Source organism: Apium graveolens, chromosome 5 (assembly GCF_009905375.1).
Source record: "Apium graveolens cultivar Ventura chromosome 5, ASM990537v1, whole genome shotgun sequence".
Lineage (NCBI taxonomy): Eukaryota > Viridiplantae > Streptophyta > Magnoliopsida > Apiales > Apiaceae > Apium > Apium graveolens.
The window spans coordinates 54691105-54835283 of NC_133651.1; the positions used below are offsets into that span (position 1 = coordinate 54691105).

Below are 144179 nucleotides of genomic sequence, written 5' to 3' on the forward strand. Positions count from 1 at the left end.
AAACTTTTCACTTTTTCGAGTTAACTTAGTCAGCGGCGTTGCTATCTTTGCAAAATCTTTGACAAATCTTCGATAATACCCTGCCAATCCCAAGAAACTTCAAACTTCTGTGGGTGTCTTTGGTCTTTCCCAATTCAACACAGCTTCAATCTTTGCTGGATCAACTTGGATGCCTTCTTTACTGATGATATGCCCTAGAAATTGTACTTCCCTTCACCAGAATTCACATTTTGAGAATTTTGCCTATAATTGCTCTTTCCTCAGAATTTCCAAAACTATCCTCAAGTGTTCTGCATGCTCTTCTTCTGTCTTGGAGTAAATCAATATGTCATCAATGAATACAATCACGAACTTGTCCAAATATTTCTTGAATATCCTGTTCATCAAATCCATAAATGCAGCTGGCGCGTTTGTCAAACCGAATGCCATTACAAGAAACTCGTAATGCCCATATCTCGTACGAAACACAGTCTTTGGAATATCTTCAGCTTTAATCTTCAATTGATGATAACTTGAGCGTAAATCTATCTTCGAAAACCATGCAGCTCCTTTTAGTTGGTCGAACAAATCGTCGATTCTCGGTAAAGGATACTTGTTCTTGATAGTGAACTTATTCAATTCCCTATAGTCGATGCACAATCGCATGTTGTCATCCTTCTTCTTCACAAATAACACTGGTGCACCCCATGGGGATACACTAGGTCGTATAATGCCTCGGTCTAGAAGATCTTGCAGTTGCGTTGACAATTCCTTCATTTCAACTGGAGCCATTCGATACGGAGCTTTCGAAACTGGTTCTGTACCTGGTGCTAGATCAATCGTGAACTCGATTTCTCGATCTGATGGTAACCCTGGAAGCTCGTCTGGAAAGACGTCCAGAAATTCACATACAACTGGAATGCCTTCTATTCTAGGACTTCCTTTTTCAGTATCTAACATGTAAGCTATGTACGCCTCACATCCTTGTCGAAGCAATCGTTTAGTCTGCACTACAGTGAGAAATTTATTCTGCTGCTTTTCGCCTTTGAATATTACTGTTGCATTTTCCGCAGTTCGCAATTCAACTTTCTTATTCGCGCAATCTATCTGAGCCTTATGACATGCTAACCAATCCATTCCCAAAATGATATCGAATTCTCCTAGCTTAAAAGGAATTAAGTCTACAGAAAAATAATGTCCAACTACTTCTACATCACACGCAGGACATACTCGATCTACCGGAACTTGGTCGTCATTCGCTAATTTTATAATTAACGTCTCGCCCAACCATTCAATTTCGCAATGTAACTTATCAAGAAATTCTTCAGAAATAAATGAACGGGTAGCTCCAGAATCAATTAATACTTTTGAATCTACGCAGTTCACCAAAAGCGTACCGAAAATCACACTTGGATTATGTACTGCTTCTTTCATGGTCATGTTAAAAGTCCTTGCTATGGGTTGATTTGGCAGTGGTGGCGGAGGTAATGTCAATACTTTCGGAATACTGGCTGCCATTGCTGGTACTTTACAATTCCTAGCAATATTCCCTTTCTTTCCGCATTGATAGCAAGTGATTTCTGCTGTTTTTCCTATCAGAAATTTGTTAGAGTAGTGCCCTTTCTGCTTGCATTTGAAACATGTCACCTCTGCTTTAATACATATGCTGGTATGCTTACGTCCACAAGTTTTGCAATACGGCACTGGAACCTTAACAATTCCCTGCTGGTTGGAGACTTGGAAGTGATTACCTGCTTTTTGTGTACCCTGTCCTATCCTTTTGAAATTCAGATTTGCCCGGGCTTGAAATCCCGGCTTCCTACTGGAATGGTCTTGGAAACTTCCCTGTCCTCTGTCTCGTTGAGATCTTTCATTTTCCCCTTCGATGATCAAAGCTTTCTGGACTACAGCAGTATATGTTATTAATTCAAAAACTGTAACTTGTCCGCGTATCCATGGTCGTAATCCCTCTTGAAATCTTTGCACTCGTTTCTCTTCAGTGTCCACCTGTTCCGGAACAAACCTAGCCAATTCATTGAATTTGGCTTCATATTCTATTACAGACATACTTCCCTGCTTCAGCTCTAAAAACTTTATCTGCATCTGATTCCTTACGTAGCGAGGAAAATGCTTCTCTAAAAATAACTCTTTAAACTTATCCCAAGCAATAACATCTTCACCTTCTAAAGCCTTTTTAGATTCCCACCAATAATTTGCCTCTCCTTTCAACAAGTAACTAGCAAAATCAGTCTTCTGGTCCTCACCTACCTTCACTAGTATAAAAGCTTTCTCTATTTCCTTTAACCAGGTGGTACCTTTAATAGGATCAGTAGACCCATCAAATTCTGGAGGTTTAACTGACTGAAACTGCTTAAAAGTAACAACAAGTTGAGGCTCAGGACGAGGTGGTTGTTGTAACATTTGTTGTTGTATCTGCTGTTGTTGTTGCTGATGCTGCATCTGCTGCTGCATCATTACCATCTGTTGTTGCATTTAGATGGAACATTTGGTTCATGGTTTCATTAGTCTGGCCTTCGGAATTGTTGTTAGAGGTCTCAGCCCTAGTCTTTCTTTTAGGTGCCATCTTCTTCTGATAATAAAACAGGTGATATTTATTTAACAGTTTAATAAACAATTGACAGTATGTAAGAAAAACAATTTATCCGGTATTAATAACATGATTTATATAAAGAAAACAGTTGCTGAATATAAAAACTAGAAATGTAAGCAGTTAAATAAAATGGTTGTCCTTTTCATTTATTTATTTATTTTTATTTTTCAACAGAAATTATAGTATAAAAGACTGTAAAGCAGTAAAATGAAAGTAAATGCTGTAAAACTGGAAAGACTGAAATTTAAATAAAAGAAATTTGAAAAGTTCAGTTTATATATATATGACACCAGCCTCAGGTGTAAATGCTTGATACAAAAAGTCTAACTCCGTTGGAAGTCATCGGGGCTACAAGTCATACTACTACTACAGGTCAAAACCTACTACAAGTTAAACTACTAGTACACACATACACACTACTCACTAGGTCATACTACGCTGCCTCTATATACATCTTTACTCTGAAGTCACTGTCTCATCTGTCCCTGACTCAGAACCCTGGTGGCACGTGACTCAACTCCTCCTGCAATGCCTCTAGCACTGCCTCGGTAAGTCCCAATGCTCTACGATATGCTGTCTCTGCACTAATATCCTGCTGTCTCAGATCCATAAGCTGCTGAGAACTAACTCGGTGAATCTGACGTAACCTCTCCCTCAGTATGTAATCTGATCGTAATGCTCGGACGGGACCATCTACCTGCGTCTCAAACAATCCAAGGATCTCTCTGCACTGGGTCTGCCATCGAACCATCTCCTCTCTCTCCTCTCCTGAAAATGCAGATAAGTAACTGTATGATGCTCACTAAGATCCGTGCTAGAACCTCGAGAAGGTAACGGCTCACCGACTACTATCTCATCCATAAACTCATGCTGTGGAAATTGATATACTCCAGGAATAGGGCCATAAATAGCTAAAGGGGCAGGAAATAAGACTGGCTGCTCCATAGGTGCATACACTGGTGGCTCTGCCTCTGGCTCCATCTGTGGAATATCTGGAATCTCAGGCTGCGGTACTGGAATCTGCGGCTCTAAATCATCCCACTGTGGAAGATCAATCATATCAGGAACATCAAACATCGGAAACTCCAAAGGTGGAAAGTCAGGCATCTCTGGCTCAAAATAAGGGAAATAATCAACAAAGTCTGGTACCTCTAGTGGAGGTGGTATCTCTAGTGCTGGTCCAAATGGTAATGGTGGAGGTGGTGGCAATGGAGGAAAAATATGCACTGATGCTGGGGCTAGTACTGGTGCTGCTACTGGGTCTGACTCAGTCCGCTCTGACGAAGAAGCCATCTAATAATATACCAAAGAAAAGAAAAGGTCACTAAACAATTCTAAGATTTATATTTTCCTCTTCTAATCTGACCTAAATCCTAACACTATTCTTCCTAATCTAACTATCCCTATCTTATGTGATCTCTCTATCCTATCTTACTCCTAATGTTCTTATTTTCAGGGACCAAACCTACAGCTCTGATACCAAACTGTAATCCCTCCAGACCCGGGGTATAAGTCTGGGGGGAGCTAATCACCCAACCTGTACAAGCTTATTAATAAATAATAAAGAAATGAAACTAAACCCCTTAACAACTACCAGGACCTTTTTAGGTTGAAGTATAAAAACAAGAACCACTAACTACTTTTATTACAAACCAGCATTTAGAATCTCACAAACTTTCTTTATTACAAACCATTGTCTAATTCATTTTAAACTAAGTTCGGCTTTTATTCAAACACACATACTATCTATCAACACTCCACCTGCTCGGGCAACTCAAAGCTTTCTTCCTGGATTGGGATCAACACCTTGGGTATAAGAGGATCTCGAGGCTTGACCCGCTTCTTTACCACTCGTGTCCTGACGGGTTTCATATTCCTTCTTAACTGAAAACAATAAGGTGAATAACAACAAAAAGGGGTGAGCCAAAATTGCTCAACAAGTCTACAAAATATACACAATGTTAAAGCAATATAACTGAATCCGTATCCCAGGTATATCTGCAAAGATATAACCTCATAAGAATCAAAAGAAGGCCATTGCTGGCGAATACAAACAAACTACACTGGACTCAAGTTCGCAGCTATATCCTGCTGATCAGCCAGGATACAGTGCAGATCTATATCTCACTATATAGATCCCGTCGGGCACCCAGGCACTACGGCCCATCTCAAGGATCCGGTTATGTCCCGGTCCTTAGGATTAAGTAAACTTAATCCCCAAAAGTAATGTTATCCAGTCCCTGGAATAGCAACCGGAACAATTGGTATACTTTGATATATTCTAATCATCAGAATATATCAATAATTATGAGTAACAATTGGAATATGAATAATAAATTCAAATGAAAAGAATAATTCAAGAATCAAACTGAGATATGAATAAAGGAATTAAAGTAATGCGAATGTAATAAGAATCTGAAGAGAATATCACTATTCTGGAAAATAGAATAGAGGAGAAACTTGCCTTCTGTGTGACTTACTGCAATTAAATCACTTCCATCTATCCCCTACTTGACCTGCCTTGCTGGCTTAGTTTCTGTTAGCAAAATAGATTGGTTAAGTCATTTTGTACTTCTGTTGCACCTTAAATCGACTTTATTTTATTCCTACTATCTACCCATACGCTTATAACCAACTCGAATATTATATATAAGCAAGTAAGACTCGATTAACCACATAATACACCTAAGTACATAAGCACATAATCATTTTTATAGTTAAAATAATTTAAAGAATCGAAATCGACTCGCTGATTGCTCCGTTGATCACCTTCTGCTTCATTTCCCATTTTTCCGGAATTTTTCGAACTCGTCTCAGCACGCTTTTCGACTGATAATCAAGAAATCAATAAGGTCAACTAATTTCGAGAAGAAATTAGGTCTTCATTTTATTTTTAATGAAAATAATTCATTTTTCTGAGTCAACGGACTTTCGTTTCTCTCAATTCGGACTAACGGTTGAATTATTATCAATTAAACACTAATAATTCAATTTATTATTCAATATAAATAATTATTGCAAATTTTAAATCCCAAAATAATTTTTAAATAATTATTTAAGAAAAATCAAAGTCAAAAATAATTTTTTTATAATTTTTGGAGTTAAAATGAAGAAGTTATGATTTATCGAAAATTATGTGACTAATTATCGAAATAATTAATCACTTTTTAAATATTTAATAAATAAATAACTAATAAATAATTATTTACTAATTTAAAATAATTAATCCCTAATTATTAGGATTAATCACAATTTATTACAAATATTACAACTTATCGTTATTTATTTGATTAGATTGATTATTTACAAATAATCAATCGATTTAATTAACTGATACGCTATTTATCGAATAACTACGAATTACTCGAATTATAAACCAACTCACGATTAATCACTCGTATAAATAGGAGCTACGCACTATTCTCGAATACTACCGAACTAATATATTATTATTGGAATTTAAACGATTCGTTAATCAATTAATTATCGGTATTTAATTATACGATACGAACAATTACTGCAATATTATTCGAATAACTAACACTCGAATAATAATTCTCATTATCGAATCACTATTCGTAATATTAACTAATTATCGAATTATTAATCATATTATTTAATTATTTTTAATCCTTATTTATTAATTAATTACCTAATTATTAATTAATTACCTAATTATTAATTAATTACATAACTAATAAATAATTAGATAAATAATTAAATAATTAATTAAATAATTACATTCGAATTTATAATTTAACAAAATAATTCAGAAATTAATAATACTATTTTTCAGAATTTAAATCTAATTTTATCTAATTATCAGAATTATTAAAACTAATTTCTAATTTTCAGAAAATAAAATAAATAAATAAAAATCCAGAAACATAAAATAGCAGTCAGGGTTTGGGTTTTTAGGATTAAACCCGGGTCGTTTCCGGGTTGCAAACCGGGTCGAACCCGGGTCGATCAAGAACAAGGTCGGCCGGACGGAACCCGACACCGGCGGCCTCGTTTTCCGGCGAACCAAAACGAAGAGCAACCAACACGATTCCAGGCTCGTTCTGCTGCGTTTTCGTTCGATAATCAAGCCCAGCATCTTCCCCCGTCCATCTCCTTCTTCGTTCAAGGAGCACGACGTCGGGAAAACAAGGAACGGCGGCGGCGACGTCGTTCTCCGACGAGCACGAATTCAACACGAAACCCAGCAAACCCGGTACTAATCGACAGGAAAAACGACGATCTAAACACTCGTACTTATCAAAACATTAAACAATAACCTGAAATTCAAACCCGAATTCAAGATTAAAACCCGAAAATATGAATTTCTATTCGATCAATCAAACACGAAAAACAACTACATAATCGAAAACTAGAGATCATAAGCTTCAAAACGAGTACTCACATGACTAATTTGGACTCCGGAATCACCTTCAAAATCAGCTTTGATTCTCTGCTTGTTATTCACCAACACAAACCCTAATTCCTCTTCTGAATTTTCTTTTTTTATTTTTCTGATTTTTAATTATAATTAATTGAAAAATTAACAGTAAATCAGGTATTTATATTTATGAAAATAATACCCCTAAATAAAATTAAGGGTCTAATTACAGTCCTAATAAAAATATTTGGCCCCAATTTTTATAATTTTTGGGTATTAATATTGAATTTTTAAATATCCAATAAATACAAAATTAATGCTAAAAATTCCCAAAAATTGTGAATATTACAAAAATGCAAAGAAAAATGATATATGATAATTTCATGATCATATAAAAATAAAAATGTGATTTTTGTGGGGTTTTTGGTATCCGAAGGGGCCCGGAAAAGTCATTTTTCGCGAAAAAGGTCAATTTGTAAAACGTCTAGGGGTTCAGAATAGCGATATGGTATAGGGCATTTTTGGCAAAATAGGGCCAATGATTTTGTTTGAAATACAGGCTTTTAAAACATGGTTTTGAGCTGTACGGGTTTTGATATAAGATATCTAACTTGCAATAAAACACTCAATAAATATCCAAAACACGTTTGGATCAAAACAGATAACACGTAACACATAGCAGTTATGGTTTAATGACTCAACACATTTAATCACATATAAATGACATATTAATCCAAATATTTTATTATAAATATGATATAATACAACGTAAATTTCCCGGTCGTTACAATCATCCAGAAACCATCTCAAATCAAATCAACTTCCACCAACCTATTAATGCAAAGACCTACAATAAAGGTAATAACCTTAAATATATAGCAGGAAAAAGTGCAGAGAATTGAATAAAAGGAAGAAAGTATACACTCATAAACTATGATTTCCTTTGCTTGCCTAAAGGTGTGTTGTCATCTAGCTCACATTTAACAAAAAATTTGCTCTTGCGTGTTCTAATCCTGTTGGTAGACTTTTCAGTAGGGGAAAACCAGGGGGAACATCATTATTACCCCTTTCCTGTTACACAGTTCAAGAAATTAGTCTTTTTTTCCAAACAGGAAGGTGCAAGTTCAGGAAAGCAGGTTCTTACACCATTCAGTGATATCTGAATATTTCCAGGAGTTTGTGGCACTATAGGAATATAATTTCCAGTCTTCTCAGGAACATGACTAACTTTCTTTGCCAAATACACATTACATAATTTCTTAATGTTCTCTTCAGATGGACATAAAATAACAATGAACTCTTTCTTTTCAAATTGCTTGAGTAGAGGTGGAAAATTTATCCCTTCACCAACCTAGATTCACAGATTATTTAAGAAATAATTGTCAACATAATAATTTTGGTAAAAATAAATCAATAATTAGTAGATTAGCATAAATATTCAGCTATGTGTACCTAACTATCATCATTCTCAACTTCAAAAACATATTTCCCAATCAAATGCTGGATTTCATCATCAGGAAAAACAATTGCAAGAAAACCAGTTTCATCGAAACAAACAGCGCACAAATGGAATCTATGATAAAGAGTTATTTGATAATTCTTTACACCAGTTCAGTTAAGCATATAAATAACAAAACTAAAATTACAAATTACAAATAAGTAATTCATACCGCTTCTCAGGAAAGGGTATGTTTCTATTACAATCAGTACATCGAAACCTTCCATCAACAATATTAACCTCTTTGCTGCAACTGCTGCATACATTGACATACCAATTATTCTTTTCTTCAACCTTCTTCACAAAGACTTGACATGAAACATTTTTCTGCAGAGTAATAACTAATAGTGAGCGCATATAACACTTTCAATTAGATCGACAAATATTATAATCTCTAATTCTTTTACATCAATAATGTCTGCTCTCATATTTTTTATTTCCTGCAGAGTGTGTAACTTGTTATGAATTTCTTCCACGATATCCATTTCAGCCATCCTACATTAACACCTATTAATAACAACATAATATGATATAAATATTAACATAATCTAATTTAACACTCTCAAACCGGTTTTGGAACTCTTTAACACTGAAATGATTAGCTTGTAGATAAAATCTGGTTGTTGGGAAGTTCGTAAGACCTATTTCTCCTGAAATGAAAATTGGATACATACTTAATACACAATTCAGTAAGGAGTCAGGGATTGCAATTTTATGATAAAATGAAAAAAAAACTTACCATCATATTTATTCACTTTAGCACATGCTATAATGACAATTACATGCTCCACTGCAATTTCTTTGAATGCTTTCTCAAAACTTTCAGCAAACTCATTAAAAAAGGTTACACCAACCACATTACTACAAAATTGTCAAATTAGGCAAAAAACTGTCATATATGGGACATAAACAAAAAGAAAATAAAAAGGTGGAAATGTGCAATTAAGAAGGATATCAATACCTTCCATTTGTTATCTTAAATTTTAAGTGTGACTTTTTCTGATCTTCCTTTGAAAAGACACAACTGGGGTTAGCAGTATCAACTACTCCAATTACATCTACAGAAGCATTTTAAAGACCTTTGAATTAATTGCTCAGAATATTAAAGTAAAGACACTTACACAGTTGAAATAAATGAAAGATATTTATACCTATCAAATATCGATTATCAGTGACGTATTTGGCTAGATCTTCAAGAGCACATAAATTAAAGGAGTGGTTAAGTATATTGCAGCAGTCTTCCTTCAAATGTTCAAACTTTGTCTCTGAGTCAAAGTATATATGTTTGTCCATCCTCACTGCTCTGTTGGTTTCATCTCCTTCATACTTCTTAACCTTAAAATTTGAAATAGTGTAGACATCTCCTTCTTTAAGGTCTTCAGCAAAACCAACAGAAATTTTGTTACTAATAAAAAAATAGATTCCGCAGTTCTATATTCATAAAAAGAAAAGAAAATAAGTAAATCTATACATTTATTAAACAAATTTTAAACAAAATTATGTGATCAATATCTAATCATCTACAAATATTATGTTGAAACCACGAAATTCATTGCTATTTCGGTTAATGCCTTTCCAAACTGCTTGAGCCCTAACACATAAGGACTGTTCACACTTTTCAGAGTTAAGATCCAGCACGCTATCATATTTTTTGAACTTCATCTTAGGTACTTCAGTAAAATTAAAGAAAATATTTTCAACTAACTGATCTCAAGTTTTTGGCAAAGAAGAAAATTTATAAAACTACCTACAAAATTTTCAGGTTGTAGTTATATATGATAATATTGTATATGCAGTACAATGGTACTGTAGTAAAGAAATGAAAGGTCTGTCTTACACAAAAATGGTAAAAGCATTGTCATTTTCCAGCCATCATGACTAAAACAAAAGAACTAATATAACAAAAAAAGTTAGATCACTGGAGAGATAAGGTGTTACTAAATACATGATAAGAACAAAAAGGGTAAAGCTAGAAATAAGAAAATACATTCAATTGCTCAACACTTCAACATGTGACAACGAAAGTAAGACAATATTACAATATAGCACAAATGGAAGGTTTACAACAGGATCAACATCATAACGAACTATAAACTTATGATATGTTTATTAAAAAAAATCTTTTGTAGCAAAAATATTTTCATTCATCCAATTTCAATCATTTCCAATAACTCATTGTCAAAAACTTATACAATAAAGTATGTAATGGGTAAATAACAAATCACAAAATGAATTCATCAATTTTTTGCATCACAAAAATTAGTGCGTCGACATCCTAATAAATGTTTACTAATACTATTCAGATTGCTGGAAGATTATAAAAAACTTCCTTGAAAACAATATTGCGCGTCAAATTTGTTGAAGCACCAGTTGGGGAATCGATAAATACTTTCAGTCCGTATGGAGAGGTAACACGACTGAAGGCAACATAAAGTTGCCCATGCGTAAAAAATGGATTAGGAAGGAAAAGACCAACCCTTTCAAGAGACTGACCTTGTGATTTATTGATGGCCATAGAGTAGCAAATTTGAAGAGGCATTTGCTTCCGAATAAGATTGAAAGGTAGCTTTGTCTTCGTAGGAATTAACTCCATTCTGGGTATAAAATATTTCGTGCCAACAGAGGCACCACAAATAACTTCAAATTCAACAAATTATTTAAAACACCTAGTAACCATCATTCTAGTACCATTACATAGACCAAGGGTTTGATTCAAATTGCGCATTAGCATTACAGCAACTCCTTCTTTCAGTTTTAGCTCATTTGGTGGTAGACCAGGAATATTTATGGAGTTTAATTATTCCGGTGGGAACGAAAGCTTAAATCAGATGCGGTACCACCAAAATCTTCAGCCCTATCCACACTAAAATATGAAAAGTATTCCCCAGGAATAGTATCAACAATTTCAGAATTCAAATGAGTGACAACCTGATTTGTAGGAGTTAAAATTGCTCTTTCACTTAGTTAGCGTGGAGACTTGTACATGCTCAAAAAATCAGGATATGTCCATTGGATCATATTGCCCACATCATTTTTCATTTCTGGATCACAGAACTGGGCAGGCACAATAATGTCATCTTCTACAACTTCATAACGACCATTCAAAGGAGAACAAACTTTATCATTACCAATATCTAGAACCCAATTGGCAAAATTCCTAAAGCCCGCAACAACTTCTTTTGATTGACCTTGGTTAAGTCTCATATTCTTCTTTAAAAGGTAAATCTGAGCACTAAGCCACAAGTAAGACCTGGTAATACATGCAGAGACAATGTCACCACGGGACCCTAGGGAAATGACAGGAAGAATTGTCGAAAATCACCACCAAGCAAAACTGTGATACCCCCAAATGGCGGCTCATATTTGCTTGGATGAACCGATCGCATTATGTCTCTTAAAGAACGATCAAGACATTCAAATGCATAACGGTGCTGCATAGGAGCCTCGTCCCATATAATAAGGCTGGTACATTTTATAAGCTCCGTTATATTTGAATCATGGCCAATGCCACATGATGAATAATCATCAAGAATAATCGATATTTTGAATCTTGAGTGCGATGTCCGACCACCAGGCAGAAGTGTCGCAGCTATCCCAGAAGAAGCAACAGGGAGTACAATTAGAACCATGGACCTCAGTTTGTAAATTAAAGTTTTCCAAAGAAAAGTTTTACCACAACCTCCGCTACCGTATGCAAAGAATAATCCACCAGCATTTTCCTTAACTGATTGAAAAACAGCATTGTAAATATGTAATTGGTCAGGATAACATTTTGGGAATAGCTTATCAAACTCTGTTGCCATCTTGGACATGTTGTAACTGGTTTTATCTATAACCAAATTATTCAAACCAGTCTGCAAGTAACTTCGAGGAGGTATCGGTAATTGCTTAAAATGTTCTAGAGATTTTCCAATACAACGTAGCAATTATCAATCTCTGCATAAATTTTAAATAAAAAATTAAAACTAAAAAATCACAATTATGTTCAAGCCATACAATGAATTATGTACAATATCATTATAAATATAAATGGATAACAATATAATAGAGCAGAAAATAATACACGAACAAACCTGCCAAAGCATAAAACTTCAGCTGCTTCTCATTTAAAATTGATTTCAAACCACCAGATATGTCTCTACGGCCAAGAATAATATCATCAATCATGTTCTTCCAATGCTCGTTCCACAGATGTCGTATATCTGTGACTTGACAATTAACAATTATATGCACAAACAAATGATGAATCTGAACTGGAAAAACAGATTTAGCAGCATCTGATAAAACCTCATGCCAATCATTATCATCATCCAGCAAGCCATAATAACGACATGCATCTTTGAAAGTTCTGTACTACACACCATAGTTATCTTTAGATTATTAAATAAAGTAGGACCACAAACTTTTGACAGCAACAGTCGCAAAAACCACAATTCACCGGCACTGTGATGTGTATACAAAAGACGGCCAATCTGTTTCCCCCTTTTTCACGGTGTCCATATCTGGTCCGTATCATTCCAAACATAAAATTGGGGAATTTCATCATAGGAGTATTGACCGGCAAGAGGATTGGTGCAATTCAGTTGAAAAAGTGCTTCAAGTGGGCTGCGGCGGTACTTCTCACGGTTGACTACTTTTCTAAGACACTCTTGCTCCCGAAAGTACAGCTCCTCTCACCAGGCAAATGGAATGATAAACGATGAACAGATATGGATCGATGATGTATTGGAAAACCAAAAATCCGATGAGCAGCCTCGGATGCACATATATAACGTCCATCAAAATACTAATTTATCTCATCAACTGCCTCATCAGATTTCTCTGTGTTCCCTCCATTTTGATCTGTTATTTAAATAGTAACACGATCATGTCCTTTAAGACAATACTTGAATAAGTACTTTAAGTTACGTGCATGGCAACAAATCTCAACATTCATGTGGCACTAGTATTTGACTAACAAATCACGGCTAGATGGAACTACCCATTGATTATCCAGATTACATTTTCCTTTAAAAACAGTATTGCTGGTTTTACGACGTTTGTAAATTGGAAAATCGGATTGGTCAAAAGATGTTTGAGCTTGATACCTGTCCTAATTATTAAATATTCAGGATAAATGGAATCATATACATCAACATTAAATATTTTATTCATTTTTCTAACTTACTTCTTCGGAAAATGCTTCATACATTTAAATTCCTTCATACACGCACATTTGGGATTATCAATTCCACAAGGCCCATGAATCATATAAGATTGCACAGCAGCATAACCTACAGGGTCTGTTTCAGGATTAGGAAGTTCACCAAATACATATTTATCGACATTGTTAGTCAAATTCTTTTTAGACTCAGAATTAAGCCAAATCAGCAAATGAACATGAGGAAGTCCACGCTTCTGAAATTCAACTACATAAATCACTGAAATGGAAAAAATATGATAAAAGTCAAACATTAAATTCAATAAATAACAGTAAACAGGTTACATACACATATATTTAGTTACAAAATTAAGTAATACCTCCAATATAAATTCCAAAGTAATGTTTGGTCTTTATGTCATCTAGCAACTGCTCCAGTTTCAAGTGGAACACATGTGATGTTAGGTCACACTTTCACTGTAGAGGGGGTGAATACAGTGTTTTACAATCAAATCAAACTTCAAGAACTTATGTAACAGAAAACAAACTTTATTTAAACAATAAACTCTGTTACAATCTGGAACTGTTATCTCTCAGTGATGAACAAAATATCACGAGAGCTGCTAGGGTTATAGTAAATAATATTCTCGATAATGATAACACTTCTAGTGTAAACCCTATGTCTGTGTTTATATACTACACAGTTACAAGATAATCGCTAATTGATATGGAATATAATTCTGCTTCCTAAAATATATCAATCAGATATCTTCTATTCCAAGTATTCCATTCTTCACGGAATTCCTTCTTCATGCATATCTCTTCTTATGTTTATCTTGATCTTCTTAACTTTAATCAGCTACTGTCCTTATCTGATCGTCCTTCAGCACTTAAGTTCTGATATCTATCTCCTGATGTTTATCTCCTGATAACATAAGTACTGATATCCCTTAAGTTCTGACTTCCAGTATAAGTACTGATCTGTTAAGTACTGATTTGTTCTGTTCAAATAAAATCTGAAATCTAAACATAAAACATATTAGCCATGACATTATCAAATATATCTAACAATCTCCCCCAACTTGTAAATTAGCAAAATATACAAGTTTAACAGATATTTGATGATGTCAAAAACATTAAGTACAAATGCATGAGAAATAGACAAGATAACTACAACTTACAGTCCTTAAAGTTTTTACCAATTCAACTTCTGATAACAACTTCAATCTGTATAAATATCAGAATTTAAGCAGTTGTAGATCTTCGACTTGGCTTCATCATTTTCTGATCTCTCTGATATCAGGAGTTGTTCTGAGATAGTTCTTCAACAAACATTTCTCAGCATATCTGAGTTCATCAATCATTCTCCATTTGACATCTTTAAGCTCTGCAGTATCTTCACCAGTTTGAAATATTGCAGCTCTGAGATCATTAATCTTTGCTTTTCTCAACTCCTGATCTAGTCTTATGACATAAGCTTTGTTAGACTCTAGATTGAATTCAAGCCCCTTAATACCAAGATATGTTCTGATCTGTGCAGTATTAGGCTTCATATCAACAATATCACCATTGTAATTTCTGTACTTTGGAACATATCTGCTGTCAGACTTAACAGAATAAAGCCTTCTCTGTCTCTGAATCTGTTCTTTTAAGTAGTTTGCAGCAGTCTCTGTTATTCTGTCATCCACTTGAAGTAAGAAAAGTACATGCTCCAATTCTTCAAAATACTTCAATGGAATGGCATTTTGTCTTATATGATAAACCCTACCATCTGTCATGAAATACAACATAATGTATTCTTTCAAGTAGGTATGGTAAACCATCTGTACAGATTCTAGTTGATTCAATCTCTCAGGAGTTGCTCCAATACCTGGTTCACTCAAGGAAGTTGGATCATCAGTAGTGTTGTGTACTCTTCTTTCATCAGCACTTCCCAATCCAGTTTTATCTCTAGCTTCCTTTCCAGTAACTACTCTTGCTTCAAAACCACTTGGAGTAGTCTTCAAAGATTGAGTCTGTTTTGCTTTAGTGAATCCTGGTAGGAGTATTTTAGATTTATTTTCTGATATCAAGTTAACTTGAGCACTGTCAGAGGTTACTTGCTTCTTCTGAATATCAGAACTTACAATTTCTTGACTCTGAACAACTTGAGCCATGTCAGAGGTTGTTTTAAGAACTTTTCTTGAAGTCAGAGCAAGATCATCTTTTCCATCAGTAATTTCTTCTTCCTCAGGAGGTACATAAGGCTTGATAGGTTCACCAACCTTTTCTTTACCCTTGGATCTTGGATCTGTCTGTGGTTGTGATCTAGCCAAAGTTTCTTCAGTATTTATCCTTTCTTTGATCACAATGCCTTTAGGTTTTGGAAGTAACTTTTTACCAGAAACTTCAGATTTAGATGTGACTTTCTCTGATTTAAGTCTGGCTTCTTCTTCCTTTAAACTTTCCAAGTCCATCCCTGGATTTTCTTGAAGAAATAACTGTCTTGACATTTCCTCATCAAGATCTAGAAGTTCATCAGAACTTATCCTTTTACCAGCAGCAGAACTTACTCTTTTCCCAGTATCAGAACTTGTTCTGTGACTAGCTTGTCTTGATGTAAACCTTCTACCTTGACTATGACCACTACCCATTCCAGAGTTTCCTTGGTCATCTTTTCCATCATCCTTTCCTTGCAGTGACTTGTTGGTTTTGCATTTGGACTTAATTACCTTCTCCCCCTTTTTGGCATCAGCAGGTAATAAAAGAGAGATAAGTAGTTCCACTGAGGTCTGGATTTCAGTAAGTTGCGATTGCCGAGAAGCTTGATTTGTCAGAATTTGATCAATCTGAGCTTGTTGCTTCTCTTGAGTTTTCTCAATATAAGCAACCCTGTCAATGGTAGGTTGGAAGAACTTTTTCTTATCAATTTTCCAAACGTGTTCCTATTTGATAAAGTTCTCCTGAATCTTGTGTAGCTCTGCATGAGTGTTGGAATGAAGACCTTGTAGATGTTTAGTACTCAATGCAGTGACTCTAAGCTGGGTTTTAAAATCATCAGAATGTAACATTTCATCAGCTTTAGTCAAGTGCTCAGCAAGATGTAAAGCATTTGGAACACATGAAACTGAGTTCCATTCCTTAGTCCACTCCTGACCTGCAGGAGTTTCACTCCAAGGTACTGGTGCATCCCTGATAACAAACTCCTTTACCAGTTCAGACTTAGGAAGAGTCAGTGGAGGAGTATGTCCTGAAGGACCTGCTTCATCAGCATCGACAGTTGTAGCAGCCTCACCAGTATCTCCAACATTTGCAGCATCAGAACTTAGAGAATCAGTATCTTCTGATAAGACAACTGTGTGAGTAGCAATGGAGGCTTCAACATCCTCTAATTGCTGATCTGATACTAAGTTCTGATCAACAGCCATATCCTGATGTTCACCTAAAATCTGATCATCAGCATCTTGATGCAGAGAAGGTGTTAGTGATAACTCAGGAGTTTGAACAGCATCAGGAACAGGTGTTGTGGAAGGATTATTTGCTGTTGGAGCTTCTAACAAAAGTATTTCAGGCACAACCAGGTTCTGAATATCAATTTCAGCACTTGTGCCTGGATCAACAAGAGACATAGAAGGTGAATTAGCCTTGTCAGATACAGGTTCCTGAGATGGAGTTGATGGAGAAGAAGTGACTGGAGCAAATTCCTTATCTTGTGAGATCAGAGATTCCTGATCCCCTTCCTTAGTTGCTTCCTCCTCATCATCTGAAACTGGCCTTTGTGCCCTCTGTTTCTTGTACGTCCTTGTTGATATGGATTCCGTGGGAGTTTCAGGAACCGTCATACGTCTAAGCCTCTTGAGAAGCCTAGAACCCCCAATTGCAGAATCCTTCTGAGAAGTTGCCTTCTCAGCTTCATTTACCACAGGTTCTGAAGAGGAAATCTGATCCTCAGAATCTGATTCATCTCTCAAAGTAATCCTCCTCTTCTTCTGAGATGTTTGAGGAACAGTCTTTGTTCTCTTTGGCTTAGAGGATGTAGGCTTCACAGTAGGTGCCGAAGAAGAAGGTTGCTGTAATAACCCCAATTTTTGGGAAATTTTTGAAACCCTTATGAATAGTGTTTTTGCTGAATGAGAAAACTTTTCATGCCACACTATGTAGGGATTCTGATATGGATATTCTGAGATTTTATTAGTACTTTATATGGGATATAAGTGTATGTAAAGATCGTCAGAATCCAAATCCGAACACTTTGATTTTTCCCGGAAATCCAATAGATACGGAAAGAATTGAGTATAAGGTAACAGGATAAAAAGGATTTAAATTAAAGGATTATAGGAGAGGATCATAAAAGGAATATAATATATTGAGAAAGGTTAAGGGAACCTAAGTAATAAGATCCCGGGTATGATCCCTCAAACGATAAACGAAAACGAAAGTTAAGCGAACCGTATAACAGATCAGCGGTCATTAGGCAAACAATTAGGAAGTTAAGCAAATGGATTAGAGGAAGTGATGTCACCCAACCAATGAGAAGAGGACAAGGAAGGGAGGATGACATAGCAATGTGATGTAAGCATGACATAGGGAAGGAGGAGGTGTGGTTGGTTTATAACCACACAAATATAAGGTTATTAAGGTAATTAACCAAAAACAAAACAAAAAGCAACCAAGCTAAGCCAAACAAATCAAAAAACACAAAATCATTTCATTCTCATCATCTTGCTCTCGGCTTTTCATCTTTTTCAAGGGCAAGAATTTCAAAAATCAAGTTCCAAGCATAGTTAAATCACAAGGTAATTATCTAAGCTTCCTTGTACATAGATATGGATATGCTATAAGTTTAAGCTCCTAATTCCTTCACAATCTCTTCCAATAAATCAAGGAAGAAGATGGTGAATAGTAACCTTCAAGAAATAACTTTAGTTTTCTTGAATTTTTATGAAAGATTAAGGTTATACAAGCAAGGATCAAGGTTCTTTTAGGCATTCAAAGCTCTTGGGTTGTGTTAGGAAGCTTCAAGGAGGTATAAACAACTTTCACCTTTAACTTATAGTTTGAACTTTGAGTTTTGATGAGTTCATGGATGGATTAATGTATATATAGAAATATCCATGTATGTATAGCAAGATCCATGTATGTTAGATAGTTTGGTTGGATTTGTGGTGATTTTGGATATGAATCTTGGTTAATGGTTAATGAATCTTAAGTTATGGTTAGTAGATCATGTTTGCGGTTGAATAAGTTGGAAAACCTTGAGATTATGGACTGACTTTGCCTTGATATAAGTTGTGTTTGATGTATTGATGATGGTTGGGTGGTTTGTAGTGAATTGGTAAAGAATTGGAGTGGTATAAATATTGGTAATCGCGTAAACATAGCCGTCGTAACGTCCGATTTTCTTTAGACTGTTTTGTGCATAACATTAGGACCCGAGGACCCCCTGCTAGATTATGACCACTGCCATGTTTAGATAGCTCATGTTACGAGCTTCGTTTTGATATGTAGTTCGTTCGATTCCGATGCACGGTTTAGGAGAAACGACTGTTTCAAGTAACGGCGTTTCGCGAACGAAACTTTTTCCCTCGCCTTACTTTGAAACATAGGTTAAAGACCAAAAAGGGTTAATTAATGTATGAAACATTTATGGTAAGTGTGTTAGGCAGTTGGTAAGACACTCGCGAAGGAATCGCTTTAAAACTCGTAAAGGTTAAATTATTAAAAATGGTGGAGCCGAGGGTACCCGAGTGACTTAAGCGAATCGGTGAGCGCAAAACGAGCGTTAGAGTCTAAGTTAGTTAAAGTATATATTTACAAGTGACTTTGGTTTAATTCCAACTTACTTGTTGCTTATAGGTTACCAGACTCGTCCCGAGCCATTCGTAACCCCCAGTCGCTCAGGCAAGTTTTCTACCCGTTATACTGTTGCTGTGATGTAAATATATGTATATGCATTATCTTGTGATATTGCATGATTGTTATTAGCAAATTTTGCGATATATTGGAGCATGCTAATATGGTATATATGCATGTCTGTTTCGTAATCTGGTTATCTATCTGTTGATTTCAATGTTTATAGTTGCATAATACCTATGCTAGAAATAAGCAAGTAGTTGCGTATACCCTTAGTATAGGGGATAAAAGGTGAACATATTTCTAAACCGGGAGTCGATGTTCCCGAGTATATTATATATATATATTTATTTATATGGATATAGTTTTTAAAACTATTAATCGAATAAGGTTTATTCGATAACTTTAACTTTATTTTATTATTGAATATTATTTTGAATATTCATTCGAGGACTTATGACTCCTTTTACTTTATTAATGAATATTATTTTGAATATTATTTGAAGGCGTATGACTCCTTTTATTTATTTATCTGAATATTATTTGAATATTCATTCGAGGGCTTATGACTCTTTTATATTATTTATTGAATATTATTTGAATATTCATTCGAAGGCTTATGACTCAGTTTATATTATTTAATGAATATTTTTGAATATTCATTTGAGGATCTATGACTCCGATTATTTGCTGAAATATATTCTTTATTTTATTAAAGAATAAGGTGTAAATAATCAAACTTATTTTCGATTATTCAAATAAAGATAATACTTTTATATAAGTATATCTTTGGTTATTTAATACTCGTTTCAAGTATAAATTTCAATACTTCTACTTCAATTATTTTTATAAAGATTATTCTTTATGGGAATATTATTTAATTAATAATATTCAGTCATTTTCTAAATATTCTGGGGACTGATTTACTTCATTAAATCAGCTTTACTCCAAACACTCTATAAAGTGTTTTCGAGTCTTCAAAATGATTTTTAAAAGATAGAGCGGATCCCAAAACTCATTTTTATATTTAAGATCTTCCTTTTAAAGGGGATTTAAATACTCGTTCAAAACTTGAGGGATCCGGCTCAGTGGTGTATTTTACATTCGCAACGAGGTTGCTGTTTTGAGAAAACATCTTGATTACTTGCCCATCGTTCGGGAAGTAAGTCCATCTATTGAGTCGGCATAAGCAACATGGGCTCAGTGGGCGTCCATGATAGTGTAAGTGGCTCAGTGGGAGTCCATCAAATGCATAAGTGGCTGAGTGGCAGTCCAGCATAAGGTCCTAATTATGACCAGGGTGATGACCAGTGGGGAATTCGTCCATCTACTAGTAGAAAAGGTTACTTATGGGTATCTTTGCCTGATCAGCAAGATATCTGGTTTATGCCAAAGGTTTTCTTTTCCTTCCAAATTCATTGGATATTGCAACTCTGTTCATACTTTACATAACAGAGGTTCCAGGAAATGTTTTAGAGATATATATATGTGGATATATACATATCGGGACTAAATAAAGTATCTCATAACTTTTTCATTCAATAATATTTCAAAGATTGAATCTATTCAAATCTTGTCTTGTAGTCTCATCTATGTGATGAACTTTTGAAACTGGTTATAACTTGAACGGTGGTAGTTCAAGTAGTATTGGGAAAGATATAAGTATATTGGGGTATTTGGTAACCTCATCTTTTAAACTTATATCTAATTAATAATTGTCTTATGAATGACAAAGATTTTCAGAAAAACGTTGAGACAAGGTTAGATGTATGAGATCACCTTGCAACGATATTTTTTTTATATATACAGTTATACACTGGGATTTTGTGTATATTATGCATGGAAGAGGACTTCCAATATTTTGAAAAGTATATATGTATATATACTGAATATTTTGCGACTTCATCGCATTAAGATATCAAACTTGGTTCATTTCTTTTGACCAAGACTTTCATGAGTACTATGAGAAGGCTCATATATTGTTAATCCTTATACATATTATTTTGGTGGGCTTGCTGCTCACCCTTGCTTTCTTCTTTCATCACACAACATCAGATAGACAAGATGAACCGGACCAAGCTTCCGATTCGCAAGAGGTTAGGAGACGTTCCGCAGTTTTCTATAAGCACTGATGCCGCCATAGCTGAGGTAGGAACTACCAATAGGCTAGGCTTTCAACTTTTGATGTATCAGATTATGTATATTTATGAATTGTAATAATGGCAAAGAAATGTAAATTTATTCAGAAACCTGTTTAAGGTGTATTGGCATATAATTGTGGAATAAAACGACTTGTGATTATTTTGGATATTCATCTCTGAGACTATAACTTGTGGTGTGTGTGTTTATTGTGGGGTCAAAGTACAGAGTAGTTGATTATTTATTAAGATTGGGTGTTGTTAAGGAAAATGGAACTCGTGACGACCCGGATCCCCGACCCCGGATCTGGGGGTGTTACAGAAATGGTATCAGAGCCAAGCGTTATAAACCTCAGAGATGATGGGACGTTAAGATAATAAGTTAACTAAGATAATAAGAACTCTTGCCAAGTTCATAGTCGGGCTACCTAACGTAGCACTGACAGTTAAAACCCTTATGGGAACCCTTATAAATATCGTGATAGGAGCGTAGTTCGTTATCGTATATGGTAGCGGGACTCCGAACCCTGAGGTTGAGGAGCAACATCGCGATGATATTTTATTACTAATTGGAGATCGGATTGTGGATCCGATAGAGCGTCCTAACGCAGGACCGGATGATGTTGATATTGAGGATGTAGCGGTTGAGGATGTTGTCCTAGAAGGGATAGTTATTGAGGAGGATCCCATGGAGGATCCTGACAGGATTGGATAAAGGACCACTGCTGAATTGATAACCATGGTTTGGTCGACTACCAGAGGTAGGATTGGCCGGTCACTACCGGAGGTTCGTTCAAGTTGTAAAGATAGTAGCCCCTTTAACGCGGCTTACTCGTAAGACTGAGAAGTTAGAATGGACAGAAAAATGCGAGAACAGCTTTCAAGAACTGAAGCAGAGGTTGGTGATGGCCCCTATGCGGGCGTTGCCGGATGGAAAAGGAGATTTTGTGAAGTGTAGTGACGCTTCGCACAAGGGCTTAGGGTGCGTGCTTATGCAGCACGGTAAGGTAATCGCGTACATGTCAAGACAATTAAGGTAATATGAAATTCGATATCCCCGCCCATGAGCTTGGGCTCGTGGCAATAGTTTTGCCCTAAAGATTTAAGGCACTACTTATATGGAGAGAAGTGTGAGATTCACAAACCATAGGAGCTCTAGTACATTCTTACGTAGAAAGAGCTCAACATACGCCAGAGGAGGTGGTTAGAGCTAATCGAGAATTATGATTGGGAGATTCTTTATCATTCGGGGAAAGCCAATATGGTGGTTGATGCCCTTAGTAAAAAGGAGAGACTTAAGATGATAATGTCTTTTGGAGAGTTTATAAGAGATTTTGAGAAAATGGAAATAGTAGTGAAGGTAACCGGAGCCGGTACCGAAAAGCTGTTTGAGATAGCAATACAGCCCGAAGTATTGGAAAAGAACATATTGTGCCAGTAAAAGTGATGAATGAAGGCAGAGAGCCAACAAATAGGTATGAGATTAATACCGAGAGAGATGATAAGGGAATAATGAGGTATTCCTATAGAATTTGGGTTCCAAAGGTTTAAGAGCTTAAAGATGAAATCTTAGATGAAAGCTAGTTTGAGGAATAAGAGTTAGAGCAAACCCTGAATGTGATAGTCAGGGAGGACGCCATCAAGATAGAAGGAACCCATAACATAATGAAGTGGAAAATGAGGATTTTAACGTATAAGATAACCCCAAGTATGGGGAGTAGGAAGAAATATTTAGACTGAGAAAACAAAAGTCGAGCGAGATAAGGAGACCCGAGACGGTACTCCTATACGGCAATTTATGGACCAGTCTAGACAGAACTTAGACTATTATCCCCAACCACCACCCTGAGGAAACAATGCGGTGAGAAATTCTTTCAGGACCTTTAAGTCGCTAAGCTCTCAGAGTTCCAAGGAACAAGCTGACCCAGTCGAGGCAAGAGCCTGGCTAAAGGAAATATAGGAATCATTTGAGATTCTAAATGATTGACGAATCTCAAAAGACTGTTTTTATCACTTACCCTCCTGAGAGAGAGACCACCCGCTGGTGAAAGACCAAGGAAGGCACGGAGCAAGAGATTATAATAAACTGATTTAAGTTCAGTCAATTGTTTTCAGGAAAGTACTTCCCAAGGTTATAGAGATAGAGTAAAAGCTTTAGAGCCAGAACAAAGGCAGACGAGTATGAAAAATTATGAATCTAAGTTGTAAAAGTTGTCAAGATTCGTTCTGAGGACACGAATCCAGAATGACGGGATGTTGGAATCAATGCTTATGTTGTGTTGGTTCATGAAATAATGATAAGAGAAAGGAAAATAAAAAAAAAGAAATTGAAGTGGAAAGGAATATAACGGCAATAGAGTTTGAGGAATGATAAGGGAGTTTGGTATGAGGAAACCCTAAAGACTCGTAGCAATAGAAATAGAAAAGTATGTAATCGTCAGGATGAGGGTGATTCACCATGAGTTAAAGTTGACGGTTGAAGGCATAAGAGATGCATATATTTTATCCCCTTTAAGATTGGGAGGATTTGAGGAAACCTTGAGATAGTTTGAAGGATAAATAATGAGACGCGGATAGACTGAGGAGACAAGGAAGTAAGAAATTAGGAAAATTGGATGAAGGAAGTGACCTTCAAGAATGTGAATGTAAGACCGGTGGCTTGATACCCAGAAAGGAAGACGTCAGGTATGAAAGATATCCCAACATTGAGGTGACTGTTGAGATAAACAACAAAAGTAAATAAGGAATTATTAAGAAGAAGTTCACGTTGAACACGACCAATATCTTCCAGAACATCCTTGTTATCGTTACCAAATTAGGCAAGACAAGCGGATAACCGTTGTTATCTTTTGGAGGCCATTTTGATTAACCTCATTTTGTATACAGATGTTATTGTGAAATTAGGCATTTACTATCGAGGTGGGAATGATTGAATAAGATACCCATATCAGGGATATATGACTTTATTTATCCATGGAAGGATGCTTGTACCTTTTTAAAGGTGGAATTAAGGATAGAACATCGGTAACTTAAAACGAATCCTAGGGGAATGCATAAAGGTTGGCATTTCACCCTTAATAGGGATAGTATGAGTTTTGACAGTATGAATTGGAAAGGATTAAGGTAATAATAACCTTTAAGGATCAGTGGAGAAATTTTTCAGAAGTATATAGACAATGGTTCTAGTAATAGTGAATGGTATTTTGATATGCCCTGTATCTAGGGAATACAGGAGGAACGATTGAAGGATAACCTTAGAGGTTTTACAAGGAGAAAGGTAATATTCAAAATTCTCAAGAATAAAAATGTTGATAAAGGAAATATGACGTAATTATAATGTTGCCAAGTGGGGCACGTGTTAAACCACGAGAAAGTATGGATCGAACCAGTAATGGTCGAAATTGTTCAGGGCAATTAGGACTTAAGATAGAAGATGTTCTAAGTACGATCGAGAGTCAGTCGCGACAGTGATTAACCTCTAAAGACTGAGGCAATAACTTATGGAAAAATGGTGATTTTTTTTTTACTCATCAGATTTTAAGGAAAGCATTTTCACTCAAGCAGTGATCGGAAATAAGGTAGAAAATTTATTTGGAGGTGGTTAAAATGACATTGACTGTAAGGAAATTTTACTATCAGGAAAGGCCAAAGAGGTGGCCGACACTTTAAAGGTAAGAGGATAATTATAGGCGCTTGTGCCAAAAGAATACAGTAATGATGGTTAAAACTGTGAAGGTTGTATTATGGTTTGGAAGATTGACATTCCTTCTAATGACTGTGCAATACCCAACCGTAATAGTAGTTGGTAAAGGTTTAATTCGTGTAATCGCCATGAGCAGGCTATCTATCTTAGAAGGTACTATCTTGAGAATAAGCCAGGACCATGTTTTAAAAAGGACTAGACGAACCCTTGAGTTAAGTCTTCTATTTAAGGCATACGATTTAGAAGGGTATTAACCTGCTATCGTTGCTTTGATTGAAACTCTTCTGCAATTTTATCTGCTTCATGTCATGTATGTATGTCAGGATCAGGAGTGTTCTTCATGAATCAGGAATGGTGATTATGTTACCTCCTTAGAATGATTTGATACGACATGTATGGACTCCGTATGGTTAGCTATTAAGACTTCATGGAAAATGAATGACTACAGTGGGTCAGTGGTGGACCATAGTAAGGCAGCAATAATTCTGCGAGTAGTGAGCTGATTACAACCATGAGAGTTGTATTGGAATGGGTGTTGAGATTGAGTACCACTAATCGGGTCGTGGTAGTGTATAAGTTATCATTAATAGACTAATTAAGTAGAGTATCTACGTAGTGAATTATTATTCTTTCTTATCAATAGAGAGTCGTATTATTATACGAGGAAGGTTGCGGTGCAAGCATAGAATTCAAGTAACGATGATGTCTAGAATGAGATCCCAGATTCGATTTTCGATGTCGAGGGAGTTTCAAAGGTAATTGTGTATAAGCTCGAGGAAGAGCATGGGTCCATAGAATGATGGACGGGATAGCGAAAATATTTAGGCATGGGAAATACGAGGCTATAATGCTTGATGCTGATATAAATACATATATGTTTTGTTCTTCTATGATAAACCTCTATAGTTCAGAGGTAGGTTCCAAACCAGATATTTTGTGGCAGTATATTTTTTTTCATATATATAATTCTCTTCAGTTCGTTCTTTTCTCTTCTTTTCATTTCGTGTAAGCTGAGAAGAACAACCCTTCCAGAAGGGGAGGTATTGCCGAATGACTATCTATCTGTGTGATAGAAGCCGAGTAGGATACCAGCTATTGTTTAATTGCTTGTCAAGTACTAAAGGCTGGCCACCTTCTGTACTAACTATGCGATATAACAAGTGTTCATGATCATAGTGATCTCTCAACAAATTCCTTTACTTCTATTTGATTGATCAAATTTTGGAAAATAGAAACAACTGAAAAAGGAGTAATAAAGTGGTGGTAGTATGCGGAATGGGAACACATTCGTGATACTAAGGTTGACGTGGTTATTAAAAGGTTATAGAACGCTAACGAGCAAAAGTATAACCAGTATAATATTAGGAACGGAAGGTAGTAGCGATTACGAACTGGAAAAGAATGGGTACCGAGAAGCAAAAGTTCTAATGATAAAAGCTATAATGAGAGTCTGGGCAATAGACTTGAAAGAATTTGGAATGATCACTTAATTCAGATTGAGTTATCTTACGACAATAGATCATATGTCACTATCGAGATGTCGCCTTATGAGATCCTTGAGGGAAGACAATGTCGATCTCCCTTACGTTAGGATGAAGTTGTAGAGCGCAAGATGCTCGGACCCGCAGTAGTCCAAAGGACCAAGGATATGATAAATCTAATCAGAGGACGGCTAGTAGTAGCCCAAGATGGACATGATAAGTATGTTGATTTGACACGAAAGGACAAAGAGTATGAAATAGGGGGCCTAGTAATGTTATAGGTATCCCCTTGGAAACCCTTGAAAAGGATTGATGAGGTTCGGAAAGAAAGGAAAGCTAAGTCTACAATTTGTTGGACCCTCGGATATATTAAGACGTTTGGGAAGTTAGCATATGAGCTAGCCCTACCCCCGAACCTGTAGCAAGTTCATAACGTGTTCCACGTATCAATGTTAAGGAAGTGTAATTCGGATGCCAGACAAATAGGGGCATATGAGCGCATAGACATGCAACCAGACGTAACCTATATGGAGCAACCAGGAAGGGTATAGAGTAAAAGGGAACGAGTGCTTAGGAGAAGGGTTATCAAACTAGTAAGAGTTTGATGGTAGAACCACAATGTGGGAAAATTTACTTGAGAGTTAGAAAGTGCAATGCTAAGAGAGTATCCCTATTCATTTTCTATCTGATTCCGGGACGGAATCCTTTTAAGGAGGGGAGACTGTAATAACCCCAATTTTTGGGAAATTTTTGAAACCCTTATGAATAGTGTTTTTGCTGAATGAGAAAACTTTTCATGCCACACTATGTAGGGATTCTGATATGGATATTCTGAGATTTTATTAGTACTTTATATGGGATATAAGTGTATGTAAAGATCGTCAGAATCCAAATCCGAACACTTTGATTTTTCCCGGAAATCCAATAGATACGGAAAGAATTGAGTATAAGGTAACAGGATAAAAAGGATTTAAATTAAAGGATTATAGGAGAGGATCATAAAAGGAATATAATATATTGAGAAAGGTTAAGGGAACCTAAGTAATAAGATCCCGGGTATGATCCCTCAAACGATAAACGAAAACGAAAGTTAAGCGAACCGTATAACAGATCAGCGGTCATTAGGCAAACAATTAAGAAGTTAAGCAAATGGATTAGAGGAAGTGATGTCACCCAACCAATGAGAAGAGGACAAGGAAGGGAGGATGACATAGCAATGTGATGTAAGCATGACATAGGGAAGGAGGAGGTGTGGTTGGTTTAAAACCACACAAATATAAGGTTATTAAGGTAATTAACCAAAAACAAAACAAAAAGCAACCAAGCTAAGCCAAACAAATCAAAAAACACAAAATCATTTCATTCTCATCATCTTGCTCTCGGCTTTTCATCTTTTTCAAGGGCAAGAATTTCAAAAATCAAGTTCCAAGCATAGTTAAATCACAAGGTAATTATCTAAGCTTCCTTGTACATAGATATGGATATGCTATAAGTTTAAGCTCCTAATTCCTTCACAATCTCTTCCAATAAATCAAGGAAGAAGATGGTGAATAGTAACCTTCAAGAAATAACTTTAGTTTTCTTGAATTTTTATGAAAGATTAAGGTTATACAAGCAAGGATCAAGGTTCTTTTAGGCATTCAAAGCTCTTGGGTTGTGTTAGGAAGCTTCAAGGAGGTATAAACAACTTTCACCTTTAACTTATAGTTTGAACTTTGAGTTTTGATCAGTTCATGGATGGATTAATATATATATAGAAATATCCATGTATGTATAGCAAGATCCATGTATGTTAGATAGTTTGGTTGGATTTGTGGTGATTTTGGATATGAATCTTGGTTAATGGTTAATGAATCTTAAGTTATGGTTAGTAGATCATGTTTGCGGTTGAATAAGTTGGAAAACCTTGAGATTATGGACTGACTTTGCCTTGATATAAGTTGTGTTTGATGTATTGATGATGGTTGGGTGGTTTGTAGTGAATTGGTAAAGAATTGGAGTGGTATAAATATTGGTAATCGCGTAAACATAGCCGTCGTAACGTCCAATTTTCTTTAGACTGTTTTGTGCATAACATTAGGACCCGAGGACCCCCTGCTAGATTATGACCACTGCCATGTTTAGATAGCTCATGTTACGAGCTTCGTTTTGATATGTAGTTCGTTCGATTCCGATGCACGGTTTAGGAGAAACGACCGTTTCAAGTAACGGTGTTTCGCGAACGAAACTTTTTCCCTCGCCTTACTTTGAAACATAGGTTAAAGACCAAAAAGGGTTAATTAATGTATGAAACATTTATGGTAAGTGTGTTAGGCAGTTGGTAAGACACTCGCGAAGGAATCGCTTTAAAACTCGTAAAGGTTAAATTATTAAAAATGGTGGAGCCGAGGGTACCCGAGTGACTTAAGCGAATCAGTGAGCGCAAAACGAGCGTTAGAGTCTAAGTTAGTTAAAGTATATATTTACAAGTGACTTTGGTTTAATTCCAACTTACTTGTTGCTTATAGGTTACCAGACTCGTCCCGAGCCATTCATAACCCCCAGTCGCTCAGACAAGTTTTCTACCCGTTATACTGTTGCTGTGATGTAAATATATGTATATGCATTATCTTGTGATATTGCATGATTGTTATTAGCAAATTTTGCGATATATTGGAGCATGCTAATATGGTATATATGCATGTCTGTTTCGTAATCTGGTTATCTATTTGTTGATTTCAATGCTTATAGTTGCATAATATCTATGCTAGAAATAAGCAAGTAGTTGCGTATACCCTTAGTATAGGGGATAAAAGGTGAACATATTTCTAAACCGGGAGTCGATGTTCCCGAGTATATTATATATATATATTTATTTATATGTATATATATGGATATAGTTTTTAAAACTATTAATCGAATAAGGTTTATTCGATAACTTTAACTTTATTTTATTATTGAATATTATTTTGAATATTCATTCGAGGACTTATGACTCCTTTTACTTTATTAATGAATATTATTTTGAATATTATTCGAAGGCGTATGACTCCTTTTATTTATTTATCTGAATATTATTTGAATATTCATTCGAGGGCTTATGACTCTTTTATATTATTTATTGAATATTATTTGAATATTCATTCGAAGGCTTATGACTCAGTTTATATTATTTAATGAATATTTTTGAATATTCATTTGAGGATCTATGACTCCGATTATTTGCTGAAATATATTCTTTATTTTATTAAAGAATAAGGTGTAAATAATCAAACTTATTTTCGATTATTCAAATAAAGATAATACTTTTATATAAGTATATCTTTGGTTATTTAATACTCGTTTCAAGTATAAATTTCAATACTTCTACTTCAATTATTTTTATAAAGATTATTCTTTATGGGAATATTATTTAATTAATAATATTCAGTCATTTTCTAAATATTCTGGGGACTGATTTACTTCATTAAATCAGCTTTACTCCAAACACTCTATAAAGTGTTTTCGAGTCTTCAAAATGATTTTTAAAAGATAGAGCGGATCCCAAAACTCATTTTTATATTTAAGATCTTCCTTTTAAAGGGGATTTAAATACTCGTTCAAAACTTGAGGGATCCGGCTCAGTGGTGTATTTTACATTCGCAACGAGGTTGCTGTTTTGAGAAAACATCTTGATTACTTGCCCATCGTTCGGGAAGTAAGTCCATCTATTGAGTCGGCATAAGCAACATGGGCTCAGTGGGCGTCCATGATAGTGTAAGTGGCTCAGTGGGAGTCCATCAAATGCATAAGTGGCTGAGTGGCAGTCCAGCATAAGGTCCTAATTATGACCAGGGTGATGACCAGTGGGGAATTCGTCCATCTACTAGTAGAAAAGGTTACTTATGGGTATCTTTGCCTGATCAGCAAGATATCTGGTTTATGCCAAAGGTTTTCTTTTCCTTCCAAATTCATTGGATATTGCAACTCTGTTCATACTTTACATAACAGAGGTTCCAGGAAATGTTTTAGAGATATATATATGTGGATATATACATATCGGGACTAAATAAAGTATCTCATAACTTTTTCATTCAATAATATTTCAAAGATTGAATCTATTCAAATCTTGTCTTATAGTCTCATCTATGTGATGAACTTTTGAAACTGGTTATAACTTGAACGGTGGTAGTTCAAGTAGTATTGGGAAAGATATAAGTATATTGGGGTATTTGGTAACCTCATCTTTTAAACTTATATCTAATTAATAATTGTCTTATGAATGATAAAGATTTTCAGAAAAACGTTGAGACAAGGTTAGATGTATGAGATCACCTTGCAACGATATTTTTTTTTATATATACAGTTATACACTGGGATTTTGTGTATATTATGCATGGAAGAGGACTTCCAATATTTTGAAAAGTATATATGTATATATACTGAATATTTTGCGACTTCATCGCATTAAGATATCAAACTTGGTTCATTTCTTTTGACCAAGACTTTCATGAGTACTATGAGAAGGCTCATATATTGTTAATCCTTATACATATTATTTTGGTGGGCTTGCTGCTCACCCTTGCTTTCTTCTTTCATCACACAACATCAGATAGACAAGATGAACCGGACTACAAATTGTAAATACTAAACAAAGTCGATTTGTGGCTCCCGAAGTTTCTGCATCATCAGCTTCACGATTGTTTGAAGAATCTTCCATTCCTGACGTTGACTATGAGAATGCTGGTCTGTTGTTCATACATTATTTGTTTTGCATCTATTGTTCCTTTGAACACCACATTCATTAAATTTGTAATGACACCTTATGTTTCAGAGCAAAATTTGGTTGGTGAAAATGTTGTTGATGGTTTGAGTGATGATGAAGAGGATCTACCTTGGGATGATGGACATAAGATTTTATCCATGTACTATTATTTTGCTTACCTAATAACAATTCTGATTGTTGTTTCATAAAAATGTAGAATATGTCCATGATGAAGATGAAGGTGCTTTTTCGGAAGAAAGTGATGTTCATAAGAATAACAGAATACAGAATGAGGCTGCTATTCCTAATTTTTTCTCTGTTACATTATTTTGACAATTTGTTTTATTTGTTACTGTTTAGGTCTAATATTATGAGCCTATTTTGATTAGCAGATGGTTATGCAACATTAGGATCTCCTGATGCAGAATGTCCCAAGTGTCGTGCTATAATGTGAAAAGAAGAGAGGGTTAATAAAAATGTCACCTGTGGTTTGCCTAAGTTTAGCATTTGTTGTTCACAAGGTCAAATAAAATTGCCCGAAACTCCTATAATTCCTTCATACCTATTTGAGCTATACAATAATAAGGCTAAGTCCAGACATTTCAAGAAAAACATCAGGCTCTATCATGCCATGTTTGCTTTTACATCTATGGGTGGTAAGGTGGATAATTCTATCAATCATGGCAGAACTCCTTACATATATCGGCTTAATGGTCAAAATCATCATGTTTTCGGTACTCTCATACCGGATGATGGAGAAGATCCCAAATTTTGTCAACTTTATGTATATGATACTGAGCACGAGGTTGATAACCCAACGAAGTGGGTTAAAGTTGATGATGGTGATGAAATAGACACTGGAATTGTTGAATGGTTGATTAGAATGTTGGATGATACTAATCACTTGGTTTGTAAATTTCGTTATGCCCGTGATCATTTCAGAGAGGAGCCTATAAGAGACCTGGAGATAAAGATTAAAGTAAGTCGTTCAGAGAGTGGGCGTGAGAATAATATTGGTCTTTCTGATAAAATTGCAATTATAATATTGGTTCGTCTCTAATGGCACTACAGTACCCACTTCTATTTCCCACTGGTGAGGATGAATATCATGATGAAATATCTTATGTTGATCCTGAGAACCAGTCCAAGAAGAAACGTAAGCGGATAACAATGAAAGAGTATTATGCTTACAAGTTACAAGTACGCCTGAATGAAGGCATTGTTGGAATCAAATTTCTTTTTTAAATTTGTTCAATTTTAAATTACAATTTAGGTTATTGTTCTGTATTCTTACAAATATTAGTTTTTTAATACAAACAGGATTACAAGTTCGATTGGGCGGTAGATTGTTCCAGCAGTATGTAGTTGACGTTTTTTCATATATTGAGCAGTCGCGTCTCTGGTGGTTGCGTACTCATCAGACCATTCTTAGGAATGGTCTTTATAGTAATATAACGAAGAAGGTAAGGAATAGAAACTTGGATTCAACCACCACTGGGAAAGGTTTTGTTCTTCCAGCAAATTTTATGGGCTCTAAAAGATATATGCAACAGAATTTTCAAGATGCACTTGCCGTTTGTCGTGTTGTTGGTCACCCTGACATATTTCTAACGATGACATGTAATTCTCAATGGAATGAAATATAAGAAATGATGAAGAAATTACCTGGTTGTTCTGCTTCTGATTCTCCAGATATAATATCACATGTTAGATATATTTGATAATGTCATGGCTAATATGTTTTATGTTTAGATTTCAGATTTTATTTGAACAGAACAAATCAGTACTTAACTGATCAGTACTTATACTGGAAGTCAGAACTTAAGGGATATCAGTACTTATGTTATCAGGAGATAAATATCAGGAGATAGATATCAGAACTTAAGTGCTGAAGGACGATCAGATAAGGACAGTAGCTGATTAAAGTTAAGAAGATCAAGATAAACATAAGAAGAGATATGCATGAAGAAGGAATTCCGTGAAGAATGGAATACTTGGAATAGAAGATATCTGATTGATATATTTTAGGAAGCAGAATTATATTCCATATCAATTAGCGATTATCTTGTAACTGTGTAGTATATAAACACAGACATAGGGTTTACACTAGAAGTGTTATCATTATCAAGAATATTATTTACTATAACCCTAGCAGCTCTCGTGATATTTTGTTCATCACTGAGAGATAACAGTTCCAGATTGTAACAGAGTTTATTGTTTAAATAAAGTTTGTTTTCTGTTACATAAGTTCTTGAAGTTTGATTTGATTGTAATAAACACTGTATTCACCCCCTCTACAGTGAAAGTGTGACCTAACAAGTGGTATCAGAGCCTTCTGTTAACACACATACAGTTAAAGATCCAAACACAATCATGTCTGACACAGAAACTCCAACTAAGCCTACCAAAACTGAGGAACCATCAAAGACATCAACTCAGAGTCGATATGAGACTATCAGAGTTCCCATATTGAGACCATCTGAATATCCCATATGGAAGGTAAGGATGACCATGTTTCTGGAAGCAACAGATCCAGAATACCTTGATAGAATCAAGGAAGGGCCTCACAAACCTACCAAGCTCGCTGTTGTAGTTGCAGGTGAAGCAGCAATGACCGTACCAAAGGAAAAGAGTGATTACACTGCTGAAGATATAGCATCTATTGCTAAGGATGCCAAGGTACGACACTTATTGCATAGTGCCATTGATAATGTAATGTCAAACAGGGTAATCAACTGCAAGACTGCTAAGGAGATATGGGATGCACTGGAGACAAGGTGTCAAGGAACTGAAACAGTTAAGAAGAACATGAAGACAATACTCACTCAAGAGTATGAACACTTTGACTCTAGGACTAATGAGTCATTGACTGATGTATATGATAGATTTGTCAAACTCTTGAATGACTTGTCATTAGTAAATAAGGAGTATGATCTTGAAGATACAAACCTTAAATTCCTGTTAGCTCTTCCTGAATGTTGGGATTTGAAGGCAACAACAATAAGAGACAACTACAATCTTGATGAAACAACTCTTGATGAAATCTATGGAATGCTCAAGACTCATGAACTTGAGATGGAACAAAGAAGCAAGAGGAAAGGAGGAAAGTCAAGGACAGTTGCTCTCAAGGCTGAAGAGGAATCCCTCAAACCATCTTCCTCAAAGAAAGACAAGGGTAAAGCTCTTATCATAAAGTCTGATACTGAGTCATCAAGTTCTGAGAGTGATGATGACTCAGATTCTGAAAGCTTGCCTGAAACTGATGCTGATGAGGAGATGATGAAGCTGTGTGCTCTTATGGTGAAAGGAATCACAAAGATTGCATACAGGAAGTTCAGGAAGGGAAAGAAGTTTTCCAGGAAAGGCATAAGTTCTGATAAGAAGAATTTCAGAAGATCTGAAGGAAGAGGAGGAAAGTCTGACAGAGGAGATTACGCTAATGTTAAATGTTATAATTGTGGTGAGAAAGGCCACATATCTCCTGATTGCAAGATGACCAAGAGTGACAAAGGCAAAGCTCTTGTCACAAAGCAGAAAAGCTGGACAGACACCTCAGACTCTGAAAGTGAGGAGAACTATGCATTGATGGCAAATGCTGATAAATCAAGTTCTGAGAGCAGTTCTGAAGCTGCTGAAACAAAGGTACCTCAGACTACTTATGCTTTTCATACTGATGATATTAATGAGTTGAGAAGATATCTTAAAACCATGTTTGTTAGTTATAGAGATCAAACTTTAACATGTGAAAGATTAACTTCTGAAAATCTTGCTTTTAGGAAAAGAAATGATTTCTTAGAAAAAGAGTTAGTCATGTTCCATCAAACTCAGCAGGATAGAGATGATGCTTTTTATGTTAGGGATGAAGTGCTAAAAATGAATGAATCTCTAAAAACTGAGTTAGAAAAGGAGAGAGAGATTATCAGAACTTGGACTAACTCTGGCAAAACAACTCAAAATTTGCTAAGCAGTGGAAACTGGAAAGAGGGCTTAGGCTATGGAGAAAATAAAAATGAAAAAGGAACTGTAGAAATTAAGCCTGTTGATAAGCAAAAGCCGAAGTTAAAACCTGTTAAGTTTGTAACTGAAAAATCTGAAAATGAGAAATCAGAAGTTAAAAAGGAATTAGCTTCTGACAAACTAAAACAGGAAAAGACAGCTGAAGTTAACATAGGCTTAATGACAAAGAAGCAGCTTAAGCATAAGCTGAAAGATGTTAAGAATGCAAACAAGGTAAAATCACCTAGGAAAAACAGGAATGGAAAGGAAGGTGTGAATAAAAGCAATAACTATAAATCTGTTCCTGATGCTCCTAGGAAAGCATGTCATAACTGTGGAAGTTCTAACCATCTGGCTTCTTTTTGCAGGAAGAATAAGAATATTAACTCCTTATCTACAAAGTCAGGAGTTAAGAGTCAGTCTGTTAGATACAAACCACAAAATCCTTGTTTTCATTGTGGTAGTTTATGGCATTCCATTTATACTTGTAAGGAATATCATAGTTTGTACTATGATTATTATCAAGTAAAACCTTCTTTAAAGAAAGTTTCTGTTGTTCCTTCTAGTGTAAGTTCTGATTCAAAGTCTGGTAGTATAAGTTCTGATAAGAAAACTGTTAACATAAAATCTGATGCTAAATCCGCTGCAAATGTTAACAAACCTAAAAAGGCCAAAGGATCCAAGCAAGTCTGGGTCCTTAAAACTAATAATTAGTGGTCTTTTTGATTGCAGGGCAACAGGAAAAATATTTTAGTTCTGGACAGTGGATGTTCAGGACATATGACTGGAAATAAGGCCCTGCTATCAGACTTTGTGGAGAAAGCTGGCCCAAGTGTTTCTTATGGAGATGGCAACATTGGAAAAACTTTGGGATATGGCAATATCAATCTTGGGAATGTCATCATTAAAGATGTAGCTCTGGTCTCAGGACTTAAACACAACTTACTGAGTATAAGTCAAATCTGTGACAGAGGTTATCATGTTGATTTCTTTGCAGAACATTGTGAAATAGTTAGTAAATCTAAAGGAAAAATTGTTCTGAAGGGATTCAGGCGTGGTAACATTTATGAAGCTAAGCTTTCAACAAGTTCTGATGGTTCTGCAATCTGTTTAGTAAGTAGAGCCTCAACTGAAGAAAGCTGGAATTGGCACAAGAAACTCTCTCATTTAAACTTCAACAAGATAAATGAACTGATCAAGAAAGATCTTGTGAGAGGACTGCCAAAATCAGTGTTTGTTCCTGATGGTCTTTGTGACTCATGTCAGAAGGCTAAACAAAGAAAATCTTCGTTCAAGAGCAAGACTGAATCATCAATTCTTGAGCCTTATTATCTACTTCATGTTGATCTATTTGGTCCAGTGAATGTCATGTCTATTGCAAAGAAGAAATATGCATTGGTCATAGTAGATGAGTTCACCAGATACACATGGGTGTATTTCTTGCACACAAAAAGTGAAACTGCATCTATCCTGATTGATCATGTCAAACATCTGGATAAATTGATCAAAGATTCTGTGAAAATTTTGAGGAGTGATAATGGCACTGAATTCAAGAATCTGATAATGGAAGAGTTCTGCAAAAATCATGGAATAAAGCAGGAATTTTCTGCTCCTGGAACTCCACAGCAAAATGGAGTTGTTGAAAGGAAGAATAGAACTCTCATTGAAGCTGCACGAACAATGCTTGAAGAAGCAAAGCTTCCAACCTATTTCTGGGCTGAAGCTGTGCAGACTGCTTGTTTTACTCAAAATGCAACACTCATTAACAAGCATGGAAAAACACCATATGAGATGGTGAAAAATAAGAAGCCAAATCTCAAATACTTTCATGTATTTGGATGTAAGTGTTTTGTTCTCAAGACTCATCCTGAACAGCTATCCAAGTTTGATCTAAAAGCTGATGAAGGAATCTTTGTTGGATATCCACTTTCTACAAAAGCCTTCAGAGTCTATAATTTGAGAACAAAAGTGGTCATGGAATCTATCAATGTCTCTTTTGATGACAAGAAGATCACTGGACTTGAAGATTGCATTGATCATGATCAGCTGAGATTTGAAAATGAAGATTCATATTCTGATACCTCAAGTCCTGACAGTTTAAGTCCTGATACTGTAAATTCTGATGGATTAAACTCTGATGTTATTGAAACTGTGGTGACTACGTCAAAGGAAGATGCACCAATGCAGGGGGAGCATACTCAAGATATAATCACATCTCAAGAAGCATCAGAACATACATCTGGCTCTTCAAATTCTGATTCATCAAGTTCTGATAAGCCAAGTACTGACAGTACTGAAAATCTAAATACTGAAGGATCCAACTCAGAGAGCATAGTTTCAGGGGGAGCATCAGAAAATGAAACCGAAGACAGCATGAATCATGGGGGAGCATCCAGTTCTAGAGAAAATCTTCCATCTGCAAGGAAGTGGACAAAATCACATACACCTGATTTGATAATTGGAAATCCTGAGGCAGGTGTCAGAACTAGAACAGGTACTTCGAATGAATGTCTTTACAATTCTTTTCTCTCTCAGTCTGAGCCAAAGAAAGTGGAAGAAGCTCTTCAAGATGCTGATTGGGTGCAAGCAATGCAGGAAGAGTTGAATGAATTTGAAAGAAACAAAGTCTGGACCTTAGTGCCAAGACCTAAGAATAGATCGGTTGTTGGTACAAAGTGGGTATTCAGAAACAAAACTGACAGTGATGGCATAATTGTAAGGAACAAGGCAAGGTTGGTTGCAAAAGGATATTCTCAACAGGAGGGAATTGACTATGATGAAACATTTGCGCCAGTTGCTAGGTTAGAAGCCATAAGGATATTCATGGCTTATGCTGCTCACAAAAAGTTTACTGTCTTTCAAATGGATGTGAAAAGTGCTTTTCTCAATGGAAAATTGGAAGAGGAAGTATATGTTGAACAACCTCCAGGCTTTGTAGATTCCAAACATCCAGATTATGTCTACAGGCTTGATAAAGCACTTTATGGACTTAAGCAAGCTCCTAGAGCATGGTATGAGACTTTAGCTCAGTTTCTTCTGGAAAGTGGATTCAACAGAGGAACTATTGACAAAACACTGTTCTATCTCAACCATGGCAAGGACTTACTTTTGATCCAGATTTATGTTGATGATATTATTTTTGGGTCTCCAAATGACAAACTTTGCAAAAAGTTTGCCAACCTAATGCAGTCAAAATATCAGATGAGTATGATGGGAGAACTTAGTTATTTTCTGGGCCTTCAAGTCAAGCAGAGTGAAGAAGGAACCTTTATTTGTCAATCTAAGTACACCAGAAACTTGCTGAAGAAATTTGGAATGCAAGACTGTTCAAGTGCATCCACTCCCATGGCCACTGCAACAAAACTGGATAAGGATACTGGTAATTCAGTAGATATTACTGATTACAGAGGTATGATTGGCTCACTTCTCTATCTAACTGCTAGTAGACCAGATATCATGTTTGCTACCTGTCTTTGTGCAAGATTTCAAGCAGATCCAAGAGAACCTCACTTAACAGCTGTAAAAAGAATCTTTAAGTATCTTAAAGGAACAGCTGATCTAGGATTATGGTATCCTAGAGAATCAGATTTTAAATTAATAGGTTACTCAGATGCAGATTTTGCAGGTTGCAAAATTGACAGGAAAAGCACAAGTGGAAGCTGCCAATTTCTTGGAGGCAGGTTGGTTTCTTGGTACAGCAAGAAACAAAAGTCAATTTCCACATCAACTGCAGAAGCAGAGTATATTGCTGCAGGAAGCTGCTGTGCACAGATTCTTTGGATGAAGAATCAGTTACTGGATTATGGGTTAACATATTTCAAAATCCCTATTTACTGTGATAATCAAAGTGCTATTGCTATGACAGGTAATCCAGTTCAACACTCTATGACAAAGCACATCAGCATCAGGTACCATTTCATCAGGGAACATGTGGATGAAGGTACAGTGGAATTGCATTTTGTTCCCACAGATCAAAAAGTAGCAGATATCTTCACAAAACCACTGTGTGAAGCTACCTTTTCAAAATTGGTAAATGAACTTGGAATGATTTCAGGTTCTTTCTCTAAATCTGCTTAAACTTGTTCTCTGTTATCAGACTTTATGATCAGTATTTACAGAATTAATCTCTTTGTATATTCTGTGCATTAATTGATAAATGTCTTTAAGTACTGACTGTTGTCTGATATATGTTTCTAAACTCTGATAAGTGATATATCTGTTTCAGTAACTATTCAATCCTATGAGGATAACTGTGCTAGATACTGACCTACTAGTCTTCAATAAACAAATGATCCCATGAAAGAAGTAATTATTTCTGTGGAAATCTTATGACACAAGCAAATTCTGATACTTGAGCTTAGTTTAGTTTACTTTATTCATCTTACTACTAAGTCCCAAATTAGAATAATGCTACTCATCTGTTTAAGTTCTGATTCTAGTAAAACTGCTGAATGTACTAAGTGCTGATAAACCTCACTTATCAAAAGAAGAAGAACAAGAATCAAAGAATAATATCAGGTACTCCTTTGAGATCTAGAGTAAAAATGTGAATGGGACGACCCAAGTGCATAGCTGGTATTAAGTAAATATGCATTAGAAAAGCAAAATATTTTTTCTTGGTGACTGTTCGCACTCTATGATTACTGGAGAAATACTCTGATAATAGCATAAATTCTGATAAACAGTCGTGACTCACTTACACTGAGAAGCCACTGTAAAATAGAATTTCAAAAGATGCATAAAATTAGCACAAAAACAGTTGAGGTGGACTCATGCATGAACTCATTTATCAGTAGGTTTCAGGATAATGACAGCTCTTTAGCAAAATTTTAATTATGACTTATTTCTAAGATGTACTGAAGTGAATCAGACTTTACTCTTTGTCTGTTATTTAGCTTAATGCACACACTAATCACTCCATATGAATAATGAAATTTCTGTGGTGGTCTATGTTATTTTAGATAAACAGTCATTGTGTCATTTTTGCACAAATTCTGAGGACAAGTTCTAGTTACAAGTTCTGATGATTAAGTTCTGACGTTCATAACTAAGAACTTGTATGAGTATTTACTAAGATAGATATTGCTTGTTCGAGTTAAGACATTATGTTCTGATGACTGTTAAGTTCTGGTATAGGTCTAAGTTCTGTTTTGTCAGTCTAACCCTTTACTTGACTTATCTATGAGTAAAATTTGGTAACAGTCTCAGATTAATTTCGAAATATTGAAGTGGAAGATTAATAGTCTATGGTTAAAACATAATGGCACTCGTCCTTGAACAGTTCACTCTTGTTACATGTGCACATTCCTTTTCCAATGACTGTTATTCTTTTTCAAAGTCTAGGGAGACGAGGTAGAATTAATTCTACCTGTCAGCATTAAATATCTTTGCGTCTCTTGGCATTCTCTTGCCTATATAAACAACCACTTCACATCAGTCTTTCCATCACATTCTTCTCACACACTTATCCTCCTTCTTCTGTCAAAAACATAATGGTTCGATACAACATGTTTTTGAACACACAAACCTTCACAATGGAGCTAAGTTGTGCCGAATGGCAGCAGGAGTGGCATATAACAGCCATTCCTGAGGAGATCTGGGACTCTGTCCCACAGGAGGTGCTGGCTCACCTTCTATTCTTCGAGATGGATTACCATCGCCATCTGGAGCGCCTGGAGGAGGAAAGGCGGGAAGCTATCCGTCAGCAAGAGCGAATCATTCGACTCGCTATCTTGTTTGTCGAAGATAGGAAGAGGAAGATGACTTAATCTCGTCTTCTTCCTGTTCTTCTTCATCCTCAGCTTTGTCAGGCTTCTTAGCTAGGACTAAAGCTGTTGACGTTAGGATTAGAAGCTTAGGGAAAATCTTGTATTGATGTAATTTCTATTTCATATATGTATTGACTTGATATATTAATGAAAACTGTTTTACTTCAAGATTTTGTCTCTGAGTTGTTTTATCTTGTGTTGTTAAATCCTGCTTGATATTCTGATGACCATTTAAATTTTGTCTTTATTTAAGTTCTGATTCTTTGTCAGCACTTATTCATCGAAATTATCTCGGTCATTTTTAACATGGTTCATTTTCAGAATATTAATGTTGCAGTGAAAAATAATTCAATCAGTGCTAACGGTTTCAATTTTGAATTAAAACTATGTCTCTTGATAACTGAAATGGTTTTTCCTTGAAACAAGGCAACTGGGTAAGTAATCATTCCTGTTTTCTCGAGCCCAGTAACTATCCGTTATTACTGCATGTCTGACAGGTGTCCAACGGTAACATTTTTTTTCAGAGTATAAGAACAACAGAGAGAAGATTTCTTTAATCTTTTATTTTCTTTATACTTTATCTCTCTTCTTACTTTTACTCTCTTTCTCATTCTTTCTCACGTTGGTTTTTCATACAGACATTATCTCAAACACCTAACAGGCATACTTGAATTTCAATATTTTTTCACATGGCACCAAAGGATTTAATCATTGATGGAGCAAAGTTTGTTCCAAACAACTATGCTGCAATTCTTGATCATGCTGAAGCTCCATCTGAATTGCATTTTGTGCAAGATCTTCTTGCACATAGTGAGGTTGGGTACGCCTTAACTCAGCCTGAATTATTTTCAAGTCAACAAGTTCTGCGGTTCTGGAGGACTGGAGTTTTTGATGATGGTGGTAAACGAGGAACTCCCAGTATTATCTTCCAAATGGGTGATTCATCCTATGTAGTCACTCCTGGTACAGTACGAAGAGCATTACATCTTCCAGAAGATTGTACCTTCTCTATACCAGAGGAATCAGAACTTCGGGGGTTAATGACTGATTTGGGATATGAAAAGAGTCTGACGAAACTTGGACAGTTGAAACGGGCTAATATTAGAAGAGAATGGAGTTTTTTCTTCGATTGCATCACCAAGGCTTTTGGCAACAAGTGTTCAAATTTTGATGCCATCCCAATTCTGAGTCAGCACATCGGGTATGCTATTATCCATCAAACTCATTTTGATTTTGCAACTGGAATAATTGGTTTTATTGGGGATAGGATGACAGAGGATCGAGATGTTGTTTATTTTGCTAGATTCTGTCAACTTATTTATATGTATTGTACTGCTGAACCCCAGTTAGTCAGCACTCAAACCCCACCTTTTAAGGTTGCAAAAAGGTACTTTAACGACCTGATAAATGCTGACACAAAGAAATCAATGGTGAGACAATTACAGATTCCTCAGTCTGTGAAACAGATTCTGGTAAATGCTGATCCTGCTACTTACAAATCTGTTTACTCAAATGTTCAACCAACTCACCATAACCAAAATCCATCAACCTCAGTCCCTACCTCTCATTCTACTCAACCTACCCTCAGAACTTATCTCAAATCCTATCTCTTCACTTCACAGACTGCGCAACTGTAACACCCCCAGATCCGGGGTCGGGGATCCGGGTCGTCACGAGTTCCATTTTCCTTAACAACACCCAATCTTAATAAATAATCAACTACTCTGTACTTTGACCCCACAATAAACACACACACCACAAGTTATAGTCTCAGAGATGAATATCCAAAATAATCACAAGTCGTTTTATTCCACAATTATATGCCAATACACCTTAAACAGGTTTCTGAATAAATTTACATTTCTTTGCCATTATTACAATTCATAAATATACATAATCTGATACATCAAAAGTTGAAAGTCTAGCCTATTGGTAGTTCCTACCTCAGCTATGGCGGCACAGTGCTTATAGAAAACTGCGGAACGTCTCCTAACCTCTTGCGAATCGGATGAAAGAAGCACACAATAAACAAACAAAACATATAAAAAAAGGAATTCAAAACTTCATACACAGAAGGTAGCTGGGCATGGTTTAAAGTTTCAAAAAAATGAATTCAAAATTTCAAAATCAACGAACAGATGGAGTAATTGGCAGTACCAGGAGACAAAATGGAAGTACTATGTAAAGTCTTCTAACACAAAAAAGGAAAGTAGACAAAAGAAAGGATGTTGTACCGGTGCTTGTTGCTCCCAATTTACATGACTGTGTTGGATCACAAAGAGGAGAAAATAGTGGTCCTCGTGTATGAACATGTGGCAGAATGTAATAATGTATGCATATGTGGATGTAGGAAAGGTGCTTGTAGAAGAGTTGGGATGGCAAAATTGATAATTATAGGTGAAGTTTTGGGGCAGGGGGTGTAAATATATACAAGTATGATTTATATTATAGATAGATTCCCGATAGATTTAAGACCTTAAGTGGCTAGTATTTGTTAGGTTTATAATGATCAAACACAAAACGCCATTTGATATTTTATTTGGATAATTATGCACAATTACTTCTTAGCCTATTCTAATCTTGAGGTAATATATATATATATATATATATTTGAGATAGCATGGATTGTATTTATGTGTGTTGCTGATCACTCAATGCAAGAGATACAGGCGCATACTCGTTTTAATATAGCCAGACTGTTCTCTGTTGACAATGTCATTCACAATTTAGCCGCGTCAACATATCACAGTTAACCCGGGCACCTCATTCATGTCTCCCATCTGAAGAATGTTCGTGGTCGAAAGAAGTTTGCTTAGTAATTGAAACTTGGCACTATCAGTTATCAGGCATCTTTTCTGAGCTGTTGAGTTACCTTGGTTGCTTGCCAATTGTTGTATCTAATTTCATTGTGAAGTATTATTAACTCATTAAAACAAGACTCAAGACATTTACACAATTCAGCAACATTCAATTTGTTCCGGATTGATTTTATCCATAAAATTGTGGCACCATTCTGTATAGACCCTGCATTCCAATATAAACAAGCTTGTAGACGAATTTGAAAAGAAAAAAAAAAGGAAGCTTTTAAATGAAATTTATCATCTTCTTAATTGGTTGATGCAAAATTGAAAACTATATCCTCTAAAGAAATGCAGAAATTTTAAATTCTGTACTTACCATTTCATATATGAAATATGGGCGCTACTCCATAGTTAATTAAGCGCGGATAGAGTGACGTGACTCACTTGCATTTACATCAGTATCTCTGTTAAGCCTATCCTTGAAATTTTTACCTTTTTAACATCCATCAGGAAACTGGACTGGGAATATATATATATTTAGATCTGCTTAGGTGTATCTATATTTGAAATGAAGGGCAGTAGATAGCTTGCGGTGGTGGTTTGAAAATCTTAGTGGAAATGCTAATGATGAAGGTAAATGACCTGCCAACTATATGCAACCACCTCTCTTGTCACCCTCATCCATTGCATAATTATATACTTTGAACTAAAGATACTATCATGACAAATACACTGTTAACTTGTCTTTATTTACCTCACAGATTGCTTTACCTGTTAACTTAATTATTTTGCTACCGAAAGTCCTCACTTCTGTTTCACTTTCTTCCGATGGAAGTGAACTTGAGACTTATTATACTAACCGTTCTCACTAGTGCCTGTTGGAAGCCGGTTGTTTTAGGGGCGGATGATAGCAGTAATGACATAAATTCAGCACTCTGCGGGGTTGATCTTAGGCTCTTTCTGCCTCTTCCTTACAATAGTTTACCAAACATCATCTGCAAACCTATTTGGAATGCATTTATCCTTCGAGTAAGTTTGATCTACATTCCAACTTTTCTTGAATATTGATTTGTTAAAAAGAATTTATACTAGTGGTTTTGGTTAACATGTTGTTCTGCAGTACTCTAGGACTGAAGATAATGTTTTGACAATCGTATTATCTGCTTCATACACCACTGGATGGGTTGGTATGGGACTTTCGAAAGATGGGATGATGCTTAATTCCAGTGCAATGGTTGGATGGATCACTGAAAATGGACTTGCAAGAATTAAGCAATATTATCTAGCCGGTTTCACGCCTTCACAGATGAAGCCGGATAAAGGCGAGTTGCCTCTCACCAGTGTTCCGCCATTTGTTACAATTTATGGAGCAACAATTTACCTGGCATTTCAGTTAAATGCTCCTATCTCATCCCTCACAAGTCAAGCGATTTTACTGGCTTATTCGACTAGATATCCAAACCATAACCGTCTAACTCCTCATAATGATAAAACAGCTATACTTTTCGACTTTGCAGCAGGTCTGTTGATTTATTTCCTATGCATTCTGCTTCTACCGTATATATTTTAGTTAACTTAAAACATGCAGGCTTTGTACAATGATGCTATTTGAAATACCTTTTCAGGTAATGTAGGCTCTGTGTCTTGTTCTGGAACACGGGAAGCTAATGATATATTTGGGACAATAAGGACACATGGCATATTAGGGTTACTTGGATGGGGAGTGATTCTTCCTGTAGGTGCTATTGTTGCCAGACACCTTAAGCATCGCGATCCATTGTGGTACGAACTTCACGTAGCTATTCAATTTGTTGGATTCATTATAGGGATTGCTGCAGTGGCTGTTGGAAGATCAGTCTATGATAGGATACACGCGAATTCACCTACACACAGAGGGATCGGAATATTTGTCCTTGTGCTTAGTATCCTTCAGGTCTGTACTTCATTAGTTCTTCTATATCAAGTATTCCTGCATAATATTGTCGTTACTATTGAAACATGAAATTAGGGAAGGCAAACTATAAGGCTAATCAAACATCAAACCCAGGAGTTTAAATGAATGATACGTCATAATGTAATAAATTTTGTGCTTCAGGTATCAGCGCTCTTTCTTAGACCGGACAAAGACAGCAAGAACCGCAGAATCTGGAATTTGTACCACCAGTGGTTTGGTCGGATCGCCCTTTTCTTTGGAGCACTAAATATCGTTTTAGGAATCCAATATGCAAATGCAGGGAACGAGTGGAAACTAGGCTATGGATTTGTACTAAGCATTATTTTACTTGCATGTGTTGTACTAGAAGCTTTACTGAAGCTAAGAAAGGCTAAAGAGACACAGTCCCCTCCAGACCTCCAGATGAACTCATTTTCATAATTACTGACATATACTTCAAGTGGAGGTGTTTTAAGACATTTACTTGGCAACACAGCATGGAAAATACCAGTGACAAAAATGATTCTGCTTGTTTGCAACTGCCCGATACTGTTTTGTACAGCCCAAAGATACATGATTGCAGGATTGAAAGACTATTCTAGGACAGAATTCCTTCCAAGGAAACAAAAAACCCGAATATCTGTGGACTTTGTCAAGGTCATCCTCGTGGCTTTGGCCCTAATTATGGTTCTACACGATAGCATAAGATGTTACTCCAGTTTATTCTTACCCCCATTGCAACACATCCATGTATTTTACTGTAGGACTGCGATCCTACATTGGGATGATATTATGAAGGATTACCCTCGTTAGAGTTCTATGTAGCACAAACCATCTTTTCACATAATCTTAGCAGTACAGTACTACATAAATGCAAGAGAAAGTGATATGTGGTATACAATAGCTAAACTTAGCTAAGTAGATAAGTGGCATGTTTATGTTTCATCTTCTGCTTCCTGTTTTCGATAGATCTAAGCTGTTTGTAAACATCTAAAGTCTTCATACCGTTGAATATAAACAATAAGTGGACACCTAACCCATGTTTATTATAATTTTTATGTGTCCTTGTACTGAAATTCTACAAAAAAAGGAACCAAGCTAAATCAATATGTGGACACCTAACCCATACACCCCTGTAGAAATTGATTTTATTAATTTAACCTACATGCATTAAAACCATCAAAAAGAATTTTGGAACGTCGAATATACAACTAAATCAATTTTAACTTTCAGGTCTGTGCTATAGGATATTAGCAACTACATGTCAGTCTTCTATTGTTGTGAATCAAGAATAATCAAAACTGTCTAACTGAACGGTATCATTGCCGGAAAAAAAAACTCTTAAAACCAATGAGCAAAACTTCCTGTAGTATGCCTGTAAATCAAGAAGAGATTACCAATTAGTTTTGGACAATTTAACCAAGAAATATAACAAAAGCAACATAAATATCTTTATCTCAATTCTCTGAGCAAGCATCTGAATTCTAACTAATCTGAATCAAGTACGATCTAAGATCCTTATGGCAATAGATTGAAAGATCAATTTATGTAAGAGAATCTTAAATTACGCGAACATGAAAAATAGATATGTGCAAGAGGTGTATCGGAAATTTAATCATCAATTTTTTCATAAAATGACACTTCAAACTGGGCTTTGACCTTTTATAGCAGTTGAGAAGTTTAAACAGCAAGCAAGAAATTGAAGGCAGCATACTCATGAAACATGATCCGAGGAACTCACCTTAAAACAATACTAGAGAAGGGTCAAAATTTCATGGAGCTCCCTATCACAAAATCCAGTTTCTTCTGTGTATAGCACCGGATTTATTTTATACCTTCTAATCATTCTGCATACTTTGAATATATAATAAAATTCCTTACGTGGCACTAGGAGTACTTTTATCATCTGAAGAAAAGCTGGTAGACTTGGGAGCTTCACTCTCTCGGATTACTCTGCTATATATGACCTTAAAAGACTTGGAATTATAAGGCCGACTAAGTAAACTTATTGGCATTCTCAGAGTCTGTTTTCGGTTTTTTCTTCCCCTAATCAAAATGTTGAAGGTTTTCTCATTCTCCGTTCTCCGAGGGTTACTTGGTATGTGACTATCACCACTGCTACCAACATTTTTATTAGGATCATTACTGCCGTCTAGTGAGTGATCAGAACATTGAACACCATGCAAATCTGGTTTAAGGTCTTCTTGTAGAGTTCCTGGTTCTACCCCCGCATTCAGGTTCTCACCAACAATCGAGGCTTGAGAACTTTCTTCAGTCTTAGTTTGGTCAGTAACATCAACAGACAACTTCAAACCGCTAGAGCTATCAACGTACTTAGATGCTTCCTTTGACACTAAAAATGGTTCAGCAATTGGCTCCACAACAGGTGCTGGAACAGAGAACTCCACTGGCTGACAGCCGGTCCAGACTGGGCCTTGTATGTACTCTGGTGCATTAGGGCTAGTGCTGCGTTGCCATGCAAAATGATTAGGATGGAAGGGGCTGCTAGTTACTGGAAAATTACTGGTTGGTAGTGGTTGTGAATGAGTGTACGGAGAAGGGTAGACAAATCGCAAAGAGTGTATCATGTTTGGGGTTGGTGGAGGTGAGGGATATGGGTGGTGAGGGGTTGGACCCAATGGCGTAACAGTCGACCCTGGATGAAGAGTCATATTCATTGGCCATGGAGCAACAGCTGGAACAGCACCAGGACCAGGAGGAAGAACAATATTGAGAGGCAAAGGAGGTACACGCGCAGCAGTAGGTGAAGGATTATACGGAGCTGCTAATGCTGACAACTTCTTGTTCGAGGCTTCTCGAGTATCAATAAAACATGTAACTGAAGGGTTTTTATTCAAATCCTCTATTTCTTTTAATGTGGAATATGGATGATGCTTATCTTCGAAACTGCTAGTTGGATCCTTTTCAATGCTCTCTTGTTTTACTTGATTTTTTTCAATAGTGCTAGAATGAGCCATTTCCCTGGTAGAAGAAACTACCTCAGGATGTTCATCCTCATTCTGAACAGTTGAATATGTTTCTTCAGGCTTATCGACAGTTATAGTCTCAACTTTAGAGTGATCAGTGGACTCGACGACAATTTCACATTTCTTCTCTTCTGCTCCACTGGTTTCTTGATCTCTTACAGTGAGTTCATTATTACCAGGAAAGTCATCCTTGGACACTTGGACCTGCAGCAATGAAATACTACCGGGTGGAGCCAGTGCTACATCCTTGTAAGAAGGTGATTTGCCAAGGCTCACTATTGAACTTTTTATTGATACCGGCATGACTTCTTTCTCTGCTGAAACAGGTCTGGCATCTTCTTCCCTACCAATTTCAGATTTCTCTGTGATAGAATCCTTGGTAGAAGAAACAGACTTTACTCTGTATGTTACAGCTTTCACAATTCTCCGACCAAATTTAGTACCCTGGGAGGGACTCTTTGCTGAGTGATACTCAACATATGTTCCGGGAGACATTAATTGTTTCTTTAGCATTTGATACTTACTATTCTGATAGGTACTCCTTGTTCTTGAATAGTCTTGTTCAGAAAGCACATCTTTCTTCTGGTAAGTGTAGACCTTGCTCATAGCCGCTCTCCGCTGCCTTAGTCGTCTCCCATACGAGCGACCTGACCTCGGTCTTTGAACCGGTTGCCACCCATCTTCTCCTCCACCGTGTGATTCAGGTGAGACATCATCAACAATAACAGCTTTTTCGGCAGAACTTTCCTCCAAAATAGGCTGCAAGCGAACAGGCTCTTCCTCGGATGTTTTTTCTTCAAGCGGTTGTTCAAACTCAACAGGTGGATCTGGGAATTCAACTTTTACATTTGTATCACCTTTAGGTTCAGGATATTGTTCATGTTCATTCAATGCCTCTTGAGGCATATCTTTTGGAGATCCCTCAGAACTAGCTAAGCCAAAGTTCTCGTAAGATTTCTCTTTCATCTGGAAACAAGAAATTTATCTGATGTAACTGAGATGGAAAAAATTGAGGTGAATACAGTTGAGGAGAGAAACACAGGCATTCATATGAAAAAAATAATACAATTTTGATAGTGAACGTTATGCAACAAAACAATTAATTTCAGTTTTGGGTATGACGTTTAAGCTAAATTATTCCTTAAATCTTCAAGAACTTCACAATAGTATAAGAATCACAAGTATTTATGTAACAGATAGACATATACAGAGGTTTGATCAAAGGGCTTTTAGGTGACTACTGACTATTCATGAATTACTGATACATTAGTAAAGAGGACTTAAGTTATTATTTCAGTCTTACAAGTTATGTATAAGTTATCTATTGGAAAAAATAAACACCCAGAATATAAACTCTCTTTCTTTTTCCACAAGCTCACTTGTCCTGATTTATTGAAGGTGTAAAAGAAAATCTTGTAGCCATGCTCCGAAAAAAAAAATCATCTAGGTAGTTAGGAAAGTAAGTACTTATTTCGTCAAAAATAAGCTAAAGTAAATGGGTTCTTAGTTTGAAAGCCATATTTGCCTAACACCATGGATCCAGCAAGAATGATACCAAACTCCAAAAGTCACATACCAGCTGTGATTTGTCATTTTTTTACTTAAAATCCAAATAAATTGTTCTCGATCGACACCATAAGATGGCCTTCAAGGCCAGTGCAATAAAATTAACGAAGTTAAATTGAATATATGCTTTTTATGATCAAACTATGTTTCTGGAATATGCCAGTAAATATGCCGTAAAACAGAGTGTTGCACCCCATCAACAACAGTTTAACAAACGCCTCTTGATATTTTCGTATCACCGGATCTGGGTGTCAAAGCAACTATAAATCCAATTAACAATTGAAAAATATCACAAGAAATTTTCTTTTACCAAACTAGAGGTCTTAAACCCTAATTGCAATCTACTTGATCCACATACAAATATTCTATATGTTTTATTGACTATTGTCGATGTTTTAAGTACTGCCTCCTTTGCAAATTTCACTATCCATACAAAGTAAACAAGTTTCAGTTGAAGTATATGATTAATTGATGCAATTAAATCTATAATTGTATGGCAGAGAAAAATTGAAAGAGGGTAAAACTCACTGTCCCCGAGAAGAAATGAAGCATCATAAAACTTTTTAAACCAGAGAGTGATGTTAAGCACAAATTATTGTTTTTCTCTTCTTTTTTTCAGGGGGTGGGAGGGGGGTCATTTTAGAACCTTGTTATTGTATAAGGAAGAATACATATTTAAAAACAATCTGTCGGAAATCATAAATATGTCTGATTGAAAAGCAAAATAGCGATATATACACACACTAAACAGACCTTTGATATATAGCTTTTCCTCTTTAGAAGTGCAGCATCTTTTCCTTTGCCATCATTACTCGGGCTAATGTAGTCAAGCAAATCTGATACACTACAAAGTGAACAAATTCCAGTTAATTTATAGATCAATATTTCCCATCCATGTTTCTCTTATAAGGATTGTCCAGTAAATCAATAAATAGGGTGATCCTCATTAATACATCAAAATTTTATTTAGTCATAAGTTGTTCTGCAAACCAGGTTTATCTAAGTTCCTTTTGCATATGCATTGTAGCTTATTTCCTCACGATGCTTTGTCAAAATTGGACCTAATATTTTATTTATCGTACCCTTTGGAAAAATGGAGCTACACTAATGTCCGCTACTATATCATTCAAGTCAATATGTTAAACCTTCATTTCAATAGAAAATGTTATGGCTTTTTTAAACTACATTAGTTGACGAGGGAATAATAAGATCACTGCCCTTAAATATGTAAACCCAAGAAACATCACTCTGCTAATATACTGGACATGAAGTTTCAGGAGGGGAGGATGAGAGTTGAGACGGTAATAAAGACATTACTTTTCTCTTAAAATCCAGACCCACAATCTATATACATTAATCTATATAGAGTTGAAGTGATTCCTTGGTGCACGACCAATAGATGCATCTTGGAAATGGGCATATGCTTAATTACACAATGAGGTCAGGACATGTCATCATTGCAAAATAATTATACCTTAAGTGGCCTTTACTGGCAATAGATGCATCAGGTCTCCGAGTCCCATTTCTTGCTGCTTCTTGCTGTTCAAAAGCCTTTGACTCAAAGTACTCAAGCCAGGCAGCAGCATCCTGCATCATATGTTTCCGTAATATTGTTGTCTAAAAAAGTGTGCATTATTTTTTGCTGGCCATCAAGATTAGTGTCTAGTGACATAAGTTTTTTATATGCCCCTAGCAAAAGAATTTGGTAGCCAGTTTGAAATGTTTTAGTATAAAGCATATGAACATCTTTAGAGAAGTTATTATGTGAGGTGTTAAAAAAATAAGATAACATTTTTACAATGCCATCAGTAATTTTTTAATTAGTAATCTAATTTAACACTTTCTAGATTATCGCAACCAGGGACCACATAGTAACAAATTTTAGGCTACCAACTTTTGGAAATAACCCCACATCATTATGTTTTGGAACTTGGGCAGAGCATGGTGCGGTTATATTTAAATTATAAAATTCAATTTCATGAAATATTGAACATGATCATTGTATATATACAGAAATTCAAATATTTATTACTTGGACAAAAATGTGAAAAAACAGATAATATCTACCATAACTGGGTTACTGCTTTGCATGACCAGATTGTAAAGATGCTTGGAAAATTTGGGTGCGGGTCAGAATACAATTACTATACAATCATTTTTCAAAACAAATAAAAATATGTAATCTTAGGGAAAAGTTCAATGGAGACCATTATGCAAGTAAAACATGTGATGCCGAAGATTATGTTTTTTTGCATTCCTTACCGAACATATATGCTCTCTAAGGTCCCCAATCTAATAGTGGTCTACATAAAACTCAATCCTGTATTTTAATTCTATGTATTTAAACAAAAATAATGGATACCTGTATTTGTAAAATATAATATATTATAGAAATATAAGATATATTACTTCTGTTCATTTATTTAGAAAGACCAAAGTTTGATCTTGGATTTTTGGCTTTCAGTTTTATATTCGGTTCGGTTCATCTCGGTTCATTATGGTTTCGGCCGGTTTCGTGTTTTATTCAGTTAAATTGTTCACCCATGATTGGGATTATCTTCTTGTATGCCCCCGCAGATCATTAGTTTTGAATTTCTTAGGAGGTCATGAATATGTAAATGGTCGTGTATAAGTTATAACCCATTTATATATAGAAGAAGCACTAAATGAAGTCACTCCAGATGCAAATATCTGCAAACCTAATAAAAATAGCAGGTACCTGTGTGCGAAGGTCTTCTGGGCCCAGCTTTGCTCTGAGTATCTGCAAGGTTGTTTGCTCATGTTGAACACTCAAAGGATAAGCTTCCATCAAGGATAGTGCAATTGCTATAGCATGGTAACTTGCTGCAGTCTGGCAAATGTCAAGCCAAAAGGATATTTATAATCATCTGTACAAGCAGACTTACAGTAGAATATAGTACAAATACTGTAGCGCAAGCAATCTGGAATTACATAACTAAAACAAAAACTTCAAGTAATACAATAGAAAATCAACGTATGTGATCATTTTTCACATACAAAATAATACTGTTTCTGAGATCACATTATCAAGGATCTCATTTGCTGACATAAGCGTCAAAAACATAACTGCGGACTTAATAATAAATAAATAAAAGTAACCTGTATATGGTCTGGGCCAAGTAACCGTTGGTTACACTTCAATGCTTTATGGAGATATCTAAGGGCAACATGTACATTTCCAAGGCCTTCCTCCATCATAGCTACATTGATGTATGTTGCAGCAGTATTTGGATGAGATGGGCCACATGTAAGATGTAACAGATACAGTGCGCGCTTCACATACCTTTACATCAACCAAAAAAAATATAAACTTAGAAATATGCAACTAGGAAATAGTACTCTTTTACACGAAAAATTATCAGTGATGACCTCTGACAAATACGGTGATATATACTGCCTCGGAAATATTCGTAAAAAAACTTAAAATTTATATATCTTTAGAAGTCATGACTCATGACCATAATTATACAGAAATGGTAAAAGTTTTAGCATGTAGAGACTATAGACTGTTAAACTATATCAACAAAAACTTTTAAAATGTATCACTAAGTTAGCTGCACACACACACAACAAAATTAAGAAACCATTAAATGAAAAGTCTTCCCTTATACAAATATATCCTTTCCTCCTTAAGATCATATATCCTACAACAACTCATACCAGGATTCTGGTCCTCACCAAAATAAAGTGCAGCTACAATGAATAATATATCTTTTAAGAAATAAAAACCTATTATTCACTAAACAGGGTATGATCAAGTATCGGGTAGGGATAAGCTTAGAAATGACAACCTCTGTGTACATATAGAAAATACCAAGCAAAATAACTGTCTAGCTCCTGTCGAATTAATTCTCACAGTACCAGCCTAGATCTACAGAAAATTGATAATAAAGATTGCAGGGAGGTATGTTGTCATGTGTCTTACACTTGATGAGGTTATTAATACGATGAAATGAAAACTTTAGATCAATTTATTAGATATTCATCTCAATTAAGCTTCAATTAAGAATTACATAGGGGTAGGCTACATAAATCCTTTTTACTTAATTTCCTCTGTCAAGAACCATCTCACTGGTTTTAAGCAAAATAAAGTACTCCGAATAAACTACTACATGAGGGAGGTTGTAACTCTATACTTATAGTTATATCCCACTAAAAACATGGACCAACACATCTGTAACCTAGAAAACACATTTAGTCAGCAATGGTGAACAAATATGCACACAAGTACATATATAAAGGCTAGATCAAATAATCTCGTACAAATGAAACAAAACATACTTCAGAGCGAGTTCTGTATGCTGGAGTCTGTAATAAAACACAGCAAGATCCCCATAACTCTTCATCGTATCTGGATGATCTAATCCTAATTCCCTTTCATTGATATCCAATGCCTTTTGCTGATAGATTGTAGCCTGTTATAGGTGTTTATATATATCAGCTAATTTTTAGATGTAGATATTTATGGTCTCAAGAATATAAAATAGATAAAGATTACAGTTTTGGGCCAAAATGTGGAGCAGAACAAGCAGATTTAGTAGATAAAGATTTAATCTTTACTTCTACAAAAGTTCAATAGATAGCAAATTCCAAAGTTATTGCAGACCTGATTGAAGTCTCCTGTGTGATACAAAACTACAGCAAGAAGACTGTAAGCTCCTGCTGTCATCCTGTGGTAGGGACCGCAAACCGCAACCAGCTTTGCAAGAGCCTGGAAATGCCAGTGAAACACACAATATAACTGGCCAGCTTAATAAGATACTAAATACATGAACAGATGAGAAGTAGATACCACAAATTATACTTTTTTTGGTCTTGGTGTCCCGATGTTTTAATCAATTAATAACCGAGAGGCATACACAAACATTGCAGACAGAATACCTTTGTTCCATAGCTGACTGCATCTTCAAGCTTTCCCTTATCTAGAGCTGTTTTTGATGATTCCAAGAGTTGCCGTCCATCAGCAGATGAGCATGCTGCTTGCTGAAAAAGGTCAAAAGATAAAAAAATGCATCCATTATCAGAAGTAGGTATAACTCAAAATATGGAATCACTATCAAATAGCATTGTTTGCTTTTTTACCTTATGCACCGGTACTAAGCTGACAATGTCTACTTTCTGGAAAGGTTGAGGGGAATCCATGTCATAGTCTCTTGGGACTAGTTCAATACCCACCTATATATTTTCACGAGGATGAGAATCCAAAAATCCCTAGTGTAGACACAATACCAAAAGGTTAAGAATAAACCAACTACCTTGTGGCACAATCCACGAAGAATTGCAAATTTCCTTACATCTTTGTAATTCATGATGCTAAGATCCCATTCATAACGTTTTTTTAAAAATACCTCTAACCATCTCCATATAAGCGGATCAATCCCGCAAAATTGACCAGATTGGTCGCTCTCACAAACTCCGAGCATCAAGTTCAATGCAGCAGCAATAACCCCAGCCATATCATCTGTATTAACAATACTTGCAATCACAGCCTGGAGAACATGCTTGAATGCCCGTACAATCATCTCATGAATACACAGGGACTGCACGTGTGATAACTTTTCTGAAAGCTTGACCTGGTTAAAATAAAAACAGTATCAAGCGACATATTTGGCAGTGGGAAAACATATTTCTTACTTAGTGGGTACATGTTTTCACTTCTAAAGTTCTCAACAAATTCAAGAAATAGAATTTAACTTGAAGATTGGATACACAATGGTAGGGTAGAGAATTTTTATTTGAGTTTCAAATATACAATGATTAACTGTAGCTCAAACAAATTGGACAATTAAGAGAAACATCATATGCTTGGAGTGAAGACTTGAGCTTACTAGCTGATAGTACTTGAGCCTACTAGCTGATATTTTATGATTTCTTGAGATTGAAATTCCCTTTCTTATAAAGGAAAAAAAGTCATTCACTATGACATGATATTACAACATAGGTTATGGTAAAGTAGAAAAATATGTGTGGGTGAGTAAGTCCTAAAATATAGGTCTACCAAATCAGCGAACAGGAAATAACATGACTTCTTGCAATTTCATGTTAAAACCCTTAGGTTACGAAATGTGTACGGTTACTGAAATACACAATATTCAAGTCAAAGTTTGAGAAGGATGCATTCTCTCCTTTAAAAGGCATATTAAAAGTGGTTTGAAAGATTAAACTCTTTTTTTTTTAATGGTAGTATTGTAAATTCTGGGTACCACACACTTACCACTTGTCCTAGAGAACACATCCGAAGTCCTCGGGTGTGCATGAAATCAGTCAGAGTCCTTCCATCAACGGGGGAGAGTTCCAAGGAACCAAAATCGGCAACCTACATTTTATAAGATGATTACGTTAATAAGTTAATGCTCACAGGACAATTACATAATTAAAACAACATAATCTAAGTACTTACCAGTTTTGGAAGAGCAACCTCGTCATAATATTTCCGAGACAAGGTAATCAAATCTTGCAAAGACTGTCAAAACAATCAGCCAGTTACTATATACCTGAGAACGAAATAAGAATACTACAAATTTCTAGGAAACTACCTCGCAGTGTAGTCCAGTTTCTGTCTCTTTTAGTCTGGTAAAGGCATCATCCGTCATCAACTTCCTCAATGCCAACTCATTTTCATTGGCATTCACCTCCAATTGGGACTCCGGAGAAGGAAGCACCACACTGTCTACATCTCCATTGATAGCATTTGCAGTCATCCTAACATTGTCAGGCTGCAGGTCATCTTTACTCCCATTAATGTTCCTTTTGTTTTTTAGAGATCGGAGTGATGTACCAAGCCCCTCAACCTTCACCTCGTTTTTTGTTTTCTCAGCAGAAAGCTTCTTTTCTTTTTCTGACTTTTTCTGATCTTGCAAATGTTGTATCCAGCAAGCTCCAAGTTCCCATCTTGTGAATGTATGCCCTTTCGGTTCCTCTTCATCAAGCTTAGAGAGGCTGTCTTTTAAAAGATCTCTTACAAAATTGCATCCGGAATTGAGCTCAACATGATCCAAATTCTTTAAATCTAGTAACGTTTTGTTATCTTCAGGAGTCGATTTTTTATGAAGAAGCTTTCTCAAACTGCAAGAAACAAAGATTACAACTTATCCACTTTTTGCACTTGAAATGAGTAACATAAAAAGACGTGTCACGCTAATTAAATTGTGATATGTAGGAAGTTATATGCATGATATGGGTAAAGAAGTAAAATTTAAACTACTGACAATGAGCGGTGACCTCTGGGTCTACTGGTACCACCCTCGCTTCCCTTACAGGATGTCGAGGGTTCAAATCTTGTCAAAGACAAGATGTGTGTGTGTGTATTAATTATAAAAACAAAATGAGTTCTAGCTTGTGTTACATAACATAATACAGGAAAAACGTTTGCACTGGTTAATGTCTTTTCATTGGGCTAGAACTTTGGAAATTGGGGAAATCAAAAATTTTACGAGACAAAATGCAATATCTCTGCTTAAAGCAATAAGGCTAAATCAACAAGTACAACTTTTCTAATCTTTATGTTATTTAGACAGTACAGTTCTACCAACCTGTTAATATTGAGGGCACATGCACCACCATCAGGTTGATCAAGAAGCCCGGGGTTTTCTGATGGAGGACCTAATTTGATGTTGTCACTCACCACAACTTTCACAACAGCAATATAACCACAATATCTTACATTGACAACCCCCAAAGTGGAAATATCCTGCAGTGAATGTCAGAGTTCTCCTCAGCTTGTCTCAGATTAAGCAACATTAGTTCATTAATTACAATACATTGCTATGTCTAAAGACCTTTTCAGTGGCAGGTGGTACTTCATAGTACCAATGGTATCTGCTATAATTTGGCTGGCATCTATTTATAACTTTAAAATCTATCACTTGCTATAAAATATAAATTATATAATAAATATTTATAATATTTGCACTGGAATCCTATTTAAAATTAAAATTCATTTAGAACCCTGCATTACAGTTCCCAAGATAATCAGAAGTTTAATGATGTACTTACATGGGCAGCTGTGTTTTCATCAGCAGTGATCCCTTTCAGGAGGTTTCTTTCCTCCAAGTTCTTCTGCTCTACTCCAGTTGTGTGACTTCCATCAATTTTGGTATCTAACTTGCAGCTAGCACTGAGAGCATCTCTGATGACAGTTATACTCAAGTCTCCAACTCTCTCTGTATGCGTTTCACTTTTTACATCTGAACCATTCACACTTGATTTTTCCATTAAATGTTGCACGGCCAAAATGCCTCGAAAGATGGCAACATCTACAAAAAGGCTGTGTAGTATAAAAGCTTTTCTGTCTCGAATCTGCCTCTCCTCGGCTGTCTTGCAAGGCATAGACGCGACAAATAAAAATTCATTAGCCCAAGGTAGCAAATCACTTTTCTCATCTCTTCGGAAACCACCCCCATTTCCTCCCCATGTTTCATCCTCCATCGGAAGCGGAGGAAAAATTGATGGTAAATGTGAAGCAACAGGAGGGATGAGCCATGTATTAGCTCTGAAGCCATAGGGAAGATTCCCAAACTACAGTTAAATTCAATGATATTGTTAAGAACTTTACTGCTGGCATAATCAATAAGTATAAATTGTGAAAGAGGGTTCAAAAATATCGTTCAAAAATCAGTTTAAACTTATAAGGCAGACCATAAATTCAAATTCAAGTAACCGATGTTTACCTTATTGCGTTCCGAAAATGCTTTTATAAGATCATCGTATGCCTGAACAGATACAGAACGCGTCGAAAATTCAGAAAATTAGGTCGTCACGATGCAGATATTAAGCAGATAGTAAGCAGATATATATTATGCACGGCTCTATTTTGTGAAAGGATTAGGCCTGGGCATCAACTCGATAATATATTTCCTTCCGTCATCAGAAAAATATTTAAATATTTTTTTAAGCATTAACAACATTTAATCATATGAAACACAATACAATGTGAAATCACAACTCTTATTATTCTATTAGATAGGCAATCAATTACGCCCTAACTAAACTAGAAATAATCCTAACCAATAATCGATAAGCCAGTCCTAACTCAACTACAGACAAAGTTAGAGCAATATCTAAAGAGCCTAGCATAAACAACAGCCAGAGCCCAGAATTACAAGATAACATGCAAACTACAGATATGATAAACAGTGAATATTAATAAGCCAATGTTGCCTTAACTCAACAAAAAAAACTCATTGCAATAGTTAAAATATTCTAGTATCAGTAACTATAAAGATTTACAACTAACATGAAAACAATCAATGCGCATAACAGCATAAAAAATATGATCAAGAATGCATATCATCATTAAAAAGGCATACTAACTTTATCAAAAGCTCGATTAATTTGTCGTAACAGATCAACAAGGTTGTGGCACAGTATTCTGTGCTTTCCAAAAATGTAAAATCCTTTTCGACAAACTTCAACATTGATTAGCTTCCCGTTGCAGGCTTTAACCTGTACAGTTCATAACACATCTGTTATTCTACTATTTCTTACATTGTAAAATTACAAGCAGCGATAATTATTGAATAGTTAGACACTTACTTCAAGAGAGAAGAGATGATCAACTAAAATGTCATCATTTTGCTGTCTCTCTACCTTCCTTATGACTGCATCATTTCGGTACATCAATTTAGGACTAAAATGTAGAGAGAGAGGGAGAGAGAGAGAGAGAGAGAGAGAGAGAGAGAGAGAGAGAGAGAGAGAGAGCTAACATTGAAGTGGAGGAGTGAGATGAGAAAGCGAGAAGAACTCGTAAAAGCTACCAAGTTTCGGAGACGAGTTGCCTATCTCTCCGTCACCGTCGACCGACACGTCTTTCGGTGCCGGAGGTGGCGGTAGAGCTGCCGAGTTTTTCTTCGGCGGCGGAGAAGTTCGTTTTCGTTGCGATTTTTTCGAGGCCTTGCTATCCTGCGGCGCCGGAGCCGGAGCAGTCTCGCCGGAATCTTCCTTTTTCACCGACGGGCCAAAGCTCGTTGTGCAAGCTACTATATCTAACAACCTTCTAACATGCGCCGTCGCACTCCGTTCATCATAGTCCTCTGTAAAAGGGTAATTTCGACAATTTATCTCAACAAATCTAACGACGTTGTATAAGAAAAAGTAAATATATATATATATATATATACCTTCGGTCAAAGTGAGTATGCAGGGCTTAAGTGCAGCAACGTCCACCGTATCTTTCAACCGGGGCCCCCTTACCTATTTGAGGGGCAAAATGGTAAATCAATTATAAATGTTTTTTTTATTTATATATATATTACGAAAAGAAAATATTGGTTGCTGAATTTACAAAAAAAGCCTTACCTCATGAGATAAGGAGAAATGGGTAATGTTGCAAGTTAAGGTATTCACGGATAATAGACGCCGAATATCTATAATCCTGTCCGTTGATATTCCCTGGCCAAAATTACATTAATTGTTAATTTCTCATAATTTTTTATCAATAATAGTTCTGAGATTCAAATCATCACTGTATCAGAAGCATTTTAGACTCAAGGGCAAATATGGAAACAAATTAGTAGAGGATTCTTGCGGGAAGTTTCCAATTTTAGTAGTGTGTTTGTCACCTTAGTTTGCACTTTTATTGTATCATTATTTTCTTTTTATGTTTAAATTTTCAAAAATTGGAAACCGATATAAAAGAAAACTAGCAACAAGTGGTTGTAAATATATTTCTTATAATTTTGATATACATATAATATTTATATACTATATTAAAATTATCAATCATTGTAGCGTGTTAAAACTGTTTTCGAAAGAAGAAGACAGTTATCTATACTTGTACGACATTATCTTACATTCTAACAATATTTTTAAAAAATTCTTAGCTACTAATAGAAATAGTAGCCTAAAACTAATTTTGACGTGTTATAGATAATCATATTATCAATATTACGTGATTCTGTATTATCCAAAAACATGAAAGTCTATTGAAATTTTGTATTATATGAGTTATAAATTATTAATAATTATTTTATAGATTATTTGTATTTTCTGTAATATTCAAATTCGACAATGACCAAAAAATAATGTGCATACATGCAAGCTGCATGATAAGGTCCACATGTCAAAATTGGAACAATAAGATGTTAACTAAAAATGTGTTTCACAAAAAATATTATCAAGAAGTTGAACATGGAGATGCCAAACCTTTAAAACCACTTGAATCTCATCCGGAAGATTGATAGTGATATCAATTACAACGGGAAGAACTGCAAATTAAGCAAAAACTGTTATTACTAGTACTAATCCAATGTCATTTATGAGGTAAAAAAAAATCATATATTTTCGAGATTGTTATTAAAAATGAATAATGCAAACCCTTCTCCTCTTTCTTCTTCTTGTCTCCTTTGGTCTTGCCTTTGCCATTCTTGTTTGGTGCCATTTTAGCTCGACAAGCAAAGCTTCAACTTACAAATGAATAATTCTACTACCTTTGACGAAAATAAATAATCCGGGGAATATTTCAGTCACCAAAGCTATACTGCAAGCTTTATTTAATGAACGAACAAGTGATATGATAAGGGCTTGAAGAATTATTATCAGATAGAAAAACAGCTAGAACAGAATTCAGTGATGACAAGTACTAAGAAGTGCTATAATGAGTTGATAGAGAAGGTTCATAAATTTGCATAAGTACAACACAGCAGAACAGTGGTGCAGTTATGTTTATGTGTGTGTTTATTAAATTTTGTGTATAAGCATTTAAAACAGAGTAGGTGAAGATGGTAGGAAGTATAAAGGTTGGAGTGTATTGGAGAGAAGTGAGGCAACAAGGAGTTTGAAAATGAAGCTGTGAGTAGCTTAAGCTGAAAATAAAAATGAAGAAGATATAAGAGAGATTGCAAGGAGATTGTGAGGATGATAAGGAAGGAAGGGTCAAGATTTAAGGGTCAGATATATCTATGGCATTATATGCCAGTTTTTCTGGCCTGGGGCTGCCAGGATGCAATGAAAATTATACTTTCCCACAGCAAAAAGTCTTAATTGCCAATGTTTATATTTGCTACAAGAAGTTTTGAAAATATTGTATTGTATATTTGTATGTATTATCCTTTAGACTTTAGATTGATTGTTTGGATGAAATAATGATAAGGGCTTTATTGTAAATTTGATGGACCCCTATTTTTGGAGTTTTGCAAGATAACAAGAATCTATTCAATTTTTAGAAATTAATTAATTTGTGATTTAAAAAGGCTTTGCTCTGCAGCTCTTTCCAGAGAGAGCACATTAAAGTGTGGCTTAGATGAAGACACATCAGTACTTCTAGAGTAATTTTCAATCAATTAAACAGCCCACAATCCATCCATATTTCACTCTTTGTCTAACATTTGTCATATGAAATCCTCTGTTAACTGTTATTACTAAGGTACCCTGTACTTTTTCTGACTCCAAGTTCATAATTTGTTTGGCTATCTAAGTTTTGGTGCTCAGCCTATAATTTCAACCTTGATATGTTGCTTATTTCATTACATGCTTTCAGATGTATTCAAGTACATAGCAGCACACAGATGAAAGAAACATGTTAGAACACATTTCTCTTGCATGATTTCATGCACTGATTTGGCATATACTTGTTAGAAGATACTTCATTTGTAATCTCTATTACTATAATCCTAGTTGGTTGTTTAGAGTTCTTATACATTGTGAAAAATGAGGGTTACTTATCCTAAGTAGATAGCATATGCACCAGCAAACAAACAATGTGGTGACAGACACCCAATTACATGTTGGTAAGCTGCAGGATTGCAGGACCACTGGTGGCAGGACAAGTTGATTTCTTGGCTTTTCAAAAACTCAAAATTAGGGTTTCATATGCACACACATGTATAGTGTAGGGCTATTTTTACAAAACATCTTAAAGTGCACTTCTATGAACAAACACTCAAGGAGCATTGCCTATAACTTTTCATAGTTCTCTAGCAAAAGTTTATAAGTTCGATAGTTACTCATTAGGGTTGAATCTCAGATTTCATTCTGCTAAAGGATATTGTTAACAGCATTCATTGATCAAATGGAACATCATTTCCATCTATCAATAGACTCATTCCTTGTATACCTTATGAAAAACAAATTACTAATCCATCCAATATTGCAATACCCATGATAACAAATTGTCATTGTTCAGTAAAACAAGCATCCTAAGTGCAAACTGTATTATTCATTATTTTTACTACATTAATTTTGCTTCAAATACAGAAGTATCTTCTTCAGACAAACAAGTAAAGAACATTCATATATATACACATTCATAGGGCAGGACAGTCCCGAGCTATTGGGTGAAAGAAAGCCAGCCTAAGAGTCATTTCTGGTAAGGCAGCCCGAAGCCATTATAGGCACAAAGGCAGGAAAGTCATTCATTTCTTGGCTAACAACTTCTTTGGAAGCTTCTCCACAGGTGTGGTCTTGAGAAGAAAAAGCCTAGCAGCTCGCTCTTGCAGAGTACCACCACACTTCAACCCTTGCTTTTGCAGCTCAGTTTTTAATCTTTCCATTCCCAAAGCCTGAAGAGAGAATAATCATCATAGTCATAATCATTATTATTATGATAAATCAAAATTTAGCTGTTTTAACACACACCTGCAATAATATTTTAGTCTTATCATAAATTTCAAAACTTAGCTAACATTTTTTAAAAAAGATAATTAGCGTATACAAAAATAAACATACCCAAAGAATAATTTACTCGAATGATAATGCAATCTGGCCGACTACTATATCTTCAAAATATTAGGAAACAATAGATGGAACTTTGAGATAAATGTTGGCTCAAATGAGCAAAACTATTTCCTTTTAACAATTTTTGATCCACGTATCCAGAATATGCTTGGTAACACGAAAAATTAGGAGACTGACAAAATGAGAAATAACAAAATAAATTGAAGAAGTTTACCTCCATCTCAGCTGCCGAACCATATTCATTGAAATCTAGTGGCTTGTCCACAACTGGAACATCCTCCAACAAAATAGGGACAACTGGAGACTCGATGACTAGTTTTTCTACAACACATGATTTAACTTCGGTGAACTCTTCAATTTTATTCTGAGAAGCTTCAACTTCAGCTGCCACCTCTAAATAAGTTTCATTTTCCTCCTGGACCATTCTTTGTTCATGAATCTCCACAGATGGTTTCTTCACTCCGTCCTCTTGGTTTAAAACACCTCCAATGGGGGAGTTTTCAGATGATTGTATCCTTCTCTCCACAACAATATCCTTCTCTTGTTCAGAAGAATTGCTCTCAGATAAACATCCCACAGAAGATTCTCCATCTATTTTCCCACCAGTAACAGAGCCTGAGCTCCCGTTAGCTTCTTCATGCAGCTCTGATGATTTTTCATTGTTTATGACGACAGACTTCTCAATTTGCTCGCCCAATTCTTCATCGCTGTCATCTTCATCGGTATCCTCAGAATCACTTGCATCCATTTTTTTCTTCCCCTTCCTAATTAAACAAAAAACAAAACGAATTAGAAACTTGTGTAAAATTAAACGTTCTAATATTCATAGTACTCTCCAATCTTATGCAATACATTCATGCAGCTATCAAAGAAGTCCAGCTGAACTAAATTTTAAACGTGCGCAATACACATCTCCTTTTAAGTATTGATTTTTCGACATGATCACTTTTATGCAAGTTATTTTTATAAAGGAACAAAATTTAGCATTTGTTTCATTATCCTATTTCCATAAAGTAAAGGTAAAACCTGATTTTCTCTAAGACTGCTATTTTGAATTCTTTAATTTATATCACAATTAGAACTTTCAAGACAAGTAACAAACTGTGAAAACGTATAACCTACAACTTAATTATACTAAACTTCATAAAGTCTCCAATCAAGAAGGAAACAAACCCAATTAGAACCAAGATCATATACATAGTACAACACAACGAGGGAAAAATAATAATTAAAAAAACAGATCATCCAATATGCAACACCAGACCTCAGAAAGTTACAAATATTAAAACCAATAAACAAGTCCGTTTAAAAGTATTAACTTTCCAAGTCAAGAAAATTTTGAACATGTTTGAACATGGGTGATACATGCCGTCAGGTCCAATTCAAAGTACCAACTTTTCCACATGAACGCTTTAATATCATCTGATTTATGCATGTTTTTCAAAATGAGATAAAAATAAGTCCTTTCAATACTATCCTATTGCCATATAAAGTAAGCAAAAAATCATCCCCTACGATAGTTACTTTGGGAAAAAAAATCTCAACATCATACCTAAAATGGGAAATTGAAACAAGAATAAGTGCCAGTGCTAATTAAATTTTGAGTGATCATTGGTGCTACAATAAACTTATACTCCAATCCTAGTGCTTAAATATCTATAGCTATGCGTCAGACTTGATTTCACAGGCTGTACTACACAGCATAACGTACTAGTGAACGACTGTACACAGTAAGTATTGTGACAATACTTATTAGTGTTATATACAAGAGTGTGTGTGAACATGATATTAAAATCAGACAATTATAAGCCCCAAAACTCAAAAAAGCAGTATCCCAATACCAGAAAACAATACACATGATCATAAACATTACATAGATAACCAACATATAAACAAATAACGCAGAATGCAAGTATTGACAAAAAAAACCTTACCAAATCTTCGTTTTCTTAGAAGAACTAGCCTCCTTATTACCGCCCTTCCTCTTCCCACTCTTCTTAAAAAAATCCCCAAGCGACTCCCGAACCGACTTGTCAACCTCCATCCTACACTTCTCGGAATCCTTAACATACTTCTCGACATACTTCTTCGCCGCACTCTCCCCTCCTTTCGCTTGCTTCTTCCCTTCCTTCACCCGCTTCTTAATAAACTCCTCCGCCACTTTCTCCAACCTCCTCTCGGCAGCTTCAGCATTCCACTCCTCCATCTTCTTCTCCGCATTCACATGCCTAAGTCTCCGTCCACTCATATCGCGACACGCATCGAAGTTATTCGTCTTCTTCTGCCCGGCTTTCGTGCCGGCGCCACGGAGAAGGGAGCCAAACCCACCCTTTCCGCCACGTAGGCGGAGTAACAGCGAAATGGGGTTGATGGGATGGGTGAGATGGACATATTCGTTGGGGTCTTGGAGGAGTTTTCCGTTGGAGATTAGGATTTGGTGGTGAGGTGGAATTGAGGTGATCGAGTGAATTAGGGTTTTGATTTGGGTGATTTCAATTGATGGGGTCGTGAAATTTAGGGTTTTGGTTTTGCCGTTTAACAGTTTGAGGTGAATTTGATGGGTATTCGCCATGGTTGGATTTCACAAAGGATTCAAAGAAATGGTGTTTTTCAGATTCGAATAATTGTCGTGTTGAGATTTGTGTATTTGTGTGTGTGAATAGATCCTCTTGATTTAGATATACGCCCTAATTTATTGTTGAACATCAGGTCGGGTTATGTTGACATGATGTGGCGGGCTATTTGTAATTTGGAAGAAAATTGTATAATTCGTTTAAATTGATTTAATCGAAAGTCGAAGCGGGAATTTATCATAATTATTACCTGTTGGATAAGGATTATATATATTATAACACAAAAACCAATTAAGAAATATAATAATCATTTAATAATCGAATTAAAATTATCTTGAGTAAGCCACTAAAATTTTAAAACACTTAAACCATTTTTATAATTATATTGAATACATTATTGGGAAATTACCCAAAATAATGTTTTTAAGTGTTTTTTTTACAATTTTTAGTTTTTACTATTTTCTGAATATATTTTAAAAAATACAAAGTAACCAAAATTAGCTATATGCTAGTTTAGAACTCGTGTGATGTACGGATTTCTTTTAAATGATATGATTCAATTATAATTATATATATACTAGTTTAAAATTCGTGTGATTCACGGATCGCACAGATTTTTTTTTAATATTATATATTTTTTAAAAAAATACATTGAATTTAATTTTTTTGTTCATTTAAAACTTTAAATGATATGATTATATGATAATTATATTAGTATACGTATATGTTCGTAACTTTTTTGAACATTTAAACTTATTTAAAATAAAAGCATTGGTAAGGGGGAAATTTTATTATAACAAAATTATTATTTAATTGTGAATAAAAATATAATGTCTACATTATGTTGGGACTTTAAAAAAATTTATTTTAGCATGATGATTACTTAATCGATTAACTATAACTCTAAAAAAGATTTTCGTAAAAAATAATATTACTAATTGAACGGTATAGTTTTATTGATAATTTTATGTGCATTTAAAAAAAAATATGTTTTAATTAAAATTTGATTTTGTAGTTCATATCAATAGAATACGATTTATACTTAGTGTAATATTAATTTGATTTATCTCAGATCAATGACTAACATTATTTTATTTTTGCCCAATACACCGACCAAATCAAACTAATTATTTTTTGTTTATTTTTATTTATTTTTAAAGTCTGGGTCAATAAGATAATTTTTTTTAGATTGAATAATTAGTATATATGATTTGTTGCTCGAATTGTATTTTTATTTTAGTTTTGTGTTAGTCTGAATCAATTGTATAATGTATTTTATTATCCTCTATAAGTAAAACATATTAGTTTGTTTATCCAAGTTCATTAGTATAATTTTTTAGGGGGATTGATAGTATTATTATTTTATCTTAACATAAGTCACATTATATATCAACTAAATCTTAAAAATTATATTTAGTCTGCTTAAATTTAATTTAGCCCGAATTAATAAATTAGAATAATATAAAACTCGATATGAATTAAAATTTAAATTGGTACAACAAGTTGAATATAATATAAATTATATTGATATAGAGTTCGATATAAAATAGAATTGAAATTGATAAATCAATAGAGGAAGTTAATTTCAATATTAATTAGAATTAAAATTGATCGACCCAGTAATTTGAATTAAATAATTAGAATTGGAATTGATCGACCCAGTAATTTGAATTAAATAATTAAATAAAGGTAATTAAGTAATTTTAGCAAGTACTCATCGACCAACTATCAAATTTTTAATATTTCATCTATTATAATATAGTATAGATATATAATTATTTTTATATTCGTGATATTTTTAGAAAAAATATATATTTAATTTGAAAAAATAGAAAATAATAAAGCATTTTAGTTGAAAAGTTATTTGGTTGGTTATTTTTAATTATATATATCTTTTTATTTTATTAAATAGATACATTGTCCGCGTTTTTTTAAATATTTACAAGAAAATTTATTTTGACTAATAAATGTAATTTGCTGGTTTTTAAAATGTTATTTTATTGAATAGAATTTCTTGTGATATTTTTGAAAAGAGTAGCTGACAAAAAAGGACAAGGTGACGTGTTTTACTGAAAAATGTAATTATCTGTAATTATTTTAGATATTGTATGGAATCTTTTTATAAATTACTTTTAGAAAAGTATATAATTAACTAAAGGCGTACTGTTTTTAGAAAATTATATAGTATAGATGCAGCATGTGTCGATCGATCAAAATTTTAATTTTTATTATGATATAATATATATATAACTAGTTACATTTGAATTTGCTCTGTTTGTATTTGAACTTGCATTTAGTTGCATAAAGTTGTAAAAACATCTCGAGTTTGTATCAACTTGTAAAAAATCATAATTTTTGTTAAAAAAATTGAATGAAAATATAGTTATGCAAATAAAAATTAGAAAAATTTGCCTAGCAAAAAAAATTAGAACCTACAACTTACTTTTGCAAATATTTTTAAAAAATAAAAATAATTTATGCAAATAAAATGTGCTCTTTGAAAGACATTGATAACAAATTCTATTTAATTATTAGTAAGGTGTACCCAAACAAAATTAGTGATTTTATGTTTAAGAAGAACAAATACTCGATTCCGTGTGCATAGATTTATATTTCTTGATAACCAGTTAATACATCTCAATAATAAAAAATAAAACATGAGACACGAAAAAACTGCAATAATAATCAACTCTGAGGACAACAGACCTTGTAGCGGTAACATAGTTTGTTAGGTTCACTAAACACATACAGATACAGATAGGTATAAATGTATATTTCTCATCTTTTAACAGAGTTTGTTACCCCCACTAAATAATGGACATGAATGTATATTTCTCTTTTTCAACAAATAAAGTGGCGGAATATTAAACGAAACAAATAAAATATACAAAATTCGAGATAAGAACTCTTTTATTCAAAGAATAAAAATTCGAAGATTTGCTTGCAAAACGAATACAAAGTATTTAATGTTTCCCATTATTCTAATAAGATAAAATTTTATCAAATGATACTGAATACAACTTATAAAATTATATTTAATGAGTGCGGTAAATATTATAAAACTTAAATGGCGTGTACAAAATTAAACAACACTCTCTCTTGTTTTTTCTTAAAAAAATTGAATCAATCTCTCAAGAAATAAATTTGCCAAAGTTTCAATTTAAATACCGAGGAAAAATTACTTCAATTTTTTAAATCGGCTAAATATATAAGTAGATATCTTGATTAAAAAGATAAAGACACGTGGCACATTATAGTCTAAGCATTTGAATTAAAATAAGTGATGTTGAGTCACTTGTAAGATTCGATAATACAATTTAACAATACCCCGATAACATTCTTCCTTTTTGAATATCAAGACCCGATTTCCTATTAAAATATTAAGGTTCGGCCATTCATTGCACTTCTAGAAACTCTTGTAATAAATTGTTTGGTCACACAACACTGTAGAAGGGGGTTGAATACAGTGTTTATACAATCAAATCGATTTAACACAAGTATGTAATAAAGATCAAGTATATTCAATAAACTCTATTACAATATGAACTGCTGTACTCTCTCAGTGATAAACAAATATCACTAAGAGCGCCCGCAAGGGTTGGCTCAGTTGGTTAAAGAGAGGAAAACTATGCTCTTGGTCACAGGTTTGAATCCTACAGGAGGAGAATTTATGATTATGCCTTCTGAGTCAGAGTCTGTCGCTTAAATGCGGTTTACCTTGGTTCACGTGGTTTGCAGGCTATTGCGTGAGCCCGTAGGGTTTACCCAGTGCGCAGCCGAAGGGTAGCGGCTGCGGGTTACCTACGACAAAAAAAAATATCACTAAGAGCTGCTAGGTTACAATGTATAATCTTATCGATAATGATAACACATATAGTGTAAACCCTAAGTCTGTGTTTATATAGTACACAGTTACAAGATATATTCTAATTGATATGGAATATAATTCTGTCTCCTAAAATATATCAATTAGATATCTTCTACAAGTCTTCAAGTCTTCTAACTCTTTCCATGCATATCTTCTTTTATTTTAGTCTCGATCTTCTCCTGTAAATCAGCTTTATTCCTTATCTGAAAGTCTTCCTGCACTTAATTTCTGATATGACCTTAAGTTCTGATATTAAATTCTGACTTCCAGTAAGTCCTGATTTCAGTAAGTCCTGAAATGTCATGTTGTTAAGTTCTGAAAACTAAACACAAATCATATTAGACATGACATCTCAAATATATCTAACAATCTCCCTCAACTTGTAAATTATGCAAAATATACAAGTCAATAGATTTGATGATGTCAAAAACATTTAAGTACAAATGCAATAAGAGTTTAAATAGATAACTAACTACAACTTACAATCCTTGTAGCTTTTACCAATCTCACTGAGTCAATCTGAATCCAAAGTGATTATTGACAAAGTTTGATATCAGCTTTTCTTCTTTATTCCTCAGGACTTGAGATAGTGTAGTCTTGACTTGCTTCATCTCTTCATTCTGACTTCCAATCTGGTAGATTGCGGTCCTTAAAACAGAGATATGGTTTCTTTCTAAACCATCATCCAGTCTTATTACCCTTGGATGAGAAGAATCTTCATTATAGCATAGACATTTCTCTTTCAGTATCACTTCAAGTTTAGTAGAATCCTTCTTAATTGGAATTTCACTTCCATCATCTTCAACAATATTAGCAATGAATTCTATAACCCTTGAACCAGAAATTCTAGCTTTATCTCTTATGGTCTTCAATATGAAATTTGACCATCTCCTGGTAATATCAGACTTTACCTCTAAAAGGTAATGAAAGAATTGAAGTTCTTTCAGTGATTTGTTCAGCACATCTGATTCTGACATTTGATATGTCCTTCCATCTTCAAGAAATAGAATCAGATTTTCCTTGACATTGTGCTTGTCATGAGCATCCAGTACCACTTACACAGAGATAACCTTATCAGGGTGTTTCTGTGTAACATCTTCAAGAGGTTTGTCAGTTAGCAAAAATGGATCTCTAGTAGCAACTTCAACTCATGTCTTGATCTTAGCTTCATCAGACAGCAATTGGCTTTTCTTTGGATCTGATGGTTTGACATTTTTCCATAGAAGTTTCTTTTTGTCAGCTAATTTTATCTTGTCTAAATCAACTTGAGCTATGTCAGAGGTTGATGTCTTGATAACTTTATCAGAACTTGATGTTTCTTCTGTAGCTTGTTGTTCTTCACTCTGAACAACTTGAGCCTTGTCAGAGGTTGTCTTTAATTCTTCAGAAATCTTCCTTCTTTTCAGAGTTTGAACAGTTTCATCTTCAGCAAGAGTATCATCAGTAACTTAAACCATTTTGCACACTGGTTTCATCAGGATTTGAGGAATTTTCATCTCCAGTGGCTTGGTTGGTTCATCAACTTTTCCATTCCCTTTGTCTTTGGGATCAATCTTAGTCTGTGATCTAGTCTTGGGCTTTGATGCCTCAGTATTTGACTTCTCCTTGATCACAATGCCTTTTTCCTTAGGCCTTGGAGGTTTTTTTGCAACAGAAGCTTTTGGCTTTATATTTGTCTTTTCAGCTTTAAATCTAGCTTCTTCCTCCTTGAGATTTTCCAAATCCATTCCAGGATTATGCTTCAGAAATAATCTTCTAGCAATCTCTTCATCAAGTGTCTGAATCTTGGGATCCTTGTAGTAGACTGTAGTCTGCTTCCCCTTTAGCTTCAGAGTTTGCAAAAACTTCTGAGAGTCTTGACTTCCACCTTGGATCAGAACATCAGGCTTTGTCATCAGACTTTGCTTATCAGAACTTGATATCAGATTTTGATTATCAGTACTTGCTATCAGATTTTGAGTTTGAGCAGATTCAGAACTTGTCTTCTTTTGAGTAGAAGATTTTCTTGTATCAGAATTTAGTTTCCTTGAAGAAAACTTGCTGCTCTGCCCTTGACCTTGATCTCTACTCTTATCAGAGTCTCCCTGGTCATCACCTTTGTCATCCTTCTTCTTCAGTATCTGAGTGATTGAGCATTTGGACTTACTTCTTTTTGGCATTATCAGGTAGTAGGAGAGAGAGAGAGAGAGAAGAAGTTCAACTGAAGATTGGATTTCATCCAATTGAGCTTTTTGAGAGGCTTGATTCTGTAGGACCTCAGAAATTTGGGCCTGTTGCTGTTGTTGAATCTTCTCAATGGCTTCAACTTTCTCAGAAATAGGTCTAATAAACCTCTTTTTATCAAGTTTGGTCTCCATATCCAGCTTTTCAGCTTTTTCAAGAAGTTTGTCAACCTTTTCATGAGTAGCAAAGTGTAGAACTTGAAGATTTTTGGTAGACAGAGCTGTGACTTTGAGTTATGTCTTGAAATTAGAATTTGTGAGCAACTCATCAGCTTTTCCAATATGGTCTGTCAGTACTTTGGAGCTTGGAATGAAGTCAGTTTCATTCCACTTCTTGGTCCACTCCACACCTCTGTGAGTATCTTCCCAAGGAATAGGAGCAGCTTGCTCAACAAACTTCTCAATAAGTGCCTCATTTCCTAGAATGGGAGCTGGAGTATCAACAGAAACACTGTCTTCGAAACTTGAAGAAGACTCATTATCTTATGACAGTACAAGAGTATGTGAGGCAACTGGAGATTCTGGAACAACTTCATCTAAATTCTGATCATCGGAATTTATCTCCAGAATAGGAGTTGTTGGTATCTCAGCCTGTAGAATAGGAGAATTGACTGTAGATGGCCGAGCTGCTGTGGTTGGAGCTTCTAGAAATAAAACAGTAGGAATAATCAACCTTTGAAGGTCAATTTTAGGACTTAATCCTGAACCTTCAACTATTGTTTCTCTGACTGGAGAGACAGTAGGAGTGATCACTGTATCATTAGCAGTGTCTTTGGCTTGAGCTGAAGGTGGCAAAGATTCAATCACAATTGGCTTTGAGATCAAAGATTCCTGATCCCTTTCCTCAGCTTCAGTAGTATCCTCAGATGGAGGCTTAGCCATGTGCCTTTTTGCCCTCATTTTCTTTAATATGCATCAGAACTTACAGTTTTCCTCTTCAAATTACATGAACCCACAGCTTCATCTAAATTCTGATGGGTTGACCCTTCAGTTTCTTCAGTCACAAGTTCTGATGCATGAACCTGTGCTTCTTCATCATCTGACTCATCCCTTAGAATCATCTTCCTTCTCTTTGGTGGAGGTTGAGAAACAGACTTTGCCCTCTTAGGCTTGGAAGATGAAGGTCTGATGGTGGGTGCTGATGGTTGTTGTTGTGAGGATTGAGCTGGTTGGAAGTATGTTATGATGGTAGGTTGAGTTGGTTGAAGTTGAGAGGTGGTTGGTTGTGTAGGTGCTGATGGAGGTTGGGATGGTTGGACATCAGGATATTTAGCAGTGTATGTGGCTGGATCAGAGTTCACTAAAAAATGTTTGACTGATTATGGAATTTGGAGGGGTCTTAGAACAGTTTTCTTATTATGAGTAGATAATAAGTCAGTAAAGGTTCTCTTAGCAAGTTTAAATGGTGAAATTAACTCACTTGCTAGATGGGGTGCATCGGAGTTACAAAAGCTGTAAATAAGTTGACAAAATCTAGCAAAATATATAGTATGTCTATCTTTTGTCATCCTATCCCCTATGAATCCTAGTACAGCAGTAGCATAATCAAAATGAGATTGAGTAATCAGAGCATACCCAATTTGCTGACTTAGGATATGAATTACATCAAAGTTTGAACACTTGTTTGCAAAGGTTCTTGTGATGCAGTAAAAGAAGAAACTCCACTCCCTCCTGATGTGGGGTCTCTTTAGTTGTCCAAGTTTTGCCAAAGTTTTCTTATAGCCCAGATTGGCCATTAGCTGTTGAAGAGCTAGCTCCTCAACTGTTGAATAATTGCAGTTTTATGGCAATTGTAGTGTTTGGCGAACTGTAGCCACAATTACCACATGTTCATCATCCCCTGTAGTAAAGATAATACTTGGGGACCCATTGGTACCACCATCATCATACACGCCACTCCTCCAAAACTCCAGCACTTGAGTTCCTGAGAGTGTGTCTGGTTGGTGTTAGGGCGAAAACACACTCTAATATTCACGCAAGTATACGCGTTCGAAAATAATATAGAATACTTTCTAGTTCGTTCCCACAAAGACTCAGACTAATTTATTGTCTAATTAAACTCACTCACCAATGTATGATTACTTCTCAATGTTAAGACACTAACACTTAGAATTGTTGACTAAATATTAACTACAATTAACTACTTAATTAATCACTTAATTAACACTTCAAATTATCAATAATAAAACACTCATGAGATCACAACTTCATTACTACTTCCTTCAATAATCATTGTTAATTCCTTTAGCATGTGACAGTGATGATATTAATCGAATAACACGAAACTGATAGAAGCCAACTTTCATTGTACTAATACCATTCTACCAATCATCCACAATTAAGATAGAAGTTGAATAGTCATCAATTATGTTGAGTTCCTATATGTCTACAGAAATTGACAACACAACGATTTAAGCACAAGTTATTCCTTTTGATTACATAGGGCAAATAAAACTGTTAGAGTTACCCACTAATCATGCACAACGTACATGAACCTATGCTAGCATGGCAAGTTCTAAATCTCAAGATCCACCGTCGCTTCACAAGAGATTAACACCCTATCTTATATGTTCGCGACGCACATAAGACGAATACGCACAACCAATACTAGATATCATACAATCATCACACACTAAAGTATTAAACAATTAACTAAAGAATCCATAGTAAATCCGTTGCAACCCCATGATCACGATTAGCCCATAATAGCACTTATCGTCATCATGGGTTCATATGAAATCATGATAAACAAACACAAGAAAATAATAACTAAACTAATTATATTAAATCAGAGTACGTCACAAGAGTAAATAGGTTCAAAGTAAGAAAACTAGCATCCAACGTTACAACGAAACAAGAATCACAAGAAAATATGCTTCCTCTTCGTTGCTATGCACTAAAACGGTCTTCTTCCTTATCTCCTTCGCTCCTTGCGTAATACCACGATCCTCTCTCTTGAAAATGTCTCCAAATTTACTTATATAATAGTCCCATAAAACTCAGATTACATAGAAGTGGAAGCCAAACAGAAATAGAAGTCCTAAAATAAATTATCTTTTTTCCCGACCCTGCGCGGCCGCTCAGCATAGCTGAGCGGGCGCTCAGCTTTCTGCGCGGTCGCTCAGCATTGCTGAGCGGGCGCTCAGGACCCTTCTGGAAAATTCCTGAGTTTGCTCCGTTTCTTCGCCGTAATCTGCCCATTTCTTCCCTCTCTCAACGATGAACACATGCCAAGGCTTATTCTTGATGATTACTCCTCTGAAATGCAACTAATACCCTGAAATGCATAAACACTAGAAAAACGCATCAAATACACAAAATACTTAATTTCAATGCACCAATTTAAGCCATTTTAAGATGTTCTAAGTGGTATAAAATGCCACTTATCACACCCCCAAACTTAAATCGATGCTTGTCCTCAAGCGTCACAGACTCAAAAACAAATAAAAACACGCATGAATGCAATCTATATGAAAATGCAGCGATCCCCCTTACTACGAACGAACCAACCAGATTGCAACATCTCAACAAATGCAGTTAGACGACTAAAGATCAATAAACTCATGCAAACAAACATACAGCCAGAAACGTGGTGTGTGCAGATGCTTAACAGATATGCTTCGGAACTAGACCAATTATTATGACTCGACTATCCTCAAGGCAATCACATGATTATACAAAGAATAAAAATTCTAGGCACAAAGTGACATACAACACTACAAGAATTCTGGAGCTTATTACGGAATCATGCTTTTTATTCACAACACAAATGCTTATTTGACTGTGCAATGAGTGAGGTCCACAAAAGACTTATACAATGGTATCCATGTAACGAGCGTTAGGTTAGCGGATCCCAGACTCTAAAAGCCTTAGGTCACTAGGCACAAAGTCCCCTAAGAACTTAATAACTCGAATACCAAAGAGCCCACTCATGATCAATTATGCATAAACACCACAAAAATTATTATATATATATATATATATATTTTTTAAATATCTGAGCAAGTGCGTTTCGCTCCATCTTGCTCAACCCTAGACTACTCACACAACATGCGAGCCGGCTACTAGCCATTTGACGCCTAGCCACAACTAGCAACAAATTCCATTTTTTACTCCAATTTTTTCTTTTTCATGCCCTTATCACTAAGAACCTATTATCGAATTCTAAGCATAATAAATAGATTAACCTCGAAAACAATCAAATCATAACAACAATCTAGCCCTTACGCATTCTCTAAGACTTAGTGAAATTACAAGTGCTTCTAGCATGCATATCAACCTACACGACTTAATATCACTTTAATGCTATCACTACACTCGCATCAATATCACAATTCAGTCGATAAATCATCGTAAAAGGGATCATGGTAAATGCATGAGCTACATGACATGATAAACAAATAAAGCTATATAAAAAAAACTATATGGCATAAATTATGCAACTATATGAACTAAACTATCATGAATATGCAGCTATATGACACACACACAGTATTCCTTAACTACCACCCCCAAACTTAAAATCTTCACTGTCCCCAGTGAAGGTAGTAGAAAGGAACACAGGGTATACCTACTCGGAGTCATCATCATCATCACCCTCAGTGGGTGGAGTATCAGGCGGTGGGTATGCAGAGTCCTCACCAAAAACTGGCCACTAGATATCAGCTCCAAGGCCCTGAAAAGCAGTCCCTAACGCAAGGGTGAGCTCCTGAGCAAACCTGCTCTGCGTCTCGTACATGGCATCCATCCGCCGTGAAAGCCTCCTATACTGGGTATCAGCCATCCCAGCACCCTCCTGAGCTCTCGAAGAACCAGCCTCATTACGCCTAGGCCTAGCCATAGTAGCACCTCGTGCTGGACGCCCTCCTGGAAGACGATAACCCAACCCATGCTCCTCGAGCTCACCACCGGTCCACTCCTGCATCCCATTCAGAGTCCCAGAATCAATCGGAGTTGCCGGCAATTGCAATTGCTCATGATCCGGCCAGTTCACTCCTACTGCTCAGCACAGCTTCGTAACCGTGGATGCATAAGGGATGTTCATATGCTTAGCTCCCCTCAAAAACTTCAGAATTCCTTGGTAGATAAACTCACCAAGGTCCACATAGTACTCCTCATTAAGAATTCCCCCACAACAACTATGCTCTCTCAACTGTGACCTCGTGTGCATGCGAAGAAGGCAAAATATTAGCACAAATAAATGCATTCCATGCACGAGCATACCTATTCATAGCGATCGCCGGGAAGTGACAATACTCATTAGTGCCGGTCTTGAAGGTCCAAACTGTGCCCGGCCTACAGAGAGTCGCACAAATTAAATCCAAGTCAAAATCCTCAGCAGTCTTCTCATTCCAGTTCTCCTCCTCGGGCTTCCTCTCTCGCTGTCCAATCACACGGTGAATCGCCGCAGGGTGATAATCAACCGTCAACCCTCGGACCACAGAAAACCCATTCTTTTCGGCCTTCGCGTTCGCATAGAACTCGCGAACCACGCTCATCGGCACTGCTTCGGGCGACTCACAAAAAGCTATCCACCCCTTCTCTGCAATCATGGGTAGCAACTCACCATCCCTCCCCGATGGTAAAAACCCTCTCTCCTTCAGAATCGGCTTCCCCAAAATCCTAGTGTACTCCTCCTCCGCAGCTCTGTCAGTCAATCGAGGCCTTGTAGCAGTACCCCTTGATGAATCAGCAATAGGGACTGTGCTGCTGCTATCGATAGTTCGTGATCTCTTGAGTGCCATTGATTTTCCAATAAAAGTGTTTAAGAACTGATTTTTGGTGCTTGGGAGAGAGTTTAAGTGTAGGAAGCTTGTGGGAGATATGTAGGATATGTGTATGTATATATAGGGTGTGGAATAGGTTAAATTAGATTAGGGTTGGGAATTAAGGGTTAAAATGATGGGGTAGTGGGAACAAATCGTGGGTTTATGGGCTAAAATTGGTTTTTTTTTTATGAACTTAAAAATTTTTCTGGCAGTCGACCCCTGAGCGGTCGCTCAGCAAAGCTGAGCGGGCACTCAGGGGGTCACGGGAAAAAAAAAATTTCAGCCCCGTTTTTCTGATTTTTTTGTGTTTTTGGACAGGTTATTAACTTCTAGGGGTTCCTGTAACAACAAATCATGGGTTGCCTCCCACGCAACGCTTCTTTTTCGTCATTAGCTTGACGTTGCGTACCTTTCTCAAGTAGTCAACAAAATGGCACTAACCACTTCTCGGTTTGCCATGTCCCCATAGTAGTGCTTCAAACGCTGACCATTAACCTTGAATTCTTGGTCCGGATCATTCTCAAAAATTTCCACCGCTCCATGTGGAAACACAGTTTTGACAATAAAAGGTCCAGACCACCTCAATTTCAACTTCCCAGGAAAAAGTCGGAAACGAGAGTTGAATAAGAGAACTTGTTGCCCCGGCACGAATAACTTAGGATGTAGCTTCCTATCGTGCCACCTCTTCACCTTTTTCTTATACATTTTGTTATTCTCGTACGCTTGAAGTCGAAATTCATCAAGTTCATTAAGCTGAAGCATTCTTTTCTTACCAGCTGCATCTAAATCCAGGTTCAACTTTTTCAATGCCCAGTAGGCCTTATGCTCAAGCTCCGCAGGTAGATGACATCCCTTACCGTACACCAACTGAAACGGGGACATACCAAGTAGAGTTTTGTATGCTGTACTGTAAGGCCAAACAACTTCATCGAGCTTTAAAGACCAATCCTTCCTTGACGGACAAACAACCTTCTCTAGAATGCGCTTGATCTCTCTGTTAGACACTTTCGCTTGACCATTTGTTTGCGGATGATAGGCAGTAGCCACTCGATGATTCACATTATAACGCTGCATCATAGAAGTGAACTTACGGTTGCAGAAATGCGACCCTTCATCACTTATGATTACCCGAGGTGTTCCAAACCTTGTGAAAACCTGCTTATGAAGAAAATTTAGCACTGCCTTTGCATTATTTGTCGGTAAAGCCTTGACTTCTACCCATTTTGAGACATAATCGACTGCCAGCAAGATGTACTGATTATTGCAAGACGAGACAAAAGGCCCCATGAAATCAATTCCCCAAACATCAAAGACCTCGACTTCAAGCATCACATTTAACAGCATCTCATCCTTTCTCGTCAAATTTCCCACTTTTTGGCAACGATCACACCTTAAAACAAATTGATGAGCATCCTTAAACAAAGTAGGCCAGAAAAAACCTGCTTATAGAATACGAGCTGCCGTCTTCTCACCACCATACTGTCCACCATAAACCGTGGAGTGGTAGTCTCGTAATATCCCCTCCGTCTCACAGAACGGGATACATCTCTAGATGATCTGGTCAGCTCCCTGTCTAAACAAATATGGTTCATCCCACATATACCACTTCACCTCATGCAGAAACTTCTTCTTTTGAGCTGAGGTCAATTTAGGAGGCATTATATTGCTGACGAGATAGTTTACAATATCTGCAAACCATGGTTCTTCCTCCTGAACTGCAAACAACTGCTCATCCGAAAAAGATTCATTGATTAATGTCCTATCTTGTGAAGTAGAATCAGGATTCTCCAACCTAGAGAGATGGTCAGCTACTTGATTCTCAATACCTTTTCTATCCTTGATCTCTAACTCAAATTCCTGAAGTAAAAGCACCCAACGAATGAGTCTCGGCTTCGAGTCCTTCTTGGAAACCAGATAGTGAATGGCCGCATGATCAGTGAATACTGTTACTTTATACCAAGTAGATTAGATCGAAATTTTTCAAAACCAAAGACTATAGCCAAGAGCTCCTTCTCAGTAGTGGTGTAGTTCATTTGGGCCCCATTTAAGGTCTTACTCGCATAGTAGACCACATCGAAGAGATTTTTCTTGCGCTGTCCCAGAACTGCACCTACCGCATAATCACTCGCATCACACATCATCTCAAACGGTTCTTTCCAATCTGGTGCTGTAATAACTGGTGCAGTGATCAAACTCTTCTTGAGAGTCTCGAATGCCGCCAAACATTCATCATCAAATTTGAAAGGCACATCTTTCTCAAGCAAATTGCACAACGACTTAGATATCTTTGAAAAGTCCTTGAAGAATCACTGATAAAAACCCGCATGACCAAGAAAACTACGGATTCCTTTCACAGAATTAGGTGGTGGAAGATTTTCAATGACTCCCACCTTGGCCTTGTCCACCTCCAGACCCTTGTTAGAGACCTTATGCCCAAGAATAATGCCTTCACGCACCATAAAATGACATTTTTCCCAATTGAGCACCAAATTAGTTTCCACACACCTTTTGAGTACGGCGCGAAGATTATTCAAACATTCATCATATGAATGTCCAAAGACGGAGAAGTCATCCATGAACACTTCGACATTATTTCCAATCATGTCAGAGAATATAGCCATCATACATCTCTGAAAAGTGGCCGGTGCGCCACATAACCCAAACGAAACTCTGCGAAAAGCAAACGTGCCAAATGGACAAGTGAAGGTAGTCTTTTCCTGATCCTCTGGTGCAATACAAATCTGATTATACCCTGAATAGCCATCCAGAAGACAAAAATACTCATGACCAGCCAACCTGTCAAGCATCTGATCAATAAACGGAAGAGGGAAGTGATCCTTCCTTGTGGCTTTGTTCAATTTTCGATAATCCATGCATACTCTCCATCCTGTAACTGTTCGAGTGGGGATGAGCTCATTCTTTTAATTTTCTACCACAGTGATACCTCCTTTCTTAGGTACACATTGTACGGGGCTCACCCACGAACTGTCAGAAATAGGATAAATGATGCCTGCATCCAGCCATTTCAGAATTTCATTCTTCACCACCTCCTTCATGATAGGATTCAGTCTGCGCTGCTGTTCAACAGTCGGCTTACTACCTTCCTCTATACAATATGAAGGACTTATCCCCTTGATGTCTGCTATGGTCCATCCAATAGCCGATTTGAATTCTCTCAAAATCCTTAAGAGCTTGTCTTCCTCACTACCTGAAAGGTCAGATGAAATAATAACAGGTAAAGTAGATGCATCACCTAAAAAAGCATATCTCAAGTGTTCAGGTAATGGCTTGAGCTCCAAGGTAGGTGCTTCCTCTATTGATGGTTTGAGCTTTCCTTCGGATTCTTGAGGTCAGAAGTACCAAGAGATTCAAACGGCATGTCCAGCTTTCGCTTCCAGGGAGAAGCGTTCAGATATTGTAATTGCTCGTTGCCATCTTCATCATCGCTGTCAAAATCCCCCACTAAGGCCTTTTCCAATGCATCAGACATTAGCATGCGATCGAGTTCTGAAATAACCGCAGAATCAATCACATCCACTTTTAAGCACTCCTCATCTTCTATAGGGAATTTCATTGCCTTGAATACGTTGAAGGTCACATCCTGATCTTGTACCCGCATAGTAAGTTCACCTTTTTGCACATCTATCAAGGTACGGCCAGTAGCCAAGAAAGGTCTTCCCAAGATTATGGGAATCTTTTTATCTTCCTCAAAATCCAGAATAACAAAATATGCAGGAAAGAAGAGCTTATCCACCTTGACTAGCACATCCTCCACTATGCCCCTTGGGTAAGTAATGGAACGATCAGCCAATTGTAGAGACATGTATGTGGGTTTTGGATCAGGCAAATCCAACTTTTTAAAGATTGACAACGGCATCAGATTAATGCTTGCTCCCAAATCACAAAGGCACTTGTCAAAAGTCAACTTGCCAATGGTGCAAGGAATGGTGAAGCTACCTGGATCTTTCAGTTTTGGCGGTAACTTTTGCTGCAGAACAGCGCTGCATTCTTCCGTGAGAGCAATGGTTTCAAGGTCATCCAGTTTCACCTTCCTTGAAAGAATACTCTTCATAAACTTCGCATAACTAGGCATTTGCTCCAGAGCCTCAGCGAAAGGTATATTGATGTGAAGTTTCTTGAACACCTCCAGAAACTTACCGAACTGTCTATCCAGCTTTTGTTGCTGCAATCTCTTAGGAAAAGGTGGTGGAGGATAGAGCTGTTTCTCCCCTGTATTACCCTCAGGCAGAGTGTGTTCAACAGTAGTCTTCCTTGGTTCCGCCACTTTCTCCTTTTGCTTAGCTTCTTCATCTCTAATTTCAGCTTCTCCTTCCTTTGCCTTTTCAGCATCAGCAACTTTTCCAAACCTTAAGGTAATAGCCTTTACTTGCTCTTTAGCTTCCTTCCTGCCTGGTACTTTCGTGTCACTGGGAAGAGTGCCAGGTTGACGATTGAGCACTGCATTGGCTAATTGACCGATTTGATTTTCCAAGGTCTTGATAGAAACCGCCTGACTCTTGTATAACAGCTTAAGTTCCTCAAAATCAGCACTAGTAGGTGCAGCTGCACTTCCCTGTTAAGGATATGATTGCCTTTGAGCATACTGCTGTGGTTGCTGAAATCCAGGTGGGTTAAACTGTTTACTCACTCCTTGCTAATATGGTGGCTGAATAGCATTCTGATTATTCCCGCAGCTGAAATTTGAATGACTTCTGTTATTAGGATGATAGGTCGCTGGCACAGGCTGCTGTTGTCGCTGATAATTATTCACATACTGAACAGATTCGTTGACAAGAGAACACTGATCCATAGCATGAGAACCTGCACAAAGCTCACAAACCATAGCTATTTGATTAACTTCATATGTAGCCAGAGAATCAACCTTCATTGACAGCGCTTGAAGCTGTGCTGCAATAGCTGTGGCTGCATCAACTTCCAGAATACCTGCTACCTTACCAGGCATCATCCTCTGAGTTGGGTTTTGATGCTCATTTGCAGCCATAGTCTTGATAAGATTATAAGCCTCAGTATAGCTTTTAGCCCATAAAGCGCCTCCAGCTGCTGCATCGAGCATGGGCCGAGATTGGGCCCCCAAACCATTATAGAAACCCGTGATCACCATCCAATCAGGCATTCCATGATGTGGACACTTTCTCAACATTTCCTTGTAGCGTTCCCAAGCTTCGCACATAGATTCTGTAGGTTGCTGCGCAAACTGAGTAAGAGCACTCCTCATTGCAGAAGTCTTTGCCATTCGATAAAACTTCACCAGAAACTTTTGCGCAAGATCTTGCCACATAGTGATGGACCCAGCTGGTTCAGAATGTAACCAGTCCTTAGCTTTATCCCTTAGTGAGAATGGGAAAAGCCACAGCTTGATAGCCTTATCAGTCACGCCATTATACTTAAAAGTGCTGCAGATCTCGACAAAATTCCTTATGTGCATGTTGGGATCTTCAGTCGCCGCTCCTCCAAAAGAAACAGAATTCTGCACCATCTGAATAGTGCCCGACTTGATTTCAAAGGTGTTAGCTTGAGTGGCCGGATGAAGAATGCTTGACTAAATGTCATCAATTTTTGGCCGAGAAAAGTCCATGAGAGCTGGATCAGCTTGAACAATACGATCACCCATGTTTACTAGTTCTTTTCGCTCAGTTCCTGAATCCGAATCTTCAAAATCTAACTTCTCTGGAATATCAAGAACTTCGTCTGTCTCCTCAGCTGTATCTAAAGTCCTCTTGCGAGTACGAGAACGAGTTTGCATAAACGCTCGCTAAGTACCTGAAACACAACTGGAAATAATAAGTAACTACTACGTCCTAATCACTGAGTCCTAATGACCAATGATGGTAAGTACATATGTTAGATATATTTGATAATGTCATGGCTAATATGTTTTATGTTTAGATTTCAGATCTTATTTGAACAGGACAAATCAGTACTTAACTGATCAGTACTTATACTGGACATCAGGACTTAAGAGATATCAGTACTTATGTTATCAGGAGATAAGCATCAGGAGATAGATATCAGAACTTAAGTGCTGAAGGACGATCAGATAAGGACAGCAGCTGATTAAAGTTAAGAAGATCAAGATAAGCATAAGAAGAGATATGCATGAAGAAGGAATTCAATAAAGAATGGAATACTTGGAATAAAAGATATCTGATTGATATATATTAGGAAGCAGAATTATATTCCATATCAATTAGCGATTATCTTGTAATTGTGTAATATATAAACACAGACATAGGTTTTACACTATAAGTGTTATCATTATCGAGAATATTATTTACTGTAACCCTAGCAGCTCTCGTGATATTTTGTTCATCACTGAGAGATAACGGTTCTAGATTGTAACAGAGTTTATTGTTTCAATAAAGTTTGTTTTCTGTTACATAAGTTCTTGAAGTTTGATTTGATTGTAATAAACACTGTATTCACCCCCTCTACAGTGAAAGTGTGACCTAACAAGTGGTATCAGAGCCTGCTGTTAACACACATACAGTTAAAGATCCAAACACAATCATGTCTGACACAGAAACTCCAACTAAGCCTGCCAAAACTGAGGAATCATCAAAGACATTAATTCAGAGTCGATATGAGACCATCAGAGTTCCCATACTGAGACCATCTGAATATCCCATATGGAAGGTAAGGATGACCATGTTTCTGGAAGCAACAGATCCAGAATATCTTGATAGAATCAAGGAAGGGCCTCACAAACCTACCAAGCTCGCTGTTGTAGTTGCAGGTGAAGCAGCAATGACTGTACCAAAGGAAAAGAGTGATTACACTGCTGAAGATATAGCATCTATTGCTAAGGATGCCAAGGTACGACACTTACTGCATAGTGCCATTGATAATGTAATGTCAAACAGGGTAATCAACTGCAAGACTGCCAAAGAGATATTGTAGGCAGTAGCAGATAATACAAGCATATAACACAAAAACAAATCACACAAAATTGTCTAACTCCACTGCTTTTTATTTCTGCCAAAAGGAAGTACATATACTAATTGCTCTCAATTGAAAGCCATGAAATAAGGAATAGATATTCTATGTCTTGACAATCTCTATCACTCCTAATTATTCTCCATAATCCTAACAACCAGCATGATTCTAGCAAATCAAATCTTATTGTCTCGACAGTTTGCAATAAACCCAAATAGAACAAATATAACTCGAAATAAAATACACAAGTTTGAGATTAAAATCCCAACATATTCCCCCTTAAGCTCAAACTTGTCCGACAATTTTTTCAACCCCAAGTAGCTTCCTCATCCTTTCAAATCTAACAGTTGTCAATGCTTTTGTTAGGACATCTGCTCTTTGCTCTTGACTTGGAACATGCTTCAAGATTACCTCACCTCGTTCAACACACTCACGAATGAAATGAAACCGTATATCAATATGTTTGCTCCTTCCGTGAAAAACCGGATTCTTAGCAAGATCAATTGCGGACCGATTGTCAATGCATAACGTCACAGGACCAATGTCTTCACCTGTCAGCTGTGTTAACACATTGCGTATCCAAATCCCTTGGCACGCAGCTGATGTGGCTGCCATGAACTCTGCTTCGCAAGATGAAAGGGCCACACATCATTGTTTCTGTGAAACCCAAGTGATGATGCTTTCATTCAAGTAAAATACAACACCTCCAGTGCTTTTTCTGTCGTCCAGATTTCCTCCCAAATCACTATCTGAGTAACCAGTTAAGACACTGCTCCCCTTCTCTCTCGAATAGATCAAACCGTATTGTAGAGTCCCCTTGATATACCTCAAAATGCGTTTAACAGCATTCATGTGGAGCTTTGTTGGTCGTTCCATATAGCGACTCACCACACCGACTGAATATGCTATATCAGGTCGCGTGTGCACCAGGTAGCGCAATCCACCAATTAAACTTTTGTACTGAGTTGCATCCACCAAGACTCCCCCCTCATCCTTAGTCAGCATCTCCTTTGGGTCCATCGGATATTTAGTAGGGTTGCAGCTCCCCATTCCAGCCCTTTCAAGGATCTTGCGTGCATAACCAGTTTGTTTTAGTTCAACACTCTCTTCATTCTGTTTCACTTCGATTCCCAGGTAGTAACTCAACATACCCAGATTGCTCATTTCAAAGTTGTTGCTCATTTGTTCCTTGAATTGTTCGATTAGATCTTTGGTTGAGCCTGTGACCAGATGATCATCTACGTATACCGCTATAATCAAACTCTCCCCGCTTTCTTTTCTCGTGTACACAGCGTGCTCGTACGGGCACTTAGTGAATCCGAAATTTTCCAAGCAAGCATTCAATTTAGCATACCAAGCTCTGGGAGCTTGACGTAGTCCGTACAGGGCTTTCACCAGCTTATACACCAGTTGTTCTTCCCCCAGCCTTTCGAAACCTTCAGGTTGTTTTACATATACATCCTCTTTTAAATCACCATTGAGAAAAGCTGTTTTGACGTCCAAGTGATGAACTTCCCAGTTATTTTTGGCTGACAGTGCTAATAATAATCGTACGGTCTCAAGTCTAGTGACAGGCGCGAAGATCTCGTTAAAATCCACACCATATTCTTGAGCATATCCCTTGGCGACTAGTCTCGCTTTGTGTTTCACAATTCTTCCTTCTGCATCCCTTTTTAGCTTGAAAATCCATTTCAAGCCTATAGCTTTTTGTCCTGGAGGTAGAGTAGTCAAGTTCCATGTGCCATTCTTTTCAATCGACTCTATTTCTTTCTCCATAGCCAACTTCCATTCCCTTTCTTTTATGGCTTGTTTATAGTTTGCAGGTTCCTCTAGTCCCATCAGATATAGTTCTTCTTCAAGTACTACTGGTTTAGAGTCAGCATATACATCTGCTAAATTTCTGTGCGTCTGGGTTCCTCACTATCATCGTAGTCTGCAACATTTAGTCTTGAGTGTGGTGACAGGGTTTCAGGTGTCACTGTTCCTTGTGTTGACTCGCTGCTACCACCTTGTTCATCTGTTTCCATTTGATTTTCTTCAACTATTTCTTCACTTCCCATAATTTTCATAATTTTAATTTCTGAGTCTTGAGTTGATGCTCCTTCTTTCAGTTCTTCCCAGGGCCATGCTTTGGTCTCCTCAAACGTTACATCCCGACTAACAAATATTCTATTCGTATTCGGATCCAAGAGTCTATATGCCTTTGTCCCTGGCTCTTTGCCTAGATTGACCACCTGTCTACTTCGATCGTCAAGCTTTGACACTTGGTTGTTTGGGATTTTCATGTGAGACAAGCAACCAAATACTCTTATGTGGCTAATGTCAGGTTTGTTTCCGGTCCAAACTTCATATGGGGTTTGCCCGGACAGTGCACGTGTCGGTAACCTGTTCAGAATATATACTGAATGCCGGACGGCTTCCCCCACAATGTTGATGGTAAACCCGTCTCTTTCAAACAACTTCTCGTCATTGCAACTACGGTGCGGTTTCTTCGTTCAACAACACCGTTCTGTTGCGGTGTATACGGGGCCGTATAGTGCCTTTGGATTCCTGTCTCTTCACAAAAAACTTTGAATGCATTTGAAGTAAATTCCCCTCCTCTATCGCTTCTGAAAACCTTGACCTTTTTCTCTGTCCTGGTTTCGACAGTTGCTAGAAACTTTCTAAAAACCTTGAATGCTTCATCTTTGCTTTTTAAAAAATAAACCCACATGTATCGACTAAGATCATCAACAAGCAAAAAAAAATATTTATTACCTCCTGCAGTCGATGGTGAGATCGGTCCACATAGATCGCCATGAACAATATCCAAAATTCCTTTAGCTGCATAACTGGCCTTTGCTGGAAATTGCTTTCTAGTTTGTTTAGACATAAGGCACCCAACACATATGTTCTTTGGCATGATTATCTTCGGCATACCAGTCACCATCCTTTGTTGGGACATGATGTTTAGAGCCTGATAGTTAACGTGTCCAAGCCTTACATGCCACAATTTCGAAATGTCATCCTCCTTGGTCATCAAACACTTGCTGTTGCACGTGTCTATCACCAACCTATAGAGTCTGTTTTCTGTTCGTTTCACCTTCATAAGCAGACGTTCACAATTGTCATACACCCATAGAAACTCCCCTCGAATCATGACTTTGTTACCCTCTTCTGAAAGCTGACCTATGCTGATTATATTTGTCTTCAGGCTCGGTATATAATAGACATCTCGTAAAACATGTTCATCTCCGTTCTTGCACGCAAATACCACTGTTCCCTTGCCCTCAATTCTTACTGAGGATCCATCCCCAAAACGAACTTGACCCGTTATTCCTTGGTTTAGTTCAGTGAACTTATTTTTGAATCCGGTCATATGGTTGCTTGCCCCATTATCAAGATACCAAACCTTTGTTTCACCAAACCTTGTGTCATTAATTGTTAGCAATGAGGGTGTCCCTCCACTTATTTCATGTTCCACCCTGATTATCTCCTCCTTCTCGTGTTTAGCTAGCAACAGGGCAGGTTCATCGTCCTCTACTACGGCCAAGTTAACCTCTTATTTTTTATCTTTGAACCTGTTTGGTTTTCGGCAGTCAGCTGCGTAATGTCCATAAATTTGGCAGTTATAACACCTCACCTTACTCTTGTCTCGATAATTTCTACTTCTGAAGTTTGAGGATCCTTCCTGGTTTCCTTTAGTAGAGCGTCTCAGCCACTCTTCACGAGTTAGTAACAACTTATTGTCGTTTCTTTCCCTTTTAATCCATTCGTCCTCTGTGAGCATAAGTTGACTCTCCTTTGGTTCTGCCTTGTCCCTTATCCTCTCCTCATGTGCCTTCAACGAGCCAATCGTTTCCTCAATTGACATTGTCTCCAAATTTGCGAATTGCTCCATAGTTGAAGCGATTTGCCAGAATCTCTGTGGGACAGCTCGAAGCAGTTTCTTGACCACGTATGACTCCTCCATAGGCTCTCCCAGTGCACCTATGTTTGTGACAAGTGTATTTAGTTTCATGAAAAAATCATCGAGTTGTTCGCTTTCTTTCATGCTTAACGACTCGAACTCGGATTTCAGTGTTTGTACTCGGGCTTTCTTCACTCGATCTGCTCCTTGGCACAGGGTTTTAATTGCTTCCCAGGCTTCTTTAGCCGAGTTCTTCTCCGCCAGAGACAACAACACCTCTTCAGGTATACCCTGATAGATCATAGCCATGGCAATCTTGTCTGTTTTCTCATCCACAGGCGCTTTTGGATCCGTCTTTTCAACAACGTTCCACACACCTTGAGCTTGCATGAAGACCTTCATCTTCATCGACCACACAGTATAGTTATCCTTAGCCAACATAGGATAACTCAATCCTATCGATCCACTCTTCCCTTTGTTCGTCTCCATTTCTCGAGTTCTTCAATACACACCAAGCCTGTTCCTGCTCTGATACCAAGTGTAGGCAGTAGCAGATAATACAAGCATATAACACAAAAACAAATCACACAGAATTGTCTAACTCCACTGCTTTTTATTTCTGCCAAAAGGAAGTACATATACTAATTGCTCTCAATTGAAAGCCATGAAATAAGGAATAGATATTCTATGTCTTGACAATCTCTATCACTCCTAATTATTCTCCATAATCCTAACAACCAGCATGATTCTAGCAAATCAAATCTTATTGTCTCGACAGTTTGCAATAAACCCAAATAGAACAAATATAACTCGAAATAAAATACACAAGTTTGAGATTAAAATCCCAACAGATATGGGATGCACTGGAGACAAGGTGTCAAGGAACTGAAACAGTTAAGAAGAACAGGAAGACAATACTCACTCAAGAGTATGAACATTTTGACTCAAAATCTAATGAGTCATTGAATGATTTATATGATAGATTTGTCAAACTTTTGAATGATTTGTCATTGGTTGATAAAGAGTATAATCTTGAAGATACCAACCTAAAATTCCTGTTAGCTCTTCCTGAATGCTGGGATTTGAAGGCAACAACAATAAGAGACAACTACAATCTTGATGAAACAACTCTTGATGAAATCTATGGAATGCTCAAGACTCATGAACTTGAGATGGAACAAAGAAGCAAGAGGAAAGGAGGAAAGTCAAGGACAGTTGCTCTCAAGGCTGAAGAGGAATCCCCCAAAGCACCTTCCTCAAAGAAAGACAAGGGTAAAGCTCTTTTCATAAAGTCTGATACTGAGTCATCAAGTTCTGAGAGTGATGATGACTCAGATTCTGAAAGCTTGCCTGAAACTGATGCTGATGAGGAGATGATGAAGCTGTGTGCTCTTATGGTGAAAGGAATCACAAAGATTGCATACAGGAAGTTCAGGAAGGGAAAGAAGTTTTCCAGGAAAGGCATAAGTTTTGATAAGAAGAATTTCAAAAGATCTGAAGGAAGAGGAGGAAAGTTTGACAGAGGAGATTACACCAATGTTAAATGTTATAATTGTGGTGAGAAAGGCCACATATCTCCTGATTGCAAGAAGACCAAGAGTGACAAAGGCAAAGCTCTTGTCACAAAGCAGAAAAGCTGGACAGACACCTCAGACTCTGAAAGTGAGGAGAACTATGCATTGATGGCAAATGCTGATAAATCAAGTTCTGAGAGCAGTTCTGAAGCTGCTGAAACAAAGGTACCTCAGACTACTTATGCTTTTCATACTGATGATATTAATGAGTTGAGAAGATATCTTAAAACCATGTTTGTTAGTTATAGAGATCAAACTTTAACATGTGAAAGATTAACTTCTGAAAATCTTGCTTTTAGGAAAAGAAATGATTTCTTAGAAAAAGAGTTAGTCATGTTCCATCAAACTCAGAAGGATAGAGATGATGCTTTTTATGTTAGGGATGAAGTGCTAAAAATGAATGAATCTCTAAAAACTGAGTTAGAAAAGGAGAGAGAGATTATTAGGACTTGGACTAACTCTGGCAAAACAACTCAAAATTTGCTAAGCAGTGGAAACTGGAAAGAGGGCTTAGGTTATGGAGAAAATAAAAATGAAAAAGGAACTGTAGAAATTAAGCCTGTTGATAAGCAAAAGCCGAAGTTAAATCCTGTTAAGTTTGTAACTGAAAAATCTGAAAATGAGAAATCAGAAGTTAAAAAAGAATTAGCTTCTGACAAACTAAAACAGGAAAAGACAGCTGAAGTTAACATAGGCTTAATGACAAAGAAGCAGCTTAAGCATAAGCTGAAAGATGTTAAGAATGCAAACAAGGTAAAATCACCTAGGAAAAACAGGAATGGAAAGGAAGGTGTGAATAAAAGCAATAACTATAAATCTGTTTCTGATGCTCTTAGGAAAGCATGTCATAACTGTGGAAGTTCTAACCATCTGGCTTTTTTTTGCAGGAAGAATAAGAATATTAACTCCTTATCTTCAAAATCAGGAGTTAAGAGTCAGTCTGTTAGATACAAACCACAAAATCCTTGTTTTCATTGTGGTAGTTTATGGCATTCCATTTATACTTGTAAGGAATATCATAGTTTGTACTATGATTATTATCAAATAAAACCTTCTTTAAAGAAAGTTTCTGTTGTTCCTTCTAGTGTAAGTTCTGATTCAAAGTCTGGTAGTATAAGTTCTGATAAGAAAACTGTTAACATAAAATCTGATGCTAAATCCGCTGCAAATGTTAACAAACCTAAAAAGGCCAAAGGATCCAAGCAAGTCTGGGTCCTTAAAACTAATAATTAGTGGTCTTTTTGATTGCAGGGCAACAGGAAAAATATTTTAGTTCTGGACAGTGGATGTTCAGGACATATGACTGGAAATAAGGCCCTGCTATCAGACTTTGTGGAGAAAGCTGGCCCAAGTGTTTCTTATGGAGATGGCAACATTGGAAAAACTTTGGGATATGGCAATATCAATCTTGGGAATGTCATCATTAAAGATGTAGCTCTGGTCTCAGGACTTAAACACAACTTACTGAGTATAAGTCAAATCTGTGACAGAGGTTATCATGTTGATTTCTTTGCAGAACATTGTGAAATAGTTAGTAAATCTAAAGGAAAAGTTGTTCTAAAGGGATTCAGGCGTGGTAACATTTATGAAGCTAAGCTTTCAACAAGTTCTGATGGTTCTGCAATCTGTTTAGTGAGTAGAGCCTCAATTGAAGAAAGCTGGAATTGGCACAAGAAACTCTCTCATTTAAACTTCAACAAGATAAATGAACTGATCAAGAAAGATCTTGTGAGAGGACTGCCAAAATTAGTGTTTGCTCCTGATGGTCTTTGTGACTCATGTCAGAAGGCCAAATAAAGAAAATCTTCATTCAAGAGCAAGACTGAATCATCAATTCTTGAGCCTTATTATCTACTTCATGTTGATCTATTTGGTCCAGTGAATGTCATGTCTATTGCAAAGAAGAAATATGCGTTGGTCATAGTAGATGAGTTCACCAGATACATATGGGTGTATTTCTTGCACACAAAAAATGAAACTGCATCTATCCTGATTGATCATGTCAAACATCTGGATAAATTGATCAAAGATTCTGTGAAAATTTTGAGGAGTGATAATGGCACTGAATTCAAGAATCTGATAATGGAAGAGTTCTGCAAAAATCATGGAATAAAGCAGGAATTTTCTGCTCCTGGAACTCCACAGCAAAATGGAGTTGTTGAAAGGAAGAATAGAACTGTCATTGAAGCTGCACGAACAATGCTTGAAGAAGCAAAGCTTCCAACCTATTTCTGGGCTGAAGCTGTGCAGACTGCTTGTTTTACTCAAAATGCAACACTCATTAACAAGCATGGAAAAACACCATATGAGATGGTGAAGAACAAGAAGCCAAATCTGAAATACTTTCATGTATTTGGATGTAAGTGTTTTGTTCTCAAGACTCATCCTGAACAGCTATCCAAGTTTGATCTAAAAGCTGATGAGGGAATCTTTGTTGGATATCCACTTTCCACAAAAGCCTTCAGAGTCTATAATTTGAGAACAAAAGTGGTCATGGAATCTATCAATGTCTCTTTTGATGACAAGAAGATCACTGGACTTGAAGATTGCATTGATCATGATCAGCTGAGATTTGAAAATGAAGATTCATATTCTGATACCTTAAGTCCTGACAGTCTAAGTCCTGATACTGTAAACTCTGATGGATTAAACTCTGATGTTATTGAAACTGTGGTGACTACGTCCAAGGAAGATGCACCAATGCAGGGGGAGCATACTCAAGATATTATCACATCTCAAGAAGCATCAGAACACACATCTGGCTCTTCAAGTTCTGATTCGTCAAGTTCTGATAAGCCAAGTACTGATAGTGCTGAAAATCTAAATGCTGAAGAATCCAACTCAGAGAGCATAGTTTCAGGGGGAGCATCAGAAAATGAAAACGAAGACAGCATGAATCATGGGGGAGCATCCAGTTCTAGAGAAAACCTTCCATCTGCATGGAAGTGGACAAAATCACATACACCTGATTTGATAATTGGAAATCCTGATGCAGGTGTCAGAACTAGAACAGGTACTTCTAATGAATGTCTTTACAATTCTTTTCTCTCTCAGTCTGAGCCAAAGAAAGTGGAAGAAGCTCTTCAAGATTCTGATTAGGTGCAAGCAATGCAGGAAGAGTTGAATGAATTTGAAAGAAACAAAGTCTGGACCTTAGTGCCAAGACCTAAGAATAGATCTGTTGTTGGTACAAAATGGGTATTCAGAAACAAAACTGACAGTGATGGCATAATTGTAAGGAACAAGGCAAGGCTGGTTGCAAAAGGATATTCTCAACAGGAAGGAATTGACTATGATGAAACATTTGCACCAGTTGCTAGGTTAGAAGCCATAAGGATATTCATGGCTTATGCTGCTCACAAAAAGTTTACTGTCTTTCAAATGGATGTGAAAAGTGCTTTTCTCAATGGAGAATTGAGGAGGAAGTATATGTTGAACAACCTCCAGGCTTTGTAGATTCCAAACATTCAGAGTATGTCTACAGGCTTGATAAAGCACTTTATGGACTTAAGCAAGCTCCTAGAGCATGGTATGAGACTTTAGCTCAGTTTCTTCTGGAAAGTAGATTCAACAGAGGAACTATTGACAAAACACTATTCTATCTCAACCATGGCAAGGACTTACTTTTGGTCCAGATTTATGTTGATGATATCATTTTTGGGTCTCCAAATGACAAACTTTGCAAAAAGTTTGCCAAACTAATGCAGTCAAGATATCAGATGAGTATGATGGGAGAACTTAGTTATTTTCTGGGCCTTCAAGTCAAGCAGAGTGAAGAAGGCACTTTTATTTGTCAATCTAAGTACACCACAAACTTGCTGAAGAAATTTGGAATGCAAGACTGTTCAAGTGCATCCACTCCCATGGCCACTGCAACAAAACTGGATAAGGATACTGGTAATTCAGTAGATATTACTGATTACAGAGGTATGATTGGCTCACTTCTCTATCTAACTGCTAGTAGACCAGATATCATGTTTGCTACCTGTCTTTGTGCAAGATTTCAAGCAGATCCAAGAGAACCTCACTTAACAACTGTAAAAAGAATCTTTAAGTATCTTAAAGGAACAGCTGATCTAGGATTATGGTATCCTAGAGAATCAGATTTTAAATTAATAGGTTACTCAGATGCAGATTTTGCAGGTTGCAAAATTGACAGGAAAAGCACAAGTGGAAGCTGCCAATTTCTTGGAGGCAGATTGGTTTCTTGGTATAGCAAGAAACAAAAGTCAATTTTCACATCAACTGCAGAAGCAGAGTATATTGCTGCAGGAAGCTGCTGTGCACAGATTCTTTGGATGAAGAATCAGTTACTGGATTATGGGTTAACATATTTCAAAATCCCTATTTACTGTGATAATCAAAGTGCTATTGCTATGACAGGTAATCCAGTTCAACACTCTATGACAAAGCACATCAGCATCAGGTACCATTTCATCAGGGAACATGTGGATGAAGGTACAGTGGAATTGCATTTTGTTACCACAGATCAACAAGTAGCAGATATCTTCACAAAACCACTGTGTGAAGCTACCTTTACAAGATTGGTAAATGAACTTGGAATGATTTCAGGTTCTTTCTCTAAATCTGCTTAAACTTGTTCTATGTTATCAGACTTTATGATCAGTATTTACAGAATTAATCTCTTTGTGTATTCTGTGCTTAATTGATAAATGTTTTTAAGTACTGACTGTTGTCTGATATATATCTCTTAACTCTAATAAGTGATATATCTGTTTAAGTAATCATTCAATCCTATGAGGATAATTGTGCTAGATACTGACCTACTAGTCTTCAATAAACAAATGATCCCATGAAAGAAGTAATTATTTCTGTGGAAATCTTATGACACAAGCAAATTCTGATACTTGAGCTTAGTTTAGTTTACTTTATTCATCTTATTACTAAGTCCCAAATTAGAATAATGCTACTCATCTGTTTAAGTTCTGATTCTAGTAAAAATGCTGAATGTACTAAGTGCTGATAAACCTCACTTATCAAAAGAAGAAGAAAAAGAATCAAAGAATAATATCAGGTACTCCTTTGAGATCTAGAGTAAAAATGTGAATGGGACGACCCAAGTGCATAGCTGGTATTAAGTAAATATGCATTAGAAAAGCAAAATATTTTCTTGGTGACTTTTCACACTCTATGATTACTGGAGAAATACTCTGATAATAGCATAAATTCTGATAAGCAGTCGTAACTCACTTACACTGAGAAGCCACTGTAAAATAGAATTTAAAAAGATGCATAAAATTAGCACAAAAACAGTTGAGGTGGACTCATGCATGAACTCATTTATCAGTAGGTTTCAGGATAATGACAGCTCTTTAGCAAAATTTTAATTATGACTTATTTTTAAGATGTACTGCAGTAAATCAGACTTTACTCTTTATTAGTTATTTGGCTTAATGCACACACAAATCACTCCATATGAATGATGAAATTTTTGTGGTGGTCTATGTTCTTTTAGACAAACAGTCACTGTGTCACCTTGCACAAATTCTGAGGACACGTTCTAGTTATATGTTCTGATGATTAAGTTCTGAAGACTATAACTCAGAACTTGTATGAAAACTTACTAAGATAGATATTCCTTGTTCGAGTTAAGACATTATGTTCTGATGACTGTTAAGTTCTGGTATAGGTCTAAGTTCTGATTTTTCAGTCTAACCCTTTACTTGACTTATCTGTGAGTAAAATTTGGTAACAGTCTCAGATTAATTTAGAATATGATGAAGTGGAAGATTAATAGTCTATGGTTAGGACTAATGGCACTCGTCCTTGAACAGTTCACTCTTGTTACATGTGCACATTCCTTTTCAAATGACTGTTATTCTTTTTCAAGTCTAGGGAGACGAGGTAGACTTAACTCTATCTGTCAGCATTAAATATCTTCGCGTCTCTTGGCATTCTCTTGCCTATATAAACAGCCACTTCACATTAGCTTTTTCATCAATTTTTCTCACAATCTTAACTTCATATTCTTTTTCAAAAACATCATGGTCCGATTCAACATGTTTTTGAATTACCAAAATTTTCATATGGAGCTAAGCTGCGCCGACTGGCAGCAGGAGTGGCATGTAACTGCCATTCCTGAAGAGATATGGGGCTCTGTCCCACAGGCGGTGCTGAACCGACTTCTGTTCTTCGAGATGGACTACCAGATTCATCTTGATCGATTGGAGGAGGAAAGGCGAGAAGCTATCCGTCAGCAAGAGCGAATCATTCGACTCGCTATCTTGTTTGTCGAAGATAGGAAGAGGAAGATGACTTAATCTCGTCTTCTTCCTGTTCTTCTTCATCCTCAGCTTTGTCAGGCTTCTTAGCTAGGACTAAGGCCGTTGATGTTAGATTTAGAAGCTTAGGACAAGATTGTAAAAGTTCTGATGTAATTTCAATTTCATCTATGTATTATTTTGATATATTAATGGAATTTGTTTTTGTCTTATGATCTTGTCTCTGAGAAATTTTGATACGCATTGATAAATCCTGATAAATATTCTGATGATCGTATAAATTGTGTCTGACTTTAAGTTCTGATAATGTTTTATCAGTACTTACTTAACTGATTGATATTACTCATTCTCACACACAGTTTTTTTTTCAGAATATTGATATTGCAGAGTAAAATATTTGAATTAGTGGGAACGGTTTCAATTTTAAATTAAATTGATTCACCTTGATTAATGGAATCTAGGTAAGTGGAACGGTTTTTCCTTGAAAAACTGCAAGTGGGTGGTAACTATTCCTTATTTACCGTGCCCATTACTTTTTGCCTTCTCTATGTATAACAGGTGTCAAGGTATTTACCACTACTTTTAAATGCATATCTGCCATGTGTCCTCAACGGTTACTTTTTGTGTATAAGTAAAAGAGAGCAAAGATTGTCAAATCTTTTATTTACCTTTCTATTTTATCTCTCTCTTTACTTTTCAACTCTCTCATCTACTGATGATTTTCGTTTAAGAGGCATTTTCTCAAACACATTACAGGTTACCGATTTCTTTCCAAACATAATGGCACCCAAGGACATTCTCTTTGATGGAGCAAAGTTTGTTCCTAATAACTTCTCTGCGATACTCAACACTACAGAGGCACCCTCTGAACTTCATTTCATTCAGGACTTTCTCACTAGTTCTGATATTGGGTTTGCTCTAACTGAGCCTACATCCATTTCTGGAGTTCAAGTACTGGAGTTTTGGAGGAGTGGAGTATATGACAATGGTGGTGCTCAAGGGTCCCCAAGTATAATATTTTCATCAGGGGAAGATGAGTATGTTGTGACTTTGTCTACAGTTAGACAGGCATTACAACTACCTGAGGACTGTGTTTATTCTACTGTTGATGACTCAGTTCTTCAACACATGATGGTTAGTCTGGGATATGAAGGAACATTGACCAAGCTTGGATAGTTGAAGAGATCTTTCATAAGGAGGGAATGGAGTTTCTTCTTTGATTGCATTACCAAAGCTTTCGCCAATAAATGTTCAAATTTTGATGCAATTCCCATATTCAGCCAACAAATCGGGTATGCACTTCTAAATCACACTGATTTTGATTATGCACGAGCAGTCTTAGGTTTTATTGGGGATAGGATGACAGAAGATCGCAATACTGTATATTTTGCAAGATTTTGTCAGCTTATTTATAGTTTTTGTTGTAATCAGCCCCAAAATTTTGGTGATCTAATTCCATCTTTCAGAATAGCTAAGAGAGCTTTTACTGATTTATTATCTTCTGATAATAAAAAGGCTGTGTTAAGACCCCTCTTAATACCTTTATCTGTCAAACAAGCCTTAATCACCTATGATCCTGTGAAGTACACTGCACTTTATCCTGATGTTCAAACATCAGAACCTGGTTCATCAGCACCTACCACCTCTACTTAGCCACCTCAAACCTCTCAACCATCTCTCAGAACATATCTCAAGTCCTATGTGAAGCCTACATCTTCTAAGTCAAAGATAACAAAGACTGTTTCTCAAACACCTCAGAAGAAGAGGAGGATTACTTTGAGAGATGAATCAGATTCTGAGGAACAGATTCTTTCTTCAGAACCTGTGGTAAATGAAGCTGAGAAAGCAACTTCTCAGAAGGATTCTGATATTAGGGGTTCTAAGCTTCTCAAAAGGCTTAGACGAATGACTGTTCCTGAAACTCCAACAGAATCCAAATCAAACAAGAAATACAAGAAACAGAGGGCACAAAGGCCAGTTTCAGATGATGAGGAGGAAGCAGCTAAGGAAGGGGATCAGGAATCTCTGATCTCACAAAAAAAAGAATTTGATCCAGTTACTTCTTCTCCATCTACTCCATCTCAGGAAACTGTATCTGACAAGGCTAATTTCCCATCCGTGTCTCTTGGTAATCAAGGCACAAGTGCTGATAATGCTGATCAACACTTAGTTGTGCCTGGAGTAATTTTCTTAGAAGCTCCAACAGCAACAAATCTTTTGCCAACACCTGTTACTGATGCTATTCAAACTCCGGAATTATCTAAGTCACCTTCTCTGCATCTAGACACTGATGATCAGACTTTAGGTGCGCATCAGGATATTGCTGTTGATCAGAACTTAGCATCAGATCAGCAATTAGAGGATGCTGAAGTCTCCATTGCTACTCACACTGCTATTATATCCGATGATACTGATTCTGTAAGTTCTGATGCTGCACATGCTGGAGATACTGGTGATGCTGCTCCAACTGCAGATACTGAAGCAGCAGGTCCTTCAGGACATATTCCTCTTTCTAAGTCTGAATTAGTAAAGCAGTTTGCTACAGCGGAACCACCAGTGCCTTGGAGTGAAACTCCTGCAGGTCAGGAGTGGACTAAGGAATGGAACTCAGTTTCATGTATTCCATCTGCGTTACATCTTACTGAGCACTTGACTAAAGCTGATGAAATGTTAAATTCTGATGATTTCAAAACCCAGCTTCGTGTCACTGCATTGAGTACTAAACATCTACAAGGTCTTCATTCAACCACTCATGCAGAAATACACCAGATTCAGGAGAACTTAATCAAGCAGGAACAAGTTTGGAAACTTGATAAGAAAAAGTTCTTTCAACCTTCTATTGACAGGATTGCTTATATTGAGAAGACTCAAGATCGTCAACAAGCACAGATTGATCAAATTCTGCAAAATCAAGATTCTCAGCAATCACAATTGACTGAAATCCAATCTTCAGTGGAATTGCTTATCTCTCTTCTACTTCCTGCTGATGCCAAAAAGGGGGAGAAAGTAATTAAGTCCAAATGCAAGGATGACAAGACACTGCAAGGAAAGGATGATGAAAAAGATGACCAAGGAAACTCTGGAATGGGTGGAGGTCATAGTCAAGGTAAAAGATTCTCATCAAGAAATGCTGAAATTGCAAGTCACAGGATAAGTTCTGATACTGGGAAGAGAATAAGTTCTGATACTGGTAAAAGAATAAATTCTGATGAACTTCTAGATCTTGATGAAGAAATGTCAAGACAGTTATTTCTTCAAGAAAATCCAGGAATGGACTTGGAAAGTTTAAAGGAAGAAGAAGCTAGACTTAAATCAAAGAAAGCCACATCTAAATCTGAAGCTTCTGGTAAAAAGTCACTTCCAAAACTTAAAGGCATTGTGATTAAAGAAAAGGCACAAACTGAAGCAACATTTGCTAAATCACAACCAAAGATAGATCCAAGATCCAAGGGTAAAGAAAAGGTTGGTGAACCTGTTAAAGTTTATGTACCTCCTGAAGATGAAGAAATTACTGATGACAAAGATAATCTTGCTCTGACTTCAAGAAAAGTTCTTAAAACAACCTCTGACATGGCTCAAGTTGTTCAGAGTCAAGAAATTAAAAGTTCTGATATTTAAAAGAAGCAAGTAACCTCTGACACAGCTCAAGTTAACTTGATATCAGAAGGAAGATCAAAAACACTCTTACCAGGATTCACTAAAGCAAAACAAACTCAACCTTTGAAGACTACTGCAAGTCGTTTTGAAGCTAGAGTAGTTACTGGAAAGGAAGCAAGAGATAAAACTGGATTGGGAAGTGCTGATGAAAGAAGAGTACACAACACTACCAATGATCCAACTTCCTTGAGTGAACCAGGTATTGGAGCAACTCCTGAAAGATTGAATCAACTGGAATCTGTATAAATGGTTTACCATACCTACTTGAAGGAACACATCTTGTTGTATTTCATGACAGATGGTAGGGTATATCATATAAGACAAAATGCCATTCCATTGAAGTATTTTGAAGAATTGGAGCATGTATTATTCTTACTTCAAGTGGATGACAGATTGACAGGGACTGCTGCAAACTATTTGAAAGAACAGATTCAGAGACAGAAAAGACTTTATTCTGTTAAGTCTGACATCATATATGTTCCAAAGTACAGAAATCACAATGGTGATATTGTTGATATGAAGCCTAATACTGCACAGATCAGAACATATCTTGGTATTAAGGGGCTTGAGTTTAATCTAGAGTCTGACAAAGCCTATGTCATAAGACTAGATCAGGAGTTGAGAAAAGCAAAGATTAATGATCTCAGAGCTGCAATATTTCAAACTGGTGAAGATACTGCAGAGCTTAAAGATGTCAAACGGAGAATGATTGATGAACTCAGATATGCTAAGAAATGTTTGTTGAAGAATTATCTCAGAACAACTCCTGACATCAGAGAGATCAGAAAATGATGAAGCCAAGTCGAAGATCTACAACTGCTTAAATTCTGATATTTATACAGACTGAAGTTGTTATCAGAAGTTGAAATTGGTAAAAGCTTTAAGGACTGTAAGTTGTAGTTATCTTGTCTAATTCTCATGCATTTGTACTTAATGTTTTTGACATCATCAAATATCTGTTAAACTTGTATATTTTGCTAATTTACAAGTTGGGGGAGATTGTTAGATATATTTGATAATGTCATGGCTAATATGTTTTATGTTTAGATTTCAGATCTTATTTGAACAGGACAAATCAGTACTTATACTGGACATCAGGACTTAAGAGATATCAGTACTTATGTTATCAGGAGATAAGCATCAGGAGATAGATATCAGAACTTAAGTGCTGAAGGACGATCAGATAAGGACAGCAGCTGATTAAAGTTAAGAAGATCAAGATAAGCATAAGAAGAGATATGCATGAAGAAGGAATTCCATAAAGAATGGAATACTTGGAATAAAAGATATCTGATTGATATATATTAGGAAGCAGAATTATATTCCATATCAATTAGCGATTATCTTGTAACTGTGTAATATATAAACACAGACATAGGGTTTACACTATAAGTGTTATCATTATCGAGAATATTATTTACTGTAACCCTAGCAGCTCTCGTGATATTTTGTTCATCACTGAGAGATAACGGTTCTAGATTGTAACAGAGTTTATTGTTTCAATAAAGTTTGTTTTCTGTTACATAAGTTCTTGAAGTTTGATTTGATTGTAATAAACACTGTATTCACCCCCTCTACAGTGAAAGTGTGACCTAACAACATAAACTAAACAAATACGCCGAGTCCCCGGCAGCGGCGCCAAAAACTTGTTAGGGCGAAAACACACTCTAATATTCACGCAAGTATACGCGTTTGCAAATAATATAGAATACTTTCTAGTTCGTTCCCACAGAGACTCAGACTAATTTATTGTCTAATTAAACTCACTCACCAATGTATGATTACTTCTCAATGTTAAGACACTAACACTTAGAATTGTTGACTAAATATTAACTACAATTAACTACTTAATTAATCACTTAATTAACACTTTAAATTATCAATAATAAAACACTCATGAGATCACAACTTCATTACTACTTCCTTCAACAATCATTGTTAATTCCTTTAGCATATGACAGTGATGATATTAATCGAATAACACGAAACTGATAGGAGCCAACTTTCATTGTACTAATACCATTCTACCAATCATCCACAATTAAGATAGAAGTTGAATAGTCATCAATTATGTTGAGTTCCTATATGTCTACAGAAATTGACAACACAACGATTTAAGCACAAGTTATTCCTTTTGATTACATAAGGCAAATAAAACTGTTAGAGTTACCCACTAATCATGCACAACGTACATGAACCTATGCTAGCATGGCAAGTTCTAAATCTCAAGATCCACCGTTGCTTCACAAGAGATTAACACCCTATCTTATATGTTCGTGACGCACATAAGACGAATACGCACAACCAATACTAGATATCATACAATCATCACACACTAAAGTATTAAACAATTAACTAAAGAATCCATAGTAAATCCGTTGCAACCCCATGATCACGATTAGCCCATAATAGCATTTATCGTCATCATGGGTTCATATGAAATCATGATAAACAAACACAAGAAAATAATAACTAAACTAATTATATTAAATCAGAGTACGTCACAAGAGTAAATAGGTTCAAAGTAAGAAAACTAGCATCCAACGTCACAACGAAACAAGAATCACAAGAAAATATGCTTCCTCTTCGTTGTTGTGCACTAAAACGGTCTTCTTCCTTATCTCCTTCGCTCCTTGCGTAATACCACGATCCTCTCTCTTGAAAACGTCTCCAAATCTACTTATATAATAGTCCCATAAAACTCAGATTACATAGAAGTGGAAGCCAAACAGAAATAGAAGTCCTAAAATAAATTATCTTTTTTCCCGACCCTGCGCGGCCGCTCAGCATAGCTGAGCGGGCGCTCAGCTTTCTGCGCGGCCGCTCAGCATTGCTGAGCGGGCGCTCAGGACCCTTCTGGAAAATTCCTGAGTTTGCTCCGTTTCTTCGCCGTAATCTGCCCATTTCTTCCCTCTCTCAACGATGAACACATGCCAAGGCTTATTCTTGATGATTACTCCTCCGAAATGCAACTAATACCCTGAAATGCATAAACACTAGAAAAACGCATCAAATACACAAAATACTTGATTTCAATGCACCAATTTAAGCCATTTTAAGATGTTCTAAGTGGTATAAAATGCCACTTATCAGTTGGGTCAGTGCATAGCCTATTTCACTTCGAGACAAAAAGTCTCGGATGAAGTGAAGTTCTGATGGAGCTTCATCCTTAGAGAGAATAGCTGAGTAGTTGTTAGGAACAAACTTAGCTCCATTGAAAATGATGTCTTTGGGTGCCATTTCTGTGAAAAATAAGTGAGAGAATAGAGTGTACACAAGGTGTTTGATAAAAGGCCTGTAAGAAAATAGCTTCAGAGAATATTAGTGAGAGAGAGAGAGAGAATAAGAGAGATTAGAGAAATAAAAGTAGGTAAAAGATTATAAAATCTTTTAACTCCCATATATATACTCTCTTTTTGACAACTGTTATGATTGAAGCAGAACAGACTTTAGACAACTGGCAGCATATCATTAGTCAAAACATTATTAGTGGGCACAGGTATTAAGCAGTAATAAATGTGCACATGCAGTGTTTCAAGGAAAACACGTTTCCCACTTACTAAATGATTATGACTGTTTTTATCTCACCTAATTATATTCTGATAAAATATGACCGTTACAGTATTTACCACATATAAGTCAAGTAAATAAATAATGCCACGTAAGCATCAGAGTTTGCATCAGGATTTAATATCAGAACTTGACTATTATCAGATTTTAACGGTCATCAGAACATGGCTTCTGTACTCAAAAAGTGAATGTTTGTTTCTGTGATTCTTCATCTAAATACTGACTTGTTTCTTCAGAGTTTCAACATCAGAACTTGTCCTCAGAATTTATGCAAATGATACTTAACTGTTTGTCTAAAACAACTTAATCACCACAATAATTTTCATCATTCATATGGAGTGATAGTGTGTGCATTAGCAAAATATCAGATAAATATTAAAGTCTGATAAACTTTAGTACATCTTAGAAATAAGGCATAACTAAGAAAAGTGCTTAAAATCTGTCATTAATAGTGAAGTCTACTATAGAATAAATGTATGCAAGAGTCCACCTCAACTGTTTGTGCTCATTTTATGCATCTTTTGAAATTCCTTTTTACAGTGGCTTCTCATTGTAAGTGAGTCACAACTGCTATCAGAATTTATGCTATTATCATAGTATTTCTCCAGTAATCAGAGAATGTGAAAACTCACCAAGAAAAATTATTTGCTTTTCTAATGCATATTACTTAATACCAGCAATGCACTTGGGTCTTCCCTTTCACATATTTACTCTAGATCTCAAAGGAGTACATGACTTCAATTTTCTTTTCTTTTCTTTAGATAAGTGAGGCTTATCAAGTATGTGGTTTATCTTTAAGATTTACTGACATCAAAATTTGACAGATAAGAAGCAAGAATCTAGTTTGTGACTTAGTAATAAGATACACAAAGTAAATTTGACTAAGCTCAAAATCAGAATTTTCTTGTGTTAATGAATTTCCACATAAATAACTAATTCAAACATGGGATTTCTAGTATGTTAAAGACTACTAGGTCAGCATCTAGCACAGTTATCTTCATTGGATTGAATAGTCACAGAACATTCAAAACACTATCAGAGTATATAGATCCACATCAGATAACAATCAGTATTTAATGTATTACAATTTAAGCACAAATTACATAGAGATAAGACAATCTGTAAACACTGATCATAAAGTCTGATGAATGAGAACAAAAACTAAGCATATTTAGAGAAAGAACCTGAAACCATTCCAAGTTCATTTACCATTCTTGTAAAAGTAGCTTCACATAGTGGTTTTGTGAAGATATCTGCTAGTTGTTGATCTGTTGGAACAAAATGCAATTCCACTGTACCTTCCATCACATGTTCCCTTATGAAATGGTACCTAATGCTGATGTGCTTTGTCATTGAGTGTTGAACTGGATTACCTGTCATAGCAATTGCACTTTGATTATCACAGTAAATAGGTATTTTAGAAAATTCTAACCCATAGTCCAGTAACTGATTCTTCATCCAAAGAATCTGTGCACAACAGCTTCCTGCAGCAATATATTCTGCTTCTGCAGTTAATGTGGAAATTGATTTCTGTTTCTTGCTAAACCAAGAAACCAATTTGCCTCCAAGAAATTGGCAGCTTCCACTAGTGCTTTTCCTGTCTATTTTACATCGTGTAAAATTCGCATCTGAGTAACCTATTAGCTTAAAATCTGTTTCTCTAGGATACCACAATCCTAGATCAGTTGTACGTTTGAGGTACTTGAAAATTCTTTTCACAGCTATTAGATGAGGTTTTCTTGGATCAGCCTAAAATCTTGCATAAAGACAGGTAGCATACATGATACCAGGTCTACTTGCAGTTAAATAGAGTAAAGAGCCAATCATACCTCTGTAGTTAGTAATATCTACCGATGAACCAGTATCTTTATCTAACTTGGTTGTAGTGGCCATGGGAGTGGATGCAGTTGAACAGTCTTGCATTCCAAATTTCTTTAGTAAATTTCTGGTGTACTTGGATTGATTGATAAAAGTACCTTCTTCATTTTGCTTGACTTGAAGTCCCAGAAAATAGCTAAGTTCTCCCATATTACTCATTTGATATCTTGTATGCATTAGCTTTGTAAACCTTTCACATAGTTTGGCATTTGTAGAACCAAATATGATATCATCAACATATATATATGTACCAAAAGTAAGTCCTTTCCATGGTTGAGACAGAACAGTGTTTTATCAATTGTACCTCTGTGAAATCCACCTTCAGAAGGAATTGAGTTAAAGTCTCATACCATGCTCTTGGAGCTTGCTTAAGGCCATAAAGTGCTTTATCAAGCCTGTAGACATGATTTGGAAATTTTGAATCTAAAAACCTGGAGGTTGTTCAACATATACCTCTTCTTCCAATTCTCCATTCAGAAAAGCACTTTTCACATCCATTTGAAAGACTTTGAACTTTTTGTGAGCAGGATAAGCTAAAAAGATTCTTATGGCTTCCAATCTAGCAACTGGTGTAAATGTTTCATCATAATCAATACCCTCCTGTTGAGAGTAGCCTTTAGCAACCAGCCTTGCTTTGTTTCTTGTAATTATGCCATCACTGTCAGTTTTATTTCTGAACACCCATTTTGTGCCAACAATTGATATGTTCTTTGATTTTGGCACTAGGGTCCAGACTTTATTTCTTTCAAATTCATTTAACTCTTCTTGCATTACTTGCACCTAATCAGCATCTTGAAGAGCTTCTTCCACTTTCTTTGGTTCAGTCTGAGATAAAGGAATGATAAAGACATTCATTTGATGTTGCAGTTCTAGTTCTGACACCTGCTTCAGGATCTCCAATTATTAAGTCAGGTGTAAATGATTTGGTCCACTTTCATGCAGATGGAAGTTGTTCTTTAGAACTGGATCCTCCCCCATGATCCATGCTGTCTCCATCAGTATTTTCTGATGCTCCCCTTGTAGTTATGCTTTTTGAAACTTCAGAATTTGAGTTGGATCCTTCAGGATTTAAAGTATCAGAGTTTCTAGAATTATCAGAATTTGGCTCATCAAGACTTGATGAATCAGAACTTGAAGAGCCAGTGACAGGTTCTGATGCTTCTTGAGAGTCTTGAGTTGTGGTAGGATCTTCAGCTTGCTCCCCTTGGACAGGTGCATTTTCCCTTGGAGTAGTTACCACAGTCTCAATGACATCAGAACTTAACCCGTCTGAACTTACAGGATCAGGATTTAAGTCATCAGAATTTACAGAATCATAATTTAAGTCTTTATTTTCAAATCTCAGCTGATCATGATCATTGAAATCTTCAAGTCCAGTAATCTTCTTATCATCAAAAGATACATTGATAGATTCCATGACAACCCTTGTTCTTAAATTGTAGACTCTGAAGGCTTTTGTGGAAAATGAATATCCAACGAAAATTCCTTCATCAGCTTTTAGATCAAATTTTGACAGCTGTTCATGATGAGTCTTAAGAACAAAACACTTACATCCAAATGCGTGAAAGTATTTCATATTTGCCTTCTTTTTCTTCACCATCTCATACGGTGTTTTTCCATGCTTGTTTATGAGTATTGCATTCTGTGTAAAACAAGCAGTCTGCACAGCTTCAGCCTAAAAGTAGGTTGGTAGCTTTGCTTCATCAAGCATAGTTCATGCAGCTTCAATGAGAGTCATGTTCTTTCTTTCTACAACTCTATTTTGCTGTGGAGTTCCAGGTGCCAAAAATTCCTGCTTTATTCCATGCTCTTTGTAGAACTCTTCCATTATTGAATACTTGAACTCAGTGCCATTATCACTTCTTATAATTTTGACAGAATTTTTGACCAATTTATCCAGCTGTTTGACATGATCAGTTAGAGTAGATGCAGTTTCATTCTTCTTGTGCAAGAAATACACCAAAGTGTACCTTGTGAACTCATCCACTATAACCATAGCATATTTCTTCTTTGCAATAGACATGACATTGACTGGACCAAATAGATCAACATGCAATAGGTGATAAGGCTCAAGAATTTAAGATTCAGTTTTGCTCTTGAATGAAGATTTTCTTTGTTGTTCCTTTTGACATGAATCACGAAGGCCTATAGGAGCAAATACTGATTTTGGCAGTCCTCTCACAAGATCTTTCTTTACTAGCTCATTTATGTTGTTGAAATTTAAATGAGAGAGTCTTTTGTGCCAATTCCAGCTTTCTTCAATTGATGCCCTACTCAATAGACAGATTGCAGAACCATCAGAACTTGTTGAAATTCTGGCTTCATTAATGTTACCATGCCTGTAACCTTTCAGAACCACTTTTCCTGTAGAATTGCTTACAACTTCACAATGTTCTTCAAAGAAATCAACATGATAACCTCTATCACAGATTTGACTCACACTTAGCAGATTGTGTTTAAGTCCTGAGACAAGAGCTACTGATTTAATGATGACATTTCCAAGATTGATATTGCCATATCCCAGAGTTTTTCCCATGCTGCCATCTCCATAAGAAACTCCTGGGCCAGCTTTCTCCACGAAGTCTGATAGCAGGGCTTTATTTCCAGTCATATGTCCTGAACATCCACTTTCCAGAACTAGGATATTTTTCCTGTTGCCCTGCAATCACAAAGACCACTATTGGTAAGTTTTAAGGACCCAGACTTGCTTGGATCATTTGGCCTTATTAAGTTTGTTAACATTTATAGCGGATTTAATTTCAAAGTTTATGCTAACATGCTGTTTATCAGACTTTATATCAGACTTTGCATCAGACTTTACACTAGAAGGAATAACACTAACTTTCTTCAAAGAAGGTTTTATTTTATAATAATCATAGTACAAACTATGATATTCCTTACAAATATAAATGGAATGCCATAAACTACCACAATTAAAACAAGAATTTTGTGGTTTAAACCTAACAGACTGACTCTTAACTCCTGATTTAGGAGGTAAAGAGTTTATTTCTCTATTTTTTCTGCAAAAAGAAGCAAGATGGTTAGAGTTTCAACAGTTATAATATTTCTTTCTAGGAGCATTAGGAACAGGCATATAATTATTGCTTTTATTCACACCTTCCTTTCCATTCCTATTTTTCCTAGCTTCTTTTACCTTGTTCACATTTCTAATCTCTTTCAGCTTATACTTAAGCCGCTTCTTTTTCATTAAGCCTATGTTAACTTCAGTTGGTTTATCATGTTTCAATTTGTCAAAAGTTGACTTTTCTTTGACTTGTCCTAGACACTTCATCTTTTCAGAATCAGACTTTACAATTTTTGCTACAAACTTAACAGGATTTACCTTTAGCTTAGCAGTCTGTTTAACAACAATTGGCTCAATTTGCACAGTTCCTTTCTCACTTTTATCATCTCCATAACCTAAGCCCTCTTTCCAGTTTTCACTACTTAGTAAATTCTGAGTTGTTCTGCCAGAGTTAGTCCAAGTTCTGATAATCTCTCTTTCCTTTTCTAAGTCAACTTTTAGAGATTCATGCAATTTTAACACTTCATCCCTAACATACAAAGCATCATCTCTTTCTTTCTTAGTTTGATGAAGAAAAACTAACTCCTTTTCTAAATAGTCATTTCTCTTTTTAAAAGCAAGATTTTCAGATGTTAATCTTTCACATGTTAAAGTCTGATCTCTATAACTAATAAACATGGTTTTAAGATATAATCTCAACTCAGTAATATCATCAGTATGAAAAGCATAAGTTGTTTGAGGTACCTTCAATTCAGCAGTTTTAGTACTGCTATCAGCATTTGCCATCAAGGCATAGTTCACCTCATGTTCAGAATCTGAAGTGTCTGCCCAGCTTTTCTTCTTTGTGACAAGTGTCTTGCCTTTGTCACTTTTTCCTTTCTTGCATTCAGGATATATGTGGCCTCTTTTACCACAATTGTAGCATTTGACATTTGAGTTATCTCCTCTGTTAGACTTTCATCCTTTGCCTTCAGACTTTCTGAATCCTTTCTTATCAGAACTTCCACCTTTCCTGAAAAACTTCTTTCCCTTTCTGAACTTCCTATAGGCTATCTTTGTGTAACCTTTCACCATAAGAGCATACAGTTGCAGCATCTCTGCATCAACATCTATTTCAGGTAAACTTTCAGTTTATGAATCATCATCATCAGAATATGATGAATCTGAATCAGACTTTATGATGAGAGCCTTTCTGAGGCAACCACTTTAGGAGATTCCTCCTCAGCTTTAAGAGCAACTATCCTTGACTTTCTTCCATGCCTCTTGCTCCTTTGATCCATCTCAAGTTCATGAGTTTTGAGCATATCATAAATTTCATCAAGAGTAGTTTCAGTATGGTCATAGTTGTCTCTTATGGTAGTAGACTTCAAATCCCAATTCTCAGGAAGAGCTAAAAGGAATTTTAGATTTGAATCTTCAAGATCATAATCCTTGTCCACCAGTGACAGATCATTCAATAGTTTGGCAAACTTATCATATAAATCAGTTAATGACTCATCAACTTTTGAGTCAAAGTGCTCATACTCTTGAGTGAGTATAGTCTTCATGTTCTTTTTGATTGCATCAGTTCCCTAGTATCTTGTCTCCAAAGCATCCCATATCTCCTTTGCAGTCTTGTAATTAATTACCCTGTTTGACATGACATTATCAATGGCACTATGCAGCAAATGCCTTACCCTTGCATCCTTGGCAATAGATGAGATGTCTTCAGTTGTGTAATCACCTTTCTCCTTTGGTATGGACTTTGTTGGTTGATCAGCAATTGCAACAGAGAGCTTTGTAGGCTTATATGGTCCTTCATTAATCCTATCAAGGTATTCTGGATCTATAGCTTCCAGAAACATAGCCATCTTCACTTTCCATATGGGATACTCAGAAGGTCTCAGTATGGGAACCCTAATAGTCTCATATCGACTGTAGGTTTGGGTGTTTTGAGTTTCTTGAGTTTTGGTGGGCTTAGTTGGGGTTTGTGTTTCTTCAGACATGATTGTTTGGATCTTTACTGTATGTGTGTTAACAAAAAGGCTTTGATACCAATTGTTAGGTCACACAACACTGTAGAAGGGGGTTGAATACAGTGTTTATACAATCAAATCGATTTAACACAAGTATGTAACAAAGATCAAGTATATTCAATAAACTCTGTTACAATATGAACTGCTGTTCTCTCTCAGTGATGAACAAATATCACTAAGAGCTGCTAGGTTACAATGTATAATCTTCTCGATAATGATAACACATATAAGTGTAAACCCTAAGTATGTGTTTATATAGTACACAGTTACAAGATATATTCTAATTGATATGGAATATAATTCTGTCTCCTAAAATATATCAATCAGATATCTTCTACAAGTCTTCAATTCTTCTAACTCTTTCCATGCATATCTTCTTTTGTTTTAGACTCGATCTTCTCCTGTAAATCAGCTTCATTCCTTATCTGAAAGTCTTCCCGCACTTAAGTTCTGATATGACCTTAAGTTCTGATATTAAGTTCTGACTTCCAGTAAGTCCTGATTTTAGTAAGTTCTGATCCTTTTCTAAGTCATCTTTTAGAGATTCATTCAATTTTAACACTTCATCCCTAACATACAAAGCATCATCTCTTTCTTTCTTAGTTTGATGAAGAAAAACTAACTGCTTTTCTAAATAGTCATTTCTCTTTTTAAAAGCAAGATTTTCAGATGTTAATCTTTCACATGTTAAAGTCTGATCTCTATAACTAATAAACATGATTTTAAGATATAATCTCAACTCAGTAATATCATCAGTATGAAAAGCATAAGTTGTTTGAGGTACCTTCAATTCAGCAATTTCAGTACTGCTATCAGCATTTGCCATCAAGGCATAATTCACCTCATGTTCAGAATCTGAAGTGTCTGTCTAGCTTTTCTTCTTTGTGACAAGTGCCTTGCCTTTGTCACTTTTTCCTTTCTTGCAGTCAGGAGATATGTGGCCTCTTTCACCATAATTGTAGCATTTGACATTTGAGTTATCTCCTCTATCCGACTTTCCTCCTTTGCCTTCAGACTTTCTGAATCCTTTCTTATCAGAACTTCCACCTTTCCTGGAAAACTTCTTTCCCTTTCTGAACTTCCTGTAGGCTATCTTTGTGATACCTTTCACCATAAGAGCACACAGTTGCATCATCTCTGCATCAACATCTATTTCAGGTAAACTTTCAGTTTATGAATCATCATCATCAGAATATGATGACTCTGAATCATACTTTATGATGAGAGCCTTTCCTTTGCCCCTTTTTGAGGCAACCACTTTAGGAGATTCCTCCTCACCTTTAAGAGCAACTGTCCTTGACTTTCTTCCTTGCCTCTTGCTCCTTTGATCCATCTCAAGTTCATGAGTTTTGAGCATACCATAAATTTCATCAAGAGTAGTTTCAGTGTGGTCATAGTTGTCTCTTATGGTAGTAGACTTCAAATCCCAATTCTCAGGAAGAGCTAAAAGGAATTTTAGATTTGAATCTTCAAGATCATATTCCTTGTCCACCGGTGACAGATCATTCAATAGTTTGGCAAACCTATCATATAAATCAGTTAATGACTCATCAGCTTTTGAGTCAAAGTGCTAATACTCTTGAGTGAGTATAGTCTTTCTGTTCTTTTTAATTGCATCAGTTCCTTGATATCTTGTCTCCAAAGCATCCCATATCTCCTTTGCAATCTTGCAATTAATTACCCTATTTGACATGACATTATCAATGGCACTATGCAGCAAATGCCTTACCCTTGCATCATTGGCAATAGATGAGATGTCTTCAGTTGTGTAATCACCTTTCTCCTTTGGTATGGACTTTGCTGGTTGATCAGCAAATGCAATAGAGAGCTTGGTAGGCTTATATGGTCCTTCATTAATCCTATCAAGGTATTCTGGATCTATAGCTTCCAGAAACATAGCCATCTTCACTTTCCATATGGGATACTCAAAAGGTCTCAGTATGGGAACCCTAATAGTCTCATATCGACTGTGGGTTTGGGTGTTTTGAGTTTCTTGAGTTTTGGTGGGCTTAGTTGGGGTTTGTGTTTCTTCATACATGATTGTTTGGATCTTTACTGTATGTGTGTTAACAAAAAGGCTTTGATACCAATTATTAGGTCACACAACACTGTAGAAGGGGGTTGAATACAGTGTTTATACAATCAAATCGATTTAACACAAGTATGTAACAAAGATCAAGTATATTCAAAATAATCTGTTACAATATGAACTGTTGTTCTCTCTCAGTGATGAACAAATATCACTAAGAACTGCTAGGTTACAATGTATAATCTTCTCGATAATGATAACACATATAGTGTAAACCCTCAGTCTGTGTTTATATAGTACACAGTTACAAGATATATTCTAATTGATATGGAATATAATTCTGTCTCCTAAAATATATCAATCAGATATCTTGTACAAGTCTTCAAGTCTTCTAACTCTTTCCATGCATATCTTCTTTTGTTTTAGACTCGATCTTCTCCTGTAAATCAGCTTCATTCCTTATCTAGAAAGTCTTCCCGCACTTAAGTTTTGATATGACCTTTAGTTCTGATATTAAGTTCTGACTTCCAGTAAGTCCTGATTTTAGTAAGTTCTGATATGTCCTATTGTTAAGTTCTGAAAACTAAACACAAATCATATTAGACATGACATCTCAAATATATCTAACATAAATACGATCTTTCTACAATTGCCAAGGTCCGACCATGTATGTGCAAGCTCCCAGGCTTGATCACATTCTCATTTGCAAAATTAAAGCTCGACAGTTTACGGAGAGAAGAAATTCTAAAACTCTATAATAGTATTATTAAGACTCTACAATTGTTTAAGTCGAGCACTGGTCCTCATTTTTTGAAAATAATAAACTCGCACTTTGACAATATGTCATGCACGTGGCTAGAGTTTGAGTGTGGCCCACAAAGAATGATTTAAAATCAACCAAGTAATTATCTAAGGCTCCGGTAAAAAAAATGAGAAATGTTATTTACATATCAAGTTTTTTATTTCCAAAGTAAAAATTAAATAAAGATATCAAATTGTCCCCCGACATTCACAATAAATATCCCTTAAAAAGATTAATACAAGGATAATTTGATAATTTCACGATTCATTACTCTGGAAACAAAAAAATGCTCTGTAAATAATATTTCCCAAAAAAATCTAAGGCTTGATCATTCCTTTCAGTCGAGTCTTAGAATTTAAGCTTGACAATTACATGGTAAAGTACATACTTGGATCCCACCACTAGCATGATCAATTTAGAGCTTGAATTTTATAATCCTTACAAGCTTAAAATTTGACCAGGTGCTCTTAATTTATTAAAATCAATTATTGTGCTTTTTGAGTTGGAGTCCTCTGTATTTTCAAATTTTATAATTTTCGGGTCTTTGTATTTAAAGTACTTTTTAATCTTCTTAAATACAAAAACCACTTAACAGTTTTCTCATAATAATACATATTTTTCTTTCATGGATCACTGACATCTAGTGCAATAATCTGGTTCATCGTCGACTAGTTCCACTTTCAGATCTTCGTATAATAAACTATACTATCCATTGTTAATTGTTCTATTATATCTAGTCAACCTCACTTAGAATCATTTAAGTCTGGTACTACTTTCGTTATTTTCCCGACTAAAAACGCTTACAAGGTTACCCATCTAACTAATCCCTAAATATGACATGTAAGAAAATAATTATGGATCGTAAGAATGAAAACCTATAACTCCATTTGGTTATAGTACTTATATTAAAATAGATTATTGTTTTATTATATTACTGTATTGAGCTACTTAACTATTTAATTAGGACAACAAAAGTCATTATGTAAATCTTACTAATCCCTAAATATGACATGTAAGACAGTAATTGTGGATCGTAAGAATGAAAACCTATAACTTCATTTGGTTACAGTCCTTATATTAAAATAGATATTGTTTTCTTATATTACTGTATTGAGCTACTTAACTATTTAATTAAGACAACAAAAGTCACTATGTAAATTAGGGAAGGAAAATGTAAACACCATAACAGTCCCGTTATATAACTGTGAAATGAGGCAAATGTAATCTCAAATCATTGTTATATATAATTGAAAATAAGGAAAGTTCACATATAATTGAAAATAATTTCATATACGTAATATGATAATGAGATTCATATTAAGTTAACAAGAAATTTATTACATAAAAAATAGGTAATGCTTTATACAGCTATCGAGATAAATAATTTAGGACAAAAGAATTTCAGTCACGATTGACATTCAGGCTTAGCTTCACTTATCAAAAGTGTAAGCCCTTAATAACACTTGCCCTCTGCGAAACCAACACAAACACAAGCCGCAAAGTTATGTCCTCAAACTACCATACTTTGTTTAAGCTCAATACCGAGAAAATAGTTTGGTCCATCCGCGTATGCACACAGGCCGCATGGAAAGGAATTAATCGAGCAACTAATGAATTTTGCGGTTTCAACATCTTATTCATTGATGACCAGGTATTTGTTGTTGCTCTGGATTTAATGTAGAAATAAATGTTTTCATCCATATATGTTGCTCTGATAGTATTTTTTACTTTCAGAAATATAGGATATACGCATTTATTAGTGAAAAGATATTTGTTGTTATTGCTACCGACCTAGAAGAAGGAGGAGTCTACAGTTTTTGCAATTTCAAAGTTCATAAATACAAAGGTGATGAGAAAAATAGGTGTGTAAGGAATGACCTACACATTTATTTCGATTCCCAAACTGAAATGAAACCTTTAACAGAGGAAGGTGGTCTTTTAAACCCTATGCCTTTGATTTGTTCTCTTTGAAGGATGTTCTTAAGTTTCTAAGTGATGATAACTGCTTTCTTATAGGTAATTTTTTACTTTGAATTTGTTCTTTAATTTTTCATAATTTTACTTGGATTAATATGCCTACCAATTTTATTGTTGCTATAGACGTAGCTGTTATTGTATTAAACCACTCTACTCGCTCCGTTTGCGCTAAGGATGACCATACCCAGTCTCATGTCAAGTTTATTATGCCAGACGGAAGGTTAGAAATCTTGAGTAACTGATACTTAGAATAATCTGATGAGCTAAATATGAAATTAACACGCCAAATGGTATTTTATCAGTACTGAAGTTAACGTGACCCTTTTCAATAAATTTGGAAGAAGTTTTCTCAATACATTGAAGGAATTTGAGGACAACAAAGTTGTAATTTTGGCAAGTGCCAAATTAAACAAGTATGAAGGTAAAATAAACTGAACAATACATGTATGTTAGCTATGTTTCCATACTTTAATGGTGTATAATTTTGGTGAACAATTTTAGAAACAAAGGAGATTTACCTGACTAATTATCCTGCCACGCAATATTACATAGACCCATACCATTATAGTGTCGACATACTAAAGGAAAGGTGTTATGAATATGTTGTAAATTTGATGATATGCTACAAAAACACCTTAGTAGATTTAATTAAGTGTATTGGTAGTTTTCGACGGATGATCCTATCTTTCATCTGTTGAAAGAGTAACTTATGTATTAATAAGTATTTTGTAGCACATTCCTGTGTATTGTAATGCCTTATAGAATTAGAAGTTGTAGGAAATTCTAAGTCATGTTGACTGCAAGAATGATATATAAAATAGGTTGGAAAATTGTATATATTAGATGCCTTCTAATTTTACATAAGTGAAATTAAGTCAACTGCTATGAAAACACTTTCAACGGATGTTCTTCACAAGGTTTCGATGGATGACCCAAGTCACATTTCGACGGATGATCCAATAGAGTCTCAACGGATGATTTAATGGAGTTTTGACGGATGAAGAATTTCAAACAGGAGTTGATAGTGACTTGACAGTCACATGGGTTGATTAAATGCAAATGGAATGTGGCAGCCTATTTACAGGTTTTAGAGAACAAAGAAGCATTTCTATTTCCATACTTACTTGAATAAAATCAAAGATACTGGATGGAGAAATGAAGAAGCATGTGATTAGACAAAGACATATTTTATTTTATTAGTTTGTCTTATTCACTTGTATCTTGGTAATATATAAACCAAGAGTAGCTAGTAGTAAATTAAGCACTCAACTAGAGAAATAAAAAAAGTTGTATCTGTGAAGAATTTCTCCGTTCCTTGTGATTCTACTTGTAAGCAACTGTTTACAATCTTTGTATCACAGAGTTCTTGAAAATATATATCTCTGGTGGATAAGTTCAATCCAATAGAAAGTTTTTAAATACTTTTGTTTAAATTACTTTGCGTTTGAATACATTAATACTTTCATTGCGCACTTTAGCATATTCAAACACTGTTATGTATATTAGTTAGAGAAGTTTTTAAAATCAAGAAGAAACCAAGAATTACATTCAACCCCCCTCCTTGTAATTCAACTGTTAGATTATCTAGGATTAACAATTGATATCAGAGCAAGCTCTTGACATACTAAGAGTTTAAGGATCAAAGCAACTAACAAGATGAGCAGGATGGATATTGGAGTAAAGATCCCTTTCTTGGATAAAGACAACTATCACCATTGGAAGGTGAAAAAGCACATGCATCTTCTCTCTCAAGCTGAAAGGTATGTTGATTTCATTGAGAAAGGCCCTCATGTTCCTGTAAGAGCAACTGTAGGCAATAAGAAAAGTGTCCCAAAACCATAATCAGAATGGACAGATGAAGACATTGAGCAAGTACACAAAGACAAGAAGGCAATGAACATTTTGTTCAATGGTCTTAATGGAGATATGTTTGATAATGTCATAAACTACAAAACTACTAAAGATATTTGGGATATAATTCAAATCATATGTGATGGAACTGAGCAAGTGAGGGAAAACAAGATGTAACTTATAATTCAGCAGTATGAACATTTTTATTATGAAGACAGTGAATCTTTGAGTGACATCTTTAGTAGATTTCAAAAGCTACTAAATGCACTAAAGCTGCATGGAAGAGTCTATCAGACAAAAGATTTAAACCTGAAGTTCTTTAGATCTCTACCAAAGGAATGGAAGCCTGTAACTGTCTCTCTCAGAAATTTACAAGATTACAAGGAGTTTACCTTGGAGAGACTATATGGGATTCTAAAAACTTATGAACTTAAGTTAGAACAAGATGAGCAAATAAAGAAAGGAAAGAAGAAGGGAGGATCTATAGCACTGGTAGCTGAACAAGAGAGAGTGAAAGATATGAAGGTTGAAGTTGTGGAATCTGCACCAAACTCTAGGGTTTGTGAAGGAAAAGGGAAGGGGTTAGTAGATGAACATGAAGACCATTTTAGTCAAGATGAAATGGAGGATTTAGATGAACATCTGGCTTTCCTGTAAAGAAGGTTTGCCAAGATCAAATTTAAAAAGAATTTTGGAGAAGCCAAGCCAAATAGAAACATGGTGGATAAATCCAAATTCAAATGTTTTAAATGTGGCTTGAGTGGTCATTTTGCAAGTGAATGCAGAAATCCTGATTCTGAAAGAAAGAATTTTGAGCCTGTGTATTACAAAAACAAATATTTTGAATTACTCAAACAAAAGGAAAGGGCTTTTTTGACTCAAGATAATGACTGGGAGCTGATGGAGTAGATGAAGATGAAGAAACAAGCTATGTCAACCTAGCCTTGATGGCCAAATCAGATGAAATAGAGGTCAGTTCTGCAAGCAATCAGGTAATCACCACTAATCTATCACATTTTTCTAAAGCTTAGTGTAATGATGATATAAATGACATGTCTATAGAGTTATATAACTTGTGTGTTACACTTAAGTCACCCACTAAAGAAAACACCAGTATTAAAGATAACAATCTATTTTTATGTGAGAGAAATGTTGTGTTAGAAACTCAATTTATTGAGCTTGAGAAACTGAAAATAGAGTGTAGAATTGCTAAGGAAGAACTTACCGAATCCTTAAAGAAAGAGGAGACTTTAAGAAAGCAACTTGAACGAGAACATGAGGTAATTAAGGCTTGGAAATCATCTAGAGATGTCCATACTCAAATTACCAAAGTTCAAGGTATAGAGTCTTTCTGTAAGGAAGCCTAGAAAAAGAGTAAAGAGAAACTGTATCCTAATTTGGTAGAAGGAATTTCAATGAATGTGGATTCAACGGATAATGAAGATTATCCATCGAAAGATAAAAAGATTTATCCGTCAAAAGACAAAGAACCACATCCGTCGAGTGAAAGAAAAACTATAGCAAAGCCAAGTTGTCTAAACTCAATGAAAAATATGGATCAGTTTACAAGAACTTTGTTACAGGAGAATCAAGTCAAATCAAGGAAAACAAGAGAGTTAATGTGGGTCATCTGTCAATGAAACAACTGAATGAATGATTAGATAAAATTGAGATTAAGGCAGAATCAGAAAGGAAAAATAACATGAATGGGAAAGTGGGAATTAACAAACGTAACAACTACATACCTGATAAATATGCACCTAGAAAAATCTGTGTTAAGTGTGGTAGTGTTAATCACTTATCTGTTGATTGCAAACTTGCTATGCCTGTTCCATGTCTGTATCTCCCTCATTTCCCAGCATGCCCACAATGCGTATGAATGTTATGCATGCACAAAATTTGAATGCATAATTTGCTAATATGACATTTGCACAAAATCCTTACTATGCTGCATTTAGTATGCCACAAATACCATTTAGCATGCCATATTGGAATAACATGTTTGCACATAATATGCCATTTCATGTCAATAAACCATTGCATGATAATTCTGCAAATATGAATGGTTTCCAAAGCTCTACTCTAATGGCCAAGGTTGAATCGCATTCACCTAAGTCAAATGAGGACAAGCTTAAGAAATCTAAAAAGAAGACTAACAAGGCAGGACCCAAGGAAAGTTGGGTACCAAAATCAACTTGATTTGATTTTGATATGTGCGGGGAAACAGAAAAAATCTTTGGTACCTGGATAGTGGTTGCTCAAGGCACATGACTGGAGATTCTACCCTGCTCACTGAGTTCAAGGAGACAGCAAAGGGTATACTGTGGGATATGGCTTGATTGCAAAAGACAATGTCATCGTTGAAGAAGTTGCTCTAGTGGATGGACTCAAACATAATCTTTTTAGTATCAGCCAGCTATGTGATAAGTGCAACTCAGTAACATAAATTTTGAAGCCTGTATTGTTACAGACAAAAAGAACAACAATGTGGTTCTTACTGGAGTGAGAAAAGGAAATGTGTATCTAGCTGACTTCAACTCATCAAATGCAAATTCTATTACTTGTCTTTCAGCAAAGCAAGTCAAGATGAAAGTTGGCTATGACACAAGAAACTGTCCCATCTGAACTTCAAGACTATGAATGAATTAGTCTAGAAAGATCTTATAAGAGGTATTCCACAAGTTGAGTTCTCAAAGGATGGACTGTATAATGCATGTCAGAAGGGAAACAAATCAAGGCATCATTCAAAAGGAAGCTTGAATTTATAATTGAAGAACCTCTACAACTACTACACATGGATTTGTTTGGACCAGTCAATGTGTTATCAATCTCAAAGAAAAGATATTGCCTAGTGATTATGGATGATTTCTCAAAGTTCACTTGGATATATTTTCTTAAATATAAATATGAAGCTAGTGAAATCATTATCAATCATATAAGGCAAGTCAATAATCATCCCGATCTCAAAGTTAGAAGAATCAGGAATGACAATGGAACTAAGTTCAAGAATTCTGTGATGAGGTTATTTTGTGAAGAAAATGGAATCATGCATGAATTTTCAGCATCTAGAACCCCACAACAAAATGGAATGGTGGAAAGAAAGAACAGATCTCTTATTGAATCTGTAAGGACAATGCTAGAAAAATCAAAGTTACCAACTTACTCTTGGGCAGAAGCTGTAAACACTGCATGCTACACTCAGAATATTTCCTTGGTCAATCAAGCAAAATGCATGACTTCCTACCAATTATTCAAGAATAGGAAGCCAACACTGAACTTTCTTCATGTCTTTGGCTGCAAATATTATAGTCTGAGGAATCAAACTGAGCAACATGTAAAGTTTGATGCCAAAGAAGATGAAGGTATATTTGTTGGATATGCTGTTGGAAAAGCATTCAGAGTCTACAATCTCAGAACCAACGTTGTTATGGAATCTGTACATGTTGTGTTTGATAATAAGAAGATTGAAGGACTGCAAGATGAAGGTTTCCATGAAAGCCTCAAATTTGACAATGTTGAGATGAATTGTGATGATAGTAAAGATGAAATTGATCAAGAAACAATCTCTAAGGATAATGCAGAAAAGTCAGCAACAAATGAAGTACATAATTCAATATCCGTCGAGAGACAAAGTGCATCATCCGTTGAGAGACAAACTGTATCATCCGTCGAGAGGCAAATATCACCATCCGTTGAACCATCAATAGGAGCTGAAAGTCAAAACCGATCACATACAGAAAGGACCCCAACTTCAAGTCAAAGATCCAAAAACTCAGGGGGAGTTTCTTCTAATCAAAACTCAGTCATACATCAAGAAAAATATGAGGCCTCTTCATCTAGAGCTAATCTACCTCAACAAAGAAAATGGACTAGAGATCACCCATTTCAGCTAATTATTGGTGATGCAACTTCAAGAGCGCAAACTAGGAAAACAACTCAAGAAGAATGTCTATACAGCAGCTTCTTGTCTTTAGGAAGAGCCTAAAAAGGTAGAAGAAGTTTTGTTGGATCCTGATTGGGTTTTAAATATGCAGGAAGAGCTAAATCAATTTGAAAGGTATAAAGTATGTAAGTTGGTACCCAAACCTAAAGGCAAAAATTCTATTGACACCAAATGGGTATTCAGAAATAAGATGGATAAAAATGGCATAGTAGTCATGAACAAAGCTAGATTGGTTGCTAAGGGCTATTGTCAACAAGAAGGAATATATTTTGATAAAACATTTGCTCATGTTGTAAAACTTGAAGCCATCATAATTTTTCTAGCTATGCAGCCCATGTCAATTTCAAAGTCTATCAAATGAATGTTAAAAGTGTATTTCTGAATGGATACTTGGAGGAGGAAGTTTATGTTAGTCAGTGTGGTGCCCTCCAAACCCGGGTCAGAAGTTTGGGGTCCACACACACACCTTAATAATAACCTGCTTATAACAATAATAAAGATAATAATAATATATGCAATGACCCTACTTACCAACCACCACGGACCGCAATAGGTTAAAGTATGCACACAAGCCAAACACACTAATATATTACAAACCGTTCAAATCCCAACTATTTCAAATTCAAACTGAGTATTAAACATTATTACAAACTTTTACAAACTTAAATTATTCCAAAAGAAGCCTACTAGCTCAGCTTTCTCAACCTGAACCCCTAGCTCTCGCGCTGGACTGGGGATCCTCTTTACCAACTGGTTCCTTTTTAACTAAAAAGAATATAAACAACATCGCATAAATGAGCTAACTAGCTCAGCAAGTCACAATGACAAAACTGAGAATAATGATCATCAGGTGAATATGGTTATGATATCAAGTGAACAATGGATTATGATTTAGAATTGGATATTATACTTTTAATTTAAAACCAAGATTAGGCTGCTGATCAGTCACGCACTAACCCCGAGCAAGGCACACAACATTGCTCTAACTACTGGATCCAAGGCACACATTGGCCTAACTTGACCATTATATGGTCTGACCACGAATCTGGTCCACAATTTTATAAAAATAATCCAATTCTAACATAATAACAGAATATACAATAATAAACAATAACCGAAATCATTAACAACAATAAATGTTTAACAATGAAAGGGTTTCAATCCTTGTAAGGATCAACAAGGTACTTTCAAAGCTTGAATGCTGGGTAATGAAAGAATTAAATAAGAAAGGAATCAATATTTCAGGGTTTCAAAGATTTAGGCTTTCAAAGCATAGGATACCATGGGTTGAGAATATAATAGTTCATTTCAGTGTCTGGTATTTAGTTTGTATGTATTTGTGGAGTAGTATCGTAGATTTGTGGTTCGTGTTTGGGTATACAATAATCAATGGCTTAGAAAGAATATGGTTCATAGCTCAAGAACAATAACTGAAATCAGGATTTAGGTTTCCATGCTTCAAAGCACTTGCAATGTCAACAAGACTATCAAGAATTACAATATCTCGAGAAAGTTCAGAACACTTGCCTGATATTAGCTTACTATCCTGCACTTGTTTTCAATCTCAATCGTCTTACTCCTCAACTACCTGTTTCCCTTTCCTACATCTTGCCTCTTCTGCTCACATATCATAAGTATCTATCAATAATTTACTCATGGAATTCTATTCAACACATACTTCCATCTACCCTTCGTTTTACCCAAATCCGATTAACGGATTGAAAGTTATGCAATAATCAAGTAAACACCGAATACATAGACCGATAGTCAAACAACAGGTCACGTATAACACATAATACATCACGTAATCAATGACATATCATCTATAAAGAAGTCTCGGGTCATAAATATGCTTTCGGGTATTTAAAATGATTTTTAAAACATTTTTCGGAATTAAAACGGGTCGTTGGATCAATTTCGGGTTAATAAACAGGGTTCGGTTGGCCCATTCTGGCTCCGAAATAATTTTGGAATAATTATCGAGCCTTGGAAATAATTTAGAATAATATTTTAAAGTTCGAAACTATTTTTCGGAATTTTTAAATCATTTTTAAATAATTAAATCTAATTAAATAACTAACTAAAATCAATTAATCAATTAATTTTCGAATTAATTGACCAATTAATCAATTATAAATTAACTGAAATTAATTAACTAATTAATTCAGATTTATTTGTGAATTAAAAATAATTTTCGGAATTAAAATAATAATTTTCAGAATTTTCAGAAATTAAAAATGAATTTTTATAATAAAAAATAAATAGGAAATATGATTTTTAAACATTTTATAAACAGGAATCCTATTTTTGAAAACTTTGCAAACTACAGGGACTAAACTTCACCATCTTCAAAAATACAGGGACTAAACTGCAATTTTGCAGTTTCAGTCGCCGGAAAATCGGGGGTGGCCGGAGAACACGTTCCCGGCATTCTCACCCCACCAACACCTCCATATTAACACTACACAACACCAGGAACTTGTTCATGCATTCAAAACATTCTAATCCGAAAATTGGCCAAGAACATCGCCGGTTTCCGGTGAACATCACAAATCTTTAAAACACAACTCCCTTCGATTCAAGCATCCTCTGTTAACGAGCTATATATCAATCGATTGCAAATTTTATAAGGAACACAACCCACTATAAATCAACAGCTAATAACCCCTGAATCAAAAACCCCCAAATTTCAATTGAAAACATTCATACGGGTTATAAACCCTAATTTTGAAATTCGAAAATTAAAATCAAATTTGAACATGTTATTGAACTCCAAATCAGACGTATGACATATGAAAATCATCAGGAAAACAAGCTCTACAACATGCAATCATCAAATCATACAAACAATCATCCGAACAAAAATTCATATTTTTAATAAAATAAATTCAAAAATAAATAAATTTTTAGAAAAATACCCTTGATTTCTGCAGTGAAATAAAGCTCAGAATCTGATAGAACACCTCAAATCCTTCGTTTTGGTTACTCAAGCTTTAAAAACAGAGATCGGTAACACCTTCGTTTTGCTGTTTGATTCTTAGAACAGTTTATGTAATTAGGGTTTTTCTCTGAAAATTATATAATTAACTATCTGCAAATGATTTTGATACGAAATAAAATACGGTAAAAGGCTATTTATAATTACGGAAAATTTGTATCCCGTTAGATCATTCCGGATATAAAACAGTACGTTTATCTGTAAAAACTGATCTAAACGGTATCGGTTTTCGGGATAATTATCCAAATCAGTACAATTTGTACTGCGGTCTTGGTCTCAGCGCCTGGTTACACGTATTACGAAGTGATAATTGGGATAGTTTAATAAAAAGCTCCCGTTTATCGAAAATACGGGTTTTATTGATTTACCGAAACGAGTATTGTATCGAAAATGTTGCGCCGGGACCCGCGCAGGACAAACCGTAAGCCGGATCGAAAAAGTCAAAACATGAAAAATGCTCAGAATATTACAATTAGGTTAGAAAGGAGTTCTCGGAAGAGTTTCGGGTTCCAAAAACGTAACAACGGTTGACGTCGGTTGGTTCCCGTTTTTATAAAATAAATTTTAATTACCCGGAAAAAGATTTTAGAAATTTCATATAATTCTTATAAATCCATTAATCAACATAAAAATAATTAGGAAGATATGATAATTATCTATATTTTATTTTGGACATATAAAAATTAAAATACTCAATTAATATTATTTTTGAATATTCAAGTACAGATAACACTTAACAATTAACTCACATAATAGATACTGGGCACACATAATAATATCAAAAATAATTACACGATATATCCCGGATATTACATCCTTCCCCCCTTAAAAGGATTCTGTCCTCAGAATCTCCTAAGAAAACAAATGAGGGTACTTTTCTCTTATATCACTTTCTAACTCCCAGGTTGACTCTTCAACCTTTGGGTTTCTCCACAATACTCTTACTAACTTTACTACTTTATTTCTCAATACTTTCTCTCTTTCTTCTAGAATCTCTATCGGACTCTCTACATATGATAAATCTGCCTGAAGCTCTATTGGCTCATATTCTATTACATGCCTGGAGTCTGGATTATATTTCTTAAGCATCGATACATGAAAAACATTGTGAATGTGCTCCATGTGCGGAGGTAACGCCAATTCGTAAGCTACTTTGCCAACGCGCTTTAGGATCTCAAAAGGTCCGACATATCTTGGGTTTAGCTTCCCTTTCTTCCTAAACCTCGTTAGTCCTTTCCACGGTGATACTTTCAATAAAACTAAGCTTCCTTCTTCAAATTCCATATCTTTTCTTGACTGGTCTGCATATTTCCTTTGACGATCTTGTGCGGCTATTAATCTTTTCTAGATAATTTCAACAACTTCCTTTGTCTGCTGTACCAGTTCAGGTCCAAGTATCTTGCGTTCTCCTACTTCGTCCCAATGTACTGGAGATCTATATTTGCGTCCATAAAGGGCTTCATAAGGTGGCATTCCAATGCTGGCATGATAACTGTTGTTGTAAGCAAACTCTACCAGAGGTAAATGCTCATCCCAACTTCCTTTGAAATCAATAGCACAAACACGTAGCATGTCATCGATTGTCTGAATCGTTCTTTCACTTTGGCCATCCGTTTGGGGTGATAAGCTGTACTCATATTCAGTCTTGTTCCCAAACATTCTTGAAAACTCTTCCAAAATCTTGAATTAAATCTTGGATCTCGATCAGATACAATAGACACTGGAACTCCATGACGAACTACAATTTCTTTTAGGTACATATGGACCAACTTGTCGAGCGAAAATCTTTCATTTATAGGCAGAAAATGAGCTGACTTGGTAAGTCTATCCACTATAACCCAAATGGCATCATGATTAGCCCTTGTCCTTGGTAATCCAACTATGAAATCTATGGTAATATGTTCCCACTTCCACTCTGGAATCTCCAATGGCTGTAGCAATCCGCTTGGTCTTTGATGCTCTACTTTAACTCTCTGACAAGTATAACATTTGCTAACCCATTCCGCAATTTCCCTCTTCATATCTGGCCACCAATAATTTTTCTTTAAATCTCTGTACATTTTGGTACTCCCTGGATGGATGGAATATCTTGAACTATGTGCTTCTTGTAAAATTTCATTCTTTAACTCCGTCACTGGTGGAATCCAGATTCTAGATGAAAATCTCAAAATGCCTTGATCATCCTTCTACGTGCATAATTCTTCACCTACCAAACGATTTATATCTTGATCCATTACATCTTTCTGACATTTCTTTATTTTCTCCAACAACTCTGGCTGGAAAGTCATACTGTACACTTTTGCTTCCTCTGGTTCGCAAACTCTAATTTCCAATTCCAATTTCTGAAATTCCTTATATATATCTTCAGGTACTGATAACTCAATTAACTTTTCCTTCCGACTTAATGCGTCTGCCACCACGTTCGCCTTACCGGGATGGTAATTAATCGAGCAATCATAATCCTTGATCAATTCTAACCATCTCCTTTGCCTCATATTAAGTTCCTTCTGGGTAAATATATATTTCAAACTTTTGTGATCCGTGAAAATCTCACACTTTTCTCCATACAAATAATGTCTCCAAATCTTCAAAGCAAAAACTATAGCTGCTAGCTCCAAGTCATGAGTAGGATACTTTTGTTCGTGTGGTTTCAATTGCCTTGACGCATACGAAATCACCTTGTCGTGCTGCATAAGAACACATCCTAATCCTTTGTAGGAAGCATCGCTATAAATTACGAAATTCCCTTGATCGTCTGGAAGTGACAAAACAGGTGTTGTGATTAATCTCCGCTTCAATTCCTGAAAACTTTCTTCGCACTTGTCATTCCATATAAACTTTTCATTCTTTCGTGTAAGCTTTGTCAATGGTGTTGCAATTCTTGGGAAATTCTGAACGAATCGTCGATAATATCCTGCCAATCCCAAGAAACTTCTTACCTCAGTGGGTGTTCTCGGTCTTTCCCAATTCGTAATTACCTCAATCTTTGCCGGGTCCACTTTGATCCCTTCGTCACTGACTATGTGTCCTAAAAACTGAACTTCCTGTAGCCAAAACTCACACTTTGACAATTTAGCATATAACTTCTTTTTTCCTTAAAATCTCCAAAGCTGTCCTTACATGTTCCGCATGATCCTCCTCCGTCTTTGAATAGATCAAAATATTGTCTATAAATACTATAACGAACTTGTCCAAATATTCCTTGAAAATTCTGTTCATCAGGTCCATAAACGCTGCTGGGGCATTGGTCAATCCAAAAGACATCACTAAAAACTCGTAATGCCCATACCTTGTTCTGAAAGCTGTCTTTGGTATATCTTCTGGTTTAATCTTTAGTTGATGATATCCCGATCTTAAATCGATTTTGGAGAAATACTTGGCTCCCTTCAATTGGTCAAACAAATCATCAATTCTGGGTAACGGATAATTATTCTTAATCGTCAATTTATTGAGCTCCCTATAGTCGATGCACAGTCTCATGCTTCCATCTTTCTTCTTGACAAATAATACCGGTGCACCCCACGGGGATACGCTGGGTCTAATTACTCCTTTCTCTAACAGCTCTTGCAATTGCTTTGCTAATTCTTTCATCTCAACGGGCGCCATTCTATACAGGGCCTTGGATACTGGTTCGGTTCCAGGTGTTAATCGATTGCAAATTCAATTTCTCTATCTGGAGGAAGTCCTGGCAATTCGTCGGGAAATACGTCTGGAAATTCATTCACTACTGGGATATCTTCAAGTTTTGCTGGCTCCTGACTTTTGTCAATCACGTATGCTACGAAATGCTCGCATCCTTGCCGTAGTAACTTCTTGGCTTGAATCATCGTTAAGAACTTCTTTACCTGCTTCTGTCCCTTGAACGTTACTATTCTTTCATTTGGCGCTTTCACCATTACTTTCTTATTTCGACAATCTATCTGAGCATCATGCTTAGATAACCAATCCATCCCTAATATCATATCAAATTCTCCTAACTTAAATGGTATCAAATCTACACAAAACTTACTACCAGAAATCTCAATCTCATAATTTCCACAAACTTGGTTCACAGTTACACGTTCTTGATTTGCTAATTCCACAGTCATTATTTCATTTAAGCACTCAACTGGACAGTTTAATTTACTAACAAAATCTCGTGAAATAAACGATCGAGTTGCTCCCGAGTCTATTAACACTTTGGCACATAAAGAATTCACATTAAGCGTACCTGCCACGACATCCGTATCCTGGATAGCATCCTTCACTGACATGTCGAAAACTCTAGCCCTTGGAGTCTCATTTACTACTGGGGTAGATCCCATAATTCTTAATGCATTACTATCTGGGGCTGGTGTCTTGCAATCCCTGGCCATATGTCCTAGCTTCCCACATTTAAAGCATGTAAATCTAATGACTGGAACTTTCACTGCTGAATTCCGGATAGGTTGATCTTTATTTGCTGGCTCTCTTGCTGGCTGATTTCGGCACTCCCTCGAGTAGTGCCCTTTCTGGTTGCATTTAAAACATACTACATTCAACTTGTTACAAACTCCTCCATGCTTCTTTCCACATACTTGACAATCTGGAAAAGTTAATCTCAACTGATTCGGCTGATTCACATTAGCTGGACGATTGCCCTGGCCTCCGTCTCCTGCATTTTGTCTCCTGAAATTAAAATTTCTCCCTGGCTGAAACTTGCCCTTCTTAAAATTTGGAAACTTCCCTGTTTGTGACTGACCCTCACTTCCCTCAACTTTCCTTTTCTTGCTTTCCTTATCTTTCTGGAACATCTCACTCTCTGTCTCTGCGATCATAGCCTTCTGTACAACCCCGGCATAGGTATCCAATTCAAAAATAGCTACCTTCCCCCTGATCCATGGCTTCAAGCCTTGCTGGAATCTCTTAGCTTTCTTTCTATCAGTATCAACATACGACGGCACATACCTTGACAATTCCTCAAACTTCCCCTCATAATCTGTTACCGACATATTCCCTTGCTTTAACTCTAAAAACTTCAGCTCCATTTGATCCTGAACAAACTGAGGAAAATACTTTTCTAAAAATAATTCCTTGAACCTTTCCCAACTAATAACATCTGTGCCTTCCAATGTCTTCACCATATCCCACCAATAGGTGGCCTCATTCTTCAGATAGTAACTTGCAAACTCAACCTTCTGTTCCTCTTTCACTTTCACTAAGGCAAATGCCTTTTTTATTTCCTTTAACCAAACATTTGCTTCAATTGGCTCTAAGGAACCCTTGAATTCTGGTGGGTTTATTGCCTGAAAAGTTTTGAAAGTTACATGGGGATTGGTCTGTCTTTGTTGTTGTTGTGCCAGGTGAACTGTTTGTTGGGCCAAGATTTGAAGAATCTGGGCTATTGCTGGGTCCATGGGTCTGGGTTCACATTCTGGGTTGTATCATCTTGGTTATTATTGTTGTTGGTTTCTTCATTCTGGGTGTTGGTGCGGGTATTTCTTCTAGGAGGCATTCTCTGTAAAGAATCAATCAACTTATTTAGCTTTTGAATCAATCTTTTACATAAAAAAATAGTTTTGCAAAACAGAAATATTTCTTTTTGAAAACAGTTGTGACTAAATAAATTGCATGCTTCTTTACAGAATATAAACAGTTATGGAAAACAGGGCACATGGTATCACAGGGTATACCGGTGCAATAAATAAGGTAAAGTAAAACAGGTGCGATAAAGTAAATGATAGTATTGGAAAGGAAAAAGGTACTGATATATATAGATCAAAAGTTTTAGGGTAGTACAAGCGTAAAGACGCTTCGAAAGTCAAAGCAAAAAGGGTACAACAACCTACTCACTAGTCAGCATCGCTAGTCTATAAATACAACTCAAAAGTCTTCTAATACACACTACACACTACCGTCCCTACTACATACTCATAACAACACTACTCAGCATCTTCATCTCAAAATCTCTAACTCAGCTCCAAGGAAACTCTGGTCATGCCAGCCTCTCAAAGTCCTCCATCACCTCAGTAGCCCAGCCCAGCAGTGCATCAGGGCCTCTGCCAGGTATTGTAGCTCCATGTAACCTAGCCTCAAGAACCCTCCGTGTCACATGAATCTCCTCTCGAAGCTCCCTCACACCATGATTAACATCTGTAGTCCTGATGATATGCTGTAACTCTCTAATCTGAGCCAACAAGGAATCACGCTCCAATAGAAGAGCCTCATACTGGTAATAAGGAACTGGGGGCAATGTAGACTGGAATGGGGCACTCGCTACTGAATGCCCAGTGGAATCTGAATCAGCTGGTGGGGGTCCTCTGACAGGTGGCCTCATGCCTGGAGGTGGAATAGCCTGCAATGGTACGGGCTGCAACACCGGTGGAGGTAGAATAGCCAATGCTGGTGGAATAACAGGATGTGGATCCGATGCTGGTGCTCCAACTGAAGGCTCTGAGTGATCAGCTGATACGGGAATAAAAGAGTCGGCCATCTCTGCTATCTGAAATCATATCGTAATATAAGAATCTCGTACCATGACGCAATTTACACTAATACCTGATATACCGAAACACTCAACCTCTCAACGTTCTATCATCCTATGCCTTACTTCTAATCCTAACCCTCTACCCATTCCCGTTAACCTAGGCTTGTGTCAGTGACTTACAACCTGTAGCTCTGATACCAAACCTGTGGCGCCCTCCAAACCCGGGTCAGAAGTTTGGGGTCCACACACACACCTTAATAATAACCTGCTTATAACAATAATAAAGATAATAATAATATATGCAATGACCCTACTTACCAACCACCACGGACCGCAACAGGTTAAAGTATGCACACAAGCCAAACACACTAATATATTACAAACCGTTCAAATCCCAACTATTTCAAATTCAAACTGAGTATTAAACATTATTACAAACTTTTACAAACTTAAATTATTCCAAAAGAAGCCTACTAGCTCAGCTTTCTCAACCTGAACCCCTAGCTCTCGCGCTGGACTGGGGATCCTCTTTACCAACTGGTTCCTTTTTAACTGGAAAGAATATAAACAACATCGCACAAATGAGCTAACTAGCTCAGCAAGTCACAATGACAAAACTGAGAATAATGATCATCAGGTGAATATGGTTATGATATCAAGTGAACAATGGATTATGATTTAGAATTGGATATTATACTTTTAATTTAAAACCAAGGTTAGGCTGCTGATCAGTCACGCACTAACCCCGAGCAAGGCACACAGCATTGCTCTAACTACTGGATCCAAGGCACACATTGGCCTAACTTGACCATTATATGGTCTGACCACGAATCTGGTCCACAATTTTATAAAAACAATCCAATTCTAACATAATAACAGAATATGCAATAATAAACAATAACCGAAATCATTAACAACAATAAATGTTTAACAATGAAAGGGTTTCAATCCTTGTAAGGATCAACAAGGTACTTTCAAAGCTTGAATGCTGGGTAATGAAAGAATTGAATAACAAAGGAATCAATATTTCAGGGTTTCAAAGATTTAGGCTTTCAAAGCATAGGATACCATGGGTTGAGAATATAATAGTTCATTTCAGTGTCTGGTATTTAGTTTGTATGTATTTATGGAGTAGTATCGTAGATTTGTGGTTCGTGTTTGGGTATACAATAATCAATGGCTTAGAAAGAATATGGTTCATAGCTCAAGAACAATAACTGAAATCAGGATTTAGGTTTCCGTGCTTCAAAGTACTTGCAATGTCAACAAGACTATCAAGAATTATAATATCTCGAGAAAGTTCAGAACACTTGCCTGATATTAGCTTACTATCCTGCACTTGCTTTCAATCTCAATCGTCTTACTCCTCAACTACCTGTTTCTCTTTCCTACATCTTGTCTCTTCTGCTCACATATCATAAGTATCTATCAATAATTTACTCATGGAATTCTATTCAACACATACTTCTATCTACCCTTCGTTTTACCCAAATCCGATTAACGGATTGAAAGTTATGCAATAATCAAGTAAACACCGAATATATAGACCGATAGTCAAACAACAGGTCACGTATAACACATAATACATCACGTAATCAATGACATATCATCTATAAAGAGGTCTCGGGTCATAAATATGCTTTCGGGTATTTAAATTGATTTTTAAAATATTTTTCGGAATTAAAACGGGTCATTGGATCAATTTCGGGTTAATAAACAGGGTTCGGTTGGCCCATTCTGGCTCTGAAATAATTTTAGAATAATTATCGAGCCTTGGAAATAATTTAGAATAATATTTTAAAGCTCGAAACTATTTTTCGGAATTTTTAAATCATTTTTAAATAATTAAATCTAATTAAATAACTAATTAAAATCAATTAATAATTAATTAAATCAATTAATCAATTAATTTTCGAATTAATTGACCAATTAATCAATTATAAATTAACTGAAATTAATTAACTAATTAATTCAGATTTATTTGTGAATTAAAAATAATTTTCGGAATTAAAATAATAATTTTCAGAATTTTCAGAAATTAAAAATGAATTTTTATAATAAAAATAAATAGGAAATATGATTTTTAAACATTTTATAAACATGAATCCTATTTTTGAAAACTTTGCAAACTACAGGGACTAAACTTCACCATCTTCAAAAATACAGGGACTAAACTGCAATTTTGCAGTTTTAGTCGCCGAAAAATCGGGGGTGGCCGGAGAACACGTTCCCGGCGTTCTCACCCCAAAACACCTCCAGATTAACACTACACAACACCAGGAACTTGTTCATGCATTCAAAACATTCTAATCATCCCTGTTCTAGCCGAAAATTGGCCAAGAACATCGCCGGTTTCCGGCGAACATCGCAAATCTTTAAAACACAACTCCCTTCGATTCAAGCATCCTCTGTTAACGAGCTATATATCAATCGATTGCAAATTTTATAAGGAACACAACCCACTATAAATCAACAGCTAATAACCCCTGAATCAAAAACCCCCAAATTTCAATTGAAAACATTCATACGGGTTATAAACCCTAACTTTGAAATTCGAAAATTAAAATCAAATTTGAACATGTTATTGAACTCCAAATCAGACGTATGACATATGAAAATCATCAGGAAAACAAGCTCTACAACATGCAATCATCAAATCATACAAACAATCATCCGAACAAAAATTCATATTTTTAATAAAATAAATTCGAAAATAAATAAATTTTTAGAAAAATACCCTTGATTTCTGCAGTGAAATAAAGCTCAGAATCTGATAGAACACCTCAAATCCTTCGTTTTGGTTACTCAAGCTTTAAAAACAGAGATCGGTAACGCCTTCGTTTTGCTGTTTGATTCTTAGAATAGTTTATGTAATTAGGGTTTTTCTCTGAAAATTATATAATTAACTATCTACAAATGATTTTGATATGAAATAAAATACGGTAAAAGGCTATTTATAATTACGGAAAATTTGTATCCCGTTGGATCATTCCGGATATAAAACAGTACGTTTATCTGTAAAAAGTGATCCAAACGGTATCGGTTTTCGGGATAATTATCCAAATCAGTACAATTTGTACTGCGGTCTTGGTCTCAGCGCCTGGTTACACGTATTACGAAGTGATAATTGGGATAGTTTAATAAAAAGCTCCCGTTTATTGAAAATACGGGTTTTATTGATTTACCGAAACGAGTATTGTATCGAAAATGTTGCGCCGGGACCCGCGCAAGACAAACCGTAAACCGGATCGAAAAAGTCGAAACATGAAAAATGCTCGGAATATTACAATTAGGTTAGGAAGGAGTTCTCGGAAGAGTTTCGGGTTCCAAAAACGTAACAACGGTTGACGTCGGTTGGTTCCCGTTTTTATAAAATAAATTTTAATTACCCGGAAAAAGATTTTAGAAATTTCATATGATTCTTATAAATCCATTAATCAATATAAAAATAATTAGGAAGATATGACAATTATCTATATTTTATTTTGGACATATAAAAATTAAAATACTCAATTAATATTATTTTTGAATATTCAAGTACAGATAACACTTAACAATTAACTCACAGAATAGATACTGGGCACACATAATAATATCAAAAATAATTACACGATATATCCCGAATATTACAGTCAGCCTCCTGGTTTTGAAGACCCCAACTTTCCTGATTATGTTTACTATCTTTTAAAAGCATTGTATGGTTTGAAGCAAGCACCTAGAGCCTGGTATGATACTTTGTCAAAGTTCCTTTTAGAAAATCACTTCACAAGAGGTACTGTTGATAAAACTCTTTTATTTAGGAATGTTAATGTCTCTAGCATACTTGTTCAGATTTATGTAGATGATATTATATTTGGTTCTACAGATGAGAAACTTTGCAAAAAGTTGGTCAAATTGATGCAAAGTAAATATGAAATGAGCATGATGGGAGAACTAACTTACTTTCTTGGTTTACAAGTTAAGCAAGTTTGTGATGGAATATTCATAAGTCAAACCAAATATATTTATGATCTTTTAAAGAAATTTGACTTCATGGATTGCACATCTACAAAAAATCCCATCGCCACTGCCACCAAACCTGAATTGAACACTACTGAAAAGTCTGTGGACATTTCAAGTTATAGAGGCATGGTTGGTTCACTTTTATACTTAACAGCTAATAGGCCAGATATAATGTTTGCTACTTGTCTTTGTGCTAGATTTCAAACTGATCCTAGAGAATCTCATTTAGTAGCTATTAATAGAATTTTCAGATATCTCAAAGGAACACCAAAACTTGGCATTTGGTATCCTAGAGATTCCAGTTTTGATCTAATTGGTTATTCAGATGCAGATTATCCAGGTTGTAAAATTGATTGAAAAAGTACAACATGAAAATGTCAATTTTTAGGAAACAAGCTAGTGCCCTGGTTTAGTAAAAAAATAAAATTCAGTTTCTACTTCTATAGCTGAGGCTGAATATATTGCTGCTGGCAGTTGCTGTGCACATATTTTATGGATGAAAAATCAATTATTGGATTATGGTCTACAAGTGGACAAGATTCCAATCTTCTGTGACAACACAAGTGTCATTGCCATTACTGAAAATCCTGTGCAGCATTCAAGGACAAAGCACATTGATATCAAGTACCACTTCATTAGAGAACATGTCATGAATGGTACTGTGGAACTTCATTTTGTTTCAAGTGAGAAGCAACTTGCAGACATCTTTATGAAGCCACTTAATGAGTCCACCTTTACTAGGTTGGTAAGTGAGTTAGGTATGCTTAATTATTCCTAAATTGTTTTTGATGTCTAAGCAATTTGTAATGCAGCCAGAATCAAATTTGATTTTTCTTGTTAAAGATGAAATTTTGGCTAAGTCAGAATTTACATCTCGATGGATGTTCATTATCCATCGAAAATGAATATCCATTGAATTTTATTATCTGTTGAAAAATGAAATATTATTCTTGGTACTTTTTATCTCGATGGATATCTGTTTAATCTTCATCCGTCGAATTGTTTGAATCATAGCCATTAGTTCTATTCCTTATACGTCGAATTTACTTACAGTCTGTAAGTCTATCTCGATGAATAATCTTTAGAATTTCTACAGTTTATTTTATTTTAAACGGCTATTTTGGGCAAATTTCATTGGGTACTTTATTTTTCTTTTTAATTTTACTTATCTATTTTTGAGAAAGTATAAAAGCCCCATTTCATTTTCTATTTTACTTTTATCTTTCTCAAAGCAATTTCTACTAACTCTCTTCGTCTCCAAAGCAAAAATCCTTTTTATGTAACTACTTTCAATCACAACAATGGCACCAGTAGTCAAAATCATGTCTCAGACTCAGTTTGTATATGAGAAGAACAACTTTGTATCATTGGTGAACAAGGAGATTTCTACTTCTGAGGACTATCACAAAATGATGGACTTCATTCGAGGCTGCAAACTGAGTTATGCTATGCTTGAATCTCCTGTCATCTATTATGAAGTTGTTGAGGAGATTTGGACCACTGCCGTGTTCAATTCAAAAGATAAGACCATTATTTTCTCTCTCAAAAGTAAGGACCACTGCATTAACTGTGATAGACTTCTAGCATGCTTTAAACTGCCTGAAAATAACACTCTTGTTCCACACATAAACACAGAGGTGAACAACATGCTTAATTATATGGGTTATTCTCTCAATCCCGCCAAATTAGGTGAGGTTAAGAGAATGGGACTTAGGAAAGAGTGGAGCTTTCTCTATGATTCTTTTGGTAAGGCATTTTCTGGCAAAATTAGTAATTTTGATGTTGTTGGCTACTCTATTATTAACATGTTTTACATGCTTCTGAATGATAAGTATTTTAATTTCAGTAATTTTGTAATGTATGTGCTAGGGTACAAACTTGGAGACATTAAGAAAAGGTCTGTGAACATTTATTATGCTAGATTCTTTATGTTGCCAGCTAATTATATTTCTGAGGATCTTGTAATTGAGAACCCAACCAACAAGCTTGATTGTTGGGTTCAAGAAAAGAGAGTTCTTGCATATTTGAGCAGGAATAATCTCAATAATGGAGTGCTTCTCAACTATCTTCCAATCTTTGAGGCACAACAGGTAAATGAGGTAATTTCTTCTGCTCGAATCTTTACCCAACCATAAACTTTTTTGCAAACAACTATGGTTATAACATCTGTGACAGTGACGAAACAGGTGCCTACCCAAGCCACAAAATCAAAAATCTCTAAATCCAAGTCAAAGAAAACCCACTCTAGTTCCTCTCAAAAGAAACTAGTTTTAAAATTTACCAAACACCAAGAGGGAGTGTGCAGGGTGGTGAGCTAGGTGAGGGACAGGGTGAAAATCAAAAAAACACTAAGGATAAGGAGAGTGAGGTAAGTGAAACCCAAACCAGCCACATTTCAGTCTCCCAACAGACTGTATTGCTTAATAATGATTTAAACTCATTGCTAGTTGCATCCTCCCAAAAGGATGTGACTGTTGAAATAGGCTCTCAACCAAGAGCACATGCCAAAAGGGTTAAGGACACAAACCAACCTCAAACTTACATTAGAAAGAAAAAATCTAAAATAATTGGGGATACACAGGGTGCACACACAGTGCCAACTGCAGTCAAAGACTTAGTTAATGCACCATGTCAAAGTCAGATTGATGTGGCTCCAATAAATGTGGAGTCACAACCAAAATCTCTCTTAATTGAAACACCTCAAACACAAAATTCTCCCACAAACTCGCTGGATGTGGATATGATAAACACATCAATTCCTGATTCTCCATCTTTAACTCTCATGGAAAAGCCAAAATCTTAAGCAAGTAAGCATCATCTGTTAGATGATTTGTTGGCTCACTTGCCATTTCTTTCTGAAATTACTGAGAAATCTGTGGATAATCTCAAATCAATCACCACAGATTCTACAGTAATTTCTACTCTAATCTCTTTCATTTCTGCTCTCTCTACGAATATTGTTCATCCATTGACTAGTCATTGTATTTCGACGGATGTGCTTAACAACAACTATCCGTTGAATTTCTCAACTACTATTTCAACAAATATTTCTCATCCATTAAAAGTCTCTGCACCACTTGAAATTTCTACAAATGTTACAAGTGTATATGACTTAGTGGTTGTTCTGTCACTATTAGGATTGAGGGAAATGAGTGAAAAGAGTGAGAGGCTGATTTGCTCTCAGGCAAAAGGAGAGGAAATGAGTGACAAAATGCATGCTATTTCTTCCAGCATGGAAAAAGTGAGTGAGAGGAGTCCCACCTTAGATGGTGAAGGTGAGGGTGGGAATCCGAGGGGAGCCTTTGATGTAACAAAAAAGAGAAAATAAGAGAAATGCGGGTACAAATGAAGAATGGGAATAACCCATTGTTAGTGAGTTAAGGGATGTCAATAAAGCTGAAAAGAAGCAGCTATTTTAGCAAGAATATCAAGCTGTTTTAGACTTTGTTTCTTATGAATATGAGGCATTTACTCATCCTGTTCAAGCTTATTAAATTTTGGCTGAACAGGACAATAAGGCTGCTGAGAGAACATTAAATTTGGTGCATAAAACAACTTCCATTCTAAGGGCCAAAGATGCAATCAACTCACTTCCTTCCACAACTGGTGAGGATTTTGAGTATAATTCTACAGTCTCTGGTGATTCTTTTGGTGGTGATTCTCTTGGAGAGGGTGATGAAGACATAGGCATGAACATATGGGGAGAAACTGAAATTCCAGATTGGATGTTTTCCAAAGAATATAATTTTCATCATTTCAAGTCTATCTTGTTCAAGCTAGTTCATGAAACTCAAGCTGTCATTCAGGCCACCAACAACACCAGCACCAAGAAACTTCTGCAAACCCATCTGGAGTCTCTACAGTTGTATAGAATTCAAGCTGTTCAACATAATCAAAGTGTAGATATACTGAAACATGACTTGTCTCAAGTCAAGGAGGATCTCTACAAGAAACTGGATGTTAAACTTCCTGATACTACTATGACCAGTCTCAATCAAAATCTCAGGAAAGAGTATGACTTGAAGAACAAAGTTGAGGATCTGGGTTCAAGACTGTCTAAAGTTGAAGACTCAGTTGTTCAAATACTTTCCAACCAATAAACTCAAACACAATTGCTACAACAATTGGTGGCTGCTCAGACTTCCAGCCCTGCACAACTTGATGCTAACAAAAAGGGGGAGAAAATGCTATTACTCAAGCTAGTGAGGGGGAGAAGGATGTGCAAATTCAAGTCAGCAAAGTAATTGTTCCAGCCATTACTTTCTCAAAGCCACCAGTTTTAGATGACATTGATTTGATTAATATTGTAGCATCTGAGCTCAGGATGAATGAACAAATGAAGCAAATTGATGAGAAGATTGAAAAGGTGTTTGGTCTAATTGAACAGAAAGATAAATTTGTGAAACACTTCACACAATTGAGAAAAATCTCTATCACTGTAATGAGCTTGAGGAACATGAAGAGAGGTCAAACCTCTGCTAGAAGACAGCCAAAAGCCAATGTGATCTTGAAGCCCAAGAAACATTCTTCAAAACATTCTACCAAGAATCTTTTGGACCTAGTATATGCAACTCCTCATCCAGATGAAAGGAAACTGCTTGGTCATACTATTGCTCACATCAAAGATCCAAGAGATTCAGTTTTAAAGAAGAGGATAGCCAAAGTCTACAAACATGGTAAAGAAATTTGTATGATGACTAGACATCCTCAATTTGCAGAAGCCAAAAGAGAAGAAAAGCTGAGACTTAAGGATCAGAAAAAGCAGGCTGCCTTAGATGCTAAGAAAAAGGCTGAAAAGGTTGCTACCAAATCAGAAGCTGAGAAGTCTGCTACTATCACTGAAATTGAGAAACTGGAGGAACCAAAGCAGAATAATGGAAAAAGAATGAGATATGAAACAACCAAAAGGAAGCTGAATTTTGGAGAAGAAGAAGAGAAAGAAGATGAACCTGAGCCTACCTAGTATACTACTTCAAATCAGTCAACTTTGCCATAATGGAGCAAGATGAAACCAAGGTCTATCCAGATGTGAATTTTCATGGTGAGCCAATAATTCCAAAGGATGAACCAATAGATTGGGAAAGCCTACCAATCCCTGATCTAAACTTCCCAATTCCTACTACCTCAGCTAAAAGAAGAAAGTTAAGACCAAGCAAGCTAGTCAAGTCAGTTCCATTCAAATCCAAAAATCTACTCAAATCCAAACCTACTGTCAACAAAGGAGATCAACTATTCATCCGTGACATTAAGGAGTTTTCCAACATCAATCTTTACTTAGATGAGCTAGATGAAGTTAGGGCTATTGATGCTTATAAAAGGCTTCCAGAAAGATTGGTGTTGAAGTACAAGGATGGTAGGGAAATCACTTGGCCTCTTTATAGAATTCTTAATGAAGGCTATTCTGTCTTAGTGAAAAATTTTTCCTCAATCAAGAAAATTTTTGATTTTAACATTGCTGCCAAGAAGCAAATACTCAACCATATTGAAAGAATAAGACAAAGCTGGGGAGACCCAAATGCACTCACAAGAGTCTTAACTATTCCTTACATTGGGGATAGAGTGCATTTGAGGCCATATTGGTTAATGGAGTTTAAGGATGAAAAGAATATCAGAATATTTTTCAGATTAGAAGATCAGCTAAAGATTTCAAGCAATGAAACTCTCATGAAAATACAAGAGATGCTAGATCAATCTAATGAAGATGAATCTGAATTCTACAGAAAACTCCAACACCAGACTGAAGAAAATAATGAAAGGCTGGGAAAGAAGACTAGACATTCAAGGACTAAAGATTAATCTGCTCAGACTAGAGGAGCATCTTGAAAATGGCTTGTGAGATTTCTATGAACTTTCCTCTCTACAACTTTCAATAAAATTGTAGCACTTATCTGTTTATCTACTGTTGAATAATCTCTATGTAAAAAGGTGTTTTGTTATCATCAAGTTCCTCTAAATTTATGCCTATAATTCTAGTAGACATAAATTGGGGGAGATTGTTAGGAATATGTTATAGACTTGATGATATGCTGCAAAAACACCTTAATAGATTTGATTAAGTGTATTTGTAGCTTTTGACGGATGATCCTATCTTTCATCTATTGAAAAAGTAGCTTATGTATTAATAAGTATTTTGGAGCACATTCCTCTGTATTATAATGCCTTAAGAATTAGAAGTTGTAGGACATTCTAAGTCATGTTGACTGCAAGAATGATATGTAAAATAGGTTGGCAAATTATATATATTAGATGCCTTGTAATTTTACATAAGTGAAATTGAGTCAACTGCTATGGAAACACTTTCAACGGATGTTCTTCACAAGGCTTCGACGGATGACCCAAGTCACATTTCGATGGATTATCCAATAGAGTCTCAACGGATGATTCAATGGAGTTTCGACGGATGACGAATTTTAAACAAGAGTTGATAGTGACTTGATAGTCACATGGGTTGATTTCGCACAAAAGGAATGTGGTAGCCTGTAATCAGGTTTTAGAGAACAAATAAGCATTTCCATTTCCATGCTTACTTGGAGAAAATCAAAGATACTGGATGGAGAAATGAAGAAGCATGTGCTTAGATAAAGATACATTTTGTTTTATTAGTTTGTCTTATTCACTTGTATCTTGGTAATATATAAACCAAGAGTAACTAGTAGTAAATTAAGCAATCAACTAGAGAAATAGAAAACGCCGTATATGTGAACAATTTCCCTGTTCCTTGTGAATCTACTTGTAAGAAGCTGTGTACAATCTTTGTATCCCAGAGTTCTCGAAATATATATATATATATATATATATATATATGATGGATAAGTTCAATTCACCAGAAAGTTTTTAAATACTTATGTTTAAATTACTTTGTGTTTGAATACATCAATACTTTCATTCCGCACTATAGCATATTCAAACACATTTGTTAGAAAAGTTCTTAAAATCAAGAAGAAACCAAGAATTACATTCAACCACCCCCTTCTGTAATTCAAATGTTAGATTGTCTAGGATTAACAAAAGGTAAGTACTCATTTTAAACTATGAATACAGTTACCTTAAAGTGATTATACTATATTCATTTTTAACTTGAAAAAAATGAAAACAGTGTCATGGCTACTGGCTCTACAGTTGAGGTAGACACCACTATTTACACTGTTAAGGAAATTAAGAATTTCTCTGAAGAGTTCCTTAAGGTTTGTTAGTAATTTCATTTTGATTAAATGAAAAGGCGTTAAATTATAGTACATTATCCTCTCTTTAATCATTTGTGTGCTCATATGACTAACTGGAGAAACAAATATTATGCCATGTAACGATTAAGAAAGTGGATGAGCAAAGTAATTGGTATGAAAATTTCCATGTCAAGTATGACAAAGAGGTCATACTAGAGAATAAAAAGTGGAAATGTACTGAATGTACAAGAAATCTTCCATTTCCAAATAAGAGGCAAATACCATTTAAAATAAATGACAATGATATTTGAAAAACATTTAAATATAAATATGCTATATTAATGCAAAAGTTTTGGTGCCGTAGGTTTAAGATATGCACCATCGGTGCTGATGATACAGGTTTTATGGCGATTATTTTCTTGGATGATGAGCTACAAAGAATCACAGGTGAAGATGTGTATGAAGTGGAGAATGAACTAAGAGAGGTAGTTTTTTTATTAACTACCTTCTGTATTACATTCATCATGGTCATTGATTCTCAAATTTTATTTAATAGAATTTAAACATTTACATTATTTGATATGTGAAGTTTGGTCGTTATAAGACATAGTGTTTATGTGTTTTCCATAACTTGAAAATTTGTTGGTTAGACAAGGCTGGGGATGGGAAGTAGTTTCCACAGGTACTGGAGGATTTGCAAGGAAAGCAATTCATTTTAACACTCTTCCCATCAGAGGATAATATAAAAGCTCAATCAAATGTGTATGTGGCAATAAGAATAAGTGCTCTTGAAGAAATGACATGCAGTCACAATCCTGATGACCCAAAAGTCCTCATATTGTTAACCTATCCAATAACACCGTAAGTTATTATCCAAATATGCATCAATCTCTACAATTTGGATAAGTGATTTATTCACCTATTTTATTTGTGTAGGATACTGAATCCCCAATTACTATTGGTAGTTTAACAAGCCCTCCCACAGGAAGTCCACTAATCAAACCAGAGGCCGCAAAAATAAATCCTTGGTCAGATGTGAGTTTGATGATACTCCACGAATCGCTAAGGTCAAGAAAAGTTAAATTGTAAGTTGGATGCAAAACCTAGCCATTCATTTGTTACATGAGTTGGGACCTCTGTTCATTGATACATATCCCATAATATATGTTGTGCAGATTAAACAATAATGGAATGCAGCATTAAGCAGGAATCTTAGTTTGGCAACTGTTACCATTGTCTTTATTCTGCAATAATATTTTGGAAAACTAATTATGTATTCTCTCGAATTACTTTTGTCTTCTGTACTATGACGTTGCCTTGGATTTATTATTCAGAACTCTTTATTTGCATTCATTGATGAGTACCTACCTTATTTATTTTAATCCCATATAACAATCGCAATGTCAAAAATTTAATAAGGAGGTTATATATAGTAGCACATTAGAGCAGATTTGCAACCATTAAAACTTTTTTACCGCTTTTTTCTTAAGGTCAAACAAATACAT

The 144179-nt window shown here is 35.9% G+C and overlaps 4 protein-coding genes and 1 non-coding gene across 5 annotated transcripts; 2 read left to right on the forward strand and 3 right to left on the reverse strand.

Annotated features, from left to right (window-relative positions):
* Positions 1-11433: 11433 nt before the first annotated feature.
* LOC141660079 (uncharacterized) lies at positions 11434-31441 on the reverse strand. Its single transcript, XM_074467039.1, has 6 exons — positions 31357-31441; positions 13637-13889; positions 12908-12971; positions 12543-12822; positions 11770-12367; positions 11434-11719 (listed from the first exon to the last, which is right to left on the reverse strand). Exons 1-6 carry the CDS (start codon positions 31439-31441, stop codon positions 11434-11436), a joined length of 1566 nt encoding a protein of 521 aa, XP_074323140.1.
* Positions 31442-44791: 13350 nt separating this feature from the next.
* Positions 44792-47070, forward strand: LOC141724035 (cytochrome b561 and DOMON domain-containing protein At3g61750-like). The gene is made up of 4 exons (XM_074526020.1): positions 44792-45080; positions 45172-45571; positions 45677-45984; positions 46147-47070. Exons 1-4 carry the CDS (start codon positions 44880-44882, stop codon positions 46423-46425), a joined length of 1188 nt encoding a protein of 395 aa, XP_074382121.1. The 5' UTR covers positions 44792-44879; the 3' UTR covers positions 46426-47070.
* Positions 47071-47322: 252 nt separating this feature from the next.
* On the reverse strand, positions 47323-62506 carry LOC141724034 (protein REDUCED CHLOROPLAST COVERAGE 1-like). The gene is made up of 24 exons (XM_074526019.1): positions 61872-62506; positions 61701-61762; positions 60855-60947; positions 60677-60749; positions 60263-60589; positions 60093-60157; positions 59871-60002; positions 59228-59269; positions 58554-59075; positions 58091-58248; positions 57095-57623; positions 56959-57021; positions 56773-56874; positions 55814-56131; positions 55641-55733; positions 55440-55541; positions 55165-55269; positions 54840-54973; positions 53658-53841; positions 53257-53388; positions 52012-52124; positions 51291-51381; positions 47726-49937; positions 47323-47359 (listed from the first exon to the last, which is right to left on the reverse strand). The coding sequence occupies exons 1-23, from the start codon at positions 61933-61935 to the stop codon at positions 47862-47864; spliced, it is 5580 nt and encodes a 1859-aa protein (XP_074382120.1). The 5' UTR covers positions 61936-62506; the 3' UTR covers positions 47323-47359; positions 47726-47861.
* Positions 62507-63624: 1118 nt separating this feature from the next.
* LOC141724036 (uncharacterized) lies at positions 63625-66940 on the reverse strand. Its single transcript, XM_074526021.1, has 3 exons — positions 66164-66940; positions 64444-64993; positions 63625-64054 (listed from the first exon to the last, which is right to left on the reverse strand). The coding sequence occupies exons 1-3, from the start codon at positions 66799-66801 to the stop codon at positions 63908-63910; spliced, it is 1335 nt and encodes a 444-aa protein (XP_074382122.1). The 5' UTR covers positions 66802-66940; the 3' UTR covers positions 63625-63907.
* Positions 66941-83792: 16852 nt separating this feature from the next.
* Positions 83793-83899, forward strand: LOC141662765 (small nucleolar RNA R71). Its single transcript, XR_012550858.1, has one exon. It is a non-coding gene; the product is annotated as a small nucleolar RNA R71 (small nucleolar RNA).
* Positions 83900-144179: the final 60280 nt, after the last annotated feature.

Excerpts from the sequence above, each read along its gene's own strand:
- LOC141724036 (XM_074526021.1), bottom strand. The coding sequence starts at position 66,801 with ATGGCGAATACCCATCAAATTCACCTCAAACTGTTAAACGGCAAAACC. Across the intron at positions 64,994-66,163 it reads TCTAAGAAAACGAAGATTTG|GAAGGGGAAGAAAAAAATGG; the intron begins GTAAGGTTTTTT and ends TTGTTTAATTAG. Across the intron at positions 64,055-64,443 it reads GTTCGGCAGCTGAGATGGAG|GCTTTGGGAATGGAAAGATT; the intron begins GTAAACTTCTTC and ends TTCTCTCTTCAG.
- LOC141724035 (XM_074526020.1), top strand. The coding sequence starts at position 44,880 with ATGGAAGTGAACTTGAGACTTATTATACTAACCGTTCTCACTAGTGCC. Across the intron at positions 45,081-45,171 it reads GGAATGCATTTATCCTTCGA|TACTCTAGGACTGAAGATAA; the intron begins GTAAGTTTGATC and ends GTTGTTCTGCAG. Across the intron at positions 45,572-45,676 it reads ACTTTTCGACTTTGCAGCAG|GTAATGTAGGCTCTGTGTCT; the intron begins GTCTGTTGATTT and ends ATACCTTTTCAG.
- LOC141724034 (XM_074526019.1), bottom strand. The coding sequence starts at position 61,935 with ATGGCACCAAACAAGAATGGCAAAGGCAAGACCAAAGGAGACAAGAAG. Across the intron at positions 59,270-59,870 it reads TTAATCGAGCTTTTGATAAA|GCATACGATGATCTTATAAA; the intron begins GTTAGTATGCCT and ends GTATCTGTTCAG. Across the intron at positions 55,734-55,813 it reads TTCGTGGATTGTGCCACAAG|GTGGGTATTGAACTAGTCCC; the intron begins GTAGTTGGTTTA and ends GAAAATATATAG.
- LOC141660079 (XM_074467039.1), bottom strand. The coding sequence starts at position 31,441 with ATGGAAGATTCTTCAAACAATCGTGAAGCTGATGATGCAGAAACTTCG. Across the intron at positions 13,890-31,356 it reads TTGTTTAGTATTTACAATTT|TGATTTATGTAGTTGAATTT; the intron begins GTAGTCCGGTTC and ends TTTCCATTTCAG. Across the intron at positions 11,720-11,769 it reads GATTTTCGACAATTCTTCCT|GTCTTACTTGTGGCTTAGTG; the intron begins GTCATTTCCCTA and ends ATGTATTACCAG.